This window comes from Eumetopias jubatus, unplaced genomic scaffold, assembly GCF_037043125.1.
Source record: "Eumetopias jubatus isolate StellerSeaLion01/CBP00866 unplaced genomic scaffold, mEumJub1_p1.0 scaffold_4, whole genome shotgun sequence".
NCBI classification, from domain to species: Eukaryota; Metazoa; Chordata; class Mammalia; order Carnivora; family Otariidae; genus Eumetopias; species Eumetopias jubatus.
In genome coordinates, this window is record NW_028274810.1 from 105014869 (window position 1) to 105149883 (window position 135015).

Genomic DNA, 135015 nt, shown 5'->3' on the forward strand with positions numbered 1-135015 from the left:
ACCATGTGCCAAATAAGTGATTGAAATGATAGCAGTCTGTGCCCAGATCAATGGAGTTGTCTGCACTGCTATTTATTTGAGCTGTTAGGACTTGAGCTGTTCATTACCGGGGCGACAGAATGGTGCTAAAATCACTGAGCTACTCTGTACGGGAAATGTAAGTTTTGAAATAGACCAATATCATCAATGTATATCCTCAGAATCTGGGGTGGGGGAGGCAGTAGGGGGGAGATAATTGGCATTGGAACTCCATTAAGAAAAAAATCATGCCTTATAAAAATGTACTTAGTTCAGTGTATGAACTGACTGATGCTTCATGATTCTTTCTCAGATTGAGCCTTACTAACATCCCTGTTATTTGTCTAGCTCTTTGAGAATATAACTCCTTTATAGAAGTATTATTCTAAATCACATAAATTAGCATTCAGCTACAAAATACATAATGTCTTCTGCTTAGAAATACACCCCAGAAACCTTGGTATATTTTTCAAAGTGCTCCCCATAAATTAAGTTCTTAAAAAATCATTTATGAGGGACGCCTGGGTGGCTCAGTCGGTTATGCATCTGCCTTCGGCTCAGGTCATGATCCCAGGGTCCTGGGATCGAGCCCCGCATCGGGCTCCCTGCTCAGTGGGAAGCCTGCTTCTCCCTCTCCCACTCCCCCTGCTTGTGTTCCCTCTCTCGCTGTGTCTCTCTCTGTCAAATAAATAAATAAAATCTTTAAAAAAATAAAATAAAAATAAAACCATTTATGAAAATCCCAGTAAATTATGGAAAGAAAGACTGTATTACTTTGCTTTTTTTTTGTTGCTCTTTTGGCTTCTAGACTCTGGTGAAAATATGCAAGACACTTGATTATAATGTTACTGGAATCATGTTCTTCAAAGGTCTATCCTAAATCCTGAAGAAAGTAGGTCTGTGTTGCCATTTTTAATATCTTGCAACAGATTTGACATGGTTTCACAAGTATTGATTCATATATTCCATTTCATAAGGAGTTCATTGTAACTGATCACAAAGCTACAGTGTGACCCGTGTTCTAATCCGCAATTGCCCTCCCCTCTCCCTTTGACAAGGAAAACTCATGAGGCCTTTTTAAGATGAAAGTTCGTAGAACACAAACCAATGATCTAGTTTGATCTTGATAAGGACAAGAAGGAAGCAATTAACATTAAAAATCAGCTCTTGATTTTAAAAATTATAATCTGTAGTCAGCAGATAAGCATACTCAAATTATTTGCTTAGATACGGGTATTAACGACAACCATGGCCATAAACTGTCTTCAGGAAAACAGTATTGACACTTACACATGTTCCTAGGCAGTATTCAGAATAAGGCAGTCCAGTTGTAAGAAAAATATCCCTGCTTTTCCTGCCTGTGCTGGGAAAGCGGAGTCCTCCCGCCCGTCTCCTCTGAGCCTCCAGGATGCCAGCTGGGTGTCTTACAGCTCAAGTCCCTTCTGGCACGATCTGCCTGGAGACCAACAGGTGGACAGTAACCACCCCGCATCAGATGCCAGCCACAGTAGCAGGCCTTCAGCTTATCCACAGACTCACCGGGCTACAGGTTCCCACATCCCCCCTCAGGTTGGGTTCATCTGCGGCTCACAGAACTCAGGGAAACACTGGCTTACATTTGCCAGTGTGCCAAAGCCTATGATAAAGGACACAGGTGACCAGCCAGATGATGGAGAAATACACAGGACAAGGTGTGAGAGGGTCTGGGGTGCAGGAGCCTCTGTCCGCATGGGGGTGGGGTGCGTCACCTTCTTCATGTGGGTGTGTTCGCCAGCCTAGAAGCTCTCTGACCCCCATACTGTTGGCATTTTACAGAGGATTCCTCATGACCAGTTCTTAAGTCCATTTCCAGCCCTCTCCCCTCTCTGGAGGATGGGGTGGGGCTGAAAATTCCAAGCTTCTAATCATAGCTGGTGTTTTTGGTGACCAGGAGACCCACCTAGAGTTGCCTCATCAGAACAACAACAATAGGAGCAAAGATGCTCCTATCACCCAGGAGGTTTCAAGGGCTTCAGGTGTCTTGTGTTAGGGCCTGGGGGCAGAGACTAGTATGTATGTTCTGTTACCTCAGAGTAAGTGGGCGTTTGCAAAGCATCCTTACGTCTCAGTGGTCCTTCTCAGCGAGCACCCCGAGACCTCCCTCCTCACTTCCTACTTGTCTGCAGGTGCCCCAAACAGCAGAGCCCTTGGTTAGTTCACAGGAGAGCTCGTCTCATGCTTCCTTCTTGAGTTCTTAATGTGTAAGTAGGAAAGGAGTAGAAAATGACTCAAGTTACTTTACCCTGGAACATAACAATTTTAACATATATTTTGTATATTTCAGCTGTATCCTTGTGTGAACTTCTTTTCTGTTTCAAGTGGGTGATACAGTCGGTGAACATGAGTCGTCAGTTAGAAGATGGGACTGAAAGGAGAGAAGGAAATGGATTCCTGGCTGGAGGGGAGTGCAGATATTCTGCAGCCTCCCTTCCTTTAGGTTGTAGACCACCAAGGGTCTCTTTTCCCTTTCTAGGCTTCTTGTGTCCAGTACCGGTTAGTGATCCGGGATGTGAACACCCTTCAGATCCTTCAGCTGTACACATGCCTGGACCAGATCCAGCACATCGAGTGGTCGGCAGACTCCCTGTTCATCCTGTGCGCCATGTACAAGCGGGGGCTGGTGCAGGTGTGCTGCCCGCAGGGCTCGGAGCCAGGAGGCCTTCCCAGAGGGTAGCTTGGACAGAGCGCTCCTGTTCTGTTACCCTTATAGTTTGGGGGGGAGAAAAGGAGGCAGTGTAGCTCAAAGCCAGTTTTCTCTTAAAATTATAATTGTTCTAACAGTTTAAGTGCTTTCAAAACAAGAACACGCTTAGATATTCTTAATTTGTAAGCAAATAGAATTCTGTAACAGGAAGTATTCACAGACAGCTGTGTAGCAACTTGGACATCATGGGTTTTGGGAAGCAGTAGATGTGGTGTTCTGTATAGATCTAAAGTCTCCCTACAGGAGCTCTTAGGGCTGGCAAAAGGAATAAACTGTTTAAAACTCAGCACAGCGAAGTCACATAGCATTGTGGCTTTGGGCCGCAAGCAGGCCCCGGCCCCTCCTCAGGAAAGGTTTGGAAAGATGCCCTGTGTCATGAGCTGTGTTTTGGCTTGGTCCATGTGCTGATCTGTCGTGGTTCTGCACTCGTGTGTGTTGCAAATGCAGGTGTGGTCCTTGGAGCAGCCAGAATGGCACTGCAGAATCGACGAGGGCTCGGCTGGGCTGGTGGCCTCGTGCTGGAGCCCCGACGGCCGCCACATTCTCAACACCACCGAGTTCCACGTAAGTGCGCAGGCACGCGTCACTGATCCCTTTCTCCTGAAATCCCACGGTAGTGGTAAAGTGGGTGAATTTTAGAGAAAGATGTATGTCTTAAGTCATCAGAGTGTTAGAATCTCATTGTGTTGTTACATAATCTTTTTCCCCAATTTTAAAGAAAAAGCAGATTTTTAAAAAATTCTTCAATTACATTTTTAAAGATTTAAACAATGCCTTTACTTTGACAGTAGAAGGTGAGCTTCACTGTGAACGAACTTCCATTTTTCCCTTCAGCTGCCTGACCTGTGGCCATCGGTCACTGCTTCGCCCTTCCGTTCTTTCCACCCCGGCGCTCCCCCTGGGCCCTGGCACTGCGCCGGGGCTCCACGTACATACACGGGTGTTTGGAATCTGGTAATAAATCTTGGGACAGTATAAGTATGCCTCATTAATGTGTAAAATTAGGGAATTTGGAATATAAGGTGTTAGGGTAGAAGGTCTTTGGTGTCGGCACTGTTTCCAGTGTAGAAAAATGCATGAATCCCTTAATGATGTGTCTTTGAGGGGGTGTTATAACCCAGTGTTTGGGCCTGAAGCCCCTGAGGGCTATCCGAGGCCTGGGCTCCCAGTTGCCTAATGCATGCATGTGGCAAGGGAGCCATGAGGATGCGGAGTGACCCTTTGGGTGTTCTCCAGTGTTTTTCAGTCTTTTTCACATTGGCATCATCTGGGATAAGGTTTGCATCCAGCCGTGCGGGGATGGCTGCTTCAGTCGGCCATGTGGCTTCACATAGCTGCTTCAGTTTGAAAACCTGCTTTAAATGTGGTTTCTGCTGATACAGCCTGTTGGAGAGCGAGCAGGACACGGAGGGCACTTGGTTTCCCTGTAGTGCACACGCTGACCTTTTAAAGATGCTTACAACTCGAAGTTCTCGGATATGGTGATCTGAGCTATATATGTGGCCTTGCCTGACAGTCTTCATGATTAGAATTCTTGGGGCCAGAATCCAGTCTCCAGATGGGCACGTTCCATGGGCTCCCTGCCTCGTGTACATCCATATGACAAAGAAATTGTGGGCCCTTTGGACAAGGTTCCAGGAGTATAAGAAGGGAAGACCGGCGTGTGCACACTGCTGTTTGGTTTGCATCTGTTTAAAGTTTATGTGTATGAATTCATACTCTGTATTCTGTGGTGGTTCTGTTTCCCCTCAATGGTTTTCAGTTCTTCCACATGGAAGGTATGGCTCGTTCTTCCATCCCTCCTCAGAGAAATCATGCCACTCTGCTATTGCAGGGCATTCGAGGTGCCGGGACCCACCTCGTTGCTGAGCGTCTACTGTACATGACCTGCGTTGAGATGCCCTGTCTCGGGTGTAATCTTGGGGGTTGCCTAGTTAGGGTAGATGGCATTCAACTTCCCAAAGTACTTGTATCAGGGTTTAAAATGATTACCAATCCAGTAGAGCTATAGTGCTGTTGCATTTTGGTTTTAATTTTCATCATTTAGTGAGGTCGAGTGCTTTCGTATGTTGTTTTACATACCTGTACACTCTCACACTTCATTTAAACACGTGAGTCAGGGTCATGTGGCGTCCATAATGGTGTGTGGGGTGAGGTGGGGGTCAACTTTGATCTTTTCCCCAACAGTGTTTATCAAGAATTGAATTTCTTTGTATTTACAGAACGTTTCTGATTTTTTTGAAAATTTTTAGTAGATTTATTTATTTATTTATTTGAGAGAGAAAGCAAGCACAAGCAAGGGAGGGCAGAGGGGGAGAATGCCAGGCAGACTCCACACTGACCACGTGAGACTCGGGGCTCGATCCCACGACCCTGAGATCCTGACCTGAGCCGAAACCAAGAGTTGGACACTTAACCGACTGAGCCGCCAGGGGCCCTGCACACTTCTGATTTTTATTTCTATTTGGTTGTTGGTCCATCGATGTGCCAGTTGCACACTGTTTAAGTCACTGGGGTTTGTGGTGTGTCAGCATTTGACGGGACTGGTCTGCCTTTCTTGCTCTCATTCTGTCAGGTTTTTGAACGTACTCGGGAGGCTCTGTAAGTAGCTGCTGTCAGCGAGGACTTTTGTCGCGTCATGATGCATGAACCTGAACTGTGCATCACTGTTCTCTCTCTCTCACGGATCTTCTTGCCTCCTGGCCCGGGTTGGTGGCTGTTCGCGTTGCGTGACCACGTTCTGGCTTGGGCTCTCGTGCTTTGTCTTTTTCGGTCCTGTTACTTTCCACTTTTCTGTGTTCTTGCCTCAAAAAAACAAATGGACAGACTTTCTCCTACATATCCACAAAGCCAGTTAACTGCTGTCAGCGGTACACCCACCCTTCAGGCGTCCACACCGCGGGGACAGGGACGCCCCGTCAACCCCCGCGCCGGCCCCAGTGGTCACATTCTCCGTCAGCGGGACCGCGGCATGTGGGTGGCTGCCACTTGGCCTCACGTTGTCGGCGGGGGGATCTGCGGCTCGTTCCTGGTAGCTGGGTGCCACCGTGCTGCACGGGGAGACGGGCATTTGCTTTCCACCTGCCCTCAGACACACAGTTGGGCTGTTTCCCGTGTGCACTGTGATGAACAAAGCTGCTGCAAACGCGCACACAGGAGCGTGTCTGCGCACGCCTCCTTGCTCTTGGGGAGACCCCGGGGCTGGGTGCCAGGAGGTGCCCGCAGTTTTAGGAAGCTGCCAACTGGCCTCCCCCGTGCCCTCTGCGTCCCAGCCGTCAGCCTGGAGGCGAGAGCTCAGGTGTGCTGAGTCTCACCGACACTCACCATTCCAGGTTTCTGCTATTAGTCTGTGCCGTGGCGTGCTGTCTCCTTGTGGTTTTAATTTGTGTTTTCACAGTGGTCACCCCATAAGCCCTGGGCGGCGTGGCCACCGTGCGGGCGGTCCCACTGCCCCCTCCTGCTCACGAGTCTGCTGAGGCACAGGAGGAACTGGGTCGACCTCCCTCAGTGCTGGGGACCCCCAGCGACCCATCCAGCACCCCCACATGAATGTGTTTCTCAGACTGCAGAGCTTCTGCAGGTCTATTACAAGAGGGAAACCGCCGTTACTTTGAAATTTCAAACTACAGTGCACTTATGTTTGACCCTGTGTCACTCACCTAATAGAAAATGAAAACCAAATACCAAGAGCATGAAGTTTCACAACTGTAAACTCGGAAGAAAACATCCCTGGAACTATACTATTTTTAATTCTCCAATAAACCGCTTACTTGGGTCACTGAGTAGGAGACTGTGGGAGGCTTAAAGTGGTCATTTGGCAACTGCTAAATCTATGCTGTTTTCTTTCCCCTTTTCCTCGACAGCTGCGGATAACTGTCTGGTCCTTGTGCACAAAGTCTGTGTCTTACATCAAATATCCTAAAGCCTGTCAGCAGGGTGAGTCGGCTGAAGCTGATTTGAAAGCCATTTGTTGTAGTTTTTGGTTCGGGGAGGGGGGCCCTCTTTTATCACAGAGAATTCATAGCCTCGGCAGTGTATCAGCGCAGAGCCAGGCTTTTTTCTCTGCACCCAGACCTGATGATTCATCTGTGATTTCCCACGTGTGTCTCTAGAGGACAAGGACTCCCCTTTCAAGAGAGAATCAAAGGGCCTCAAAGAAGTAGGGTTTACACGTGGTCCCCTTCCCTCTGTCTGTCGTAGGACTGGGGCCCAGGTCCCTTCAATTCATGCCTCTCCTGGGACCCTCCCCCCCAACTCCAGTTCTGAACTTCAAGCCTCTAGGCCTCCTGGCAGCCAGCCCTATGGTCTCCGTGCCCGAGAGAGTGTGGCCAGGCAGCCTCGGGAAGGTTCTGCACACCTGGCCCGCCACCGCTGGGAGCTAGTGGGTACCCGTTCCTGAATGTGCAGTGATGTGTCTTTCATTTAATAAGCAGAGTGAAGCCTCACGTAATTTGAATATTTTTCCTTTTTTCTGTTGTCATTAGCAATTTAGAAGTTGAATTTGAATGAAATGCAATTGCATATTCATTTTTTATCTTTTTATAACTGGAATCTCAGTGTCTCTCCGGATAGCATACACATTTCTTGAGTGGAAGCAACAGGTGTTTGTGTGTTCTTCTGGCTCATGAAGTGTGAGATGTGGCCCAGGGCTTTTTTCCAGACTCATACAGAACTGGAAAATTAACATTTTCAACCAAAGTCTATTTCCAAATTCTTACCTTAAATTTACTTCTTCCAAGTAATTAAATTCAAAAGTGAAAATAGGAAGTGTAATGACAAGCTGACTTTAAACCAGCAGAGTCCCCTACGATTGATTGTCTAAATAACGATCCGCAGGGTGTCATGTGAGGTGTAAGTTGCATTTTTCAGTGATGTCCTGTGGTTCGTTGGGGGTCCGGTTCTTCGGTTTTCTCACAGACCCCAGCCGGGCTCTGCGGGTGTACGTGGAGCAGCCCCCCAGACGGTGGAGCCTGGACCACAGTCACCACGCTGTGGGTCCCTGCGCGCTCGGCTCGGCTCCTCTGTGGGCCGCGTGGGCCTGTGCCTTCCTGTGCCCTCTGCTTCCTGCTTCTCATCCCTCCTTGACAGTGTGATTTCTCCTCCTCGGCCCCAGACAGCAGGCTCGTTTCCTCTTGGCAGGCATTGCCTTCACCCGGGACGGCCGCTACATGGCGTTGGCTGAGCGGCGGGACTGCAAAGACCACGTGAGCATCTTCGTCTGCAGCGACTGGCAGCTCCTACGGGTAGGAGGCGCTTGGCAGTCCTGCGGGCGGGCGGCTGACTCGTGGGTCCCTGGCAGCTCCAGGGCACCTCGGGACAGCGTGCGGCCGCGTCATGGCCTCGCTCCAGAGGGTGGCGAATGGGCCCGCCTGGAGTGTGGGGTGCATGATGTGCTGTGTGATTGGCGTGTGTTGCTGTATGAGGAAGAGGAGTGCCTGCGCTGGGCGAGACGCCAGGGTGCCAGGGTGCCGAGCAGCCCAGGGTGCAGAGCCCTGCCCTGGCCGGGCTTACATCTGTGGGAGGGCGGGTGCAGAGAAGCCTCTGCAGTGGGAATGCCCATTCCATCGGAGCCCGCGGAGGCCTCATCAACTGGGCATGGAGTGTCCTGGCACGACCTTGCCTGAGTTGGCCTTACCAGGAGTGAGGCTGAGCCAGGCAGGAGGAGGAGGGAGAGGGGTACATAGGGCAGGCAGTGTGAGGGGCTGTGCTGGGCCCTGTCCTGCCTGGTGGGCTCCAGCCACGTTCTGGCTAGCCTGGGACCTCCATGGTGCTCAGGCAGGATTTTAATCGCAGAAGGACAGAGCTCTAGATATTTTTGTGCATTCTATATAAGGAAATCAAATACTAAATGTCTTAAATAAAAACATCAGTTATAAATTGTGCATTTGTTTATCTGTTTCTCCCTCCTGCCTTTGGAAGCACTTCGATACGGAAACCCAGGACCTCGCAGGGATTGAGTGGGCCCCAAATGGCTGTGTGCTGGCCGTGTGGGACACCTGTCTGGAGGTATAGAAAGTGACCAGGTAGACCCTTTGTGTTTTAAGTGCTTTGACCTGTGTTTACTTGATGCTTTGCAAATGTGGCGGCTCGGTTATCTTCCTGGGCTCCGATGCTGAGCAGCAGTCCTTTGACCAGAAGGTCCTTACATTTGTGGCCAAGGTCCCCACTGTCACCTCGGCAGGAGGGCCTGTCTTCCCTCCGACTTCCCACTCACTGTCCGAGTCCCACTGGCAGGTGTCTGTGTCCTTCCCGGGCTCAGGTCGGTGTGAGTCCCCACAGCCGTGGTGTCTCCTCCAGTACAAGGTCCTGCTCTACTCATTGGACGGCCGGCTCTTGTCTGCCTACTGTGCCTACGAGTGGTCCCTGGGCGTCAAGGCTGTGGCCTGGAGCCCCAGCAGCCAGTTCCTGGCGGTCGGAAGCTATGACGGGAAGGTGAGGACAGATCAGCACACGCAGTGACACTGGGGGCACAGCGCAGACCGGGCTCCCACGCGTACTTTCTCTCCTCAGGTGCGCATTCTTAATCACGTGACTTGGAAAATGATCACAGAGTTTGGGCATCCAGCGACTGTTAATAATCCCAAAACAGTAAGTCTGGAACACGTGCTGCCATCAGAACAATATTTGGGGAAGGGAGGTAGAAAAATATTGCTTTTTCACTTTATGTTATTGGTTGTGATGTAGGTACTTATATCACTAGAAACTTCTGTCACTGTAACATTTCAAAGGATTGGAAGCAGTGTCCCTGCCCCCTCCTCCCCCTCCCCAGATGTCTCAGATCTGCCCCTGCTCTTGGCACAGTAACCAGGGTCTCCTGCTGCAAGCCCTGAGCATCTGGGGCTGGAGAAGCAGACCAAGAAGTACAGAGTGGGTGTCCCTGGGGCAGGCAGGGACAGGCGGCCTGCTGAGGGATCACTGGGTCAGACGCCGGGAAGAAGTGATACAGGATCTGAGGGAGAAACTGTTCAGGCGGTGGGAACAGGAAGTGCAAAGGTCCTGAGGCAGGCGCTGGGAGCAGGGCAGCACAGCAGGGGACAGACAGACCCCAGCCTTGGGGAGCTTGCCCACAGATGAGAAACATGAGTAAAGACGGAAGGAAGGCCGGGAGGGGTACGTGGGGAAGTCAGGCTCAGGCGGAGGTCCTGAGGAAGGACCGGGCTGGAGGTGCAGGGAAGGAGGTTGTAGGAGACCAAGTCCAAGCAGGCCGGCCATCCAGGCCTGGGAGAGTGCTGCAGGCCCTTGCAGCCTGCAGCCCCAGCGCCCTCTAAAGCTGTAGGGCAAGCGGGGGCTCCGTCCCCTTGGGCACAGGCCTGTCAGGCTTCAGGCCACAGATGCCCCCTCGTTCCCTGGGCCTGTGTCCATTACCTGCCGAGTGGCCGGCCGTGTGATGCAGGTTTATATGCCGCCAGCACACACTGAGGGCACTAAGAACCCCCACAAGGGAGCGGGTGTTGCTGGGCCAGCGTCTCTGTCCTGTCACTGGGAACGGCACACCTTGCCGTGAGGTCAGGCGTCACTGTTAACAGGTGCTGTCACCGCCTCTGCTCCCGCCTGTCCTGAGCGGGGTGGTGGCAGGACTGTCATGTGTTCCAGGTTGTGTATAAGGAAGCTGAGAAGAATCCGCAGCTGGCACTGGGCCGCCTTGCCTTCCCCGCACCCAGAGCAGCGGCCAGCCCAGCCTCCAACACGGAGAGCAAATGTGAGCGCAGAGGGCGGGGGTCATTCATTTTGTTCTTTTTTTTTTTTTTTTTTTTTTTTATGAGAGAGTCCCACTTGCCCAGGTAGAGTTCAGATGTTTGTTTGTTTTTTTAATTTTGAGAGAGAGAGAAAGTGCACGCATGCGTGTGAGCACACAAGTGGGGTAGGGGCAGAGGGAGAAGCAGACTCCCCGCCAAGCAGGGAGCCAGACGTGAAGCTTGAACCCGGGATCCTGAGATCATGACCTGAGCTGAAGGCAGACGCTTAACCAACCGAGCCACCCAGGCGTCCCCAGACATTGTTTTTTTTAGGTACACTTTCCCTTTCCTGTAACACCTCCCATCCACCCGTGGATCAGGAGAGCAGGGGAAATGTTTGTTGATTGCATCTAAGCCCTGGAAATCCCATTTTGACAGCCGGTGCTCTGCGGGTGATTTCTTTAAGGAATGGTGAAGTGCCCTCCGATCAGCCAGAGGGGTGGGAGCAGTCAGGGGCCTGGCCTGGAGCTACTGAGCTGCTTGTGGGTCCCCGCCGTTGGCTGCACTTCAGTCCCCGCTTCGGTACAGCGGGCACAGCGAGGGCGTCACGCGGGCTTTAGGATCGAGGGGGGCCTGGACGCAGCCAGCAGGCCAGGCAGTGTCTACGGCCCACCTCCGGGCCCGCACCCCTGGTGGGGCAGCCTGGACGCAGCCAGCAGGCCAGGCAGTGTCTACGGCCCACCTCCAGGCCCGCACCCCTGGTGGGGCAGCCTGGACGCAGCCAGCGCAGCCGCCTACCTGGCCTTCGTCATCCTCTTACAACCTTTTGCTGCTGGCTTTATGATGATGTTTAAGGCTTTTTCGTAGAGCAGTTTTGGGTGTACGGCGGAATGGAGGGGAAGGCGGAGTGCCCGCATGCCCCCGCCCCGCGTGTGCAGGCATCCCCACTGTGCGGACCCCGCCCCGGCCACGGGTGCGTTGGCTCCTGGCCACGGGACACACGGCCACGCCCCGATTGCGCTGACGTGACGTCGCTCCCGAGAGGGCGGGGTGGCCGCCACATAGGTGTCGCCCACGTGCGCCCCGCGACTACCCGCAGCGACCCCTCTTCGATGTTCCAGACGAGATTGCCTCGGCGCCAGTTTCCTTACAGACCTTGAAGCCCATCGCTGACCGAGCAAACCCGAAAATCGGCGTAGGCGCACTGGCCTTCAGTCCGGACAACTACTTCCTGGCGACGAGGAGCGGTCAGTGGCTGCGGCCCGCGCCAGGTCCGCTCACGCTTTCCTTTGAGCCCCAGTGCTCAGACCCTAGGAGGAGGAAGCCAGGTAACAGGCTGCCCGGAGCGCTGTGTCCTCCCGTCTGGTGCTGGGACGTTGTGCCCACGGACGCTTCCGGAGGCGCAGCCTTGTCTGGCAGAGCAGGAGGAGGTCGACCGCTGGTAAAGAGCAGGGGCCGGCGCCACTGCGGCGTGGGCCGGTTTTAGACAGGTTTTCAGCAGTCGTCAGGCCTGCGTGTGGCTGTGAGCCCTGGGGGCGGGGGAGGGAGGGAGCGTGCCGCCCGCAAAGGCAGCGGGGCAGCAGGGCCCACAGGTTGGTGGCCTGCCCTTAGTGTGCGGTGACGACACGAGGACCCGTCCACATCTCTCGTCCTCAGACAGCGTCCCGAACGCCGTCTGGATCTGGGACATACAGAAGCTGCGACTCTTCGTGGTGCTTGAGCAGCTGTCCCCGGTGCGCTCCTTCCAGTGGGACCCACAGCAGCCCCGGCTGGCCATCTGCACGGGAGGCAGCAAGGTGTACCTGTGGTCGCCGGCGGGCTGCCTGTCGGTGCAGGTGCCGGGGGAAGGTGAGCACTGGCTTCCGTGTTCCTCCCTGCCGGCTGTAGGCAGAACCCCAGTGGTCGAGCCCACCCTGGCTCATTTGCGTTACTGCCTCGAGTGTGAAGTGGGAGTATCTTTGGGGAAACATCACGGCCAGCCCCCAGTATGCACACCTGGCACCCACCTGCTGCTCGCAACTTCTAGGCCATGTAAGGAGGCCCACCCGAGCCGAGACGTGGGGCTGTAGCTGGGTCTTCCCAGGCCTGTCCTCTGCCCACGGCGTGTGGGGCCATGTTCACCCTTTAACCCTCTGGCCACCTGTCTTTCTCCAGGTGACTTTCAGGTGCTTTCTCTGTGCTGGCATTTCAGCGGGGACTCAATGGCTCTCCTCAGTAAGGACCACTTCTGTCTGTGTTTCCTGGAGACCGAGGAGAGAGTTCGCACCGCCTTTGGACGGCCCGGTGACCACACATAGGACCTGTGTATATCCAGGCCCGGGTGAGACCAAGGCAGGACACCTGGCATGTGCCGGCTGTGGAGAAGGGATGGGCTTTCCTGGGGAGTTGCTCTAGCTATGCTGGCCCAGAGGAAATGATTTGCTGTTATTTTTCTATAGCATTTTTATAAATATGTATGGTACAAAACTAATTTTTTTTTAAATAAATATTTGCTAATTCATAAAATGGCTGATGCTCGTGTTCATGAAAGGTTTGGGTCATGGGAAGGACTCCTTCGGGTTTGTTTCAGGTTTTGGGTGCACTTTCTGATAAAGTAACTGACCCCATTTCTCCCTCACACAGATGTCCTGTTCTGCTCTGGAGCCTCCATTCCCCATCACTGGAGGTTTCTGGAGAACAGGCTTGGGCTTTACATGGGCTGAGTTCTGGAGTGCAGGGAGGGGAGCCCTGAGCACCTTGAGGGGTGGTGCCACCGGGGGGAGGCGCAGAATGCAGGCCCCAGGGCCGTTGGGTCAAGGTCGGCTCTGCAGGGAGTCCAGCCTGGCCTTCTGTCCACAGCAGTTCCATCCACCTCTCAATTCAGGTGCTTCTGACAGCGGCCAGGACTGAGAAGCACCGGTGGAGGAAGTAGGATTCCAAACCTGGACTCGTCATCCTGGCTAAAGGCTAGTTTGCACACCACTATCTGGGTTTTTCTGTGAGTGAACTGTACCAGAACAGTAATTCCTTAGGATCCCGAATGTGCACAGCAAGTTGGCAGATTTACAAAGCTAACAGCTTCAAAGAAGGAACAACATCCGTTCGATTGTAAATGTCTTTACTACAAGACCAAAAACGAAGGTTCAAGACCCAGGTGGTGTGGAAGCAGCCTTTTGATTTTCACAGGCTGCTGCATCTGGAGCACATCCATGCCGACTAAAGCTACACCAGAGTCGTAAATATGGAGGAAGAAACCTGTGAGCCAGCACTTCAAGCTGGTAACAAATGCTCCCAGTCAAGCCAGCAAGCCGAGGACGGGTGGGCGCATGGGTAGCGTGCCCTGGTTCCCACATGGACATGCTCTTCTGCAGGCCGCCACGGCTCAGGCGTGGTCAGGGCGACACTGACAGCCTCCGGTCTGAATGGGCGCTGCGGTCACCGAGCCAGGGGTTAGCAGCAAAGGAGATGAGAATCTAATACGGTCCCTTTTTTTTTAAAAGGGCATTCTTTAAAAGCAAAGTAAGCAATCCCCATTTTAAATGAGTATGAGAATACAAATCTAGACTAGGCATAGTTGTCAAATTGTTTGCAAAGAACTATCAAGGTGACTCTCAAATTAATGAATTGTCTAAAAATGACTTCCTGCAAACTTCTGGGCCTGGCAAAGATGCCAGAGGTATTAACACAATATAATTTTAGAAAAAGTGTGACTTTAGGTCAAACACATATTTACACAAAAGCAGCTGTTCATTCAGGAGCTGATGAGGCAGACTCTCTCTCCTTTAGTTCAACAGTCGGCTTATTTTGCATTTAGCTTTAAAAAAAATGAATTAAATTTCCAAATACAAAATTTGACACCAAGTATAAAGGTATTTGCAACTACAGGCACTGGGGTTTAGGGACCTCCCTGGGTGGAACAATCTACACAGTTGAAGCACTAGCAGGGAGGTTCTAGTGGGATCACGTTTATTAACATGCTCGAGTGCTGGGCTGGGAAGGACCATGAGAAGCCAAATGCAGACACTCCAGGAAAAACACGGAAACAGGCTCTAGAAGATGGAAGACCGGCCAGGACAGGGACAGCTAGATTCATTTTGCTTTTTGTCTGTAGCTCCTATTACCAGATGTCCAAGATTCAGCTATAGTATAGGATTCATTTGACTATTCTAATCACGCTCAGATTCCTGGAAGGTTAACAGCCCCGACCCTGCCAGGGGCAGCAGAGCTGGCCTGACACCCCGAGTCCCCAGGTCTGCCTGTGGGCAGCATCTAGAAGCCTATTTTGCCTCTGGTCATGGAATAACCCAATTTAGCCTCGTTGTTAATGAAGGACATCAATCCCACGTAGGTCTCAATGAGGAGGGGACGCTCCAAGACCAGCACACCATTGGCTTGTCCCGGCAGAGGACTCTCTTTTTGGGCTTTTTTGACAGCTTGGATTAACATAGCTTTGAAGCTTTCCAACTTTAAAGAGAGAGAAAACATGTTGCTGATCAGTGATCTATACCAGGAAAAACCCCACCCATTTCTGCGCCAGCCCCCGTCGCTGCCCTTGGATGTGATGCCTTTTCTGCCACATCCTCGTAGTCGCTCAGCTCACCTTCTTGATGTAGCTCTCTGGACATGTCAGGCCTAGCCCTGTGCTCACAGGGACAGAGGACAAGCCTCACAGAGCCTTGCCCTCCGCAGGTCGGAGCAGTTCTGCCGTAGGGACCTACTTAATCCCCCTGCCACCCACCAGGCTAGCTAAGCAGGCCAAGGTGCACAGCTGGCAAGTGGGGCCCAGCTATGTCCTCACCGCTGGCCCCAGGGTGTCCCCTCCTGGTAAACCAGTACAGACCGCCCAGAGCCCTACTGGGCCCTTCTCCAAGGCGATCCTGGCTGCAAGGGGCTATGTCCTAGAGCTATACTGACCAGGAGCCACTGGGCACACAGGGCTATTTCAACATGAGCTAACTAAAACTTTTAAAATTTAGAAGTTTGTTTCCTCAGTTTTACTAGAGCAGTTAGAGTGCCCCACAGCCACATGTGGCCACCATGGTGAGCAGGGCAGGCCTAGGACGCTGCCATCGTAGCCAGGCGGCACAGCTCTTCGGCTCTTACTTGGCACAGAGAGGCTGTCTTCTCATCCGCACCGGCCATTGGATGCTCTATGAACGTGGCATAGGGCACGTTGGTGGACCAGGGGTTCCATCTGTTTATGAAGGAAGGGCGGCTCTGTTTGTCCCACTGAATGCGAATCCCAAAACCTTCTCGCCTACAGAGAAGAAACGAAGACTTCACACAGCAGGCCCCAGCGCTCCCGGGCAGCCCAGTCAGGTATGGGGGGTGACGTAAGGAAGCTGCTCCATGGCCAGGGACAAGACCTACGACGTTTCCCAGCAGAGGAGAACTTCTGGACTCTAAGAGTGACAGCAGTCTGCAGTCACCACACACTCTGAATACGACAAACTGAGTATGCTGTGTTGGCTAAGCCAATCTTTACACAGTTAGTGCAGTTTAATAGGCAATGGGAAGACTCTGTAGGTGGGCTGAGCACATGAATGACAGGTTTGCAACTTAGGTCTTTTGTCCAGAAGTTCCCACTGCTAGCTGGCATTCTTTCCAGGCCCCGATCAAGCCTCTGCAGCAAAACTGTACCTGGACTGCGGAAGTCACTCAACCAAACTAAAGTCTAGACTCCTCATATTTCACAATACTCCCTTCGGCAAGTCGGCCATTAAATGTTTTCACATTTAACTTTCAGTGACATCTGTAAATGGAAACAACACACTTTTTTCTGTTAAAATTCAACTAGCGCAGAGCTTGACGTGACCTGTGTAATCCTTTCCTGGCCAGAGGTAAAATGCTGAGTTTGGCCCCCATCTTAAGAATGCCACGTCAGGTCTGCCTCCATAGACCAACCTCAAATTCATTTTACTACAAACCTAATAGCTTTCTTTTCGTGCCAGAATTCCTTTTAATGCACCTGCTGTCTGGAAGTCTCTTGCTTCTATTGATCTGAAGCTGAGGCTTTTATGTTTCCCCAAATGGCAGACCCAAGACAACCCAGGGGGCTGGTTTTGGAAGGACTGACTACAGGCCCTGGTACTCGGCTCGCTGTTGAACAGACTTACTTGTTGAGCGACTTCGGGGGAAACTGGAATTCTCCGCAGGAGATGGTGTCCACCGCATTTAAGGCGATGCGGACCACCTGCTGGCACTGAAGGCTGATGAAGTCGTACTTGCAGATGAGAAGCGCCTGGTCTGTGATGAGCACCAGCCGCTCCTTCTCGTTGTTCCAGTGGTCAACCCTGTCCGCACACGACATGAGTCACCAGGCGCGCCCCGCGCACAGGCCACCCGGCCGGGCTCCGCGCCCCCGCGCGCCCCGCTCACTCGGTCAGCAGCCACACGCCCTGGATGTCGCCGTCCTCCACCGGCCGCACCACCACGCCAATCTCCTCCACTGCCTGCTCGATGGTGCCGGGCTGCGCGGGAGGAGGGTGGGATGACGCCCCGTCCTCCGGCGCCCCCCCAACCCCGGCCGCCCCGGCCCCCCCAGCCCGCGCAACCGCTCCGCGCATCCCCCGGCCCGCCTCACCCGGAACACGAAGTACTCCTTGACGCGGGCGCGGCGCGTGGGGTCGTGGATGCTGAGCGGCCACAGCGTCTGGCGCAGCGGCGTGCCCGCGCCCGGCCGCCCCCCAACCGCGCCGCCGCCCGCGCCGACCTCCTCGCCGGCCGCCAGCACCGCCGTGGGGCTCGTGCCCGCCGAGTCCACCGAGTCCCGCAGCTGCAGCATGGCCAGGCCGGCCGCTGCCCGCGAGCCCGACCCCAGAGCCCGCCCGAAGTGGCCGCAGTTGCCGTAGCCGTCGCTACCGCCCCAAGCTCGCCCCGGCCCCACCCCAGCTTCGGCCCCGCCCCGGCCCTGCGGGTCGCCTCGATTGGCTCGGCCTCGTCAGCCCCGCCTTAGACTCCGCCCCTACCCGCGCCCACCGGCCCTGGCAATAGGCTCTTCGCCAGCCGTCTTCTGCGATTGGTCCTGCTCGCCGCCAGTTCACAATCGCTCCCGCCCCTCTTCGTACCGGAAGCGTACAACGCACGCACGCCCATTTCCTCTAGACGCGAGGGGGAGAGAGGGGTGGGGCCGAGGCTGGTTGCCAAGGAGACGCAGAGGGTGCGCTCCGAGTCAAGGGCCAGTTACCGGTAGAGGGGGTGACTGCCCCCCACCCGCGGTCTCCGCCCCATTACCGACGCGCCCCTCACCCACGGTGTCCTCCCCCGCACCTCCCCATCCCACCCCGGACGCGCCCCCGCCCGCGGTCTCCGCCTCCCTCCTCCTGCAGCCCCCCCCCGAAGCTCCCTCCGCCCGCGGTCTGCGTCCCCCCCAGACTCGCCCCCTGCCCGCGGTGTCCTCCCCCCACAACCTCCCCACCCCCTCCCCGACGCGCCCCCCCGCCCCTGGTCTCCGCACCCCCATCCCCCACCCCATCCCCCGCCCCATCCCCCCACGCCGCTGACGCGCCCCCGCCCGCGGTCTCCGCCTCCCTCCTCCCACTGCCCCGACGCTGCCCCCCGGTCCGCCGTCTCCGCCTGCCCCCTTCCACCCCCCCACCCTCCTGCCGTGGCCCGACGCGGCCCTGGCCGCGGACTCCACCCCCCCTCCCGTGCGGTCACCGTCCCCATACGCGCTACGCGGCCCCTCTTTGCACTCTCCATCCGCCTATTCGCGGTCATCACCCGCCCTCCCCCCCCCTCCGCCCGCAGTCACCGCGCCTCTCCCCCTGCCCCCTGCCCCACGGTGGTCACTGTCCCGGCACTCGCTCTCCCCACAGATGCACGCCTTGCCCGCGGTCACAGCCCCCCAGACACGCGACCCGACGCCAGGAAGGGCCAAGGGTTCTAGAGACACTGCCCCTAAGGCATGCATGGCCTGGGCAGCGCGCGGGCTTCCAGACGGAGGAGCTTTGGCGCTGGGGGCCAAGCACGTTTGTGCGCAGGTTCAGGGATGGACATGGAGCAGCCGGGCCTCAGGCCCAGCGCTCTGGCCAGCAGAGTCCTCCCTGAGCCTAGGAAGCAGCCCTCCTCTGACCCCAGTTTCACAGAAGGGGACACAGGCACGGGGCTGGTCACTTGCCACCACCACTCATCAAGGGTCAAAGCAGGATTCAGGCCACCTAAGCCTCCCAGCCCCTGCTCCTGTCCCCTAGAATTGCATCTGTTCTTCCTGTGAGTGACCTCTTTGGCCAGAGCTGGGGCCACCTTAGGCTTCTGCCCTCCTGTCACCCCAGCGCGTGGTCTTTGCCCCCACAGGCTCCAGGCTGTCTTCATCACCATCCTTCTTGCAGGAACCCGAGGGCTGTGCATCCAAATCCTCACCCGGTTGGTCACTTGGGACTTCCACTGCCTTGACTCATGCCACCCCAAAAGCCTTGCCTCACCCCTACAAGGTCCAACCTGCAATACCCTTTTAAGGCCGCCCTCCCCAGGGGACATTGCCATTCCCCAGGCCTCACTCACTGCATCGTTCTTTGCTGTTTCATCTAATCCACCCTGTGTGCGCGCGCGTGCGTGTGCCCTATTAGTTAGGAAAGCTCAGTGCACTGGCCCTTTGCATATGGTTGCGCTTTGGGGTTTTTTTAGCCACTTTCATAGTTCTTTAAGTTTCACCAGTGCCCAGGCCACACACTACTGTGTGCGCCCCACAGGTTTGGAGAGTGCTGGGGGTGTGCCTAAGGCTGCCTGACTGGCTGGGCTCTGCCCCTGAGCCACGTTCCTCCTGTCCACATGCAGACGTGGATGCCCTCACAGGTGATCCACAATTCAAGTATGGCCCAACCTTCTCTTCCCCAGCACCTCCCCATAGGGAGGGTGCTGCAGCGCTGCACACAGCAGGTCCTCAACGCCACTGACCGCTCCCCTTGGATGTCAACCCCCACAGAAACTGGGGGCCCCAGAATGCAGAGAGAGTCTGCCTGGTGTGGTGGGAGGGCTCGGGTCTTGGATCCCCCACCAGAGACTGATGTGAGGATCTGCTCAGGAATAAAGACAGTCGGGAGGAAGGTAGCGGGCACAGAGCCGTCCATCAAGGACAGTACACTCTCAGGCTGGGGGAGCCGGCAGGCCCAGAGGGGGTACCTGCACCCGGGCAAGGGGGGTCTTTTGATTTTTATGTTTGCAGAGGTTATGGGTCCTAGCCAGGGTAGCCTCCAAATGAGGTCGTTTCCAGTCCTCTGAGGGACTCCTACTGGTCAGGAGGTGGAGTTTTTGGCCCTACAGGGTTCCTGGCAGAGCTGCCAGGGCCGGCTCCCCACCTGGGGGAGGCTGAAACCGCAGCGTAAATATAGTATAATGAAGCTGTAGGTCACTGTAGGCTGGGAAAAAAGAGTCCAGGCCCTGCACCCACTGTTCTGGGGCTGCTAGCCCCCCGGGGGTGGGAACCCACGAAATCACTGCTGACCACCGCCTGTCCCCAGCTCATGTCTAGCTAACTGCCTGCTCTGGCCAGTCCCTGTGGGGTGGGCCTAAATCAGGCTGCTGAGGTGCCTTCTGGGCCCTCTCTTGGGTCCCCTATCAGGACGGAGGGGAGTCAGAGCAGATCCAGGGACCCATCAAGCTTGGCAGCAGGGGTGTGGGCTTGGGATGCCCGCCGTCTGGGCTTGGGTCCTGGCTCCTAGACCTCTGTCCATGAGGACTGGCACACTGAAGCTCTCTGTGCCTCAGTTTCCTTTTCTGTTGAGTGTGGATAATGGTAGCTCCTACTTGCAATGGCTGTTGGGAGGATTAAGTGAGTTGATGCCTGTGGCGTGTCTAGCCCCCCGCCTGGCCCACGTTCAGAGGCACGTCCGGGTCAACCGTTCCCCTTACTTATGCTAGTCCTGAGTGCCAGGTACACATGCAAATATTGCCTTTGCTCCCAACACGCATGCATGGGGGGCAGCGTCACCCCCTTTTACTGAGGAGAAAACAGTCCCAGAGAGGTGGTCCCTTCGTGAAGGCCTCACAGAGCCACAAGCTAGGACCTCCTGAAGCTCCCCGCCTAGGCTCAGGCCCCCACAGCCTGCTCCCGTGCCCAGGCAGACAGGAGTCCACCCACTGACTCCGTGACAAAGCAGTGGCTTCCTGCAACAGCAACCTCTGGGGGCGTCTCACTGGGGTGGGGGTTGGGAAGGGGAGCCAAGGCCAGGGGATGAGGCTGCCGGCGGGCAGGGTGTTTCCAGGGGGTGGACAGCCAGCCCCCGAGGGCCCGGCCCGCTCTGGGTCTGGGTCCTGGCCCATCTGCACATACCTGTGGCTGACCGTGAACCCATCACTTAACCTTCCTACCTCCCTTTCTCGTCTGGAAAGCCGGACTGATAAACCGGGCTCACAGGTCGTCGTCATGAGGCTTACACGAGCTAATTCGTACTCTGAACAGCCCTCGATCAGCATTAGTGCCCCTGACGGCCCAGCCCGTGGAGAAGGCCGGCGAGCACCGTGCAGGGCAGGTGAAGATAGGCAAGAGCCTGTTCGCAGTGCAGGCTGAGGGTACCAGAAGCTGGGGCCCGGGGGCTGGAGTGAGCCGAGGGCAGGAGGACACCCTCTGCTCAGGGACCAGGTGGAGAGAGGTGAGTCTTGGCAGGGACAGGAGGGGCACTGAGACTTTCTGGGGACATCTGTTTTCTCCAGTGGGGAGGGGGAGCTGGGAGTTTGGGTAGAGGCGTGGGTTGACAACAGCTCAACAGCTGGGAGAAGCAAGGGAGCTGATTAGGTGCAGGCATGGGGGTCCCTGGACAACCGGGAGCCTCAGGGGCTTTGCACTGGACCCTTCCACACGGCAGCCACTGGGAGTGGGAGAGACCAGTGGCTGGACTGGACTAGATAGCAGGGTGCAGGGGTGTCTCTGGGTAGCCGCGGTCCAGGACAAGGGAGGCAGGGGAGGGCTGGTCCTATGAGGGAGTGTTTGCCAAGGCCTGCAAGGGGTCAGGCTTTCACCCCACTTGGGAGCGAACAGGCTAGGCCGCCAGAAGACAGGAGAGCCCTGGGTCACAATCAGAAGATGGTCACAGGAGAAAGCGGCAGGGCCGGGCGTTGCTGGTGTGTCCACAAGGACATGGAGGAGGGTCTCCAACACTGTCAACGCGGTGGTCCTCGAGCCCGGGTTTCCAGTCTGGTTGGAGGCGGCAGCGGGTCTGACAGGGACTCGTGACTGGGAAGGCAGGTGTCAGAGGAGGTCATGGAGAGGACGTGACCTCGGGTTGCCCCTGGACCTGGCCCCTCAGCCCGCCCGGTCGCTGGGATGTGCGCTCTGCTCCCCATTACCAGGGCAGGGGCTGCCTCCAGGGATGCAGCCTTGAGGTAGTGTGGAGGCTCTCAGGTCATCCCAGGCATGGTGACCGAGCCCAGGAAGGCCTCTGCGCAAACTTTCGTCTCAGGAGGCGCCAGAAGGGACGGGAGAGATGGTCCTCGGGAAGGGGGCATTGGTGCGGGCGTCCCAGAGATCTCTGGTGGGGAGGGGTGGCCCGTCCGCGAGATGCCTGTGGGCCGCTCGTGTGCCTGAGTGCGGGATGCTCAGAGACCTGCAGCTGGTCCAACGCACCCGAGAAGGTGCGCAGCGCACAGCGGCCCACGAGGGAAGCCTGGGGCTGTGCGGTGGGCTGGCCTCCCCTGTGGGGGCTTCGGAGGGACACGGAGGCCTAGCTAGAGGCTGAAGCTCTGGCTAGAAAGCTGGACGGAGAGCAGAGGCGAGGCTGTGTGGGCGCCCACCACTCTGCTGGCTTCAGGGCTGGCAGACAGTACACTGGGGGGCTTCTTAGGCCCTCAGGCAAAGCTAGGAGGGTGCAAGCGGCCACCCATGGAGGCCCCCGGGCTCACGACGGAGCCTGAGTGGGACGCTGGCAGGTCGGGTCCCTGAGAAAGTGAGGTGCAGAGGGGAGAGGGTTGTGATCACAGTGCACGAGTGCCCCGTGCCATCTGACCCCCGGCACCAAGGAGAATTTTACATAGTAATTACCCCAGACTTCCAATAATAGAGAAATAAACCCCACAACTCCTAGGAGAGAACTTGGTGTTCTTTTCCTGTCTCAACGTAGTCAATCTCATCATGTCCGAAATGGAGGCTCCTGGGGTTAACTGGGGTGCTGCCCACCATCGCCCGCCCCTGGAGGGGCAGGGGGGCTTCCGACCATACAGACCCCACCACGGAGGCTCCCTCGCCCACCACGGTGGGTCAAGGGCAAAGACAATCTTAAACGTCTTCTCCACAAGTACTAGTAAAAGCTTTAAGCCATGGGAGCCGGTAACCCTAACTCCTTCCATCTGCCAGAGACACAATCGGACTCAGCTGTTCCGAGAATGAGTGCATTTATGTTGCTGCATCTGGTTCGTGGCTGGTGGTTGGGAAGGAAAGCCCTGGGGTGTCCGTGTCTGTCTGTGTGTCTCCGGATGTCTACAGATGAGGGTTCCATATGTGCGATGTCTCCCTACCTCTGAGGGTGCTGTCAAAATTAACTTGCAAAGAGGATCTATTTAATTGGCTTACAGAAGAATAACCTTTAATATCAATAATGTACATATATACAATTGCAAATTTTCTTTGGTAAAAGGACAAAGCTTTCTTGGACTATTGGTCTTTCTTGATGGGATTATGAAAGGTTTTTCTTTAGCTTTGAATTCATCCAGGGGCACCCGGGTGGCTCAGTCGTTAAGCGTCTGCCTTTGACTCAGGTCATGATCTCAGTGTCCGGGGATTGAGCCCCACATTGGGCTCCCTGCTCCGTGGGAAGCCTGCTTCTCCCCGTCCCTCTGTCTGTCGCTCCCCCTGCTTGTGCTCTCTCTCTCTCTCTCTCAAATAAATTCTTAAAAAAATAAAAATAAAAGCCTTTGAACTCATCTGCCAGGAAGACAGATTCTGTGTTTTATCACAATAATTTCCTGTGCCTCCTGTTGTCTCTATCAGGTCTTTGATTCCTTAAGAAAATAGAGTCTTCTCTATTAAAAGAACTAACTTGTGGGTTTTTTTTTTAAACTAACTTTCTTGATTTGCCTTTGAAGCCTTTCATTGTCATTTTGATTAAATGGAGAGCTAGGTATTGTTTCCCCGGGTACCTTGGTTGGATCCCAAAAGTCAAATTCTAAAGGAAGTCTTGTTAACCTTGAACTAACTTTGGGATTTTTCGGAGGTCCCTGGACCATCTCAAAAGATGGGTTCTCTTGGGATGCCTGGGTGGCTCAGTCGTTAAGCGTCTGCCTTTGGCTCAGGTCATGATCCCAGGGTCCTGGGATCGAGCCCCGTATTGGGCTCCCTGCTCGGTGGGAAACCTGCTTCTCCCTCTCCCACTCCGCCTGCTTGTGTTCCCTCTCTCACTGTGTCTCTCTCTGTCAAATAAATAAATAAAATCTTAAAAACAAAAAAAAGATGTGTTCTCTCTCCTTTTAGCAGAGAGATTACACTAATGCGGCTCACGGACATGTTGACTCCCATGGGAAGCATGGTCAAGCAAGAAGAGACACTAAACTTGTCTCACGGCACATTTATATAAAATCCCCAAGAATCTGGTGTGTCCTGGTATAATGGCAGCAGCTGGGACTTTAAGATGTAGGTCCCAGGCACACCCGGCTTTCCTTGTCAGTGTATCACAGCCAGTTCTCAGCCAATCTCCGGCCGCGGCTGTTTTTCCATGTTTATCTCATCTGCACACAGTCATCGCTTTACTCTGATGCTTTCCAAGAGTTTCTGCAAACGCACTTCATCTCCACGGAGACTCATGGAGAAGACTCGGGTGAGGATGGGCTTCTGAAAACTACCCCCCATGTGCTTTCACTTGAGAGGGGCAACCACGGAGCTCAGGTGCTTCCCCCAGGCTCCCTGAAAGCCCCACCCTAGCTGATCTGACCCTGTTCTCCTTCCCCAGATTCCTAAAATGGGCCCATTTCATTTACGACGACCCACAACGTTCACGCGTGAAGAGCCCCCCGCCACCCCCCCGCTGCAGGGCGTTCTGCGGGCCTGGCCACAGTGTCAGCGAGGGGGCGGGATGGACCACGAATCCACAAACATTCAAGGCCCAGGCACCCCCCTAGAGTTTCGGGGAGTTGTCTGATCAGGTGAGATGCACATTTCCCCAGAATCTGTGATGGGTAAGATGCCAGCCTATTCATCCCCTAAGAACAGGAAAGAGGTGCAAGGCTTTGTGGGGATTTGGGGGCCTGGGAGGACTTTTATTCCCCACCTGGCACTGTGCTTCTGTCCCTGGTAAAGAAGGGGCACGTGTGCGAGGGCCGAGTAGCAAGCAGCCTTGGAGAAAAACACTAGTGAAGCAAGTTACAGTTCCGGGCATCTTGCCAGCCGGGCTGCCGTTGGTTAGGTTGTCTGGGACTCCAGCAGGTACGGCTTGGGCGCTGTGGCAGAGACAACCCAGGAGTGTCCCTAGGATTCTGGCGCCGGCGCTGGAAGGGGCAGGAATCAGACATACCCCATAGAGCACCAGCTCCAAGCAGTGCACACCGCACTCCTCCGGGTGGAGCCTCTCGCTAAGGAACGGCCTAGCGTGGCGAGGGCTCACCTGCCTGTTGGGGGGGCGGTGAGAACATCTTGCAGCGAGCCACCTCCGCCGTGGCTCAGATCCCCACGCTACCTGTGTGGCCCGCCTATTCGCAGTCCGTCCACACGGGCTGTTGTTACTGCTCAGCCCAACACTGACACCATCCCGATGGAAACAGGGACAAACCAGAGCAGCCTGCGCTCTTGCGGGCGATCCCCCACAGGCCCTGGCCGTCAACGCTTTGTGCTGATGGGCTGTTCTACAGGGATGGACCCCTACGGCTGGGACAATGGGAAGCCGAGGGGTGATGATCACGAATAAGATGAGGCCCCAGCAAGGGGATGAACCCAGCTAAAGCAGACTGGGGCGTCGAGAAAGGGGCCGCTGCACCTCCCAAGGCGGGCGGCATGGCGCCAAGGATTCTGGGTTGCCCTTGAAGTACAGTGACCTGGTCAGCGCGGGGACAGCCTGTCCTGTGTTCGTGACCATACTCAAGGCAACGCCAAAGGAGTCTGCGGCCATGCCCCAGAGTTCCCAACTCACAAGGGATTGGCACATGGGTTGCATCGGCCCTCCCCTCTGAGCGAGGGTTCCAAATATGCCCCGGTGTGTGCAGACACTGCATCTGGCCTGAGCCACACTGTCCCGTCCCCGCGCGAGCCAGGCTGCCACCATCAGAGAAGCTGAGTACCATGTATGGATACGTTCGTCACCCAGACGGTGACGGGGGCTCACATTTCACAGGCCGTGATGTGGAGGCGCCACCTCCCCTGCAACCTGTTAAAAGCAGGGGTGGTGGACAGGAAAAATGGAAGAACAAAGCCAAAGATTAAGCTACTGACGAGTAGCATCACCCTGCTGGGTTCACTATCCAGGTTTTCATACATTTCAGTGATCACGTGGTTGGGCCCATTGCCCCCCCGACCAGATTGGGGACCCCTGCGGAGGCACCCAACACCGACCCACGGACCTTAAAGGTTTGGGAGTGGCAGGAAACTGCCATCACCCCGACTCTCACCCTGGATCAACGGGCTGTGCTGCTGAGAACACCAAGCCCATCACACCTGGGAGGGGAACCGGCTGCCCGGGTTTGCGCCCGGCTGTCCCGCTGGGAGGGGTGAGAGGCACCACTCACTCTCCCTGGGATCCCATTACTTGGCCACACGCCGGAGCCGAGGAAACGCACTGTGGCTGGAACGGTCCAGCCCCTCGCGCCTGACCGTGCCAATGTCCCGCCAGCTGTGGGGTGGGCACAACCGGGTCCAGTCCCTGAAGCCGAGGCTCCCTCTCTGTGAGGCCAGGCGGGCACACTCCGTTGCCCACAGGACGATCATTCGGCCGCCGTCTCTGCCCCCGCCATGGGCCCGGAGGACGCTACAGCACATGGGCCGGCCTTGACTAACCTCACCCAGCAAGCGGCAAGTGAGACCAGCAGAGCCCGTCCTCACTGGCCAACTGCAGTGGCCCGGGGAGCAAACCGTCGTCCCGGGTGGAAGGCCTTGAACCTCACTGCTACCTCTCAGGGGGGCGCCCGTGCCAGCCTCCAAACAGAGGTTGTGTCTTCATACCCGATGAGTCTGGTGATGTGTCCTCTTCATTAAGTCACACTGAGGACACAGGGGAAGGCCCTGAGTGCTCTGACCTCCGGCCTGGGGCACTTACTAAATGCATGGTTCGGATCACGGCGCTCTTGCTGGAAATAGGTTGCTACTTATTTTGGGGGTTCTTGTCTGAATCTGTGTGTTCTCTTGCATGTGCCCCTTCTGTCCCAGTGGCCTCTGCCTCCAATGCAGCCGGAAAGCCACTGAGCGAGGCACGTCCATGCTCGTGGCGCCCCTTGCTGACCACTGGGGGCCCACCGTGGAATAGTGCTGTGATGCCGCTGACCCGGAGCTGGCCCCTCACCCCGCCTGGTCGTTGGGATGTGCGCTCTGGGCCCCATTCCCATGAGAGCGGGAGCCGCTCGCAGGGCCGCAGCGTGAGGTAGTGAGGTGTTGAGACCGTCAGGACGATACCGGTGACAGGCCTGCGGAGGCCTCTGTAAACTTTAAGATGCCGGTGGGGGTGGGCGGGTGTGGGGATCCCCTCAACTGGCAGCGCCCAAGACCACCCCGGAAAGAAGCTCCTTGCTTATCTCACCTGCAACCCGCCACCCCGAGCGTCTGCCCCTCTCCTCCGTCTCTCACCGCCCTCCGTGTACGGGGGCCCCTTGTGACCCAGCGGCTGGAGGGGTGACACGCAGGGGCCCGGTTGGAGCGAGTGCATGTAGGGACTCTGGGCGCTGGGCATCTGGGTGCTGTGGACCACGAGCGGGGTGCTGGAATCGAGGGGCCACAGAGAGAACACTCTGCCTGGTGGCCCGCCTGAGTCTCGGTCTTAGGACTGGTTACCGTGGGGTTGGGATAAAAGACTGGGCACATGGGGGCCCCAGGACCCGTTAGGTGGGTGGGCATGAGGAGAGGACCCTGGCCCGGGTGCCTGAGCCTTGGGTGGATGTCGGGGGGGGGGGGCTGTGGCCCCTGGTTCAGGAAACGACGGAGAGGAAGGAGCAGGTGACAGGTAACGAACAGCCGTGGTTGGTGCACGAGTCCCGGGCTGCCACGCCAACGTCCCACACCCCGGCGGCTAACACAACAGGACTTGTCCTTGGCTCTGCAGGCCAGAGGCCCAGCACCAAGGGGCCTGCAGGGCGCTGTCCCCTCTGAAGCCTGTAGGGGAAACCTTCCTAGCATCCCGTGGTTGCTAGCAGCCCTTGGCCTCCCTGGGCCTGGGGCCCCATCCCCACAACCTTTGCCTCCGTGGTCCCAGGGCTGCCTCCCCCGTGTGTCTCCCCGTGTCTCCTCTTTAAGGACACCAGTCACGTTGGGCGAGAACCCACCCAATGCCCTCATCCTAACCTGCTGCCCCTGCACAGACCCCGTCTCCAGACGAGGCCCCTTTCACGGGGCCCGGGTTAGGACTTGAACGTACCTGTTTGGGGAACACGACTGCCGTAGCAGATGGGCCATCTGCACGTGAACGACGACAGGGCTCCGTCGGAAACTGCTGCTCGCTGCGCCCGTGCGTACGCTGGTCGTGGGGCAGGGGACGGTGGCTCCTGGCTGGCACCCCTGGGTTTGCAATACTTCATCCCGGGGAATTTGGACAGCAGGTGGCAGAGTAGCCCGCACGCACGGGGCGTTCAAACCAGAGCGCCTTGCACAGCGGGAGATGAGAACCTAAGCCGCCTTCTCTTTCCAGGAGGACTGGGAAGTGAGGATTCTTATCTCATCTGCCAGATGTTGTGGCTTAGTGTTTTATGAACTCAGTGGGCCCCACCTTTGATGTCTGTCTCTGAATGGAAGCAGCGTTCAGGGGCACGAGGGGCCGGGCTGGTGCAAACAGGAGCCCCAACGGGTGGGATCTCAGAGCTCTGGGCACACTAGCCGCCCCCCCCCCCCCGTGTTGGAGGTTAATGTGTAGCCCAGAGAATATTCCCCTTCGCAGGGTCCATGGGCCGAGCTCATTTTCCAGAGACAGTGCAATCTGGGTGAGACCTCTCCTTCCTGGGAGGGACTGGGGCTGCCTCCAAGGCTGGCTGGTGCTTGGAGGCTGTCGTGGCCCCCAGGGACCCGTGTAAGAGCCGTCAGGTGGTGTACTGCAGACTGCCCTTCATCTTTGGCTTTGGCAGGTACAGCAGAAGCAGGGACAATGTCGACAAACACCCTTCCCAGCAGATGGGGGGCTATGGCCTTAGGGACCAAGAGGGCAGGTTTCCAAACGCACTTTAAGGCAAATCAGCAGATTTGGGGAACTGGAAGGGACAGTTCTCTTGCGGTTTCTAAAAGCTGAGTTGTTTTGATGGCAACGTCTGTCACATCCGCTCTCGACCAGAACGATGGTTTTGCTCTGCCTCCACCAAGACGCCCACTTTCCTGGGGCCCAGGTGCCCGGAGGGCTGTCTCCACACCTGCAGGAGTTGCCGCCACAGCAAGATGGCAGGACCCGTGAGAAGGTCTGGCTTTGACAGGCTGCCTTTGGGTGAGCTGGAGCCAGGAGGACTGGGGTTGGGGGCCAGGAGCTCTTGGAACGCACACCAGCAAGGGCTGGAGTGTCAGTTCTGGTTCTGGTCAGCACAGCAGGTGCAGGGCGAGGGGGACACATCCTCCCTTGTTCCCGAGAAACGCAAGGGCTGCCCCGCAGAGAGCACGTCCAGCAGCAAGGTTCTGCATCTCCCAGTCTTGCCTTCCAGAGGAGCCTCTGCTCTCTCAGTGCCCGAGAGCTGCTGAGATGCCTGGCGGGAGGGGTCCTCTGGCATGCCCCCTGGATGGCCAGCTCCCCTCTAGGCCAGAGACCCCACGGGCAGGCCTGGGCTGTCTCGCCACAGCTTGGGCTGGCTTCCTGTGGCTGCTGGAAAAAGTCCACAGATGGGGTAGCTAAAACAGACCTTTCTTCTCTGGTTCTGGAAGCCAGAGATCTGAAATCCAGGTGTGGGTGGGGCTGCTTCCCTCTGGGGGCGTCGAGGGACGTCTGTCCAGGCTTCTCTCCTTCCTCGCTCCCAAGGGTTGCTGCGACCTTCGCTTGGAGTCCCAAATCTCCCTCTATTCTCCATAAGGACACCTGTCATTGGGTCCAGATGTCATCCCGACATCTTTAACTTAATTACATCCACAAAGATCCTTTTTCCAGATCCAGTCACATCTGCAGGTACCGGGGGTTAGAACATGGGTATATCCTTTTGGAGACACAATTCAGCCCACAATACCGCTGCACCCCAACCCCTGTTCCTTTGTGTGAATAGGTAGTTTTTTGCTCTTGCTGTGGCAGGTAATCTCAACCACCCTGGAGCCATTTCGGGACCCCACCAGTCTGTTCACCAAACAGCAGTAGGAGTCAAGACCGAGTGGGAACCAACTTCGGAGGCGCCACTCTGCTGTTTCTGGTTCACACATGAGGACTGAGGAAGAGAAAGACCATGTCCAGGGCCACACACAGGACACAAGACCCGTCCAGGGGTCTATAGCTTGTCAGCAGAGGGGGCCCTGACCCAAGTGCCTGCTCCAGAGTCCCATCCTGCCCACCCTGCTGGTTTTAGCTTCTTTGGTTTCAGTTTCTCTTCTGGGGCAAATAAGGAGGTTTAGGAATGAACTTCAGAACCAGCTGCCTGAAGCCTGCCCATTGAACGGGCAAGATAGTTGGCAGAGGCTGTCAGTTGCCATCTAGGATCGCCCGCATCTCCGGCTCCAACCGCAATGGTGCTGACTCACCGTGCCCCCTCCCAGTGTTGAGCGGCCCTCTGCCTCCAGGCTGGACAGAGGGGACTGGTGGGCGTGTGGGGGATTCAGAAGACGGTGAACTCACCCTGCTTTGTACTGAATAGTGTCCCTCCCAAACGCACACGTTGAAGCCCTAATTCCCAACGCGCCTGTATTTGAATCAGGGCCTTTCGGGAGATAATCAAGGTCAATGAAGTCATAAGGGTGAGGCCCTGATCCTCTAGGGCTGGTGCCTTCTAAGAAGAGGAAGAGACAATGGAGCGTTCTCCCCCTGCCACGCCCCTCTCCGCCAGGTGAGGACAGAGAGAAGGCACCCTTCTGCAAGCCAGGAAGAGGGTCCTCACCTGGACCCTGCGGCAGGCACCTTGCTCTTGGACTTCCAGGGGACTGGGAGGAAGTGTCTGCGTTTGGCCTGCTGGGTCTGTGGTATTCTGTTCAGAACAGATTTGCTGCCCCTCCAACCACTCTATGTTCTTAGTGGTTTTTTCAGATTTCCAGGCAGCACAGTAGGGGGTTTACCCAAGGTTCCCAGAGCCAGACCCCTGTGTTCAGTTCTCAGATCTGCACTTTACAGCCTGGGTGACTTGGGGTGCTGCTCCCCACTCTGACCTCAGTTTCCCCATCTGCACAGCAGGGAGGCAGCAGGGCTGGCCTGGCAGCCCCGGTCCCCAGATGACTATAAACCTCCAGGTGATGAGGAGGGGTCAGAGAGTTGTTGGGGGTGGGGGGTGGGGCGTGGGGGAGGGCTGGACAGCCGCTGGTTCCCTCCTCCCAAGTCCCCCTCCCCCCCAGCCAGGGTTCCTGTGCTTTTGTATGAGGGCGAGGTGAGGGCCAGTCACTTGGACCACATGAAGTGGTGGACCAATAAAGCCCCAAGAAAGAGGGCTTGCCAGCTTCGGAAGTGAGCCTCACCACCGGCTCTGGGCCTGGCAGGGGCTCTCCCTCCGCACAACGTGTGACTAACGGGGTGCCTAACTCTGGGCCTGGCAGGGGCTGCAGCTGGGCCTGGCAGGGGCTCTCCCTCTGCACAATGTGTGACTAACGGGGTGCCTAACTCCTGGTTCTACCCAGGCTGCACCTTCCCCTGCTCTTCAAAAACCTCCTGTTTCCACCCCAGGGACCCCCTGACCTCCTGGGCCCTGAAGCCCCTGGTCCTCAACCCTGGAGTTAGTGAATTCCAAACCAAAACCAGGTTGGTTGGTTGGTTGGTTTTTAAAGTAATATATGTCCAACATGGGGCTTGAACTCAAGACCCAGAGATCAAAAGTTGCATGCTCTACTGATTGAGCCCGCCAGGTGCCCCAAACCAGGTGTAAACAGAGGGAAATAAATCCTCCAGAGGGAGACTCCTGCCCTCCATGGCCTCTGGGAAGCAGGCACCCCCTGACTTCAGGCCACTGGCCAAGAATACTCTGCACAGAATGAGTGTAAAAATGTCCAACCACGGGGGTGCCCAAAGGGGAGTGTCCAGAGGCACACGGAGGGCTGCAGAGGCTACCCCCACCCCCCCGCCCCCTCCACCCTCTGCCCAGCAAGGGAGGGGATAGGGCACCGGGGTGACAATCGACGGAGTGTCCGCGGAGACTTAAGAGGGACGGAGGGCCGAGGGCTGCCCCTAAAGACGGGCGCATGGGTCCGAGGTCCGTCGGAGTTGGTCACTCGGTCGCAGGGGACCTGGGACTTGCAGCCTGAGAGGGGCGGGAGCGCGAAGGCTGGGGGCGAGGACCCGCGGAAGGCAGGGGGCGGGGCTGGAAGCGGCGGCCTAGGCGGGGCCAAGGCGGTGGGCGGGGCCCGGGCGGGGGTCCGGGCCGGGGGCGTGGCAAACGCGGGCCGGCCTCTGGCGACGGGGCTGGGCGCTCAGTGTCGCGCGACGCGGACGCCGGCCAGGCGGGAAGCCGGACCTTCCGCACCTGCGGCGCCCCGGGGCTCGGCGGGCCCGGCGCGGGCACCTGCGGCTGCGCCCTGCGCGTCCCCGGGCCATGGCGCACGTGGAGGCGGCGGCTCCGAGGGCCCCCCGGGGCCTCCTGTGAGCGGGGGACCGGAGCGGGGACCCGGCGCGGGGCCGCGGGCACGATGCCCGTCTTTCCGGAGGCGAGGGCGGCGGGGTGCGCGGTGGCCCTGGCCCTGGTGCTGCTGCTTCCCGCAGGGCCAGCGAGCGCCCTGCTCCGCCTGCAGCTCGGCCTGTGAGTAGCGGGGTGGGGTGGGGGGCTCCGCTGGACGGCGGGAGCCCGGGGCCCCGGGGCAGCTTTGTCCCTGGGGCTCTGACAAGGTTGGGCTCTTTGCCGTAACTGGGGAGCGTCGGGGCTTGGGTCTGGGGGCGCTTCGGTAGCAGGGCCACCTCCTCCTTCCCTAACCCCGTCCGTCTCCCTCCACTCTGTAACGTGCGTCCGCGCTCTGGCAGACGCTGCACTCCAGTCGGGGTCCTTGCGGGCAGAGAAAGCAGGAAGGAAGCAGCCCCTTCTCACTTCCTTCCAAAGCCTGCCTCCAGGGGCCTGGGGGGGCCTGTGCAGGGGCGGGGTGCGCCCAGACAGGGGGCCCCTGGACGTGGTGTATGTGTTAAACACGTGTGTGCTGGGGCTGAGAGACAGGAGAAGAAATTCAGTACCAGAATGGGCAGGAAGAGAGGGTCAGGGAGCCAGCTGAGATGAATTTCAGTTTTGAAAGATGATTCCCCAATGGGCCGTTTAGCGGTCTCTCTTCAACAGCAGATCAATCCTTGCACTGGCCTCTGACGAAAGCTGGTGCCAAAGTGAGCCGGGGAAGGGGAGGAGGAGGAGAGGCTCCTGCTGGCAGCCCCCACCCCAGGGCTCCTGCAGGGTGCTGGACCTGGGGCCTGCCCAATGTGGACAGGCTGCCGAAGGCTTCAGCGGGCCAGGCAAGTGGCCCGGCCTCGGTTAGGGACCCCTGCCCAGCACCTGGCCGTGCAGGATGGTCACTTTCAGGCAGAGCTGGGGGAGGGCCAGTCCAGGCCCCAGGACCCCCACCCGGGGTCTTGCTTTGCCCCAAGGGGGAAGGTTTCCTTGTGCCCTTTTCAAAGGAAAAGGGGGCCTCCGCGTCCAGAAATGTGAGTGGCCTGAGTCCCGACTTCTCCGCGTGACTGCTGCTGGACATTTTTCTTTCCTGCGATCCCAGTGAGTTTGTTTGTCCAAGGGAAGCTGCAGCCTCGGAAGGATTCTCACAGTGGCGGTCTGGCCACTCAGCCTGCCTGCTCTTTGCAGGGTTAGCCAGGGACTTCCAAAGGCCCAGACTCCTGGGAATTCCAGGGTGCTGGTCAGGTGGACAGCTGCTGAGCCCATGAGGACAGAGGGCTTCTCCTTAAGAGGGGGCTTCTGTCCCAGTGTGCTTGTGGAGATTGCTTGTCACCCCTCCTCGGCCCCTTTTCCTGAGTCACCGAGGAGTGGAGCTAAAGGCCTGTGTCCTGAGGTTGGCCTGCTCACCTGGGGCTCCAGGAAGCCTCTGGCCCGGCTGGGGTGAGCGTTTCAAACCAGCGGCTAGTGTGTTGCCTGAGACCTCCTTCTCTTCCTGCTTCATGCTCTCCCCAAAGCCTCCTCTCCCTCTCTCTTCCTCCTTTCCCCTCTCAGGGAGCCTCCCACGTGGCAGGGGTGGCTGCCCCTCTGGGGACCTGTGTCCCTGTTTCTTGGTGGGGCGTCTGTTCTCAGGTTGCCCCAGGCATGTTGAGCTCTGTGACACCTCGGGGTGCATCTTTCTCGGCTCCGCTGTCTCTGGTTGTCTCTGAAGCAGCTGGTGCAGGCCCCAGCATGCAGTGGGGCCACAGTGGGCACTGCTGGCCGGCTGAGTGCGTGAGGGAGAGCACCCTTCTGCGAGACCCCAGAGAGGGGGAAGCTGCTGGGTCCTGGAGGTGCCAGAATTTGCTCCTTGCACCCCAGAGGAGCAGGGGACGGGGCCTGGAGAACAGCAAGGGTTCCAGAAAGTGCTTTGTCCGTGCTGGTCCCGTGCCCCCTGCCACCCTTGCCTTGGGGGAGATGTGATGAGCCTGCAGGGCCTGGCACAGGCATCCCCACCCTCTGTGGCTAGCTTTCCTGAACCCCTTGGTGGGCCTCTGGGGGAGGCAAAGAGAAGAGGGGTGCCGTGGTTGGGGGGCTCCCACTGACTCACAGCCCTGGTGCTCAGGGGGCCTTTGTGGACCCTTGGGAGCCTGTGGCTGGTTCTTTGGCTCCCACTGGCCGACCATGTCCAGATTCAAAACCCTGCAACCTGTCTTTATGTATTTATTTGTGTCTCTGAAGTGAATTTCTCTGGAAGAATGGTTGGCTTTCCTTCCTGGGGCCTGGAATGACTGCTTACTCCACGCAGGGCTGGCCCAAGGCTACTGGCTGGGCTGGGGAAGCAGGGTCGGGACAGGGAGATGGTGTCCCCACACAGTGGAGCTCGACCTGGCCACTGTCCGAGGCTGCGGGGTCCCAAGCTCCATGCTGCACCCAGGCCAGGGGAACGTGTGTTCAGAGGCCCGCTGTGGGGTTCAAACGGGGAGCCTGTAAGAACAGACGTGATGGAGACGACTCTTCGTCGCCTAGCCCTCCTTCTGGACCAGGGGATGTGTGTGGCCTGGCTTCCCCAGCCCCCTCCCTGCCCTGGTGTCCCCATCCTCACCTCCTCACCCTGGGGCCATCGTCCGGGGGCCCTCAGGGCCTGGAACCGCCTACCCTGGAGGGACGCTTCTCAGACCCACCTTCACCTCGGCCCTGGGCAAAGGCCACCAGCCTCCAGGAGCCCCTCTCTGCCAGGGAGCAGATGTCCGACAGAGCTGTGTTCACTTTGTAGTCTGGGAATTGCCTTCCCTCCCCAGATGGGAGGCAGGAGCCGACTCGGGCGACACCTCAGTCTCTCTGTCTGTTCTCTCCCCCATCCCACCTCCTCCACCCCACAAATGGAAAAGCTGGCGGAGGTTACGCTTGTGAAGGACTGGGAACTCCCCAGAGGAGAGCGTTCCGGCGCTCACCCCGGGCCCTGTGGGGCCAACGGAGAAGCAGCAAGACTGAGGCTGTTCTCAGGGCTGTGGAGAGAGGGGGGAGCCAGGCGGCCCTGCAGGCCTTGGGGGGAGTGACGCAGGTGCCCCGGGGTGGGGGCAGGGCACGGGCGAGTGACCCTCGGGAATGACCCCGCAGGGCTGCTGTGGGACCCTCAGGACCCTCACGGTGGCTGTGGTTTGAGGAGGGCCCGGAAAGCAGAGGGGTCTTCCGAGGAGAACCCAGCCCACCCCATCCTCTTCTGCAGAGAGCTCTGGCTGGTCTCACAGACTTGCGAAGCTTTGCCTTCTCTCCCGGACTTTGTGAAACTTGCCTGTGTGGGGACCACCCTGGTCCCTGAATCTGGGCGTGCCTGGGGCGAGCTGCGCCCCTCCCCTCGCCTCCCCTCCTGGAGCGGGGCTGGGCCCCTTCTGCCTTCTCAGCCACCTCCTTCCTGAGTGTGGCATGCTCCTGTCCATTCGTTCGCCTGTGGGGGCTCCTGGGGGCCGAGGAGCCACTGAAATCGCAGGGCCCCGGCTGAGCCCCCCCCCCGCCCCGCCTTCCCTGGAGGCTCCCCTGCTTGCTCTGCTTGTCCTGGCCGAAGCGAATCCCACCCGGCCGGGCGCCCAGCACCTGCGGCTCAGGGCCATCTCTGAGGCCGGCCTGGCTGCGGAAGAGGGGGCCTGGGATGGGAGTCACATGAACGCAGGGTTGACGTCGCTGTTCCTATGGACCCCCCGGTGCCCTGTGCAAGGCGGCACCGGTGTCTATACTTTGGGGTTTGGGCAGGATTAGAGTAACCCCGTGGGCAGCTTGGAGCCCCTGCATGGAGGATGCTCAGATATGACCCTTGAGCCTGGGCCTGCTGCAGGCCTGGGAGGGGCCCCGGCCTAGGGACCCTGCTGTGGGGCCTGGCCATGGTCTGGACCCCACCCCGGATGGCTCCACGCCCCAGGGTGGGTGTGCAGGCGGCCTGGGGCCTGCTGGCTACTGGTGGCCGGGGCGCTGACATCTGTCCTCTGTCCCAGGCCCCACGTGTGTGCCGAACAGGAGCTGACCTTGGTGGGCCGCCGCCAGCCCTGTGTGCAGGCTTTCAGCCGAACCGTGCCCGTGTGGAAGCCGGGCTGTGGGCGGCAGGCATGGTGCGTCGGCCACGAGCGGAGGTATGTGCCGGGGTCCCTGGGTCCCGAGTGGGAGCGGGGTGGCGGGGATGGGGGGCTGTCCTGATCTCGGGGCCTTCTTCATGCAGTGGGGGCCCTGCAGGGAGGAGGGGACTCTGGGAGGGGTGCTCTGAGGGGGACAGGGATCCCGTGGGGCAGGCGGGGACCCCAGGGGGGAGGTTGGCCATATGAGAGGGGAAAAGCAGGTGCTCAGCCTGCTAAGTTCTGCGGGACTGCTGCAGCCGAACCCCTGGGCCTCATTCCCAGAAGAGCCAGTGCGAAACATTTTATTGCTCAAGATTTTATTTCAAAGTCAAATTAAGGAGTGCCTTTGCATACCTCTCCACTTTTTATAGACTCAGGCTCTGGAATCTGTACGATTGCAAAGCTGGGCAGTGGAGGGGCCTCAGCTCGGGCAACTCCCCTGGCCGGAAGCAGCAAGGCCTCCAGGTTAGGTGCGGGGAAGGCCGGAATGGGCCTCAGATGGGGCATGGTGTCCAGCTTCGCAGCGAGGCCTTTGGGGGTGGCCTGTGTGATGTCCTCCGTGTGGGGCGTGAACTCCCTCCCTGGGATCTTGGTGGTGTCTGGGTCCGGTGTCCGTTGCCCCCCAGTGAACCTCTGGTGCTCAGGACGGCCCTGGAAGTATGAAGGGTCCTGCATGAGCGTCAGGGGCCTGATGCTGAGAAACCCAGGGAAGGAAGACAGCTCCCCTCGCGCTTCCCCCAGAGAGGCACTCTGAGCAGTGTCCACAGCTTGGGCCGCGTCCCCCCAGCCACTCACGGTGAAGCCGCCAGGAGCCCTGTGGCCCCTGGGCTGGAGAGTTGGGTGGGTGGCTGTGCTGAGAAGCACCCAGTCTCCCTGTCGCTGGTCCCAGTCTCCCTGTTGCTGGTCCCGGGCTCCCCATCGCTGGCCCCCGGGGTCCCCGTCACTGGCCCCCAGGCTGGCCTGGGTGGGGTGGGAGCAGCGTTTCCAAAGCATCTGAGTGCCTTCAGTGTCCTGATGGGGCGTCTGGGGCCCTGGGAGCGAAGCCCCCCTGTCTGGGAGGACCTTGCTGCCCCGTTATGTGGGGTGGGGGCCGCAGGGTCTCTGCCATGCTTCCTGCCCTGGTGCAGAGGGGAGGGAGTGTGCATTCTCTGTCAGGGTCTTCTGGGAAGGCTCAGGAGGGGCCGCGTGCAAAACAGGTTCTGGGCATCCTCGCCTTGCCCAGCTCCAGGTGTCTGGGACCCTCCCTTTGGGTTCAGCATGAACAGTTTGGGTCCCTGGCCTGTTTGGGGGCAGTGGCTGCCCGGTCTCCTGGGTTGCAATGCAGCTGGGATTCACCCCACCCTACACGGGCTGTTCCCCCCCCAGCCCTCCACTCCGTGTGAATGAGAGCTGTCTCACCACCTCTCTGTCCCATGGGGTTTCCTGAGACCTGCCCCAAGCACTTTCTGGGCCCAGCCCCACTTCCCTTCTGTGGGGCTCCTGGCTGCGAATGGGTTGTGTCCCTTCCCATGATGCCGCAGCGGAGCCCAGCATGCCGGCTATGGGCAGTTGCCCGAATGCCTCGTCCAGATGTTCCTCCGGCGGCTGTCGAAGCTGTGTGGCCTCTGGCTGGCACGCTCCCCTTCCTCCTTCAGGAATGCACAGAGGCTCTGGCTTCCCTGCGAGGCGGGCCCTGCCCCCTGCCCCCCTTCTCCCCATCTGCCAGCCCACGGGGCAGCTCTCCTAGCGCATCAGGAGCATCTCCCCGACAAACCACCAGCCAGCACAGGCCGTGCCAGGCCTGAGGAGCCCCCCAGGCTACGTCGAAGGCCCCCTGCCCTTTTGGCGGGGAGTGGTCCATGCAAAGGGAGGAGGAGGGAATGCTAGGAGGAGCCACGAGGCCACACGGAACCCCTCCCTCCAGGCCTGTCCCCCAGATCTCCTCCCCTGGGGCCCAGGCTCCATGGGGCCTGCAGAAGGTGGAGATGTGTGCACCAGCCTGGTACCCCTGTCCCCCTGTCGCCCCTGGCCCTGCTGTCAGCCAGCTTCCTGGCTGTGGCCAGAGCCCACGTGAGGTGTCCCCTGTGAGCTGTTGCACCCACCCTCCTCCGTGAGCTGTGTCCCCTGTGAACTGTCCCATGTGGGCTGCAGGGGAGTGAGGGGTCGGCTCTTGGGGGGCTGAGGGGGCAGTAGGCCCACAGGTGCCTCAGAGGGTCTCTAACTTCTGAGGGTGGGGGGAGGTGGCAGATGGGCCGATTGTCTCCGTTCTCCGGGTGACCGCGAGGAGCAGCACGTAGCCCCGGGAGAGGGATAAATATTTACGATGGAAGGACCCAAACACTGTTTGCTTTGTCAAATACTGTCCACCGCTGTGGTCGGTTTCTCTTCAGGCAAGTGGATTCATGTCCTGCCAAAGTGGTGTTTTGCAGAGCTCCCCCCGAGCTGCTGTGTGCAGTGTGTGTGCATGAACTCCCACTTCCGGGAAGGGGCCTTGTTGGTTTGTGGGGTCCCTGGGTTTCCCACGGCTCCCCCGGGCCAAGCCCCAGCGAGCAGAAGGGTGTCACGTCACTTGGAAACAGCGGTCCAGGCCCTCGGGCCACTCCTGGGGCTCAAGGGTCCTTGACCCCATGGCTGTTGGCCGGGCTCCCGGCCACCGTTCCTACAGACAGTGGTGGGGCGGGGTGGCTGTGTCTGAAGGCTGTGGGTGGCCTCGGGGCATCCCCTTCCTCTTGTTCTGCTGCTCTCTCTGCTCAGCCTTTGCGGGAGCTGCTCCCGTCCTGAGCAGGAACTGGCCTGGGTCCAGGGGTGCAGGTAGGAGGCCCTCCCCTGAGAGGCCCCCCTCCCCCACTCCCCCCGCTCCTCTCTGATCTCAGCCCTGTGTGCTGGTCACACTCCGGTTCTGCTGCTGCTGTCCACGCACTTCTCCCGGTCACCCTGTCTCCTCAGCTCAGCCCTACGCTCCTCGGGGTGGGGGAGGGGCCCTCGCGGACGCCCCAGGGCCGTCCTGCTGTCCACTGGTGGACTGAGAGCCTGGGGTCGGAATTGGCACTGCCCGCCCACTGGGCCCCAGGAAGCCACGCTTGTTCCCAAGCTGGACACTTGGAGTCTGACCCCCAAGCCCTCAAATCTGGCCTGGTGATGAGAGCCAGATGTGGGGTGTTATGCCCGTCCTGACGCCAGCCCGGAGCCGGGCCCGCAGCAGGGGTGGAGAGGGAGCGGGGTAGCACCCCCCGTGCCCAGCCAGCTGGGGCCAGTGTGGCTGGCTGCGGGCCAGTCACGTGTCCCCTGCTCCTGCTGACCCTCTTCATGCGGATGCGGCTCTGCTTTAGGATGCAGACCTTCTACCCGCTTCCGAGCCTCAACCTGCTCAGCTTGAAATGGGGCCGGTCAGAGAATCATCGTGGGGAGGGGTTGGTGAGAGCCTAAAGCTGCGGGACATGCCACCAGCGCTGTGCCCGCACAGTAAATGTTGCCCTCTCCCTTCTTTTCTAGAACCATCTACTACACAGGCTACAGGCAGGTATATGCCATGGAGGCCCAGACCGTGTTGAGGTGCTGCCCAGGGTGGAGCCAGCAGCCTGGAGACCAGGGCTGCCTCTCCCGTGAGTGTCCCTCCCCCGACCCTGACCCTGAATCAGTGCGTCGGAGGAAGCCATGTCTAAAGGGGACGCCCCCTGGCACGGCGGAGTGCAGACCTCGTTTCTGCACTTGGTGGCACTCATCACAGCATGGGAACCTTCCAGGGCCGCACGTCCCCCCACTCTGCCCCCCTGAAGGCTGTTAAAATGGAATAAGAAAAGAGGAACAGTGAACCCACAGGCTGTTGGGGCAGGGGCCGAGGAGACAGGGCTGGGGGGGGGTGGGGGCTCCGAGCAGAGGGTGGGGGGATGCCTGCCAGTGCCCGGGTGCCTGGCATCAGGAGGGGGTGTGAGGGTGGCCCTGGACCACGTGCTGCTGTCTGTGGGCTCAGCTGCCTCTTGGGGGTCATGTCATGGAGCGTGCCCCTCCCCTGCCTGCCCCACCATAGCCACGCCCTTGCTCTTGGGGCTTTCTTCTCTGTTCCCAAGTGGGCCCAGGGCTGGGCATTGGGCCCCTGGCCTCTGTGGACAGTTGTTTGTGAGACAGTAGCTCCTGTCCTGCCTCTTGTCCCGGTGCCCTGGGCCTCGGTCTCTCCTCTGCCTCGTGGGGGTGTGTCACTGCCTCCCTCAGAGGGGGGGTCCTGATAGCTGCAGGAGGGAGGGGGACCCCTGTGTCAGCACACATGAGCCTCACTGTGAAGCCTCTGCTTCATAAACTAAATGGGGCTCACAGCTGTGGAGTCTGGCTGCAGGGAGTATTTGGGAGGCTGTTTCTGGCCTGTAGGTGTGGGCGCAGGTGGGTGTGGGCGCAGGTGGGTGTGGGCGCAGGTGGGTGTGGGCGCAGGTGGGTGTGGGCGCAGGTGGGTGTGGGCGCAGGTGGGTGTGGGCACAGGTGGGTGGGCAGTTGGGGCTGATGGGGTATGGCAGTATCCCTTCCCTGGAGAGGTGGTCCCAGAGGTCTGGCCCCCCCGAAACAGTGACACGGCACTCCCTGACGTGAGGTGAGGGATGGGGCCACGCGGTGGGGGTGGCTGGGGGTCCCAGCTCCCCCATGCTGGGACAGGATGTGTTCCAGCCTGTCTCTCGGCCCCGGGTCCCTCTGCACACAGGAAACATGGGAGCAGCCGAACGGGGGCAGAGACGGTTTTGCACGAATTCCAGTGGGGAAAGGGGAAGAGAAGGAGGCTGGTGCTGTTTTTCTGGAAGAGGAAATGAATAATTCTCCCCAGGAAGGGAGCAGGGAGGAAGAAGAGAAGGAAGCAGCTCTGGCTTCCCTCGTGGGCAGGGTGGATGCCCAGATGCTGGCCGGCGGGAGGTGCCCCAGACCCCCAGTTCCCGGCAGCAGCCCTTCTCCCCACGCTCTCTGATCCTGGTGGTGTGTGTGTTCCCTGCTTCTGGCTTCTAGGAAAACAAAGGAGTCTGTTGACTGGGGGTGCAGGGTAGAGGTCAAAGCCGAGGGCCCTGGTTTCCGCTGTGAGATGGGGTTCCTCAGGCCTGCCAGAGGCGGCCCTAGTAATCTGGTGAATGGTGGGGGCAGGCAGAGGAGGCAGGGGCCTACGGCACGGGGTGGGGTTGCGGGGTGGGGAGCACGGCCTTTTTATACCTGAGAAGGGATGTGGATGCCCAACCACATGGCCAGCCCAGGGTGGGGGGCCCTCTGGGCTTGGCTTCCTGGGCTGGGGGGAGAGGGTGTGTGCACTCTCATGGGCAAGGGCAGGGAGCCAGGGTCCAGGTCATGATTGGTACTGCAGTGTTCCCAGCATCCATACTCCTGAACTGGGTTCGGATGACCCTCGGTTTCTCCTGTGTCTTGGAGTGACCTTCCCAGGGTCAGGGCTGGGGAGGAGTGGCAGGGCCCAAGGGTCAGCCAGATCCTGGGAGGCCGGGTTGGAGACAGGCCCCAAATGCTGACTTTTCAGGGATGGGAGGCCAATTTCAGCACAGGTCCTCAGGCCCTGACAGTCTCTCCTTTGCAGTCTGGCTCAGCGTGCGCTCCTGGGCTGTCCTGTGGCTCTGTCTGCCTGTGCTGGTAGCCAGGAAGGACAAGCTGGCTCTGCTTTGGCCTGGCCAGCTAGCAGGAGGGGGCGGGTACGTGGCAGTGGGGAGATCGCTGGCAGGTGGGACCTAAAGCCGCCCAGGGCAGCCGTGGCCTTGCAGAGGTGGAGAAGCCGGGCTGGGGACAGGGCTGTAGTGGTGAGCAAATGAGGATGTCTCAGCCACAGGGACTGGCCTTGGGGGTCCAGTTTGCGCCGTTGGCCTGGAGACACAGACAGGGTCTCCACATGTGTCCTGAACTTGAGGCTTGGGCTTTCTTGATTGTTTGTTTTTAAAAAAAACATTTTAGTGCAGGATTTACTTATTTCTGTATTTGGATTTTATTTGAATGCTCTAGGAAAAGCTCTGTGATCTGGCCTCTCGGGCACCCTCTTGTTGCCCCAGTGCCTGGGTCACTGGCAGGTGAAGGGGAGGGAGGGACAGGGAGGCTCATGTGGGGCAGAGCCTGAGCCTGGGACCCTGCCCCCCAGGGGTGGCTGTTGCTCAGCTCTGGGGAGTCAGGGGGCCTGGCAGGGAGGCCGGTAGCGAGCAGATGATGGGTTGCGATGGGGGGTACAGAGCCAGCTGGGGCTTCGATGTGTGGATGGGCAGGGCAGGCCCGCAGGGACGTGGGGGTTGGAGGAAGTGCAGCAGAGGCAGTGGGGCGGGGGCGGGGGCTTGCAGAGGAAGGCAGAAGAAGTGGCCGGAGAAGGTGGGCTTCCTGCTGTGAGCTGAGCCCTTGGGGTCACTGGGTCACTTTGTTTCCCTGTCCCAGGTGGAGCAGGTGCCCAGAGCCCCCAGCCCCTCAGAAGCCCTGCCCTTTGAGGTCAGGGGAGAGTCTGCGGTGGTCCCCTTCCTGCCGGCTTGCCTGTGGGTGCCTGGAGGCTGGGTCGGGGCCCTCAGAGCTCCTGAGCACGAGCAGTGGCTGGGGTGCTGGGCCCCCACTTGGGAGAGGTGCCCACTTCCTGCAGAGGGGCCTGGGGGTCAGGAGTCTCTGGGTTTGGCCCTTCCCCCATCCCTGTACCATTCCCCCAGTCTCAGTCCAGGCTGTGTCTGCAGTCAAGGGAGACCGGGTTGGGCCAGGGGCAACCCCCCCGCCCCGCCCCGCTGCTGACAGCCCCAGCCCGGCCCCGCTCCACCAGCCGTGTGAGACGTCCTCGCTTCGCGTGACCTGGAACCGCACCTGCGTGCGGGACACCGTCAGGGCCCCTGTGGGTTCGTGTGGGAGTGAGGAGGAGACGTCATGCTGTGTAAGAGGGTGACAGGAAGCTCCTAGTGGCCACTGTGATTTCTCAGAGGCCCACTTAGCAGCGTGTGTGACCTGGAGGTGAGCAGAAAGGAAAAGTGCTAGCCGGGTGGGGCGGCATTGCCTGGTGACCAGGGGCCTTCCTTGGGTCTGTGTGGTACACATGCGCCCCGTGGGCAGCTGGGCGCTGACCTCTTCTGCTGTTGGGGTGCCAGATTCCTGCCTGGTGCCTCTCTCAATTCCATGGCCATCTCAGTGGGGTGCAGATTTTCCTGGACCCACCCCAATTCCCTGGGCCCTGGGTCCCCCTCATCAAGGGGGGGGGGCTGAGTGTGAAGGCACTGCATGCAGACTCCTACATGGATGCACCCAGGAATGAGGGGCCAGGAAGATGCTCTGTGGCTCCCTGCTCTAACTCTGTGCAGGCTGAGCCCTGGCCATCTGAGGAGGCCAGTGGACGGAGAGGCAGAGCCTGAGCAGGTGCCAGGAGCTGCACCGGCGATGAGGAATGGGAAGGGGTTCTGTGGTCCAGGAAGCTCCGCATAAAGCACAGTGAAGCAGGATCCATCATTGCAGGACTTATCAGAGCATTTAACATGCTAATGTGTCCTGTGGGTTCCTGAGAAAGACTATGTAGTATTTTCCAAACCAATTCTTTCTTTAAAAAGATACAACAAAGTTGAAAAAATAAACAGTGTCCCTAAAGCATGCGCTGGGAAACTGACCCAGGCGGTCCGCTGGACGATCATTTGTGTGGGGCCGACAGCATGTCCTGCGCTGTGCTCAGGCGTGGGAGGGTGGCAGTGGCAGAGACTGGGCCTGGCCCTTCCTCCGTCGGAGCTGCTGTCCTGTGGCAGCAGACACGCGGGCAAGTGCGCGTGCGGTTCTGGGTTCAGTGCCAGCCCGTGAGCTGCACTCCGGAGAAAGCTGAGGTGGGGGAGGGGCGTTGGCCAGGAGGGGCTGGGCGGGGCTTGAAGCAGCTCGGGTTTACTCTCTGGAGGCTGGATGTGTGCCATCCACGTGTGGGGGATCCTTCCTGCTTGGTCCTGGGCCCTCCTTGGCGTGAGGCCGCGTCAGCCCCCTGCTGCCCGCGTGTCCTCCTCTGTCTCTAAGCGGGGCCTGCCCGAATCCGTGTGAGCTTAGTCCCTGCCTTAGTCACGCCCGCAAAGACTGCTTCCAAACGAGGTCACTTGCTGAGGTCCCAGGGCCCTTGTGAGGACAGGGAGCCTGTGCAGGGTCTGACTGGGGGAGGGACACGGTCTGCCGTGGAGGGCAGAGGGCCTGGCCCTGGTGGGTCGCGGAGCATGCTAAGTGGCTGGATTCTGGATGTGTGGATGGAGTGGGAACTGGGTCTGGACAGCGTGGCCGTGGCTGGGTTTTCAGGACCCCATGTGTGCCCGGGGTGTGTGGGGCAGCCTCGCCCTTGACTCTGCAGCAGACCCTCAGAGGTGACCACGGACAGGGGTGGATACTGCAGGGTGGCCACCCCGAATTTTCTCCACAGGCTGTCCCGGCCCATCGTGGTCACTCGTGCCTTCTTGCTGCCTAGGGGATGCCAGGCCAGCTGGGAAAAAAATCTGTGGCCTTTGAGGGCGTCACATGAGTGTGAGGGAGGGATTGACGTGGTTTGTTGCCACGGGAGCCTGGGACAGGCCACTGGGTGGGTCAAGGGAACAGAAGCCCAGGCTGCTGACCGCCTCGCAAGCTTGCCCCTTCCTCCCTCCTGGGATGTGGCCATCTCCTCTGTGATCCTGGGGCTGTGGGAAGGAGCGGCAGGAAGGCTGCTGGGGGACCCGGGGATGGCCGCCCTCTGCCTTCCTGCTTTGCTGTTCACTTTCCCTTTTCCGTTCTGGGCGTGTGTCAGCTCTGCGCCCAGTGTGGGAATTTGCAGAGCTGGCGCTCTGGCTGTCCTGACTTCGCTGTGGACACAGATGCCCACGCAGTTGCTAGGAGTGGGCGTGTTGTTCTGCGGCAACCCCTCATCCCCTAGGTGTCTCTGGACAGTGGAGTCACCCCCAGATTTGCATGGTGCTGTGCCAGGCACGTTTGCACACTCATGCACACTTGTGCACTGGACCAGCATGCTGTCCACCCAGGCGAGCTCACCCACGTCACAGCCTCACATACACATGCACGGTTGATGCATGTGCTCACGCTCACAAGGACGCACGGGTGTGTACGCAATCACACATGCACACACGTGGATGGTCTCACGTGTGCTGACACGCTCACCCTCAGACATATGCCCACACCCATGCGCTCATGAACACATGGGCTCACATACGTATGCCCTGTACATGCACTCATGCTCACGTGCACACATGTGCACCACGTGCCTGCTCGCTCACGTCTGTGTGAGTGCCTGCACGCCTGCCTGCTCCCGTGCACGGGTCTGCTCACACCTGCTGCTGCGGCCCCACAGCACCCACACGCTGAGCACGCCCCTCCTCTGTGCGGCCCTGCCTTCCAGCACAGGCCTGCGGTGGGTGCGCCGCCAAGGTGGAGCCCTGCCTCGGACTCCTGGAGCCTCGGGGCGGGCACTGGCGTGGCTCTTCCTTGGGAGCTTGGAGCTGGAGTGACTCCCTCCCTGCAGCAAGGGTCTGGACGGGGGGAGGTGTGGGTGGGGGCTGGGGTCCAGGCCTCCAGCTGCTGGCTAGCATTGGGTCGAAGGCTGGCGGGTCTGGTAGCAGAACAGGGACAGAGGGACCAAGTGGGAGGGACCTGGGGCTCCCAGGGAAGTGGCCTCCATCCTGTAGCTGCCCTTGGCTGTGAGGCGGGCACTGTGGTTCCCACGCCTGGCCATTCACAGGCGGTTCTGCCAGCACCTCGGGTGAGGTTTAGGAGATGCTGCCGGTGGTGTGGTCAGTGAGGTGAGGACCACCCTGAGCCACGGTGCTCATCTCGCTGCCCTGTGGGGGGCCTGGGCACAGTGTCGTCCTCACCATCACCCCCTTCATCTGGGCTTTCCCCCACCCAGCATTGTTTGAACCCCTAAATGCCGCCAATGATGGTGGACAGAGGTGCTCTGCACCGGGTCCAGCCCCGACTCTGCCTGGTGCTGGCCTCCCAGGCCGGTTGCTGGAGGAGCGCTGGGGGCACGTGTACCCTCTTGGGGTTCTGGCCTGCTGTGTGTGCCCCAGCAGCCCTGGGAGAGTTTCCTGGGTACCGGCCTGGGTAGCACACACCCTGTCTCTGGCTGGCCTGGTGGCTTTGGCCACGGGCAGGACTGTGCCCAGTGCTGGTACCACCGCTTCCTTTGCAGAGCCTGGGAGCCGGGAACCGATTGGTCGGCTGTGTTCCATCTGGCCTGAGGTTTCTGGGAGCCAGGCGTGCACCGGGAGCTCATGTGGGCAGTTTTATTGGGCCCCCCACATCCACCACGTGTCTTGGTGGTGGGCTGATCCCCAGTTACAGTGGAGGAGCTGTGGCCCAGACAGGAGGAGAGCTGCTTCCCAGAGAGGCCCCTCCCAGGCTCCATTCTGAAAATTCTATGTTGGGTGCAGGGAGGGGCTGAGGTCCCCTGCAGGCCTGATCAGGATGTGAGCTCAGCCCCAGCCAGCAGACAGGCGTGCCCCTCCTCTGGGGATGCTGTGGGGGAGTGGTGCAGGGATGGGGCTCCCCTGCTCCTGGGCCAGGTCCTCACTGCCGGGAGTGGATGGGAGCCAGAGGCTTCGGCACGGGAAGTCCACAGGAGGCCGTGCAGCTGGGACAAACCACGAGAGAGCAGGCTCCCAGGCCGGGAGGTTTGTCTTGGGTCTGAGTTGGTCCCTCCTGCCCTGGCCTGTTCGAGCTACAGGATGAATGTGGGGTCTCTGGGCCGCTTGGGCAGAGGTGCCCAGGGACAGGGCTCATTTGCAGTGCTGGCCTCCAGAAGGCTGATGTTTGTGCTCCACGCACATTTGGTGACCCTGGCCGTGTGTTCAGAGCCTGCAGGGGGGTGGCCCAGCAGACCAGGAGAAACTTGTCCACCCGGATCACACCTGTCCCGCCTGAGGCGGCCACTCAGCTGTCCACCGGTAGCTACTTGGGGAAGAAAAGAGGAGGGGCTCTGGGTTCAGTCGCGTGGCAGTTCGAGGACAGCGCAGCCCTTGTAGAGGAGTGGAGCCCCGTTGCCACGGCTAGCCCATCCCAGGACAGGGGCCACCCCCGCTGCCGGCAGCAGGGTTCACCTGAGGTCCCGCCAAACGCAGGTGTTTCTTGCCCCCCACCCTGAGAGAGGGGTAGCTGGCGTTAAGATGCCACAGATGTCCAGGGGTGCCTGGGGGGCTCATTTGGTCGAGTGTCCAACTCTTGGTTTCGGCTCAGGTCATCTCGTGGGTCGTGAGATGGAGCCCTGTGTCGGGCTCTATGCTCAGTGGGGCCTCTGCTTGAGAGTCTCCCTCTGTCCCTCCCCCCTTCCATGTGGGTGCATGCATGCACTCATGCGCTCTCTTTCTCAAAGAGATAAATCTTTAAAAAGAAAGAAGGAAGGAAGGAAGGAAGGGAGAAAAGAAAGGAAGGAAGGAAGGAAGGGTGGGTCTCCAGACATGCTGCCCTCGCCCTGGGGACTGTGCTCCCCAAATCCGCCATCCTGCAGACTGGACACCCCCCCGGGGCCCTGCCAGCTTTTGGTCCCGAGGATATGGGTGGACCCACCCTGTGTCACCCCAAGGCAAAGGCCTGGTCTGGGGAAGCTGGGACGCTTGGTGAATGGTCACTGTCCCTGCACCTCCAGCCCCATTCTGCACACTAGGGAGGGTGGTGTTCCTCCTCTGTTCAGATCATGGTCGAGGGGTGACCCATCAGCTCTGGAAGCGGGCTGCTGTGGGTAGCGTGTCTGGCTTCAGGCTCAGGCAGGATGTGGGAGACACTTGGCAGTGTGAAAGTCGCTGAGAATATCGTATTCCGTGTGTGCAAGTTGCCTGTCGTGGAGCTTAACCTGAGTTTCTAACCCACTGGTACGTATCTGACGACAGAACTTGAGCATGTATGTGCAGGCCTTGCCCGCTAAGGCATCTGGGCTGTGGGGAGCCAGCAGGGGTTTGGGGGCAGGCGGAGACACGTGCACAGTACCTGGGCGGGGGCGGGGGTTCTCCAGCCCCGTGGGACTCCCCTGGCTCGGGCCTTCCCTCTGCCTGCTTGGTCCTCAGAGAACACGGCTGCCCACAGCAGCCAACCCTGTGGGCCCCACCGGCCCAGGTCACCTGCGCCTGCCCTGGCATTTCTCACTCTCGAGGGTCCTGTGGCTGCAGGCCTGGCCAAGCTGACAGCCTGAGGGACGGTCCCCAGCAGACCCCCTGCCATGGCCCCGGAACCTAGTAGGTATTTAAAAAAATCCACTAATGTGAAGTAGAAAATACATTTGTTACTTGGAAATCTCTAAATTGTCCGCAAGGCGTCCGTCCAGCCTTCATTCACAGCCACGTGTCAAGTTTTCACGGTTTTTGTTGCACGTTTCTGACCTGGTCCTTCTTCCTGTCTGCCTGGTCCTTCTTCCCGCACGGGGTTGCCTGGGTCTAGGGGAGGGTGTCAGACACACGGATTTGAAAGCCAGGCTCCGGTTCCGAGCTCTGTCTGCCTGGGCGTGAGTTCTTGAGCACTTGCTTGGGCCATGTCTTTGCTCGGCCACTGGCTGGGGGGTCTTGGGGTCCCTGTCTGCTGTCTGTTGCTGCCCCTGGGAGGGGTGGTGGCAGGAGGGCTGGGCCCTGCTGCTCGAGGCGAACCCCCTGCCTGACACAGGGGAGGCGGGTCCATGTCGTGGAGCCTGGCCCAGCAGCTGGGGTGATGCAGGGGAGGCGCCCACTCCTTTGCCCGTGCACCGGGGGCCTCTCTGGCCCGCACGCCCCCCAAGCAGGCCCTGCTCCCCAGGCTTCCCTGTGCGGCTCCCCGCCTTCCCTGCCCCCGTGAGCATCTCTGGGAGTGCCCCTTCTCGGTTCGGGGCACAGCTTCACGTGGCTTTTCTTCCCGGTTTTCATTTCTGTGGCTCTGCTGCCTCGTGCGTGCCTCCCTCCCGGGACACCCCAGCGCTGTCCTCGCCCGCGGCCTGCCCACGCCTGGCTGTGCTGTGTGTGGTGCGTTCTGGCGTCCACTTGTTCGACGGCACTCGTGGAGCATCTTCGAGGAGTCCGCACGGCGGCAGAGCCTGGGGGCGCAGTGGGTGGTGGTGGTCTGCACGGAGTTGGCGCCTGCTCTCAGGGAGGCCGTGGCCGTAGTGGACACAGTGCCATGCTGTGAGCGCTGCTGTGTCACATCTGGGGAAGATACACGCTGTTGCGGCGGGTGGCAGCCCACAGCGTCCCCGGAGTCTGACGGGCGGGTGCAGGGGCCTTGTGGTCAGTGGACGAGATCACAGCGGCTGTGGGGCAGACAGCGTGGGGGAGCGGGGCGAGCCGTGACGGTGGCCTTCACTGGCCCCATGGCGCTGGGAGTGGAGGGGGACGGTGGGCTGCACGTACCCTGGAGGTAGGTTCCGGGCCCTTGGCGTCGGGGATGCTGATGCTGTCCGCGTCCCGGGTTGACCTCTCTGCCAAGCTTCCCTGCGTGGGCTTCAGGGTCACCGTGTGCCTCCTCCCCACACCCCTGCGGGGCTGTTTCATCCTCAGCCCCCCACTCCTGCCCCATTTCAGACACATCCTCAGGCTGCGGGTGTGGGGCTGGAGGGAGGAGGCTGTGAGGTCTGAGTTCGCCTGCAGGGGGGCTGGGGCAAGGGGGGGGGCGCTCCCTCCAACACTGGGGACAGTGGCCATGGTTATGGGTCAGAGAGGAGGAAGAAGCCTTCCATAGAGCGCCCTCCTGACCCCAGACTCTAAGTAGAGGATCCCGGGGCCTGGTCCCTGCTCACTGGCTATGTGGCCTGGGGCCACATGCTGCCTGTCTCTGAGCCTCAGCTACCTTATCAAGCATAGCGTCCAGCCCAGAGGGCTGCTTGGACCCATGTGCCTGGCTGACAGCACTCCCTCAGGCCTCCTGCCTTCTGGAGTTTCTCTCCCTGCTCCTGGTGGGGGTGCCTTTAGGGACCCATGAAGTCACTGAGCCCACGGCTCACACCAGGCTCCCGGAGGCTTTTGGGGGTAGGTCACTGTACAGAGCATCCACTCAGTGAACTGTGCAAAGCATCCACCCAGTGAACACCCCTGAGCCTTCCGGACTCAGGGCCAGGCTGTTGGGGTCCCAGGGTGGGGGCACAGCCTACCCGCCTTGGCCGTGCCCTCCTGGGCATAGGGTTAGGATGGGAGGGTGGCTGCAGGGCCGGGAAATTGGTGCTGGGGGTACCCAGTCCAGCCTGGGTTGGCATACTTGCTGTGACGGGGCCGGCAGGCAATTTGGGACTGTCGGGCCCTCCGGGGCCGCCTGCCAAGCCTCACAGACCTGCCCTTCCCTGCCCACAGCCCCCACCTCTCCAGCCGGCTGCTTCTTTCCCCACACACTAGTGCTGGGACGGGAGGATGGGGCTCATTGGCACCCACACCACAGGTGGGCAGCCTCCTGGGCCCAGTGGGGTGGAGTGTGGAGAGAGGGTCTGGGAGCAAGGGTCTCCTTAGAGAGGGGAGAAGGGGCCCCCTCCCAGCCCTGAACCCTCCCTCCATCCCTGAACCCTCCCTCCATCCCTCCTATCTGGGCTCTGCCGGCCTGCACAGGCACTGCCCCTCCGAGGGGCTGACCAGCCTGGTGGTTGGCGCCCTTGGGCCGTGAGCAGGAGGGGCGGGGTCCTCAGCAGTGGGCTCTCCCCCGCTGCCCCTCCCTCCCCACCTCCTCGAGAAAATGGGAGGGGGGGGGCTTCAGGCTCTGGTGGCGGTGCCTGTGTGTGACCCAGGACAGAGCAGAGGGACCAGTGACCTGATGGCAGTGTTGGTGTTGCTGGCCTGGGAGACGACCACCCCCCCACCCAGGGTTCGGGGCTCAGCTCTCAAGGTGCAGTCCGGGCTTTCGTGGGAGGAGGGCTTTCCTGTCTGTGGTGAGGGTCTGGGTCCTGTCCAGCGCAAGGCTTTGCCTCCTGGGGGACACAGGAGAGGGTTCCCAAGGATGCTGTGTTCTGGTGGGGGGGCTGGGGCTGCCCCTGGGCCGCCGCCCCTCCTTACACGCCTTCTCTCCTCTCTCCATAGCCCAGTGCAGCGCTGGCCTCTGTTTTAACGGTGGCCACTGCGTGCCTGGCTCAGCCCAGCTATGCTACTGTCCCCGAGGCTTCCAGGGTCCCCGATGTCAGTACGGTGAGTGGATGGACGGGCATTCTCCCACCCCTCAGCCTGCTCCCTGCGGCTTGTCTGAGGTTGTTGGGGCCGGGGGGGGGGTGCGGTCCGGAGACTCCCTCCACTGAGGCCTCTGCTCCCCATCATCTTAGAACCCACCCTATCCAGTTGCGGCCTCCAGAGAAATGGGCAGGGACGGGCCGGGTTGCTGGGTGGTTGGGAAGCGGCCTGTCCCGGGGTCTCCAAGCAGCATTCCTGCCTTGCTGGAGCCCCTTGTGTCCCTCATGTGGAAAGATGGGGGGGGGCGTGCAGGGTCCTACTGGAGGCGATTGGTTCGGTGAAACTTGGCACATCTGTAAACTGATAGATCATGAAAACCGAGCAACGCTACACGCCCTTGGACAACAGAAACTCAACTGAGTGAATTTTCGAGAGCTCATTGGCTTTATTAACCGATGCCTGAATCAGGCAGAATGCCATCTAGCAGAAAGGAAAGGTTTCTCAAGGGAAGAGAAAGAGCAGGAGAAAGGAAATTATCAGCCAGGCAAGGCGGCCCTCCTCAGGGGGACGTTTCCTAGAGCCGACGGGGGACTTCCCGTGCTGGCTGCTGACCGGGGCTGCTCCTGGGCTGGGGGCTTGGTTTGCTGACGTGGGGCCTTAACCTAAGTCCTGCCGTGCTGGGGGCCTGTGGTTTTCTTTCCCGCAGCGTGCTGTCGGGACAGTGTTAGCTGGGTGCTGGGGGGCGGGTCAGGCTTAGAGTGGGCGTGGTGGCGGTGGAGTTTTTGTAAAGAAAAGTGCACACAAGCACAAGAAAAATCGTCAGAAGAACCCCGCCCCCCCCCAAGACGTTCTTCCTAAGTTCTTTGTGACGGGAAGGTGTGAGCATTCCTGAGGGGTTTCTTGTTTTGTCCAGAGTTTTCTTCGTACAACAGGGAGCTCTCACGGTCCTGTTGGAACAGGCGCAGAGCCATGGCCGCCCAGTGAAATGAAATACTCCCAGACGGTTTCCGGTGCTTTGAACTTGCTCCTAGCGAGCAGCTGGGGGCTTCTTCCAGGTGGATGCCAGGACGGACGTCCTGCGCCATGCCTCAGTGCCTCAGAGCCCAGCAGGCAACCGGGAAGGGGGCGGGCATCAGTAAATTGTGGGGAACAGGAGGCCCCTCTGTGTCCACATGTGGTGGCCCCCCTGCCTCCGGCAGAGACAGAGGGCAGGGGTCCTGGGGAGGGGCTGGGTCCCCGAGTTCTGAGACAGGTGCTAGCAGCTGGGGTGCTGATGATTGGAGAAGCTGGTCAGGCAGCTCTGGTTGCTTACTCAATGCCCTCTGTTAGCCAGAAAGTTCTCGATCCTGCTGCTTCGTGGGCTCTGTGGGCTGGGAGGACCGATGCCTGGGCCATGGAGTGAGGCCTGCTGTTGAGAGCCCTGTAGGTGCTGGGGGTGTCCTGTCCCATGCCCTGGTGCCTCAGCCAGACCTCATGAGTTTAGGACCCTGAACCCCTCGGTGGGCTGGCCAGATGTGACCCCCCCCCCAGGCAGGCTGGGGTCCAGGCTGCGTCTAGGCTGGGATGGAGGGGGCCAGTTGTCACACGTCGGCTCTTCTTGGTCTGGTCGGTGTTATGGCCACGGTGGAAGTGGGAAAATGCTTTGAGGACCTTCTGACTCATTCAGCCAACCTTAATGAACTGCGTGCTGCTTGGGGTGAGTTTCATTCAGGTCCTGGAGGAAGCTCCCTTTGGGGATGTTGCCGGGACAGGGTTGTGGCTGACAGTCAGCCGCATAGATGCTGCTGTGGTCCCTGCTGCTGGGGGAGGGCCGTGAGGAGGTGACCCTGGAGCGTGGCCTGTCTTTGGTCACGTCCTCCAGGAAGCAGCTGGGGACGCCTACCCTACCCCAGCTCCCCTGCCCCTGCCTCCTGTCAGCCATCGGCTGCCTCTCCGCTCCTGGCCTGCCTCTGTCCGAGGGCCCAGCTCTGAGCCTCCCGGGCTGGTGCTCCCTCTGGCATGAGCAGCCTCCCCCACCCCAAAGCCCTGACACTTGGCCTCCTGGGTATCGGAGGGCTCAAGGGCTGCAGGGGCACAGTAGGGAGGGAACTCAGCATGGGGGGAGCTCAGCATCCAGCGAGTGGCCCTGTGTCCATGGGAGGGGGCCTGTCTGGCCCCGTTCTAGGGTCCCAGGGCCACCCCTGTGGTGTCTCTGGGTGGGGTGGGAGCAGTGTGCACATGCTCTGCTCTCTAGCTTCATGAGCCTGGGCTCCAGACTTGGCTTTGCCTCCAGATCAGCCCCTGCTCTCCACAGTGTTAGTGGGGGTGGCCTCTTGGGGCCTGGAGGCTGGCCTGCACCACCTCGGTGTACCCTGTGTTCGCTGTGCAGAAGAGGAACCCAGGGTCAGGGAGGTTAGCAGCTGCTTACCACTCAGCAGAGCTGGGGCTGGAAGTGTGACCTGTCCCATTGAGCGCTTGGAACCTTCCACCGTCTCCCAGTGCAGTGCCAGACCTCAGTGGGGCCCCATCAAGACCTGTTTTGGAGAGAGAGAGGCAGATCCCCTGGTCCCCACCTTGCCCTGACTCTGCACCTGGGGACCTGGGCTTGTGACCAGCCTGGCCCTCTGGGATGGGTGGGCTTTCTGCTGCAGATGTGGCCTTCAGGAAGCAGTTAATCAAGCTGGAGGAAGGCTGCTGGGCTTTCTCCTGAGGCACTGTCTCCTAGAAGAAAGGCTGGCTGTGCAGGGTGGAGTGTGTGGGCTGGAAGCGCATGGCTGGGCGTGCGGGCTAGACAGGGTTGGGTGTGCAGGGCTGGGTGTGCAGGGCGGGTGTGCAGGTCTGGGTGTGCAGGGCAGGTATGAAGGGCTGGGTATGTGGGGTGGGTGTGTGGGGTGGGGTGTGTGGGGTGGGTGTGCAGGGCAGGTATGAAGGGCTGGGTGTGCAGGGCCACGTGTGCTGGGCTGTGTGTGCAGGGCTGGGTGTGCAGGGGGTGGGTGTCCCCAGCTGCTTGCAGGGGCACCCCTGCCTATGCTCCTGCCCACACCCCCGACAGCACCGCCTTCCAGTCTCTCCCTCCATCTGGGTCTGCATGAGGCGGACCTGAGCTTCAGCACAGTTGGGAATATTTAACTAACCCCCCAATTATAATTGATTCCAGTTTTGAAAATAAAAGCCATATTTTTTCTGGTTCCCCCAAATTCTTTCATTTGAATCAAAGAGTGGGGGGGAGGGAGGCACCCCGTGGGGTTGATTGTGGAGTGCAGAGGGAGAGGGGGCCCCCAGGAAGGGCCCTGGGTACCCACAGCAGAGCCCCCCTCGGCGCGGCCACGGCCAGCTTCCATGTCCTGTAGCTGTGACCCTGGGCAGCGCCCCGGAGCCCCGTCACTCCGTTTGTTAGGTGGGCAGGGAGAGCGGTTTTGTGCGGGTCCCAGGTGTGAGCGCAGGTGAGGCTCAGCGCCCCGGTGGAAGAAGGGTGGGGGTTTGGCAGCGCCGTCTCTCCCCAGAGGCCCGGTCTGCTGGACATGCGGGCATAAGGGTGGATGGCCCGGTGGCTGGGGACTGTCCCTGGCTCTTGGGGTAACCGCCTGCACAGCATGCCTGAGCTTCCTTGGGGCACAGCTCACACGTGGCCCCTCCCTCCGGTGGCCTGGGGTAGGGACACCCCCAGGACGAATGGCCCCCTGCCCTGTGGGTCGGCACCATCAGTCAGTAGAGGAGGGCCATGTACCACGGGAACCCCTTGTCCCTGGTTGGGCTCCAGGGGTCCTGTCCATCCACCAGGAATGGTTTGCACCCGCAGAAAATACAGAAAATCACAGTGTGTGTGCTCCTGAGTGAGCGTGGGCAGATGCCCCCACCCCCAGTACCTGCTGGGGATGCACGTACTTCCTGGCTTCAGGCATGGGGTCTTTAAGGAAAAAACAGACAGGAGACACAGCCCCTTAGGAGCGTGCGACCTCTCAGTATAGCTGGCCTTTACGCTGTGCATCATGACGGAGCCCCAGTCATGTCCTGGGACTTGACCTCACCTGACCTTGCGGGACAGAAGCAGACGGAGAATGCAGGCCTGGGTTATCTCTGGGTACCTTCTCAGTCCAAGAAGCTTTGGCTTTGGTTTCCCTCTGGGCCTCAGTTTCCTCAGCTGTAAAATGGGTGGGTTGGGAAGGTCTCTGAGGCAGTTCTGGGACTTGAACTCTCGAGTCCAGCTGGGCAGAGAGCTGGGTGGCCTGAGGGCTTCCTGGAGGAGGTGGGCCTGTGGGCTGGGGAAGGTTTGGGGACTGCAGGCAGTTCAGGGTGGGCTTTCCGGATGAAAGAGAGGCTAGAGCAGAGCAGTAGAGAGGAGAGAGTGAGTCAGCTTGGCCTGGAGGGCCTGGGTGGGGACTGCAGGAGGGTCAGCCTGGAACCCCCAGGGCCTCGGCCCCCCTCTCTGGGTTGGTGGAAGACCTGAAGCCTGGACAGCTGCCTTGGGGCTGGCTAGCCTGGCGGGTGCCCCGGGGGACCCAGTGTGACCTACCCAGCAGGGACAGACGTCGGCGGTCCTGCCTGGAGCCTCGGCGCCCGGATGGGTCCTGCTCTGAGCAGGAGGCCGGCAGGTGGGGGCCCCTGGGAAGCAGAGCAGTAGAAGCAGGCTGCGGCCCTGAGGGCGAGGGGGGAGGAGGCAGGCCCTGCCGTCCGAGCCCCTGGCCCCGGCCCAAGGGTGGCTCTGTTTCTAAACTGGGGTGATGGATCAGTGGAGAGGAGGCAGGCCCTCCCAGGCCCCCTTCAGGGCTGCCCGCTGTGCCTGAGGGTGGGAGTCTGACCCCTGGCCCGAGGTCCAGACACCACCAGAAGCCGCTCCTGGCCAGCCGCTGTGACCAGGCCTGGGAGCGGCTGCGGCTGTTCTGGGAGCCTGGGCCCCATCGAGGGGTGGGCGGGGGCGGGAACACAGCCAGCGCCGGCCACCCCTGAGGGGCTGGGGGCACAGCCCGCCGAGGCTAGGTTCCAGCCGCGCTGGGGTCGTGCCGCCGAAGCCGGCAGCCACAGCAGCCTGAGCCTGGCCTGAGTCCTTCAGAGGCAGCTCAGCCACGGTCCCGTGGGTGTGGTCTCAGGTTAACCTGGCCCTGCCTGCCTCTGACCTTGATCCTGGGCAGTGGTTCCAGGTTCCCTGCGCCCTTCCCTGTACCGGCGCGGCGGGCTGGCAGGGCCATCTGAGAGTCCCACCGGCCATCAGCAGCAGGGTGCTTTCTGATCCCCACAGCTGGGGGCATCCCCGTGAGCACCCGGCACCTGTCCCCTAGGCTGGAGACGCACCCCCTCGGCTTCTCTGGGAGGCTGCCCTCAAGGTCCAGCCTTTGAGGAGCTGGGTCCACTTTCTGGGCAATCAAAAAAGCCAACCACACGGTGGCCGGCTGTGCGTGGCTCTCCTCTGCCTGGGTGGCCCGCCGTGATCCGTGTCCCGCCCGAGGGCTTTGTGTCCACGTACACCCGCTTTAGCCGCACGAAGCTCTTGCTTCGAAGACAGTTCCCGAAGCCTCCAGAGCCTCCTGCAGGAGGGGGCACTGGGGTGTCTGCCTGGCCTGGGGGCCGCCTCGGCCCTTGGGAGGGCAAGGCCTGGGGGGTCAGATGGAGGGGTGAGTGGTGGCTTTGACTGCCCTCTGGCCTCCATCCTGCTGCCCTTGGCAGTCGGCTGGGTCAGGGGTGGCTGCTGCAGGTCCGTCCTGCACTCGGGCCGGGCCACGTCCCTGCAGGGCAGTGGGTCTGCAGATGGTCTGTTCTAGGTCAGCCGAGACTGGCCACATGCAGAATCCGAGCTGCTCTTTCAAAGTGGCTGACTCTGGGAGAGGCATTTGTGTTCGCGCAGTGAATCGCTTAACTTCCAGGTCTGACCTCCCCCAACAACCAGCCACAAAGGCGCCTCTGTCTTTTGGGATGACCGTGGCCTCCGGGCCTGCCTCATGCTCTGTGGGGCTGTGGGCCTCTCCCAGGCCTGACTCCAGAGTTGGGGGGGATCTTTTTATGGTATAATTATAGGGAGGAGGACCAAGGGGCAGACCCTCCTGGGAGTGGGGGTCTGTGAGCCTGCCCCGCGTGCTCATTTGGTGAGTGGGCAGCTCAAAGGCCCCTGCCCATGTGGGGCCTACTGTCCAGGCAGGACTGAGGCTCAGATTTAGAGGACAAGGCCTCCGTGCCTCCCGTCCCCAGGCTGGAGGCCCCGCCCCATCCTCCTGGGTGGCCTCCTGAAAGGACGCTGTGAATCTGGCCTTCGCCTGACTCGGCCACATTGTCCTATCCCCGCCTCCTCAAAATTGACCCAGACTCTTCTGTGAAGTGCTCTTCCCTGGACTACGAGGGTGGTCCTGGGGGTACCCTGGGCAGGCTGGGGACTTGTCCCATTTTATAGGCGGAGACACTGAACCCAGGCCATTCCTGAGTTGCTGCCGTCGGTGGTGGCTCAGTGTGGGCCGGCAGCCTTTTGGACCCACCAGCGTGGGGGCCGGGTTGCTCGTGGGGCCCCACTGGCTAGGGGAAGGGAGCCTGGGTGGTGTCTGGGGGTCTGTCGGCACAGTACCCCACGTGGGTCCCCAGGCTGGCGTTACCTTGGGACGGACAGGCTCCGGCGCAGGAAGTCCCTCTGGTGTGTTTGGGGCCAAGGGGCCTCTCCTGGGCTCTGGCAGACTTTCCTGGGAGCCCACTGGGCTGAGTGGAGCCAGCAGCTGCCCAGGGTTCCAAGAAGCAGCAGAGCCTGATTTGACAGCACCCACCTGGCCATGGCTGATGGCTTGGCTACGCCGAGTGGGGGCAGGCTGCCTGGCCCCAGGCCCTTAGGAACCCGAGCTCTGCACAGAGGCTGCCCCTTGCCCTCCTGCGCCCTTCAGACCTCGCTGCCTCAAGCTCTCCCCACCAGTGGAGGGGAGTGGAGCATGGGAGGCCTCCGCAGTGGCTGTCTGCCCGGGAGCGCTCCTGGCCTGCCTGGTGGGCCCAGGTGGGTGCCCGAAGGATAGGTATCTGGGTCAGCAGAGGTAGCTGGATGGGGCAGGGGCACTAGTGCAATGTGGTGGTGGTGGGGGGGGGGTCCCTGCACTTGGGAGCTCTTAGACTGGACGTGGGAGAGACCCTCACAGCACACGTGAGGACCTGCATCTGTGGAAGGAACTTATTTGGGAAGCCGTGGAGGTCCTCCCTCTGCCCGCGTGTGGACCGGTCATGCTGGCCAGGCCGCCTCCCGGATGAGGTCCCCACTGTGCTGGGTCCCCTTCTCATTGCCCCAGAAGTTTGCCCCTGGGGGGCAGACTGGGGGGGGCCTCTGTGGGGGGGGCCCACTGTGGCTGGCGCTCACCCCTCACACACAGCGCCTGGCCGTTGGAGCACTTCATGAGTCAATAAAGTGAAGCCAGCCACTGAGCTGTCTGCGGCGACTCCAGTGTCTCAATTCCTAGAGAATTCCTGCCTGGGGTGGTCCTGTGCTCAGGAGCCCGTTCTGGGCCTGGCTCTGCCTCCTTAGTGTCTGGGCCCCTCCCGCGGGCCACATCCCTAGCTCCCGGCCCGGCGGTGCCCTGAGACCTTGCAGAGGGAGGCCTGAGGCGCCCGGCAGAGCAGCTCTGGGCGAGCCCCGGACCCCTGGCTGCTTTCTGGGCTCTTAGAGGGTGCCTCGGCCTTGTACCCTCTCCACCCCACCAAGCCTGGGCTGCCCCGAGCCCTAGCTGTTCCAGGGGCAAATTCTAGGAAACGTGCTGATAGCCTGTTTTCGGGATTCCTGGGGCTCGTGCCTGGCTCCCTATCCGGGCAGGATAATTAACAAGGGGTCTGCGAGCAGGGAACTGGCATTGGCAACCCAAATCTGCTCTCGGGTCCTGGCGGCTCCAAGCATTCCAGAGCAGGGCCTGGTCCTCTGCGCCCGGGTCGAAATGGGGCCTGGGCAGCATCACGTGGAGCCAGGCCAGCTGATAACAGGGCGGTTACTTCAGGAGGAGGAGGTAGTGACCAGGGGTGCCGACAGCCAGCTAAGCGGGCCTCCAGCCAGCACTGGCTGCCCAGGAGCTGCTGCCCAGCTCAGTGTCTGCAGGGAGCCGGGAGTACCAGGGAGGTCACCCCACCTCTTGGGGTCAGGGCAAGGTGAACCTGCGGATTAGCTTTCCACCGTGGGGTCCTCCATAGCTGGCCCTGTGGTCAGAGTTCTCAGGGGGGAGGAGGCCACATCCCCACCGAGCAGAGCCCGTCTTAAGGCCAGAACAGAGCACAGGCCAGTCCGAGCAGGACGGGGTGCAGGCGTCCCACACATGGCATAGTGGATGTGGCCATCCTCACTTGCGGACCCTTGACCCTAAGCAAACCACAGTGGGTATGGCATGCATGGACCTGTGAACCCCGGGCCAAGAACCCAGATGGTCCTGTGGCCGCTCAGTTTAACTGGGTAATTTGGAAGATTCTTGGACACTGGACACCTGGGTGCTTAGCCTTAGTTCCTAGCAGGGAGACTATCCCTCGCCTAGCCCAGACTCGGTGCCTGCACAGACAGAAGGGGCGGGGGCTCCCGGTCCTGCCCCTTGCGCCCGGCCCTGAGTGCCTGCCCTCCACTCTCCCAGCTCCCTGGGGCAGCCCAATGCCCCCCAGCATGGCCCTGGCCTTCCCACGGGCTGGCTTTGTGCACATTGGCTGCAGGCTCTCTTCCAAAAGACGGGCATTGCCTTGTCTGCTCAGGGACAAGGATGGGCGAGTTTTGGCAGCAAAGCCATGATGTGACTTGTTCACCAGGAAAGGCACGCTGCATACCTCATCCACCGAACACCGCCGTCCTGTGTCCCTGTGTGTGCTCCGGCTGCGCCCTGGCCGGGGTGCAGGGCAGTCGGTTCTGCCCGGTGCTGGCTGGGCTTGGGGGCCTGCTCTCCTGGGGACCCTGGATCCAGTACCTGGGACCCCAGGTTTGTCCTCCCGAAAGTCGAGGTGGCAGGGCTGGGAGCTGAGGTCTCCTGAGGACCTCCCTCAGGTGTTTGTGCACCACAGGGGCAGGCACGCTGGGCTCAGCCGCAGAATTTTGGCTCCCTGTCCTCGTTTCCCTCACCTGCGGGACCACCATCACTTTAGGGTCTCTGTGTGTGTGCCCTGTGCCTGCCCGTTCACCGCCAGTCCTCTCGGGCTGCATTTGCCATCCTTCAGACCGAGGGCAGGGCAGGCTGGGATGGGGGGACTCAGGCTGGCTCTGGGCTGGGTCCAGGACCGACGCCACCCTCCAGGAGAGGCTGTCCTCTGGGGCCAGCATCTCTAGGCACTGCCAGGTTAACAAGGGCCCACCGGAGGGCTGGGACGGTGTCCTGGGGAGGAGGCCACTGGTGCTGGCCTGGTACTCGGCTCTGGGCAAGGACCTTTCTCTCCAGCCCTTGTGGGGAGAGCGTGTCCGTTGTGGGGCGCATCTGGAGCTCACACAGCTTGTCCCTGTGTTGAACTGCGTGCGGTGTCACCTATGGGCCTAGGGAGCCAGGGGCATGAGGTGCACTACTGGGCGCCCACCCCATCCTGTGAAGTCTTCTGACTTCGACGAGGCTCCCCACCCCGCCTTGCAGGCGGGCTCCCTGAGGGGCAGTGTTCGGAGCCAAGTGGCTGTCCTCCGGCCTGCCCTGTCTTGGGGTGACCGGTGCGGGGCTGAGCGGGGCAGCCTGGCTGTCACCCAGCAGATGTGGACACAGGGTGGGTGCCGGCCATGCTGGCCACTCCTCACAGCCCCCTGGGCCGTCCGTTCTTCTGTGTCCTGGGAACACACAGAGCTGGAGCCATCTGGGTTCCAGCGTGAGGGGAAGGTGCCAAGGTTTCTGGCCCTTCTGTGGTTTCTGGCGAGAGGCTGCCCTGCCTCGGCCCAGCCAGCCCCGGGCTGTAGCGGCTGGACCCAGAGCTGTCAGGAAGAACCTCACGTGTCCACCTGGGGAGCGTCGGGGGATCATGCAAGGAGGGTCTTAGGCAGTGTGGCCCCTCTGGCTTGGGGGCCCAGGACTGTTGGAATGCCTGGAGGCTGGTACTGCCCCAGGCCCTTTGAGGCCGCGGACGCCCCCGTTCCCTGTGGGGGTGGGCAGACGACAGGTGGAGGGCATGGGGGTGGCGGGGCCCAGCCTGGAGGGCTGTCTTTGGGAGGGGCCTGAGCGGCTGCTCATCCTCGCGTGAACACAGTTTTGTCGCCTGTTTCTAAGCCACAGCCAGGCTGGGGGCTGGCCCGGGAGGGGCTGGCCCGGGAGGGGCTGGGGGGTGGCAGGGGGCTGGCCCGGGAGGGGCTGTGGAACACGGACAGAGTCCCCCACCCTGCTCCCACAGTGAGTGTGTAGGAGCTGAACCTGCCCATTTCTGAGGCCAGGCTCCAGGAGGGGGGCAGCTGGGTCCCGAGCCTGGTAGAGCTGGCTGTTTCCCCAGGTGGGTGGGGACCTGGTTTCCCCCCGATGCTGTGGGATGGTGCTTCTGTGGGGGAGGCTGCCCTGACCTGAGAACCCAGGGGTCAAACGTGGCTGATGGAAACTGGCCCAAGCCCTCCTTTTCCAGACTGAAATGTGTTCTGAAGAGGAGGCAGGTCTGGCAGGCCCCTCCCAGTGTGCCCCCATGTGGCAGGCCCCAAGCCGGGTCCCTGCGGACCTCTCTGTGTGCTGTTTGAAGGAATGAAGGACGTGGGTGATCCATCGCCAGCCTCCCTTGCGCACCTGCTCACCACCTGTTCTCTTCCTTGGGACTCACTGGGGCGGGCAGCTCCCCCCGGGATCCTGGAAAGCAGTGGAGGCCCTGGGAGTGGTGGGTGGGGTCGGGTTCCCTGCAGGAAGAGGTTGCCCTGGGGGCTCCCAGGGCACAGGCCTGGTGGGACGGGCGGATAGGCGAGGGGTGCCCCCCGGGGCTTTACCCCACGCAGGGCAGATGTCCACCCGAGGCCAGGCTGTGTGTTCCCTGCCCTTCTCCATGCTGACCTCTGCCCTCAGCCGGCACCGGGCTCTGCGGGCGGGGTGAGGAAGGCCCAGAGGCTGGGGGCGGGAAATGGGGGCCCCTAGCGAATGGGGCCCTCAGCCCTGGGCCAGCCAGCAGTGCCCCCAGCGTCCCCCAACTTTTCCAGAGCTTTCCCCGGGCAGCAGGAAGGCACGAGAGAGCAGCCTTGGGGAGGGGGAGGGCTCACAGACCCCCTCCTGGAAGGGCCAAGCCCGGCGCCCACCCTGCCTGCGCCCTCGGGGTGGGGCACCGGCGCCCCCTGGTGGCGGCGAGAGGCCAGAGCGGCCGCACCAGGCAGCCTGAGATTTCAGGTCCCTGAACTCCGAGGCCGTTCATTTCCTCAGCTGCGGGGTGCCTGGCATCACCTGGTGTCCCTTCTGACAGCTGCTGAGGAAAGAGAGGATGAGACCCACATGGGTCCCCGGGCGAGAAGGCTGGGGTGGCCGGGGAGTCCAGAGGGCAGACTGCGGGGGGTGAGGTAGTGATTCGGGAGCGCAGGTGTGGGGGACAAGCCAGGAGGAGGCTGGAAGTGACCGGGGCCGCATCGGTGGGGATGGCGGGGGCTCTGAGGGCTTAACTGCACACCACGACGTGCGCGTGAAGACCTGGCGGGTGCAGGTGGGGACAGGGCCAGCACGGAGGCCAGCCGGGCAGGGGCCGGGTCCCGGCGGGTCTGCTGCGGTACCGCCAGGGGGTAACTCAGCACTGGTTTGCTTAGCACACCTTTGTGGAGCATGCACGGCCCCCAGGGCTGCTGGAGCTCGAAGTCAGGACGGCTGAGGGGCAGACTTGTGCTTTAGGGCCCGCCCGAGGCACCAAGGCTGGAAGTCCAGGGAGGCGTCCCAGCTGGCTCATGCTGGGACGGCCAGTGGCCAGGGCAGAGAGACCGAGCCGGCGGGGTGCGGCGAGAAGGCCGACTGTGGGTACAGGCGAGGGGAGAGGTGCCGCTAGCCCAGCTCCGCGTGGGCTGTGAGGGACAGAGGCGGCTCCCAGGCTCTGGTCTGAGGGGTGGGGGGCATAGCGGCCCCTTTCCTGAAATCGCGAAGACCAGGACCAGCGCAAGCCAGAGGGCACGTGGAGCTTCCGTTTGGGCGTCTGTGCCAGGAGGGGCAGGTGTGGCAGGGAGGTGCCCTCTGGCCTGAGGGTTTTGCCCAGGGCCCTGGGGGTGGACACGTGCCTGAGCAGGGTGTGGATACTACGGGGCCCGAGGCTTCAGATGCCGAGGTGGCCACATCAGCCTCTCCAGTCTGTGTTCCTATTCTAAGCCCCAAACACAAGCCTCATTCCTGCTCCTGGAGGCATCTGGGGAGCCAGAGGAGGGCTCTTTGCAGAAAAGAGAACTTGTACCCAAATCCCAGATGAAATAATCATCACCTTTCATCTCCCATCTTTCAGCAAACACTCTTCCAGCGAATATTTGTTGGCTTTCACTGTGTGCCAGGTGCTGCCGGGGTGGGGGGCAGCCATCCCATCACCAGAAGAGTGATGCAGGTGCTGGAAGGAACACGTAACTGAGCCTAGCCTGGCCCCGAGCATGGAGCTCAACGCTGGGGCCTGTAGGGACTTGCCCTCGAGCGAGGTCTCCAGTGATCTACAGAGAGACAGTCGTGGAGCTGGGGGGTGGGGTGGTGGTGAGTATCTGCTGAGGGTTTGGGCAGATGGAACAGGCCACCTGCAGAAGTACACGTGTTGTATGCGCATGCCTAGGGGTGCCGCCCACTGTGCAGGGGCCTGGACTGGGCAGGGGGCTGAGGGGGCCGGCAGAGCGGGAGGCCCCTGGGGAAGTGACCCTTGTGCGGGCTAAAGAGTGTAGATGAGAGGTGGGCGGCGGCAGAGGTCTCCGGATGGACAGTGGATGCTTCTCTGGAGAGCTCAGGGAGAACAGCCAGCTGGAGGATAAGTCCTGAGGAGTCCAGTTCCTCCCCTCTGCTGTAGCCGCTGCTCAGAAGCCGGCCAGGGCAGGTGCTGCCGGCCTGCCGGTGTCCGGGATGGGGCGGGCCTGGCTGAGGGGCTCCTGGTGGGCCAGGCACACAGCTGACCAGAGGCTCAAGAGCGTCCAGCCCTAGGGTTGCGCACCAGGGAGGCGTGAGGGTCCAACGAGGCATTGAGCACGGTGTCGGAGCCCAGCTCAGGGCTCTCCCTCCAGGGTGGCTGGGCTCCCAGCGAGGCCCCAGTCCCGTCTGGGTAGAGCTCCGGGCTCTGTTTCAGGAAAGAATAAGGAGGTGCTGAGCCTCTGAACCCTTCCTGATCTTGGCCTAGAAACCGAGCAAGATGCAAAGAGGGTGTCACATCCTGTTGTCCAGACCAGAGGGTGGATGTCTGGTGACAGGGCCTCTGAGGCCTCTGGGTCGCATGATTCTCAGGTCTCGACTATGCAGGGGATTAGATTGGCTATGGGTAGACTGGTTGTGAGTCCGGAAATCAGGGTTCTTGGGACAGAGAGAGACCTGCACACACACACATGCACAATGCAGACACACACGTGTGCACAATGCAAGCATGCATGCACACAATGCACAATGCACACATGTACAATACACATGCATGCACAGTGCATGCACACACGTGCACAGGCAACCATGCACACATCTACAGTGCACAATGTGCACACACATGCTCAATGCCCACGTGCACAATGCATACACATGTACAATGCAGACACATATGCACACACATGCACAATGTATACAGATGTATAGCGCACATTGCACATGTGCACAACACACATGCACATATGTGCACAATGCAGACATGCATGCACACGCACGCATACTACACATGTACACAATGCATGCATGCACAATGTACACACATGCACAGTGCACACACGCACAACATACATAGTGCACACACATGCAGGCATGCCTGAACACACATGCACAGTGCACACACATAGTGTGCAGATACACACACGTGCACAGTGCACACACACATAGTGTGCAGATACACACACGTGCACAGTGCACACACGCACAACATACATAATGCACACGCATGCAGGCATGCCTGAACACACATGCACAGTGCACACACACAGTGTGCAGATACACACACGTGCACAGTGCACACATGCACAACATACATAGTGCAGACACATGCACACACAATGCAGATGTGCATGCACACATGTGCACAGTCACACAGATAGAAGACCTGGCTCAGAGTGTGCAGGGCTCAGCCCACACCAGCCCTTCCTAAGCCTCATACCTGTCATGGGTACAGCCGCAGCTGCCGAAGCGGTGAGCCATCACGAGAACTCGCTGACGGGGGAAGTGGAGACCTGGACATTTGGGGAACCGAGGAATGTTCTTGGCTCCCTTCTGGGCCTTTTACATTTTGTCTTGTTTTCTGGGAAACAAATGGAAAAAAAGCCCCATTCCCACATATTTGAAAGCTGATTTATATAAACAGACCAAACCCGATAACTTTCAGAGTAAACAGAGAAACTCTGTGTGATGTCAGGGAAGGCAGTCCTGCGTCCTGGGCTGATGGCAGGAGGTGGTGGAGCCCTTCTGGTCCTGCCCTGGGTCAGTCAGATTCCTTCAATGTCTTTAGTGACACCTTCCTGTTAGTTGCCTGCTGGGGGCCTGCTTGGGAGCCTTCAGGGCCCCTCGTCTCCAACTTTGCCCGAGCCCCTACCGCATCTCGTACCTCAGCGGCCCTGTCTGGGCTGGCAGCTGCGAGCCTCCCCACCCCCCAGCCCTTGTGCCTCGATAGCCCCCCAAAGCCCCACTGGAAGCCGAATTTCCTTTTTCCACCGCCTCCCAGCCAGAGCCAGTGACAACCTCTGCCTGGTGGGACGGTGCCCACCTCCCCTTCTGAAGGTGGTCTCCTGCTGGGCAGGGCCTCTTCCTTCATGGCACCCCCTGCTTGCCAGAGACAAGGGTGTGTCTGGCAGGGGCTCTGTGAAAACTTGCAGCCTCACTTGACCCCAGGCCACCTCTGTGCCTGGCCTTGGGGACACAGAGGGGCCAAGAGCTGAGCCCTGGAATCCTCTGGGAGAGGCCTGGAAGAGGGAGAACCCAGCACCCCACTCTTGACATGTCCCTGTGACCTTCTCCCAGAGGGGACTGCCGGGTGACCCTGGAAATCCAGAGCAGGTGAGGCCTGTCTGACCGTTTCTAGGCAACCCACTCTTGGTTTCCATGGTTGCCCTGGCAACCACAGACGGGGAGGGGGTTGATGGGCCCTGGGAAGGGCTCCCTTGAACCTGGGGAGCTTCCCTGCCTCCCAGGCTGTCCTCCTGGAAAACCACGTGGGCAGCTCTGTGTTCTTAGACGCCTACCGCTGAGTAAAGCAAGCGTGTGTGAAAAGGCCACACTGTGGTTCCAACTACAGGACATTCTGGAAAAGGCAAAGCCACAGAGACAGTGCAAAGATCATGGTTGTCAGGGCTGGGGGAGGACAGATGGACAGGTGGAGCCCAGGGGATGCTTAGGGCAGTGAAGCCGCTCCGTGTGACACTGTTGTGGTGCGTACACGTCTGTACACTTTTGTCAGACCCCCAGAATGCCCAGCACCACACGTGAGGCTCGCATGACCCATGAGCACGCCGTGTCAGTCCTGCACAACGTGCGGACGGGTGCAGCACGCACAGATGGAGTGTTAGTGGTGGGGGGGGCTGTGTTTGGGGAGAAAGCAGCCCGTGGAACTCTCTGTACTTCTGCTCAACCTTTCCATAAACCTCGAACTTCTCTAAAAAATAGAATCTACTAGTTCAGAACAAAATGAAACAAGAACCCCGCCTTCTTAGCCTCAGGCCTGACCTTGCCCGACCCAGTCCGGAGAGTGGGATCGGGGTTGGCCTCCTGGCTTTCCTTCTGTGTGTTTCTGTGCTTTCTTGGCCTATTGCTCAGTGTGCCGATGTACGGGGACATGGCTTGATGGTTCTGCTCCTCTGCCCAACCCCCCGCCGTCCCTTGCCGTCCCCCTGCTCAGAGCCATTGGTTTCTAATTGTCATTGTTACAAATGATTGTAACTTGATATTCAAATGGTCAGGTGTTGAAGTTCCTTGTGTGAATTTAATTCCATCTAGCACACAGTTTGGGACCTGCGGTTACCATGGCAACCCCATAAAATGTGTGTGGCGTTTTCCGCCCCCAGGAGCTCACAGGGTCTCTTTGGACCCAGGGCCTGGAGTTCAGTCTGCAAACTGGTGAGCTGGTCACACACAGAAAGGTCCACGTGACCCATGGGCCCTTGAGCCACTCTGACCCCGGGAGCTCCTGGCGGGGGCGGGAGCGGGGAGGGGGCCCGAGGTGGAGCCATGGTGACCCCTCAGCCCAGCCAGAATCACGCAGTGCCCAGGTCAAGGAGGGCTGCTCTGTCTGACAGGCTGAGCCCATCTCCAAGACCCCTGCCCTGGGCAGTGATGGGAAAGGTTTTGAGATCCTCAGCCAGGGGTGAGGGTGGGTCTGCCTTTGGCTGCTGGCCCTGGACCCTGCCCCAACTGGTACACGCCTCCCTGGAGCCAGGAAGCTCCTCCTTGGCCCTGGCCTGGGCGGGAATGTGGCCCAGGAGCAGCAGGGACAAGCCAAGGCAGGTGCCTGGCGGGACAGTGCCGTGCTGGGAGAATGTGGGTGAACTCAGAGAGGTGCTGTGTGGCCCTGGCTGGTCTCTGTGTGTCTGTAATAGGTCGGCGCGGCCACGGTGGAGGGTCGGGGTCTGGGGTCTGGCTGTTGTGGGCCTGGGCCCTGGGGTCGTGCTACTTCGGGCTCTCGTTTTTGACCTGAATGGAATTAAATAGTGGCTGGGGCCTCAGTGCTCTCCAAGGCCCACCCCCCCCCCCACCCCGGTCCCCCTGGTTGCCCTCTGCTGCATGCATGGCTCTCCCTGTTGTAGAGACGAGGAAACAGGCCCAGAGGGTTTTTGCAATGGGTCTTGTTCACCCAGCGGCTGGGAAGCCCAGCCAGCCTGAACCCGTACTTGCGGGACCTCAGCCCTACCTTGGGGCACAGCCTCATCCAGCTTCCAGCAGAGCAGTGTGGACTTGCAGAAGGGGCCTCTCGTAGCCTTGGGCGTCTGAGCGTGGGGCTTTGGTGGGAAATGCCCCAGAGCTAGGAGGAGCTCCTTCCGGAATTTCTGAGGAGGCTGGGTGCAGAGGTGGGTGTGGCAGCGCCCATAAGCCAAGGAACACTGGCTCCTGGGAGGGGCACGGGAAGTTTGCCTTGGAGCCTCAGGAGGGAGCGAGGCCCTGCCGACACCTTGGTTTCAGCCCAGGGACACTGATTCTGGACCTCTGGCCTCCAGGACTGTGGGAGACAATACATTTCTGTTGGTCAAGCTCCCCAGCTGTGGTCCTTTGTACCTGCAGTCTCAGGATACCACCTTTGGCTGCAGCTAGGACCCCCCCCCCGGGCTCCCTTGCCTGACTCTAGGTGAATTTCCCTCTCTCCTGGGTCAAAACCAGCTTTGCCCTGACAGAGCCAGGGGCCTGGTGACTTGGCCTGCGCTGGGCCCTAATGCCCCTACGGCTGGTTTGGAGCCCCCACAGGGGCCTTGTATAGCCTGTCTTGGGGGCCAGAACCCCTGCCGAAGACATGCAGTGGGGTGCACGGGAAAGGGGGGGGTCCCTTGGGGTGGGGCGGGGTGCCTCTGCTCAGCCCCACCCTGAGCGGGCTCCTGCAGCAGGCCCAAACCCGTTCCGGCCCGGAACAGGCACAGGGCCCCGCAGAGCAAGCTCACACAGGGAGCCCCAACTGTCACATCTCCCCTGAGGGAAGGGGGGCAGCTGGGCTCTGGGGGTGGAACATACCTGGGGAGACAGGAAAGGCAGGCCCCAGCCGTGCATCCTGCCCAGAGAGGGGGTTCCCCATGTTGGTGCCATCTGGCATGCTGGCTGTGGGATGCTCCCGGGAGCCCCCCTTCCCAGACAGTGAGCCTCTGTCCTTCGGCGGGGCCCAGGGGATGAGAGGCCGCCCATCCCTCCCCAGGAAGGTCCCTTTCCAGGCCACCTGCAGGCAGGGCCCTTTAGGAAGTATACACATGAGCCCAGCCCCCCATACCTGCTGCTCCTGAGCCTTGTGTGGCCGACTCCGGTCCAGCTGGCTTTCATCAGCCCTCCCAGAAGAGATGGGAGCAGCCCTGGCCTGTCTGGGTGACACCTGGCTGCAGGCGGGGGAGGGTTCTTGGGTTCTTTGGCAGGCAGGGCCTCATAAATCCTGCCTGTTCACAGGTAGCCCGAGGTCTGGGTGGGCCAGCGGGATGAGGGCTAACTGTCCCGCAGACTTTAGGCCCAGCCATCTCTCCCCCTGCCCCCCCACTAAGCTTCAGTGGCCTTCCTCCGGGCGGTCTCGGCCTTCATGCTGCAGAGCGAGCCCCCCCATCCTCATGGGCTCCTCTTCCTCCAGACAGGGTGGGGGTCCCGTGTCCTCCCCACTCTGCTTCTTTCTACAGATTCCCAGGGGCTACAGGAGGGACTGGACATGCTTGGGGGACACAGGGCAGGGGAGCTGGGCCCCCTCCACCAGCCAGAAAAAATATGGGGGCCCCGATGTGGTTCTGGGGGTGACCGGGTCACCCAGAGCAGCCTGGCAGGGCGGGGGGAGAGGGGAGAGGCTTGGGTCCCAGGCAGGAGGTCCGCTGGCCTCGTGTGGGTCTCAGGCTGGGGGTGCGAGTAGGAGGGGAGAGGATGGGCAGGGTCGGGGGTGCAGGGCCACCCAGGCAGGGGAGGGCAGCCGGCTTTGGGGCCCTGATGGTCAGGCTGGGGGCCTGGGGCACTGCCCCTTACCCTCGGAGAGCGGCCGTGCCTTCTCACTGTTCCTGTCACCCTCGACCAGGGCCGCAGGGGCAGCTGGGTCTGTCTGGAGGGCGGTGAGGGGCCACAGGGTGCAGTCAGGGCTTGGCTGGACAGGGTACAGAAAGGCCCAGACGGGGGCCTGGCCCGTCTGGGCAGAGCACATGTGCTGCCCTCCACCATCGGGGGGCTGCTCCTCAGGGTCCTGCCTCCTTTGCGGATTGGAAGGCAGTGAAGAATGTAAAGGCCGGGGGCCCCCGCGGGTGCCCCACGTGGTGGTTTCCCAGCTGCTGTGTGGCCGCTGCCCTGCCCTGCTTGCCTGGAGTGACTGGGGGCCAGTCCTGCAGGAAGGCGTGGCTCCAAGGGCCGCGTCCTGTCCTGCTGAGGGAGGGCTGGGGGCAGTGTCTCCTGTCCCGGGAGGGCTCCTCCAGCTCAGAGCCAGCCGGCGACAGCCCGGGTCCCAGCTGGGTCTGAGAGGCTCGAGTTCATGGGGCCCCTGCCCTGTGTGGGCCGGGCAGGCCTGGATCTGGGTGCCTGGAGCCTTCTGTCACCTGCTTCCTGCCTGGGGCTCTGTGGTCCACAAGCGGCCGCCCAGACCAGGCCGGGCTGGAGCTCACGGTTGACCTGAGAGCCCATCGCTGTACCCAGGCTGCTGGTAGATGGGCGGCAGGTGCGGGGGGGGCACGCTGGCCGTGGGGAGTGGGCTCCCCTTGTTCCCCAGGAGGTTGGCAAAGGGGCAGCGTGCTGAGGGCTCCTCACTGTGCAGCACCTGGTCACTGGTCAGCTGAAAGGACAGGGCCTTCGGAGCCCTTGCCAGGCGGGGTGGCCGCCCCGGACCCCCCTTCCTTCCACACTAACCCGTGTGGTGTGGGATCCAGCTGGAGGAGGGCTTTTTTCTGCTTTTCTTTTTTTAAATTGAGGTAAAACTCACATCACGTAAAGTGAACAACACAGTGGCATTTAGCGCATTCACGCTTTTGAGCACCTGTCACCCCTACCTAGTGCCAAAACATGTTCGTCACCCCTAAGGAGACCCCGCCCCTGTTGGTCCACCAGCCCCTGGCGACCACCCAGGGGCTTTTTGTGTCTGCAGTGGCCTGCCCTGCACAGTCCCCGCAGAGGGATGCCCAGTGCGCGTCCACCATCTGGCCTCTTTCCCTGAGGGGAACGTTTCTGCGGTTCACCCGCGTGGCACTGCCCGCGTGTCACTCCTCTCTGTGGCTGATCTTCCATGGTGAATGCAGCCGGTGTGTTATCTGTTTGCCCAGGGCTGGACATCCGAGTGGTTTCCAGCTCTGGCCATTGTGACCTGGGCTGTGATGGACATTCACGCACAAGGGTCCCTATGAGTCCTGCTTTCGAGTCTTCTGGGCACATGCGCCCGAGCGGAATTGCTGGGTCCTGCCGACTCTCTGTTTCACTTGTAGTGGGGGGCAGTATTTTCTGCTGGTGGAAGGGTCTTCCTGGGGTGGAGAGGGCTGGGGGCAGGGCATCCTCCCTGTCCTGCAGCCTGGCCTCCTGCTTCCCATCTCTTCTGCCACCACCGGCAGCTTCGGGGAGGGCAGGGGTCCCTGGGGAGGGGCTTGGTAAGCAGGAGCGAGGGAGGGCCAGCCTTTCTGAGTCAGTGTCTATATTGCATGCTCAGCGGGGGCCTGGCTTGAGGGCCAGAGGCAGCCTCCCTCCGGAAGATGGGGAGAGTGACTCCCGGCACCAGGAGGAAGCCCAGTGTCCCTGGACGGATGCCAGAGCCTGTGGAAGGGCTGCCACGCCTGCCTGTGGGTTGGGGGCATTCTACGCTGCTTGTGTAAGAGGCCAGGGTTTGGGGACGCATGCTTCACGAGAGCTTGTGAAGCTCTCTGCCGGCATCTGGACGGGCCTCAGCTCTGGGTGAGGGATTGTCTCTGAGCAGGCTCAGAGCAGGGCGGGACCTGGCCTATGACCTCCCGACCCAGCCTGGGCTCAGGTCGCCCCTGAGACGTGCTGGGTGGAGGGCCCCATGTGGTGCCCGGCCCACTGGGTTGCGAGATGCACCCCCAGACTGGCTTCGTGAGCGGGAAGGGCAGGGAGACCCGCCCAAGTGAAACTCTGGTCCACGCATGACGGGCCAGAGCTGAGCAGGGTGCGGGGGTGCAGGGAGGAGTGCAGGCTGCAGCCCGTCTGCTGGAATTCGGCTCCAGGGCACCCCACACTGGGGTCGCTGGTGGACTGATGGGTCACTCTGCAAGCAGCCAACCAGTGAGGTTTGTGAAGTATGTAGGCCTGGGTCCGTACTTCCCAGGATCTGCATCCAGAAACCCCCAGGCAGCTCCAGTGTCCCTGCACAGACCTGGAGCCCTGACAGAGGACAGGCTGGGGGCCAGCGTTGGGGAGAAGCCCTTCCAGCTCCGCAGCTACCTTTCCTTCCCAGGCTGCGAGGGGGCTCTGGGCCCTTTGCTGCCCGCCTCCCTCTGGCCCCATGGCCCCAGCCCATGCCTGCCCAGTGAGCCAGCCCAGGTCTGGCTGCTCTGGGTCATTACTGGCCTCATCCTGCCCCCAGCAGGGCTGCTGACCACCCTGGGGTCCCCACAGAAGCCACAGCTGCCCCCTGGCCCTGTCCATGGGTGCACTGGAATTTGAAGAAGATGGCCTCAAGAGGGGCAATGATCCCCCCCGGGTCCTGCCCCCTGTGTCGTCCCCTCCGTCTCCCATGCTTTCCCCCTGCCCAGGATGCTGGGGTCCCTTGTCTGTATCCTCAACCCCCAGCCACGTGCACAGCAGGGTTCAGCAGAGGGGAGCCTGCGACTCTGCCCTGCCCCTCTCTGTCCCTGGTCAGGATCACCTCCCGCTCAGTCTGGACTGCCATTGCCTGAGGAGGGGCCTTGGGGAGGGCCAGCCACCTGCCCCTTCTGCTTCTCTCGAGGAGTGTGATGTTAGTTCAGTGTTCGCTGAGGGTGTCCTGCGGCCCCCTGTGTGCTGGCCTGGGCCGGACACAGGGACCCCCAAGACACATGGGGTCCTGTCCCTGTGCTGAGGATGGTGCGGTCCAGCCGCGGGCAGACACAGGTGCTGAGCAGCCCTCCTGACACAGAGCCCCACAGGGCTCAGCCCTTCAGGGAGTGGGGAGCTTCCTGGGGGTCCTGGAGCCGGGCCGTACCACCAGGGGCTCGGGTGCGGCCAGCTGCCTCCAGGATGCCGTCCAGAGCGCCAGGTAGGGCCACAGAGCAGGGGCCCGTCACGAGTGCCAGGCCAGCACCCAGGCCTTTTTCTGTGGGTGTGGGGCGGCCAGTGGGCTCAGGGTGGGCTGCCGGCAGTGGTGCCTGGCGCTCGTGCGGCCATGCATGCCTGGGCCCCCTGGACCCTGCGTGCCAGCATCCGTGAGGGAGCTCCTCACCGAGAGGCCCGAAGGTCAGGACAGGCCCCGGAGCTTCTCCGCACACCTCCCGCCTTGTCTGCAGGGCTGGCCGCTGTGCTGTCTCCCCAGGCCCACGCTGACTCCTGCCCCGGGCACCCCAGCTCTGACCCCTGGGCTGGGCTGACCTCTGTCTCATCCTGCGTCATTCTCTAGGAATTCTCAGAAAATTCCCGGCATTAACCTCTGCAGGCCTGGGCTGATGTTTGTCTCCCGGCATTCACGAGGAGAGTTCTGGGCCCAGCCTTCCCTGTGGGACTGTGACCGGCTGTAGCCTAAGCCTGACTCGGGGTCTTGCAGGGACACTCCCAGGCAAGTGCAGAGATGGTGAAGCCATCGGGGGAGGCTCGGCCTCGCTGGGAATGCCGGCACGGGGCTCTCTGAGTGCCGAGCCTCTGGGAGAGGGGCTGCCCCCTGCACGGCCAGGAAGGGCCCGGTGCTTTCGGTATAGCCACACCTGCGGGCTGTGGCACATTGGGGTCTCTGCATGGTCTGTGCCTGCCTCTGGGTCACATTCCCCACGAGACCAGGGGAGCTCAGCCTTTGGCCTTGAGAGGCCAGGAGGAGAGCAGGGCCCCTCTCAGACCTCAAGTGGGCATCACGGGGTTGGGGGTGCTGGGAGGTGGAGGAGCCCACTCCCTGCTGTTACCCCATACATGTCCCTCCCTGTTGGCAGCCCTGGCTCCATAAGGTCCCTGGTGGGCTGGGATAGGGCTGTGTTGGGCACTGATGTGGGTCTGGGGGCAGCTGTGAGGGGTTCCTCCTGGCCTCAAAGTGGGGGGAAGCTTGGTTTCCCTGGGACACTGACCACGGGACCAGAACACGTGCACAGGCCGTTCTTGTGAGGACCCAGAAAAGCAGGTGTGGCTCCTGTCTGGGGGAGCAGGGCCCACTCCTGGGCCAAGCTGTGCCTGCATGGCCGTCCCGAAAAATCACTCTCGAATGCCGTAGGACAGACTGCTTGTCTTGGGTGCACGGAGAGACCCAGGTACACGCGCCTCCCTTGCTGCTGGGTGGACCCATCGGGTGTCCCCCCTCTCGTGGGGCCCGTCTGCCCCTCTCTGCTGGTCCGTGCCCTCTCGTGGCCTCTCGGGTCTGGGGAGGGCCGTGGCTGGGAGGGAGGTCCCCACTGCTCACCAGTGTCCCTCCACCCCAGACGTGGATGCGTGTGCTGGTGGGAACGGGGGCTCTGAGGACCAGAGCTACAACACCATGGGTGGGGGGCTTCTGCCGCTGCCCCCCGGCCACCAGACGGCAGGACCTGCCAACGTGGGCCCCGGGCGCCGCCCACCGCCGCCCACCGCCACCCACTGCCACCATGGCCTGGCCTCAGCCTCGCTTCACTGCCCTGGCTGTCCCAGGGGTGCCTCCTCCTCGACCCTCAGGGCCACCCCCGCTGGTTCCCCGGGGATGGGGTCCTCTCTGCCCAACCCACTCGTCATGCCTTTACGGCATCCACGTGTCTCTGAAAATGAGCCCCGAGTGACTCAGAGAACCTGATGGGGGTGGGGGCCTCTGGAGGCTGTGCTGGGGGAGATGCAGCCCTGGAGGGTAGGTGGGTGGCCGGCTGGACCAAGCACAGGCAGTGGGGGTGGAGGGTGGGCCGTGTACCTGGGCATGCACGTGGCACCGGTGGGCACGGAGCCCCGACTAGCACTTGCCAAAGGCTGGGCCGGAGGTGTTCGCCAGCCCCGGGCATCCTCTGTCCCTCGGCCCTGTTGTCACTGGCGGGCTGTCAGCCAAATCAAGAACAGACAGAAGGTTCTCCTGGGGATGGGGAAGGAGGGGGCCGGATTAGGGTTGAGGCAGGGGAAGGCAGGGGCGGGAGGCCCAGGCTGTCCCCCAGTGCCCCTCACACTCCTTTGTCTGCTGCGGCCCCCACCTGACCCCTGACCCCAGGGCCGGCTCTGGCAGCGTGGGCCCCTCTGAGCGCGTGCCCCTCGGGCCAGTGGCATCAGTTCCCTTGCCCCTGTCTCTGTGTCCCAGAATTCATTCCAGAGAAGAGCCAGCGGGGAGCTGTCCATCAGAGGGCCGGGGGGGGGTCCCAGCCTGCTGGGCTGGGGTCTGGGGGTGCGGGAGTCTGCCCTGGTGGAGTGCTCTTCAAACACGGGGTGTCTCCTTTCCAGCGTCTTCATGGCCAGAAGGAGGCTGGAGGGAGGGGAGCAGGGCTGAGGGTCCTGTGCCTGACGGGGAGGCAGGTGAGAAGGTTAGCCCGGCATCTCCACATTACCCCCCAAAGTCCTGGCTTTGGCCTCGGTTTCGCCTTCTGTGAGATGGGCCCCTTGGGATGACAGAACCCATGGGGCCTCTGCCCCCACCCCAGGACGCACAGAGTGCAGGGGGAGCTGGGGCAGAGAGGAGTGCCCCGCCCCCTGCCCCAGACCGGGGTGAGGAGGGTGGCCCTGCTGCTGACACCTGCCCTCCTGCCTGAGCCCCCACCCCATTCACACCAAGTCCAGATGTTCAGCAGCCCCCGACATTGTAGAAACACCGGGCTGGAGCTTCGGTGCCAGTGAGGAGAGTCCTGGGGGTTTGGGGACTGTGTTTGCCTTTTCCCACCTGGGAGCACCTGGCAGTCCTTCAGGGAGGTGGCTGGACCAATCCCTCCTCCACCGAGAGCCTGTGTACCCCCTCTAAGCGGGGAGCACGTGTGGTGGAGTGGAGTGAGTACAGTGGAGTGAACAAACGGAGGGGCCCAGAGCGTGCCAGGCCCAGGGCAGAGGCCCGTGTGCGTCAGCTCCCCTGCCAGCCTCCTTGGCCCCTGTGCGCCCCAAGGATGCCCACACGCAAAACGTAAAACACACACTTCTTCCACTGCTGTTCTCCTGGGCTTCCCCCCAGGCCCCCATGGACGGTCCTGGTCTGAGCCCCCATCAGCTGCTGGCCCAACCTCGGCCGGCCTGGCCTGTCTGGGCCTTGGCTTCTGCACTGGGGTCTCCCACCTCGGGAAGCTGGCTTGTGCACAGTTTGAGATGGAATCAAGGTCCCCACCGTGAGGGGCTTTCTAGCTCAGGGGCCTCCCAGATTTGGGGCTGGACCTGGGGTTTCCTGTCCTGTCCCTTCTGGTCCTCGGCCCTAGAGCTGGGCAAGCAGCCCCAACCCCTTGTCTGTGTCCAGGAGGCCCTGGGAAAGGTGCTGGGGCTGCTCCGGAGCTGGGGGGCTTCTGACCTGTGCCCCGGGCTCCCAGTGCTGACCTGGGGCCCAGGGGCCGGGCGTGCCCCGTGATGCGTCTGCAGGTCCTGGAAGATAAGTCTGCATTCCAGCCACTGGCCAGAGCCCTGCACAGAGTCAGCACAGTACAGGGCCTGCAAATGTAACCTCTCCAAGTTCCTTTGGGAAGCCTTTGGAATCCCTTAATCCACCGGGTCCCAAAGGGCAGGCCAGGCTGCCGCCATCTGACAGACCTGTCCGAGGGCAGCACCATGGACAAAATGACCAGGAGGGAGGGCAGCCTGGGAGGATAGGCCTCAGACCCTGCATCCCGCAGTGCTGGCCCTTTCTTCGCCACCCGGGCCCCTCCCTGGCCTCGGCCCCTGGGAGTTTGCAGACCCCTAGCCCTGCGTGTTTGGGATGGCTGGGGCCCCGAGTCACCGCGTGGCCGGCAGCCGAGAGCCAAGCGCCTGCTGTGTTTTCTCTGTCCCACTGCCAGCCCAGCCCAGCCCCCCTGAAACTGCAGCTCCGGCCAGGAAACAGGACTGCTGGGGCGGCCCACGGCCGTGAGTGAGCAGAGCCAGCGGGAAATCAAGACGTTACCTCTGAGGGCAGGACAGCTCTGCTCGCTCACACGTAGGGTGGTGCGCCCCGAGCTGACGGTGGGGTGAGCCCAGAAACCGCTCAGAGTGATGAACGGACACTATAAAACCCTAGCGCTGGCACGGGAGCCTGGCTGGAGGGCGCCCTGGCCCTTGCTCCGGGAGCATGGCCAGGCCCGTGTGCTTGTCACGTTATGGGACACTGTCCTGGAGCAGGAACCATGAGCTCCAGGAGGCTGGGAGGCCGGAGCCACGCATCTCCGAGGTGAGGCTGCACGCCTGCTGCCGCATCTCTCGCTTCCCAGGATGCCATCTCTGGCATGTGTCAGCCCTACCTCCAGACCCGTGGGCGGTGGGTTTAGGGAGGTGGCAGGCCCTGGGGAGAAACGCAGGCTCCCCCATAAAACTCACGCCCTGGCAGCCTGGGGGCCCCAAGCTCCTGTCCAGGACTGCCCCACTCTCCATGTCAGCCCCTCTGGAAAGGCCATCCCAGTGCCAGGCTTTGGTGTCCGTGAGGCCCACGATGAGCCTCAGCTTAGTACCTTGGGTGACTACTCTGAACCTCAGTCTCTTTATCCAGAAAGTGGGACTAAAAAGACTCTTTCCTCTCCGGGATCTGCAGAGGACTGGGGAAATGTCTTGAGACCCCTGGCCCAGCGTCGTGCAGGCATCCAGCCCTAGGCTAGCTTCTGGCGGGGGGGGGGGGGGGGGCGGCGACTGGAGAGAAGAGCTGTCCCAACCTGCCCTGGACCCGTCCTCCACCTGGCCTCGGGGCGCTTGCTTCTTGACCAAGGTCCTCAGGGGCCAGGCCCTGGGGTTGGGGAGACTACACCGAGGCCAGGGTAGGGGGTTCCAAGACCCTCTAGCAGGTCTCCGTGCCTGTCCCGAGCCCCCGCCCCACCCCACTGCCGGCTGTTGGGTACTTGGTCTGGAGCGCCCCATCTGGAAGATGCGGCCAACTTCACGCTAGGCCAGATGACACGGCCTGAAGACCACAGTGACATCGTAACCGCTGGGGGGAGGTCTCGGTCCCACTCCCAGGGGAGATGGAGGCTGCTCTTTGGAGAGAATCAGGCTGTCTCCCAGGGCGGGACGTGAGGCCCGCAGGCCCACTTTCCCACGGCGGGCGATCCGCGGTTCCCACCGCTCTGACCCCCCTCCTTCCAGAGATAAGGGAGGCTCTGGGGAAGGGGCAGCGGGGGCTGCCAGGCGGGGGCTGTGCAGGGAGCGGGCTTCCTCTGGTGGAAGTCCTTCTCGGCCCAATGCGAGAACACCTGACTCTTTCCTGGAGGTGCCCACCCCGGCTTCTTGGTTCCTCCTTGGCTGTGGGGTGGCCAGGCAGAGCTGGGGCGTCTGAGAGAAACCCGTGGGGGCTTGAGGCCTGGGGACAGTGTCCCTGCATCCCAGCCGCTGTGGGCCAGCTCGGGCGTCTGCACTGAGCAGGTGGTTCTGCGGACCCCCCGGCTGCCGGGGGGCACAAAGGGGACACGGAGGCATGTGTGCTTGAGGTGGTGTGGGCACGAAGCGGCCTCTCTGTAGGCCTTGCCTGCCTGCCCCCCACCCCCGCCTCGGCTGTGGCCAGGGGCTCCAGGCCCGTCTCCATCCTGGGAAGCGGCCGGACAAGTGCTTCTCTCTCATCCCCGCTCTGCCTGGCCGGACTCCTGGCCGGGCCTCCACTGGCCTCCTGGAGATGGCTGCAGGCTCTCACCGTCCCGGGGGAGAGGCAAGAACGTGGGAAGTGACAGGCCTCGACTAGGAGCCTCCAGGGCTCGGGCTCTGGGCCGGGAGGGCTGTGGGCTGACCAGAGCCAGCTGTGCTGGCCTGCGGCAGTGCCCTGGAGGGGGTGTGGCCAGGGCAGCTGCTGGGGACCCTCGTCGTGGCGCCCAGGGGACCTGACTGCACTTCCATAAGCCCTTCCTGGGGGTGGGGGGGCTTTCTCTGACCCCCTCCTGGGGTAATCCTTGGTCCCTCCGATGGCAGGACCACCCCTCCTACCCACCCAAGTCTTGAGGGAGGTTTTATCACTGTAAGGACTTCTGTGTTTCCCAGGACAATCCTGCTCTTGCTGAATCAGGATGGGAAGGCTGGCGGGAAGTGTCATGGTGACGGCAGGAAGGAGACCATGTCTCGTCCAGCCCACGCTGCGGGCTGGACCTGCTCTGCTGCTCGGTGCTCAGGCCGCCCCGGGCTCACACAGCTGGGGGATGGGGAGTAAAGTCCAGAGTGACGTCCTGGGTGCTCAGGTGCCGTCTGGGGGTCCCCGTCCTGTCTTCTCTGGCTTGCCAGCTTCTCTGGAGCTGGAAGGGCCTCTCGCCATTCCCTGCTGTCCAACCTGGCAGGGCCACTCGGCAGGGAATCTGTGGAGTGACCTGCCCACGGATGCAGTGACCGGGCCGGGAGAGGCCTCCTGGCAGGCTCGTCGCGCACCTGCGGGCCTCGGAACCCGGCGTGCACTCGGGCCTTCTGGTGGCAAAGCCCCTGCCTCGTTCCTGTGAGGGCCTGGTCCCCTGGCCGCCTGTCCCCTGGACTCAGGCGAGCAAGCCCAGCTGAGAACTGCGATCCTTCCAGGCAGGTTGGCGGCACTTCCGACCAGGCGTCTGTGGCCTCCTCCATCAGAGGCTCTGAGAGTCGGATGCTGGCTATGTTTGTCCCTTTACTGAGCAGACGCTAGCAGGTAGGCCCTTGGTTAAGGCCAGCGCAGGAGAAATGATCATTGTTGCCACTGTCAGCAGTCAGGGTCTGCTGGTGACAGCCTGCCTCGGGGGCCCGCCTGACCCCTGAGCCCGGGGCACGGTGCAGTTTTCCGGGAGGAGACCTCAGATGGGCGGCCTGTGGGCGCTGACACGGCAGAGCCCCGGTGCCCGAGGCCGGTAGTATGGCCTGTGGGCAGGGGCCGAGCTGCAGGGCAAGAGCCGGCTGCAGGAGCTGGGAAGCCCAGCTTCGATCCCTGAGCCCCAACATACCACAGGCGTGGCTGGAGGCCTGACTAACGTTTGGAGGCCATGGTCCTCACGCTCGGGGCTTGGCAAGAGGAGGCGGACGTGTGCGAATGGGGAGCCCCGCCCTGCTGTGGGGAGGGCAAGGCACAGGAGTCAGGCCAGATCTTGCCCCCGCCCCGTCAGCTTCCCCCACTGAGCTGGGGGCGGGCTGTGTGAGGCGGCCACTTCCACCTGAGCCACAGTGGTCCAGGGTCTTGGCCCGAGGGCTGGGTTGTTGGGGGTGGCAGTGACGTGAAGCTCGCGGGGGCCGTGGCAAGCCTGAGGAAGGCGGCACATCCCCACTCTGGGAGTGGGGACAGCAGCCGCTCCTAGCCTTGCTCCGGAGAAGGGTGGCCTCCCCACGCCTGGCCTGCCTCTCTGCCTGGCAGGTGGGAGAGGTCTTCCCCTCCGCTTCTCTCATCTTTCACCCCGTCCCGTTGGGTCCCTTCCCTGTGAATTTCTGCTCATCCTGAAGCCCCCACCCCCACCCTGGGGTCTAGCCCCCTGATTGGATTCTCCTGCCCGTGGCTCTGTCCCTCCGTGTGAATGATGACTGCACCTTCCCCACCCTCCCCGGCTCTTTTCCAGGCATCTGTGGGAGACAGGTCTGGGCTGAGCTTCCACTCCCTTTGCCCCACCCCCACCCCGCTGCTCTGGACCCTGCTGGGCCGCTGGGCTTCTGACCCCACTCTGGCCTCAGCCAGACCCCAGAATCCCATTGACAAACCCTCCTCGCTCCCTGGTTCCCGGGCTCTGGCCAGAGCAGCTCTGGGGTGGGCAGCTGTATCAAAACTCAGAGGGCAAGACCCCAGAACTAGCGCATCTTCCATGAACAGACCTTAGGGAGAGGGTGTGGGTGCTCGGAGCTGGGGCCCATGGCTGGCTGGGTCAGAGCTGGGGAGTCCTCTGGGCTCACTTCTTGTCCCTCTGCATTTCACATGGACAGTGTCCGGCCCTGGGCTCAACCTGTGCACTCGGTGACCTTGAGTATTTGTGGTGTGGCATCGGGGCCTCAGAGGTGGGAGGGGCCGATGGCCAGCCCTGCCAGCTCCAGGCTCGGGCACCTGGGGAGGGAGCATACATGCTGGCTGGCCCTGGACGCTGGCTCAGTTGACTGCCACCCCTGTGACCACAGCGTCCTGTGGTCAGGTTGCACCTTCGGGTGGGGAAAGCGCAGCAGGAGGAGTGACCGCCGGGGCCCAGCAGGCTGCGTGGGTTGTTGGATGCGAGCCTGGTGATGCGCCTGGCCGTCGATGTGCTGGTTGGTTCTGGCCGTCTCTCTGGGTGCCTGCTGTGGACCAGGGCCAGGCACACGGCTTCGGCCAGACTCCCTGCCGGGCATGCTCGTCTCCCCAGCCTTTCCTGCCTCTGGGCCAGTAGCCCTGCAGCTGCCCCAATGTCCTCCGATGAGCCGGTGAGCACGCCTGTGCCCTTGCCTGCTCGCGGGCCACAGGCTGGCTCACCACCTTCTCCAGGAAGCCTCCCCGTCGATCAGCCATCCCCGTGTCCTCTGCTCTGAGTGCAGCGTGAGCTCCAGGGCTGTCTGTGTGTCCTGGGCAGCTCAGTGTCCTCAGTGAGAGCCAGGCCTTGGGGGCTGTGCCCAAGGTGGGGGCATTCCGGCCTCGGGCGCTCCCGGGGCTAGAGCTGGCCTCCCCATAGCCTTTGCACGACAGCCGGGGAGTGAGGCCAGGCAGCCGCCGCCACCAAGGGAGCCCCGTCACGCGCACGTATGCATGTGCACACGTGTGTGGGAGGCCTCCGGCCCAGCTCTGGGCCGGCCCTCCGCGGGTGCCTCCGGGGCCACACCGGGCCTCGGGCTCTCTGGCGTGGCGCCGGCGTCTGATGCACCCCAAGCTGGCTGGTCCCCGGAGGAGAGCATGTGGGGCAGAGGCTGCTCCACCTTGGGCTCCCCAGGGGTGCCCATGTGTGAAAGAGGAGGGCACCCCCAGTTCCTCCTGGCCCTAGCCAGGGGCAGCTGCCGTCAGGAATGGCAGTTGGGCGCTAAGAAACAACCGTGGTTTTAATTTCCCTTTCCTCTGCTTGGGTGAGGAGTCCCGCCGGGTAATGGGTTTACCACGAGGCTGGCGCTGGGACCAGCTGGCTCCCTGCTCCTGAAATAAACTCAGGCAGCAGCCTGGGGGTGGGGGTGGGGGTGGGGGGGCGGGCGTTCTGCGTGCAGGCGGGCTGGACCGCGTGTGGCCCGGGACTGAAAGCTGACCTCCTGCCCTGGACTGGGCTCCGGATGTCAGGGTGGAAAGAGCCAGGCAGGCGATGGTCACCTGAGGGCCCAGAGGTGGCCAGGAGGTCCCTTGAGCCCTCCCTAAGGCCGAGAGAAGAGGAGTCTGAGAGAGAAGCCTCCTTCCAGCCCCTTCCTGGCCCTGGCCCTTCTTTCCTGCTGCTGGGGGTCCTGTGGGGGGCTGTCTGGTCACTGGCCTGGCTTGTTACAGTCCCTGTGTCCACCCGGGCACCTGCTCGTCATTGCGCCCCCCCCCCCCCGAGGAGGGACACAGGACCCGCCTGACTTCAGCAGGCGGAGAGGGGAGTGAGCAGAGGTGCTAGCAGAGCCAGAGCCCGGGGCCTGGAGCACCCCAGGGTGGCCTGTCCCCCCATGAGTGGGCACGGCCTGGCCTCCACCCCTGCCCAGCGCCCAGTGCCACAGCTACCTGTGGGTGCCCAGCACCTGCTGTTCTACTCTGGAGCCTGCTCTGTTCGTGGACCTGCATCCTCGAAGTCCAGGCACCTAGGGGTCCTGGGCAGTGACTTCTGGGGGCTTCTCCGGTGCCACTCCTCTCTCGCATGCCTCTGTCTGCAGAGGGCTTAGCTCCTCCTGAGATGTGGGGACCCAGGAGTGCCCAGTCCCCAGGAGATGGCGAGGTCCAGACCTGCGGGCTCCCCCTCAGAGGCCAGACAGTGTGCTCGATGCCTTGGCCTCCTTGGGTGCCGTTGGAGGGCCTGCTCGGCCCATGTCTTGTCCCCCCGGAACAGACAGACTCCACAAGTGAAGGGGAGCTCGGCCGTGATCTGCTTCCTGCCGGCCCCCCACCGACCCAGGAACATGGTACTTCTGCCCTGAAGCCCCATGTCAGGGGCCTGTGGTGGGTTGGGCCCCACGCTCAGGGGTAGTGTGGCGTTTTGGGGGCAGCACGGGGCCCTCACCCCAGCCTGGGTCCTGGCGAAGGAGCCCAGCGGCCGCCCAGCTTGGAGAGGAAAGCTGGAGCCGGCCCGGCGGGTGGGGGGAAACGGCTCCTTCTGCTGACACACAGACATTCCGCCGGGCAGAGACGCCCAGCCCGCATTTCTGCATCGGGAAAGCATTTCCCAAACAGCTTCCAGACCCCACAGCCGCGGGCCTGGATGCGCTTGGCGGCACCGGAGCGGGGGTGGGGGCGCAGTGGGGCAGCTGTGGGCACCGTCTGTGCGGCTGGTGGCGTTCTGTGCTCGGCGGGTTGCTCCCTGCACCACCATGCCCAAGTCCTCCTGCCTGGCCTCGTGGGGATGGAGGCCCAGAGTCCTCCGCAGTCCCTGGTCCTTCAGGGGCATGCTGCTGGAGCTCATCCCATACCTGGTGTTGTCCTGGGATCTGAGGACCTCACTGTAGCTCTCAGACATTGCTGGTCCCCAGAACTGTGTCCTGTGGGCAGGACTTGGGGGTCTGCACAGGAGACTGAGGCTGGTGCCCCCCGCTTCCTGTCTTTGGTTCTTCCTCCTTCCATGGCCCTGGTCCTGAAAGACGTCAGAGTGGAGTCTGCATGGGACTTAGTGATACTTCGCAGGGTCTCTGCAGGGCCTTCACCCCAGAAGGGTGCTAATGGAGGAACCCAGGCCCTGTTGCCCAGCAATCTCTGAGTCAGAGCTTCTGATGGTGTCCCTCTGCCCCTCCCTTGGAGACAGAGCTTGTCTCCACGGCCTCCTGTCCCCCTGCCTCCTGGCTGGTGGCTGCAGACGGGGGAACCCTCGGGTTTCTATGAGCACTGATTTGTGAGCTGTTGGAAAATGAGATTTACATTGCAGTGATAAACTGCTAGCCCACATGGAAGGCACCATCCAAACAGCGATCTGACAGTGTGACCATCAGAGAGACTTAGGGAGGCTTCCAGGGTGAGAGGCTGGAGTTCAAGGGCTGGTGTGCCGTTCAGAGGGAGGACAGGAGAGAGGCTCACCCAGGAGGCTGTGGCAGACAGGCAGGCAGGTCCCAGGCAGGCCTGTTTCTGCCCTGCCGGGTGCCTGGCAGGCAGGGAGCCAATGGGAAGGGCTGGCCTCTGCACTGCAGGCAGGACTGGGGAAGGTGAGGTGCCTCTCTCCCACAGGCTTGAGGTTGCCCCCTGGGACCCCCTGTGGGCTGGGCAGAGTGCCAGCCAGCAGGGCCTTGGCCCCAGTAGTGGATCAGGAGGTGGAGGGCCGGCCTAGGCAGTGTCCCAGGGGTGAGACCTCAGGGGCCAGCATGGGGCTGCGGGTCAAACGCTCATGAGGCCTGTATGCATAGGTTCTTATGATGCTGCCTGCTCTGGACCAAGCTGGAGCCTCAGGCTGTGCCCTTGAGCAAAGTGGGGGTTCAGGGGTATGGGGTAGGATGTGCCTCCAGGGCTACTGTAGCCTGACACCTGGGGCTTGCTGCCCTTGCTAGGGAGTCCATTTTCGCTCTGACCCTCTCCCACCTGCTGTAGGGGTGCAGGGACTCCCTCTGGGTGCCAGCCCCCATCCAGTGGAGGACATGATAAGGCAGGGTGCTGGACACCAGGCTTGGGGGCTGCAGGCGTCTTTACCCCCAGGGGATTTCCACTTTGGGGGTTGGACTCCACGTGCCTGGCTCTCTCCATCCACCTCACACTTGACAGAACCCAAACCACCTGTCTTTCCGAAGCCCCCAGTGGCATTGCCAGGGTGGCCTCCCTTTCTGCCTTGCTGTCTTCCGTGTAGCTGCTGGGAACGTATGTGTCCGTGTGCAGGCACGTGCCTGCACATGTCTGTGCGGGGTCCTGTGTGGGTCACGTGTGTATTTGCACACGTGGGTCTGTTTGTGCACGTGTCCCTGTGTGTCTGCCCGAAGGGTGCCTGTGTGCGTGCCGCGGGTCCGCGTCGGGGTGCCGGGAGCGCGCCGGAATACGCGGGGCGCGGGGCTGTGCACTGCGGGACCAGAGCGGGCCGCGGGGGCGGGGCGGGGCGGGGGCGGCCCCTCCGCCTAGTGGATTTGGCCTTCACCTGCGGGGGGCGGAGGGAAAGCCGAGAACAAAAAGGCGAGGGGCGGGGCGCCGGGCTCAGAGCGCGGCGGGCCGCTGGGGTGCGCGCTGCTGGCTGGCCGGCCATGGGAGCGTCCCGCGGCCGCGGGGGACTGGCGGCGCTCTGGTGCCTCGGGCTCCTGGGGGGCCTGGCGCGCGTCGCGGGCACGCACTACCGCTACCTCTGGAGGGGCTGCTACCCGTGCCACCTGGGCCAGGCCGGCTACCCCGTGAGCGCCGGTGACCGGAGGCCAGGTGGGCGCCCGGCGGACTCTGCGCGGGTGGGGGGGGCGGGCGCCTCCCTCCGCCGCGGGCTCCCTTTGCACCTCTTTTTGAAGCTGGCGCCCAGGCGGCTGACAGCGCGGAGGCTGGAGGGAGCAGGGCGGGGGCAGTGCCGCTGGCCGCCGCTTCCTCTGGGACAGGGCCCTTCCTCCCTGAGTCATCCGACCTTCTGTCCCCTCTCTGGTTTGGCTGCAGGGTCTGCTGACAGCTGAATGGCCTCTTGACCAGAGGGAAGAGAAACAGCCCCTTGCCTTTGCCTGTGGCACGGGGCGGGGGGGGGGGGGGCATTTGCCCTGCACTGGCGGCTCTGGGGGGGGGGGCGGCAAACAAGAAGGCAGGCTCAAGAGAGAGCCCTCTGGGGTCCCTGAGTAAAGTCTGCCGTTCCAGGGTCCCCAGAGCACGGCCCGTTGGGGGTCGCGTGTGGATGTGGCAGGTGCCATCCTTTCTGTCACCTTCCCCAAGCCTTGGGGGTGTGGTCAGCCCAGTGGGCTGCAGGGTGAGCCGGGAGGACCCAAGCAGCTCATGGAAAGCGGATACACCCTTGTCCGGGTCCGTCCTGCCTCTCCCTGCACTTTAGATCTGGTACCCACGCTGGGCCAGCCTCCCCGCAGGAGCTCCTTAGAGCTTGGGACCGGTCATCCTTGGGAATGGGAGGTGGGGCGCGGGGAGAAAGCACCTGGGTCACAGCGCGGGGCGGGGCGCGCCCCTCCAGGTCGTCCCTGGCCCCTGAGTGTGGCTCTGTGCAGGGCACCTGGTCTTGGAGGTTCTGGCCCTGCTATGCTGTCCCCTGAGACATGCCAGCTGGGTCTCAGGCTGGGTCCCCACGGGGTGGGCAACATTCCCACTTGGTGGCTCAGCCAAGGCCAGGCCGCTGTGGCAGTAAGTGCCGTGAGGCTGTGTAGCCTGCAGAGGGGGGCTGTGTGGGGCTGGGCTTTGGGGAGCCCCCACCCTGCTCTGGGGCCTGCGTGGCCTTGTGGAAAGGAGGACGAGGGCCTGTGGAGGACGGGGTGCCATCTCTGGGCATGAGGACCCCGTGGCATGTTTGGGGCAAAGCAGGTTCTGAACTTGATAACCATGTGAGTGGGCTTCCTGGCAGCGTCCCAGAGGGCTCAGGTTTCCATGGAAGCATGGGTGAGGCTTCAGAAGGGGCTGATTGGGGGGTATCTGCAGGGGCAGCTTATGGACCCCGGCATGAGCCCCTGGCCCAGGAGCTGGTGGAGCCTCCATGGGCTCCCAGCAGCATTGAGATAGGTTGCCCAAAGCACGACCTGGGGAGTCAGCCCAGTGTTGGCTTGGACCCGCCTGCTCCTGGCTCCTCTCTGTGCTGGCGTGAGCTACACCGGGACGTGTGGCGGCTGGGCCTCAGGCTGGAGAAGGCAGAGGGGGTTTGCACCCGGCTATTATGCCTGGTTTCACTGGGTCAGCATGGGAGACTTGGGACCTTCAAGCTCTCTTTCAACTTGGGGGCGGGGGGGCGGGACGCAGACCCCCCTCTGTGCTGTCTGGGGGAGTGATGTTTTCTCTGTAGTTCCAGGGCCTAAGGTGTCAATGCTCAGTTGGGGCCCTGCCGTTTGGGGTCTCAGGGCACTGGTCCCACAGCAGGAAGCACCGGGTGTAGGCAAGTTATCTCGGCCGGAGAGAGCAGGCCTGCAGGGCAGGCCCTGGGGAGGGCATCCAGCCCCCAGAGAACACAGTGGACCTCACTGGGGGAGTCAGGAGGTCGGGCTGGCCAGAGGCCCCGTGTCTTCCCATCTCTTTGTCCCTGACCTCCTGCCCCCTCCTTTAAGGGCCCCATGATGACACTGGGCCCACCTCGAGATCCTTAACGTAAGCCCACCTGCAGAGTCCCTTTTGCTGGTGGGACTCTAGGGTTTGGGATGTGAACCCTTTTGGGGGGGCATTATTCAGCTGACCCCACTCAGATCACTGAGCCTGTGGCTGTCAGGCCACAGCCGTGGCCACGGCCATGGGCACAGGGTCAGCAGCTCCAGGTGTGTGCAGTGGGCTGAAGACAGCTCTCTGCCCTGCCCCCACGTGACTGCCTCTGGAGTGGGGCAGGCAGGGTTAGGGAACTGGGCCCTGCCTTGCTGCCTGAGTGTCTGTCTCCTCTCTGAAGGGGCCCCAGCAGGAGGTCAGGTGGCCAAATGCCCTGCTGCCCTTCAGCAGGCTTCCCTTGCCCAGAGAGGTGAAGGGGGAGGCTTCAGGTCCTTCAGCCCTGAGCTGCCTGCCGTGTCCAGATACCCACACGGGCTGACAGCCCTCGGTGGCGCTGGAAGTGGAGGCTGAGCTCGTTGCACCTAGCCGGGCTGCCGCTCACAGATGCTGTCCCTGCCAGAGGCAGGTTGCTGATCACCAGGCAGTGCCACCCCAGGGGCCAGGGGAGAGCGTGGAGCTGCGGTCAGCGCGTCAGCCCCTCCCGAGAGGGGCGCCGTAGGAGACGGCTTGCAGACCTGGCCCTGCGCATCTTAGCAAGGAGCAGCATTTCTGTCCACTGGTGTGGACACTTGGGTCTGAATGTTCCTGTGCGGGCAGCAGGGGGGCCAGAACAGTGGTCATGTGGGCAGGGGGTGTGAGCCAGGGCAGGAGGCCCCGGCTGTCAGGGCAGCCCAGCTGGAGGGGCCCTGCTGGCTGACGGCAGCCTCCTGCCCCTGCATTCCCTGAGTGCTTCTTCCCAGATTGTCGTCTGTCCGTTTGGTGTCCTTGCGGCCCACAGGCCTGATGGGCTGGCTGAGGGGCTGATGCTGTCCGGGGCTCCCCTTGCATCCTTGGACGGCTTGCTCAGACCTGCCCGGGAGCTGCTGGAGGATGTGGTCTTCCAGGTGGGCTTGGCCCCCCAGCCAGGAGTCCGAGCGGCTCAGGGGTGTAGCGCTGCCTGAGCCAGCCTCTCTCCTAGCTGGGGGTCTGGAGTGAGCCGAGTGTGAATGTGGGGCTGCCGGAGGAGAGCCGGCTTTCCAGAAGCAGCGCCCCTGCCTGCCTGCGCACCCGGCCCCGGGGCCACGTCAGGAGCCCAGCGGAGTGCCAGAATGACGCCTGGCAGGGCTGGTCTGGACACTGCGGCTGCCATCCATCCCCCCCAGACAGCACACACCTGGCGCGTCTTCCCAAAGCTTCGCTAAGCACCTACTGTGTGCCCAGGGCTGTGTCCCCTGCGGTCTCGTCTTTACCTCTTCTCAGTCCCCGTGGGTGGGTGCTGCCCGCCCTCCCCTTCCATCCGCTCCCCACCCAGCTGACTCTCCTGCAGGAGGGCCCTGGATCCCTCTGTGCCCCTGCCTCTTGGCGGCTCTGCTGGGGGCCTTTGACCTCTGCCTTCAGGCTTCTTCCCGAGAATCACCCGGCTCCATTCTGAGAGAGCTCCAGGCTGCCACGGGCAGAAGAGAGCCTCCCTGGGTGTTCGGTCTTCTCTCTGAGGCACTTGGCAGGGCCCCAGGGGTCTCCCCGGAGTGCACCTGGCCTGTGTGCGCAGAGGCCCTGGCCTCCTGGGATTGGTTTGGTGTCATTTCTTGGGCGCCAGGTCCATTCTCAGCTCACGGGCTGGAGGCACGGTTCCCGTGCGTGTGGGAAGCATAAGCTCATGGGCAGGCATTGGGGTTGGCGGGGGGAGCCTCGCCCTGTGGCCCACCTTTGGCACTCTTCACAAGTGGGCTCAGATGGCCCGCGTTTTAGGATGGAGGCATGGGAGCTGGACATTTTCACGGTGGGAACCGGAGGATGGAGTTGTGGCTTGTAGATGATGGAGTGGAGCGTCTGTGTGTCTGTGGTTGGGGAGGCTGGTGTCTGAAGAGTGTGGACTAGCCCGAGGCCCGGGCCTGGGCTTCCATCCCCATGCCTGGTGCGCCAGGGCCCCCCCCGTGTCTGCAGCGGCTCCCCTCTTGGTCTCCGTGTCTTGGACAGTCGTGTCCCTTGCACACAGGTGTCTCAGCAGCCGGTTCCAACCACCTCAGTCACCTCCCAGCCGCCCCGGGGGCCCAGGTTGGGGGACGGAAGTCTGGAGGGAGGGATGAGAGGTGAGGGCAGCCCCCACCTTCCCCGTGCCTCTGCGTTCCTCCTGGAGGAGGTGACCCTCCTGGGGTGCAGGCCCGTGGGCCTCCAGCTCTAGGGCGGGTCTTTCTGCCTCTCCAGTTCTCAGCTGGGCTCCTGCGGTGGCTACCCAGGGCCTTTGGGCTGGCCTCATCCACTTCTGGTCAGCACGTTCCCTGGGGCCTGAGGTGCGGTGGGCACGGGTGTCCTGCCCTGGTGGTCGGTGGTCTCAGAAGGTGGGTGTTCTCCCGGAAGTGCCTGGGTCCTGTCTGGGGGATGCTGCTGGTGGTCTTCTGTCCCCCTGGCATTGGGAGGCCCTGGGGGGACCCAGGCAGACATCACCCGTGTTAGTTCTCCGGGACAAATACAACAGTAGACGTTTATTCTCTGACTGTTTTGGAGGCTGTGTCGGCAGCTCCCTCTGACCCTTCCTTCTCTTGTTTTCCGGCCTTGCGTGGCCCCCCTTGTTCCTTGGCTGTGGCCACCTCATTCCAACCTCTGCCTCCCTGTGTGTCTTCTATGAGGACCCTAGTCGCTGGATTTAGGGACCCCCTTATCCAGCATGGATAACTAATTACATCAGCATCTTCAGGTCACGTTCTGAGGCTCTGGATGGATGTTAATCTGGGGGACATTGTTCAGCCCTCCTACCCCCCTGCCAAAACCTGGGCAAGGGCATTTCATGAGTTACTGGTTTTTCCTTTTGGGCTCTTGGGTCCCAGAGAAACGGCTGACACTGTCCTGAGAGTATTTCTGGATTTGGACTTTGGAATTGAGCATGAGCTCCAGGTTCAGTCTTGAAAGGTGTGAGGAGCTGGGCCTCTCCCAGTGCCCTCTGCAGCCCCTGCATTGTCCAGACCACCGCTCCCTGCATTCTCTCTGACCCCCAGGGCTCCCCACATTCTGGCCACCCCCAAGGTGGCGGTCCTGCCCCCCGAGCAGGCTGGCCAGGTGTGAGGGGCAGGCCCCGCCTTCTCCACACTCTGCTCCGGGCAGCCAGCGTGGGCCCGGAGCTCAGAGCTCAGGCACCTGGGTGGGGTTCTGTGTCCTCAGTGAGGAGGCCTGGATCGGGGTCCCTGGGGCGGTTAACCCTTGGCCCTGTGTCCCTGTCCAGATGTAGATGAGTGCCAAATGCACAATGGCGGCTGTCAGCACAGATGTGTGAACACACCAGGCTCCTATCTCTGCGAGTGCAAGCCCGGATTCCGGCTCCATGCGGACGGCAGGACCTGCTTGGGTAAGCGCCCGGCAGCCCTGGGTGTGGCTGGCCCCATCCTGGGCCCTGTGCTACCTCCCTGCCTGGGCTCCTGGCCTCGGCAGTGCCCCCACCCTCCTGGCTGTGCCCACCGGGCTGGGGCTGGGGCCCCTGTCCTCCTGGACTAGGAGACCCTAGGGGGCCTGTCTGCTCAGTGGCTCCGTCCTGCTGAGTGTGTGCAGCTCCTTGGGGTTCTCGCCAGCCTGTTATGGGGCAGGGCTCCCCCATGGTGAGGCTGAACCCTGTGACCCTGGGATGCTGAGGCCATGTTCCTGGGGTGCCTCTCTTGGGGAGGAGCCTCTGGGCCCCCACACTATAGAGGGCCTTCTCAGCCGAAGCTGTGGTGGTGGGTGAGCAGGGTCCCAGGCCCGGGGACCAAACTTGGGAGCGATTTGGGTACTTGCTGGGTGGCAGAGGAGGCTGGTGAGGGCAGGGGCAGGGCCAACTTGAAGCCACTCTTGGCCTGCAGAGCTGGGGTTCCTAGGCCCAGGCCCCCCCACCCCAGCCTTGGGAAGCATAGGGGGCTGGGCTGTGGCGGGTGGGGAAGAGGTAGCTGAGAAGCAGGACTCCAACCCTCGCTTCTTCTGCAGGGCTTTTTTTCCATGGGAAGTAGACTCGATGGAGGTGGCCTGGCCACAGCCTGCTGTCCCTGCAAGCATGGAGGGTTACCGGGGAGCGGGGGACGGTGCCAGGCGCCTGCTGAGGTGGAGGGTTGGGGGGCTGCAGGCCAGGGTCTGGTGCTGACCACTCAGCGCTCAGTCCCCGCCCTCCCTTGCCCCTCTCTTGGCTGGCTCTGGACGCAGGGGCCGAGGGCACGGGGCTGCTGTGTATGGGAGGCCGTGTGGTGGTGGTTCTCTGGGGGGCTGGGGGCAGGACCCCCCTCGTTTCCACCCTGGAGACGGAGTGGGCCTGGCAGGCTCGGAGTGGCCTCATTCCTGCTCGCCTTGCTGCTATGTGGCAGGGCGGCCCGCCAGCCCCGGGGGGCCCTCCGGGCACACACTCTCACATGTCCGGGCGCCCGCAGGGAATGAGGCAGCTACTCCGCAGTTTCTCCGGGTCGGGAAGTGGAAACAGATGTGGGAAGTGTTGTAATGTGCTTCCAGACAAATCTGACGGGGTTGCAGCCCCCAGCTGCTGCCCTCTGGGGGCTGCGGGGGGCACTTCTGGGACCCCGCTGGCTCACCCGGGCCCCCGGACATCCTGGAGAAGGGTGTCGCTGGGGGTTGGTCCCAGGGTGGGACCGGGCCAGGTCTGGGGGCTGCCCACTGCCTCCTCCCTGCTGTGGGCTCCCCTGTGAGGGGCCTGGGGCTGGGACACACCTCCCCGTCTCTCTGGTCTCCCCATCTGCCGATGACGCCTTCCCTGAGGTGCTGGACGGCAGGAAGGCCCGCTGGTGATGGGTGAACAGCATGCAAAGGGAGGGGCGCCTTCCTGGGACAGGCTGTGGCCCCTGAGAGTGGCCTTAAGCTACTGGCTGTGGGAAGTTCCGGAGGGGTGCCCCCAGCCTTGCCCTGGCCCCCAGCCCACCGCCTGCTACGCTGGAGCTCTTCCCAGGAGCCTTCCTTGCATGTGCTCTGGGCTCCAGAAGTCTTGATTTGTGGCATTGGTTTATTTTAAAGGTCTCTTTGGGGTCTGATGCCAGGGCTCCTGGGCATGGTGTGCACAGCCTGGCAGGAGGCTGCTGGGACCTCACGGCCCCTCTGCCCGGCACCACCAACACCGTGCACCCAGGCAGGCCCCAGCGGCCTCCAGCTCTCTCGGTGCTGGTGCCCACTTCCTGGCCACTCCCCATCGCTGGCAGTGGTTTTCTCAACGCTGGTGTTTGGCGTCTGTCTCTCTCTCTCTTGACTATAGCTCCCAGCAGGAAATGCACACTCTGCCCTACTTACCTACACACACCTGGCTCTTTTTGGTGGCTTCTTGGTACCGGGAATCCCTGGAAGCTGACAGCTTGCCAGGGTGCAGGCTGGTGCCTGGGTCCCCCACAGGGGTCTGGGGTTGGGGCGGGTTTGTCAGGTTTGGTCCACTGGGAGCTGCCTTTCCTGGAGGGGCCTGGGCTTTGCTGAGAAACTTCCAGAGTGGATAGCGGTCTCCAGGGAGCTTCTTCCCAGGCAGAGTGGGAAGTGTTTGCCCTTCTTGCTGAGGTACCCCTTTTGGTTGCTGGGGTACCTGTCCAGCCACAGTGGTGGCCAAGCATCTTGGGTCGTGGATGAGCGGCCTCCAGGTGGGGGCCTGGTGGAGGGCGTTGCTGGACCCTCCTTGGGCTCTGAGTGGTGTGGAGCTTGACGGACTTCCTGTCACCGAGAACTGTAGGGCTCTGTCCCCCTCTCCTCTGGGACTCCCAGGGTACAGGACATGGGGAGGAGCTGGGCCTTGTCCGAGGTTTGCAGGATGCCTTCTGAGCTCAGATCACCCTAGGGCTGGAGCTGATACTTATGGGAGAAATTAGTATAGGAATCCTGCCCCCCCTACCCCTCCCCCCCGCCCCGGGCAGCTGCGGGGCTGGCTGCACAGCTGAAAGACAGCTGCTCGGGGACCTCCCCTGCGGCCTGCTGGGATCCTCTCTGGAGGAGGGGTGCTGGTAGCTCTCCTGGGACTTTGCAGGCTGGCAGGAAACAGCCCCAGGCGCCCACCCCCATCCAGCCGCTGGGAGTAAGAATTACAGCGATGCTGGAGGTTGGGGTTGGAGAAGGAGTCCCCCTGCCCCCTGGGGTATGACCATCGTTCCTGTGTTGCCAAGTCATGGGACCCTGAGGGATGTCGGAAGTCCTCAAAGGCACACTTGAGAGGGGGCCTTGAGACACACGAGGGGGCCGTGAAACACTTGTGGAACTTGCCTCCGAGGCAGGGAGAGGACAGGAAACGCACAGCTTTCTCCTTTACAGAAGATTTGGTGGAAATAAAACACAGAAAGGTTTCAGTTCTTAAAAATGAGAATTTGCCAGAAGGATTTTGCCATCAGCCCGAGGCCCCTGAGCACCACCCACTTAGCCTGGGCCCCAGAGAAGCAGCAGTGGCCTGGCATCATGGGGCACTCCATTGCCAGGGAGCCTTCCTGGGTGTGTCCCCCAGCCTCTGGGATGGGAAGAGCAGGGCCCAGCATTAGTCTGCCCTGCTTGTCACCCTCGGGTCATGGAGCTGGCCTCTTCCCTTTTCCAACTTGGGGCAGTAGGGCCTGGGAGTGCTTTGGTCAGGTGACGTGTTTAGGAAGGTCATTCTTGCTTCTCTGTGACATCTTGCAGAGCGCCAGCCTGTAAACCCACAGAGACCCGCCGCTGGGTGCTTTAACACTTGGTGCTGGGAAACCCACCTCCTCTGCGCAGCTGGGCGCTCTGAGCCTGCAGGACACCTGCCCTGTGGTCCCTTCTGGACCCTGCTCTTAGACGTGGGTGCTTCCCATGTCTCCTTAGGCAAGCAGTACACCAGGGGGTCCCTATTAGGGACCACGGCATCACTGGCTCCACCGGTAGAGGGTCCCGTGTGATGCCCTGGGCCAGCCACTTGGAAGAGGTGGGCTCTCCATCCTCCCCTCCCCTTGGCCTCTGCTCCTATGGCCTTTTGGACTCACCCCCCCCCCCCCGCCACAACACCAACCCTTGGGGACGATTCTGCTGTCAGCATGCACTCCCCACCCCCATTCACCAGCGGCCGGATGCCCCACCCTGGTTCCCTCTTAGGAGTCCCATGGGCCCTGTGGCGCCCACAGCGTAGGGGAGGGGCTCCCCAGCTCTGCCTTTCTCTGGGCCTCCGGGCAGTCTCTTTCCCCGCCAGGCCGGGGGGTCTCCCAGTGAGGGGGCAGCGAGGGGAGGCCTGAGGGAGGCCGCCTGGCCCTGCTGGAGGCCCCAGCATCTGGGGCTGGTGCCAAAGACACAGGCAGCGGGAAGGTAGAGATCTCCAGGCTTGTCTCCAGACCCATCCCTGCAAAGCTGCACGTGCAGTTCTGAGAATGTTCTCCAGTGCCCCCCAAACAGTGAAGCAGGCTGCAGCTGCAAGAAAGCAGTGTGCCTTCCCAGCCCCGTGGGCGGCCCTGCCCCTGAGATGCCCCTGGGACGTCACGGCTTTGCCCAAGCCCAGGGGCCCAGCAGTGCAGCCAGCCAGTGCCCAGGGGTGATGGGATGGTCACACTCCAACCCAGCGGGGCCAGGGGCAGCGGACACCCAGCGGGGAAGCAAGGGCAGACGGGGCCGTGCGGCGGGGAGGGTTGGAGCCAGGGATGGGGTTGGGCGGCTGGGCTGTGTGAACAGCAGCGGGGTGCTCATGCCTTTGCTTTACCCCGAGGCAGGTGGTGCTGGGCAGGCGGTCGGCACAGCCTGGGTCCTGGGGCCCCTGTTGTGGCTGTCTCTCCCTGGCTGGTGGGTGTGTGGCCTGTGATGAGGCTGGTTTGGCCCCCGGCACGTGGGTGAGGGCGGCCACTTGCAGAGCCTGCAGCACGGGGGCCCCAGCCGAGGGTGGGGGACAGGACAGCACAAGGCAGAGGAGCGGGCAGCCCATGCCTGGAGGGGTGAGGTGGGCAGGGCCCCAGTGAGTTTTCTCTTCTGCCCTGCCGTGCTGGCCCTGTCCCCAACAGAGGGCTTTCCAGAAGGAAGGACCGTGTGGGTGGCCTTGACCGCACGTGGTGGGAGGCTCTCGGGACCTAGAAATCAAGCCAGTCCGAGGACCGTAATTACCAAACCGCGTGAAGGCAGCGGGAACCAGAGCCACCCCTGAACCTGCCTGGAGACCACGGGGCTGGGTTTGGAGGCTGCAGCAGAGCCGGCTGGTGGGCTCAGCATACTGCTGACGGCACTGCCCTCCTGCTGAAGCCAGGGCACAGCCCCTTGCCTTGCCCGCAGAGCAGCTCAGGGTCAGCCATCCACTGTCCACCTGCTGCTTCCTCACGGCACTCGGATGTGCCGGGCCCCGGGCTCCCGCTCCACACCCGTGCCCGGGTCTCGGGGCTGCCCCTGTGCCTGCACGAGCAGAGACCCTGGGGGCACAGGCAGGGCGGCTCCCCCCCCCCTCCGCCGGGGGACGTGTGTTTTCTACTGTCCGGTCTCCAGCTCAGGTAGGGCCCCATTGCCTTTGGGAGTGGACGCCTCGCCTGGAGGCCCCTGGGTGGTGGCGGCCCCTGCTGGCAGAAGGCGGGGTTGCAGTCCAGCTCCTAGAACCCGCGCAGGGTGGGGGCTGGAGCCCTGGGTCCTGGATTTGCGAACCCGGGAGGGAGGGTGTGTTAGCTCAGGCGCTGTGACAAGTCCCGCCACCGCGCTGCTTGAAGAGCAATTTATTTTCTCGCAGCTTAGGAGGCAGGAAGTTCCAGATCATGGTGCCGGCCAGTGTGGGTCCTGGTGGGGCCTCCTGGGATGGAGAAGAGACACAGAGAGACAGAGATCTCATGTCTCTTTTTATAAGGACGCAAGTTCTGTTGGATTGGAGCCGCAACATTATGACCTCATACAACCTTAAATTTCTCCACAAAAGCTCTGCCTTCGAGCACAGTCACATTTTTGTGGTTTCAATTTTAGGGGTGCACTTATGAATCTTGGAGGGACACAAACACTCACCCCAGAACCTCCCGTTTTCTGCTGGGCTCTCGGCTTTGCTTCAGGTCTGAGCGTGGTCCTCATTTGCGGGAGCGCCCAGGCTGGGACATGGATTCCATGGCCGGGTTTTGAAGTGACGCGAGGGGCCTGGAACCTTCCCCACCAGCTCTGGGCACTGGCCACGTCAAAGCCGGCTCCTCCCCGAGCTGCACAGCCCAGTGCCCTAGAAAGATCTGTCTCGTTGAGCTTTCCGGGAACCCGTGGCACAGTATGTGCGGGATGACACGGGGCTTGGCTCCCTCATGCACACAGCTTGGGAGCATCTGGAATGTTAGGACTCGTGCAGCAAAGCGGCAGGAGATTGGAGCCCGGGTTCCCTCTGCCTGCCCCCCCTCCCCCGTGATTTCTCCCCCGCATGCTACAGCAGGCCCTGCGCCTCATCGTCCCCATGCCTGACTTGGGGGCTGTGCCTGGCAGGAGGGGCTCCTTGCCTGCTCCTGCCACAGCTCCCTGGGTCCTCCTGGGTTCTCCTCCCTGCCCTGCCGGCCTCCCTGCCTTGGGCTCCAAGACCCTCCCTCTGTGTGCCTGTCCCACCCTGTCAGGAGGAGCTCTGGTCCCCATCACGAGCCTCCAGCAGGGATGCAGTTGGACCGTGAACACAAACAGCCCCAGGACCGGCGGGTGCTCAGGTCATGCTCGGAAACGTCTGAGTGACAGAGCTGAAGCATAGCGTGTCAGCGGGGCCTTGGGGGGATCAGCGCAGACTCGGGGGTGGCTGGGTGGGGAAGGGGCTTCGTGGCTGGGCGACAGCAGATGGTGGCAGCCGGCCTTGGTTGGGCCCAGGCCTTGTGTCTCTGCTGCTCCACTGTGCGTGTGGCAGGTGCAGCCAGGAGACACAGCCACCGCTGCCACCCCCGTGTCTTTTCTGGGCACGTCCCGCTAGGGCTGGGGCCCTCGGCAGGGGCTCCCCCACCCTGTGCCTCACGGGAGGAAACTGGGTGCTCTCACGAGTGCTGTGTTTTGGACTTTTCAAATGTGCTTGCCTTGAAAGGCACTAAGAGCATCAGCGTGGTCCTAGGGTCCTCAGAGCTCTGTGGCCACATGCCTAGTGTGTGTGGATGTGATGGGTGGGCCTCGGTGCCGCCAGGCCTGCCGCCCCTACTCCCACGTAACCCACCCGGGGGGCTCCAACAGGAGCAAGGCCAGGCCTCTGGGCCATGGTGGCCTCCATGGCAGCCCCACGCCCACACTAGCCCTGGCCCTACAGGAGAGTGGGAATGTCTGGGCCCCCTCCTCCCACAGCTGCCCTGCCGCCTCCTCCGGGAGCCTCCCAGGCTGCCTGGCCTCTGAGCCCCGGACGCGCTGGCTCTCGGTGATGTGGGATGGCTCTGGAGCGCCTGTCTACACCCGGTCCTCAGGCAGGCTGGGGACAAAGATCTGGAAGCGGGTCATGGTCCGTGAACCCTGTGTATGGGCCGAGAAGCAAAGCCAGGCCTGTGAACACCACAGGAACAGTGTCCCCTCTCAAAGTCCTGCTTCTGGGTCAGAGATGGAAAGGAAGAGGGGCGCAGAGAGTCCTGGAGGGTTTCTGTGGGAGGTGCGCCGAGCCCGATGAGGGTCGGCCCCTGGGCTGGGTCGTCCTCCTGAGCTGTGTGCACAGCTCCTGTCTGTGTCCCCAGCCATAAACTCCTGTGCCTTGGGGAATGGGGGCTGCCAGCACGAGTGTGTCCAGCTCACAGTGACCCAGCACCGCTGCCAGTGCCGCCCCGAGTTCCAGCTCCAGGAGGACGGAAAGCGCTGTGTCCGTGAGTGTGCCACCAGCCCTCAGGAGGGGGCACGGGGGGCTGGGACCCCCACCAGCACTCCCCAGACCCATCCAGGGACCCTGAAGCCTGAGCCTAGGGCAGCTGCTGGGACCGAGGCTGGGCTCGCCTCCCTGCTTGGCCTCTGGGGCCAGAAGCGGGGCTTAGGGGAGGCAGAGCCCCCTTGGCTGCCCCAAGGTGGTGGGGCATCGTCCGGCCCCCGGTGGGTGTGGGGGAGGAAGCCCCTTAGGCTGTGCTCTGGGATCCTGCATCTGTTGGGGGCAGGAAGCCCAGGATAGGGCATGTGGGGGATGGTAAAGGACATCCTGCCTGTCTCTCAGTTCTAACGCCTGCCCTGGGCTTTGTGTGGGCATGTGGGACCCAGGCTCCGGCCCTCGGGTGGGAGATGCAGGCTGGGCCCCACCTGGCATCTTGCCTTGGGGTCTTGGGGCTTCCTGTCATGGAAGGAGGAGCTTTGCTGATGGAGATGGTGGGGCAGGCTCGGGGGCCCCAAGATGTGGAAACGGGGGGGTGGGTGCTGGGATGGGGCCGGTACTGAGCAGACTCGTCCACACCTGGCCTCATGGGTCCCAGGCCAGGAGGGAGGCTGGGCCTGAGGGGCTGAGCAGTGGGGGCAGAGTGGCATGGTGTTGCAGGGCTGGGGGGCTGCAGGGCACCTTGGCTCTGAGTAGGAGGAGGCTCAGGAGGGAGGCTGGCACCCTCCTGTCTTTGCAGGGGTGTCTTGGGGGCTTCCACATCTGGGAGAGGGGAGACCCCCACTGAGCCCGTTAGACTGGAGCCCAGAGGCACAAGAGCAGTTGGGGGGCTCACGAGAGGCCTGGGGCACCCCAGATCTGCTGGAGCCCCCATCTTCCCTCTGGGCCTGTGACCACAGGGAGAAACCCGTGCGCGGACCGGAATGGCGGCTGCATGCACACGTGCCAGGTGCGCCGCGGCCTTGCCCACTGTGAGTGCCACGCGGGCTTCTTCTTGGCGGCCGACCGCAGGTCCTGTGAAGGTGAGGTGCCCTTCCCCGTGCTCTGGCCCCAGCCTGGGGCCAGCTGTGGGGGGGCCCAGGCCCCAGCCGTTGCTGCACCCGACCTTGGGCGGGGGACGGGGAGGGACAGGAGCCCGGGTCTCACTTCTGCAGAAGCAGGTGGGAGATCTCAGGTTGTTACTCAGTAGTTCTTGTATCGGCTTAGTCGTATGTGACCATCAGGGAAACTGAGAGGAGGCCACGAAGAGAAGGAAGGGAGCATCACTGGGGCTGGCTTCTGGATGTTTCTACGGGTTGTTTGTTAGCACGCTCACTTCGAATTGTCTCAGATCCCAGTTGGGCACCACTTTCTAGAACGCGCTTCTTCATCCTGGGCTTCGGGGGTGTGGGGCTACATGTCTGCGGTGCTTATTACCCCATCACAGGAGTCTGGGGGGGCCCTTCCTTCCTGTACACGCAGCTCTGAGGGAGGGTCTTGCGCATCCCCGTCACTGTTGGGGTGCGTCTAGGGCAGGCGGGGGCCGTTTCCCTGGCATCCTAGGTGGGGGTCTGAGAGGCGGTGCCGCAGGGTGTGGGCCCCCACAGCACCGACACCAGGAGGGAGTGCTTTAGGTGCCGTTGTCCTGGCTGCTGGGGGTGCCGGGGGCTGTGGTGGGCTCAGCAGGAGACGGGGTGAGGGTCAGCTTCATCCCAAGGAAACTCAAGGGTGCAGCCACGAGCAGTGTCGGGGATTGGACAGCGGGATTTGGGCCTCGTGGCCAGTGCTGTGGGTGCAGAGGCCGATGATGGCCCCTGGTGTCTGTGGGCCCCTAGAGGCAGGCCATGGAAAGGCCCCTCCTGTGGCAGGCCCGAGACCGGGCTCGGTGACTGGGGCGGCACAGCTGAGGGAGGTGGGTTCAGAGACGGACCTCCTTGCCCAATGCTGCTGGTCCAGACCTGTGTCCTCCTCACCCTGAGAGGAAGCGTGGTTCTGCCCCCGGGTGCTGCTGATGAGAACGTGGATGCTCCGGTGGGCTGCCCTGGTCACGGAGCCTTGGAACAGGAAGTGGGGAGAGAGCCCTGGGTCTGAGTCCTGACCCCCAGTGGGACCCGTCCACACTGAGGCCACCACCCCGGGGGCCGCACATCCCAGGACAGCAGCCCAGAGCGCTCCGCCTCGATCTCTCCCGTGCAGATGTGGACGAATGCGCCACAGGCCAGGCCCAGTGTGCCCACGGCTGCCTCAATACCCGGGGGTCCTTCACGTGCATCTGCCACGCTGGCTACGAGCTGGGCGCTGACAGCCGGCAGTGCTACCGTGAGTGGACAGCGGGTGGGCACTGGCATCCTGGGGTGCGGAGGGTCCTGGAGCCGAGATTCAGTTCCCCAGGCCTCATGGGCGCTGGCGTGCTGAGGCCCGGCTGAGGGGCAGAGCTTTCCTGCCAGCCGGGGACACTGCTGCGTGCGGTGGCTGTGGTGGGCCCCGGGGTGTTGCAGATGCGTGGGGGGGGGCGGGGGGGGGCAGAACGTTCCAGAGCCCGCCCAGCCCAGGAGCTGAGTGCGGCCCACTTCCCAGGAGCATGGGCCTGGGGGCTGCAGTCTGGCTGCCGGGGCCGGGGGGGCTGTGGGAGGGGGTCACCCGGACCCCGTCCTGCATCCCTGCTGCTGGGTCTCGTGGCAGGCATCGAGATGGAGATTGTGAACAGCTGTGAGGCGAACAATGGGGGTTGCTCGCATGGCTGCAGCCACACAAGTGCGGGGCCCCTCTGCACCTGCCCCCGGGGCTATGAGCTTGACGAGGACCAGAAGACGTGCATCGGTGTGCACTGGCACCCTACACGCTGCCCCCCCCGCCCCTCACCCCCCGGGGCTGCACGTCGGCATGATGCCATGACTTGGCAGCTCCCTCTGGTTCCCCTCTCTGTCCTGCTCACTCTGCCCTGCACCTGGGGTGGGCCGGGGGTGGGCCCTGCTGAGCACCCGGCACCCACACCCCATTGGCCCCATCGGACCCCCCCACTCACTGGGTGAAATGCCACAATTGCTGGGAGTAGCCCCTGGAACCCGGGGGGGAGTGTGGGGGGGGACCCTGCTGCGAGATGGACTCCCCACCACTTGCAGCCCCCAGTCTGGCCCCCGCAGCTGCTGGGGCGGCCCTGGGACCTTGGCGTATGTCCTGTGTGTCTGGGGCCAGGGCGGCGTGTGGATGCGTGTGAGTGCGAGTGGGGCCGTGTGTTGGTGGGCGAGGGAGGGTGCGCCCGTGGGCAGGTGGCAGTGGGCCCTGGTTGTGTCCTGTAGACGTGGATGACTGCGCGGCCTCCCCGTGCTGCCAGCAGGCCTGCACCAACAGCCCCGGCGGGTATGAGTGTGGCTGCTACGCTGGCTACCGGCTCAGCACCGACGGCTGCGGGTGTGAGGGTGAGCAGGAGTGGGGGTGGGGGGGCGGGCAGGGGCGAGAGCAGGGGTGAGAGGCGGCGAATGGCAGTGAGAGCGGGGCCGAGCAGGTGTGAGGGTGAGGGGGGCGGGCGGCGGTGAGCGGCGGCGAGCGGGAGGCCGCTGGGGGGGCCGCTGGGGGGGGCCCCCCCAGGGCCTTGCTTGACAGGGCCGTGCGACCTGCCTGTGCCCCCCAGCGGTCTCCCGCGCTGGCCTGCACCCCCGGCTGCTCCCGCCCCTGCCTCCCCTGGGCTGGTGTCTGTTCTTACTCTGACGCTGGACAGGGGAGGATGGCCGTGGCCTCGGTCCAGTGGGCGGAGGCGGGGTGGGAGGGCCCCACGTCCCCGACCCCCGGAGGATAGGCCGCAGCAGCCCCGGGTTTGCCTGCAGACGTGGACGAATGCGCCTCTGGCCGCGGCGGCTGTGAGCACCACTGCACCAACCTGGCGGGCTCCTTCCAGTGCTCGTGTGAGGCCGGCTTCCGGCTGGACCAGGACCGCAGGGGCTGTGCCCGTGAGTCTCCAGCTCTCACCTCGGGGACCCGGCCTTCTAGGCCCCTGCCCCTGCTGGCCCGCACTCCCCTCCCTGGCTGGCTGGACTCACCTCAGCCCCCCCTCCCGCTGTGGGCCAGGCCCGGGGCAGCAGGGGGGGGGAGGGGCTGGTCAGTGGGGCACCCTCCAGGCCAGGGTCCTGCCCCGGGGCCCTGGGTGGTCCAGCTCCTGCCCTGCCCAGGTGACACAAGGGACGGAGGACAGCATCCAAGGGGGAGAGAGCTGCCCCGCTCCCCTCCCTCCCATGCTTGGTCAGGAGTGCAGCTGGGGTGATGCCCCCCTGCCACCACGCTGAGGAGGGGTGCAGCAGGGGCTGCTGGTGGGAGCCCACTGGGTGGGGCTCAGGCTCTGAGCCGCCTCTGGGCACTGGGCACCAAGGGGCAGGAGGGTCCAGTACCAAGGAGGACAAGTGGGTGGCAGGGGCTAAGGGGCCTTTGTGCCCCCACCCAGCCCTGGAGATCCCCGAGGTGGACCTGGATGGCCAGCTGCCCTTTGTGCGGCCCCTCCCACATGTCACGGTGCTCCAGGACGAACTGCCTCACCTCTTCCAAGACGACTATGTCGGGGTCCAGGAGGAGGAGGCAGCGGCGGAGGCCCGGGGCGAGCACACGCTGATGGAGAAGTTTGGTGAGAGGCGGGTCCAGCCATGGGACTTCTGCTCCCAGGGACCACGGCCAGTGCCCCCTCGGCCCGGCCGCTGCCCCCCTGTGGTCTTGGGCTTGAGGAAGAGCCTGGTAGTGGTCTTGTTTGACCAAGGCTCAGAGAAGGTGCTGGGTTTGCACAGCACACATGGGGCTGAGCCTGGCTGGACCAGGTAGGCCCTGACGTCCACCCCCCACTACCCCTGTCTGCCGCCAGTCTGCCTGGATGCCTCCTTTGGCCAGGACTGCAGCCTCACGTGTGACGACTGTCGGAATGGGGCGACCTGCCTCCCGAGCCTGGATGGCTGTGACTGCCCCGAGGGCTGGACCGGCCTCATCTGCAACGAGGGTGAGGCCACGGGGCTGGGGTGGTGTGAGCCCCGGGACCTGCGGGCAGCCACCCTGGGCAGGGGCCCCAGGGACTGGCAGGGCCTGGCATCTGCCCCTTGCAGATGGTCCAGGGCAAGCAGGCCAGCAGCTAAGGCAGCGAGAGGGGTCTGACAAAGAGTAGCTGGTGGGCAGGCCGGTCACATCCCCGTCCTGGGTGAGAGCAGCCATGACCCAGGCCACTCGGCAGGCAGGTTGGTAGCTGGAGTGCTTTTGAGACCTGCTCTCCCAGCCCTGTCCAGTGACCCTGGGCCAGGCCCACGGTGCTGGTCGGTCTCCGGGGCTCTGCCTGCTGAAAGCCCTGCTGAGAAGGTGGATGTGCCGGAGTTCAGAGGGAGAGGATGCGGTGACTGATTAGTGATGTCTGCTGTGTGTTGGGGCCGGACTGGGGGCTCGGGTGCGGCTGTCTGTTGCTCTGGGTGTCACTTCTGAACGGGGTGGCTCACACCGCGGGATGGTGTCTAAGTGTCCCTAGAGGGGCTGCCAGGCCCAGAGTCCTTCTGCAGGCCGGTGGCCCTCACGCTTTGCTGTCCGCACCTGCAGCTTGTCCTCCAGACACCTTCGGGAAGAACTGCAGCCTCTCCTGCGCCTGTCAGAATGGCGGGACCTGTGACCCCGTGACGGGCGCCTGCCGCTGCCCTCCCGGTGTCGGTGGAGCCCACTGTGAGGACGGTGGGTGCAGCTCCTCCCGGGACTCTGGAGTGTCCCTGGGGTGGAGGGGATGGGAGGCAACCTCTCAGCTGGCCTGCCTGCTTCTCCTCGCCACCTGCCTTCCACAGGAACCGGGAGGGGAAGGCAACAACGTGTTTCACTGTTTGCTTTCCCTGGGGCCCAACTGTAGCGCAGGGTGAAGACTTGGCAGAATAGCACTTCTGCAGTGGGTTCCCCTGCAAGGCAGTGAGCTCCCTGTCCCTGGAAGCATTCAAGTAGAGCTCTTTTGTGGCTGGGTGGGATTTGCCTTGGCCCATGGCTGCATGGGACAACACTACTGTCCTTTTGAACTGTGAAGTGTCTACGTTTTTGAAAGAATTCGTGGGTCTCTGTAAATAAGTTTCCCAGGTGACTGACGCCTTACTTTGAAGACAGCAGACCTTCAAAATTCTGCCTGTTTTGCTGGACAATGTAGCTAATGTGTCGAGAACTTCCTGCCTTATCAAGGGGGCAGTTTCAGTCCCTGGATCCTGTGCCCGGGGCTTCGGGGCGGTGGCCCCACGGGGCTGTCCTCCCCCTCCCTCTGGTCAGACCTCACATGTCCGGCTTTCCTCTCCTTTCTCTTTTAAGGACGCTCGTGGATTAGAATAACCCAGGAGGGTCTCGACTCTAGATCCTGGGGATTAGATGGGGACGTATCCCGGGGTGACTCTTTAGCTCCCTGCAGCCCTTCAGGACACAGGACTGGGGCAGGAGCGAGCCCGGAGGAGGCACTTTGGGAAGGAAATCCAGATGCCTTTTCCTAGCTGCGGGCGCCCTGAGCCCGGTCTCTGGATGCTGGCCGGCTGGGGCCGTGTGCCCTGCCTTCTCTGAGGGCCAGAGGTTGGGCTGGGTGACCACCGAGGGTTGGAAGTCAGGATGTGGTGGATGAGGGTCAGACGTAGGACACTGGGGTGAGGTCTTTGTGCATGTCCCACGCGTACGCTGGAGAATGTGCTTGGCTTTGTGCCCCGGGCCGTTCTCCAGACCACAGACACTGGGGAGACAGGCCAGCCAGGGCAGATGGCCATATCCATGGCTCATCCTGTGTGTGCCCTGTTCTCATGGTGCCCTTGTCTGCCCCCGGGCCCCTCCCTGTCTGGAATGCAGAGTCTTCAGGCTGCTAGTAGCCCCAGAGTCCTCCGGCTCTGCCCTGGGCGCCTGGGCTACTCCCGGCTCCTGTGCCGGGCACAGGGGGTCCTTGGAGCATCTGTACGGGCGTGGGGGCATGTCCAGGTGGGCACTCAAGAGGCCCTGCCTCCCGCAGGCTGCCCCAAGGGCTTCTATGGCAAGCAGTGTCACAAGAAGTGTCACTGTGCCAACCGTGGCCGGTGCCACCGCCTCTACGGGGCCTGCCTCTGTGACCCAGGGCTCTACGGCCGCTTCTGCCACCTGGGTGAGTCCCCTGCCAGCTGCTGGTGTCCAGGGGGGTGGGGGGCGTGCTGCCCCAGTAGGGCCTCGTGCTCCTGGGTCTTGATGCCCACACTCCGGCTCGGGGGCGACTGTTCATCTGCAGAGGGGGACGCAGGGCTCAGCGAGGTCCCCCGGCAGGGATGTGGGCTCCAGGGACCCAGAGCTGTGTCCTCCAGACTGTGCTGGCCTTCAGGGTGTCTGGGGGGGGGTGGTCCCCAGCCTTCTGTTGCTTCCTGGCCCCACAATTGGGCTAACGGGTCGACGGCAGCATGGGCGGGGGCAGGCCTCCCTTGGAAGCTGCTGGGGCACAGGGCTCTCCTTGGCTTTCGGAGTTTCCCGGCAGCAGGGGTGAGTCCTGAATCCCCAGAGGGGTCACCCCTCCCTGGTGGGCTGGTGGGGAAACGTGGCTGACGATGAGTAGACTTCATCGGGGAGCCCCGTACTGTACTTTGAAGGATTATTTAAAGGGGGGAGATCGAGATTCCAAGAGCCGCTCTCTGTGTGGCTCAGGGGGCGGGAGACCCTGGGACCCTGCAGGTAGGCAGTCTTCCCTGTTGGTTCTGTGGGTGCAGCGTGTCCGCCGTGGGCCTTTGGGCCCAGCTGCTCAGAGGAGTGCCTGTGTGAGCGGCAGAACACGCTGACCTGTGACCGGAGGGATGGTAGCTGTTCCTGCAAGGCCGGCTTCAGGGGCGAGCGGTGTCAGGATGGTGAGTGCAGGGGTGCGGGGGGCCGGGAGGGCCGCAAGCTGGCTGAGACCGCAGGCCCCTCTCTCCTCGCCCCCTGCAGAGTGTATGCCGGGCTTCTTTGGGCCCGGATGCCGACAGGCGTGCACCTGCCCTCAGGGCGTGGCCTGTGACCCCGTAAGCGGCCAGTGTGGGGGGCCGTGTCCTGCTGGCTACCAGGGGAAGGACTGTGATCAAGGTCAGTGGCTGGCCCCAGCGATGCCCAGGGTCGGGTGGGGTGTGGGTCCTCTGGCCCCACCCTGGTCGCGCAGTGGTGACTGTACTGGTCTGCCTGTCCCCGTGCCCCGGTCAGGGCTGCTGGGATGGGAGTGTGTCTGTGTGCCCGGGGCCCGGCCCAGGGAAGGGGTCACGTCCTCTAATGTTGTTCCCTCCCCACCCCCGCCCCCCCACTTGTTAGCTAGAGCATGCTCAGTGTGCTGGGATCCGGGGGGCTGGCACTCTGTCCTGGTAGGTCTGAGTCTCTGGGACCCGGGCAGCTCCTGGAAGCGCGGTCTTGGGCTGGAGGTGCAGCATGGTGTGTGGTGCGTAGTGTGTGGTGCGCGGCGCATGATGAAGGCCGTCCGCACAGCTGCCCTGGCCTGGGGCTGGAGGGAATGGGTGCAGAGTGGTGGGCCCAGCTGGAGGCCCGGGCCTGTGTTTACACACCGCAGGCAGCCTGAGGCCTGGGGTGACCCCGGCCCCGCTCACAAGGTGCAGGCAGCTGGGAGTCTCCCGTGGCATATGGTGTGTGTGCTGTCTGCCCCTGCTGGCCCCAGGTGGGTGGGGACCACCGGGCCCATGGGGTGACTGATGTGAGCATGCCTGGGGGCCGGCTGGCTCGACCTCCCCCTAGCCATGGCCTGTCCCCTCTGGGGAACAAGGAAGGGGCCCTGGGGACCCAGCCTGAGCCGAGGGGTCAGCGTCTCCCTCTGCAGCCAGGCTACGTCCCTCCAGAGTAGTGGTCCTGGGGACTGCAGTGATGACCCTGTGCAGGGCTCTCGGGTCCCAGGGGTCCAGGAGGGGTGTGTGGAGGGGTGCTGGGATCCCAGCCTGGACCCCCCCCAGCTCGACATGCACCCCAGGGGGCTTTGTGGTGCCTGCTGCCCTTTAGCTGCTGCTCTCCTGTCCCTATAAGCTCTGGCGAGTCACAGGCTCCCCACCTGGACCCCTGACTCTTCTCTCGGCCTCCCCCAGACCCCCACGGACACTCAGCAGAGCGCTGGGGCACATGAGCACACATGTGCACCCACTCCCCGGGCCTGCGGCGGCTGGGTGCTCTCTCCGGAGAAGTGTCCATCCTGCCCACTGCCCTCTGCAGTGGCCGGTTAGCCCAATGTCCTCCAGGCTATTCTTTATCTTCCACGTGTGAGTGCAACCACATGATAATTGGCTTTCTCTGCTTGACTTATTTCACTTAGCAATTCCCTCTTCCGGTCCCATCCATGTTGATGTAAAAGTTGGGTATTCATTCTTTCTCATGGCTGAGTAATATTCCATCGTACATATGGACCACATCTTTATCTTTCATCTGCTGAAGGGCGTCTTGCCTCCTTCCACACTTTGGCTGTTGTGGACATTGCTGCTATGAACATAGGGGTGCACGTGCCCCTTCTTTTCACTACATTTGTATTTTTGGGGTAAATACCCAGTAGTGCAATTGCTGGGTCATAGGGTAGCTCTATGTTCAACTTCTTAAGGAACCTCCATACTGTTTTCATTGTGGTTTTGATTTGAATTTCCCTGATGGCTAATGATGATGAACGTTTTTTCATGTGTCTGTTGGCCATGGGCTTTCCTTGCAGCCCGAGGGAAGGAACTGTAGGGCTGCCCAAGGTCACCCCTGCCGGCTGGCCCTGCCGGGGCAGGTGCAGTGTGGGGGAGGCTATGCTTGGGCTGGTCAGGGGCTTCCAGCGCCTGGGGCTCTGCCTGTCCCCACAGGGAGGTGCAAGGCTCCTGGCCCCCACATGCTTCGCTGCAGCCCTGCGGTGGGCACAGAGCACCTGGGCCAGTCCTTCTCTGGAGGCTCTCTCTCCTTGTCTCCACTCTTCCCCGGGGTCTCACTGCCCCTCTGCTGGGCAGAGGAGGAGGGAGTCCCAGGACTCTGGATCCTCCACACTCTCTTAATGAGCCTGGCTCCCATGGCAGCCCCCATCCTGCTGGGAGAAGGCCACAGCTGGCGGTAAAGTGGTGTATGCAGGCCCCCACCTCACCCCACCCCCCGCTCTTTGGGGATCTGAGACCGAGGGGGCCAGACTTGTCCTGGGCTTCCTGGCTGGGTGGGGAGGGGGTAGGAAGGAGGGCAGAGCTGCCTCCAGCTTGCTGCAGGGTGCCCAGAGTCCGTCCTGCACCCCCTCCCCCTGAGCAGGCCCCCCCCCACCCGTGTGCCCCATGCTCTGCCTGCTTCTGTGATCCCCGTGGTCACCGGGGACCCCAGCTGAGCCCAGCAGCCCTGCTGGGGCAGGGGGGCAGCCCCACAAGGAGACCCTTGTGGTTCCTCCCTACAGAGTGCCCGGGGGGACATTTGGCTCCCGTGGGGGGGCACCCTGCGACCGGGTCATGGGGCAGGGCCTGTGCCCTCCAGGGAGGACTGGGGACGGTTGGGGGCAGGTGAGTGGCCACGATGTCCTGCAACACCCTCCCCTCCCCGTGCTACACGACTCTGGGTGGTCACAGCCCTGGACCGAATTTGGGGGTCCTGCAGCCTGCAGACCCCAGGCCCGTGCTTAGCAGCTGAGGGCCCACGCTGAGCCACCCTTGGGTCTGGGCTGGGGGGTCTGCGCTGACCTGGGTGCCCAGCTTGGCCAGCAGAGCCCCCGGCCTTCCTGGGGGCTGTGCTTTGCCCCCAGGCTGCCTGCCCACCGCCCGTCCTGGGGCAGGGGCCTCTCTTCTGGGGGTGGTGCTCTGCAGCCTGTGGCCCACAGAGGGGTTGGGGGTTCCCATGAGCTGTTCCTCCCCCTCCCTGGGCCGTGGCGCAGGGTCAGTGCCGTGTCAGACGGGGCCAGCAAGGCCCCGGGCCAGACTGACTGCCTGTGGGGGGCCTAGATTGTCCCGAGGGTCGCTGGGGGATCGGCTGCCAGGAGATCTGCCCGGAGTGTGAGCATGGCGCTGCGTGTGAGCCTGGGACCGGAGCCTGCCTGTGCCCCCCCGGTTACGTGGGCAGCCGCTGCCAGGACCGTGAGTACGGGGTCCCCCGACCTGCAGGACATCAGCCCCTAGCCTGCGCCCCAGCCGCCCCACTGGCTGACCCTCTCCTGTCCTGCAGCATGCCCTGCAGGCTGGTTTGGGCCCGGCTGCCAGACGAGGTGCTCCTGTGCCAACGATGGGCACTGCCACCCGGAGACCGGACATTGCAGCTGTGCCCCTGGATGGACCGGCCTCGGCTGCCAGAGGGGTGGGTGGCCCAGGGCTCAGGGTGGGGGGGCTGGGGGGCTCAGCAGGAGGCCCTGTGCCTGGCCTGGCCGCGGTGCCTGTGCTCTGCTGGGCCTGTGCAGGCTGACTTGGGCTGTGTTGCAGCCTGTGATGATGGGCACTGGGGACCCGACTGCAGCCACCCCTGCACCTGCAGCCCAGGCCACGGGAGTTGCGACGCGGTCAGTGGCCTGTGTGTGTGTGAGGCCGGCTACACAGGCCTGCAGTGTGAACAGCGTGAGTCCTGAGCCGCCCACAGCCACGCGCCCACGCCCATGCATGCACACCCATGCGCCCACGCATGCGCCCACATACGTGCGCATGCATCAGGGGCTCTGGTTCTGCCCTTCTGTCTGTGGGACAGGCGGAGGGTCTCCTCCCCTGAGGTCCCCCAGTTCCCCCTGTCCCGCCGGACCCAGGCCACCCCCCCCCAGCCTACCTGGGTCTATAAGGTGCACTTGGAGCGGTGGGCCGGGAGGGCAGGGAGCGGCCACCTGGCACCTGGAGGAGGGGAGGACCAAGGGCCATGGCCTTCTCAGTGCATCCCCCACCCCCCAGGCTGGGGCAGCTCCAGAGGTCATGCCTCGGGCGCCTACCCCTCCGGGGGCTGGCTCAGTCCTTAGCTGGGCAGGCAGGGGACGGGTGCCCACGGTCCCCTCCCCCGGCTGGGCCGGCAGAGGTGCAGGCGGGTCTGGGTTGGTCTCCCCTGCTCCAGCTGACTGTGGGCTGGGGCTGCGTGTCTCAGGGTGTCCCCAGGGCCGCTTTGGGCCGGGCTGTGGACAGCAGTGCCAGTGTGAGCACGGGGCAGCCTGTGACCACGTCAGCGGGGCGTGCAGCTGCCCGGCCGGCTGGAGGGGAGCCTTCTGTGAACGCGGTGAGCTGGGGCGTGTTTGTGGGCTGGTGGGCGGACCCTGCCACCCCGGCTGTGTCCCATCACCACCTGCTCTCTGCAGCCTGCCCGGTGGGCTTCTTCGGCCTGGATTGCCCCCCTGTCTGTGACTGCGCCCCTGGGGCCCCCTGTGACTCTGTGAGCAGCTCCTGCCTCTGCCCTGCCGGCCGCCGGGGCCCCCGCTGTGCGCAGGGTGTGAGAGACCAGCCAGCCATGGGGGCTCCAGGAGAGAAGCCGCCAGCGTTAGGCCCTCTGTGTGGCCACCCTGAGGGGTGCCCAGGCCCGAGGGAAGGGAAGCTTGCCCAGCTGCCCCAGATCTGCTGCAGCGCCTCCCCCAGACCCCTGACGGTCCCTTCCCTCCTGCAGCCTGCCCCGCCCCCACTTACGGACACAACTGCAGCCAGACCTGCTCCTGCTTCAATGGGGCCTCCTGTGACCCCGTCCATGGACAGTGCCGCTGCGGCCCTGGCTGGATGGGCCCCACCTGCCTGGAGCGTAAGCCCCACCCCACCCCAGGAGTCTGGGACCGGGGCTTGTGGCAGCCCTTCTGTGTTCCACACGGGGTCACGTGGGCGCAGGATGCTGGTGGACGGGAGTCTCAGCAGGAGCGGTGGGCGGGGGCTGAGGCCTGGCACCGCGGGGGATGGGACGGGCAGGGAGGTGCCAAGCTCCGCAGGGCTGGGTTGGTGGGCCCAGGGTGGCCTGGGGCAGGTTGTCTTAGAGGGATCCCTGGGAGAGGTCGTCCCCACGAAGTCTGCTGTTGAGTTTTGGGGGGGCCTGGAAGGTGCAGAACCACCGGAGCTGACGCTCGCTGGGGGCGGCGTGGGGCCCGCTGGGCTGGGCTGCTGCGAGTTGCTCCCCTCCCCCCTCAGCCTGCCCCACGGGCCTGTCGGCCACAGCTGTGAGCATGCCTCCTCTGCCAGCACGGGGGCACCTGTGACCCCGTGTCAGGCCACTGCACGTGCCTGCAGGGCTGGGCTGGCCCAGCCTGCGAGCAGGGTGAGCCCGGGTCAGGCAGAGGAGGAGGAGGGACCCGGGAGCCAGGGCGGGTGCCCCAAAGCATGCTGGCCCACCTCCACTCTCTGTGGGCAAAGAGCTTTCTGCCGGCGGGTCTGCGGGTCTGCGGTGTGACCTCCTCCCCCTAGGCCCCTCCCCTTCTCCAGGACGGGGCCCCAGGGTCTGGGTACAGGAAGCACAGGTGCTTCCTGGGGTGTAGGCGGGAGGTCTCCTGGGGGTCTCCTGGGCCCTGGGGGTATGGGGCACTGCTGGGGTACTGTGCCCCGCAGAGTGTCTCCCTGGGCGCTTCGGAGACGGCTGCAAGCTCAGTTGCGGATGTCTCAACGGTGGTCTCTGTGAGCGGCGTTCGGGCCGCTCCCTCTGCCCAGCCGGCTGGACCGGGGACAAGTGTCAGAACCCCCTGGATTGGGGGCTGGGGTGTGGGGGGGGGCAGCCCAGGAGGCCCTGCTGGTCCTGTCAAGGGGTAGCCTGAGCCTCGCTGCAGGGTGGAGGGCCCTGTGAGCTAGTCCCTTGGCAGGTGGGGGCAGGGGCTGCCATCTGAGCTCCTGGGGCCCCCCGTGGGAGGGGTGGGGGGCGTTTGGCCCTGCTCGCACCCCTGGCGCCGGACTCAGCCCTCTGCCTTGTCTCGCCCACCGCAGCCTGTGCTGAGGGCACGTTTGGGGCACGCTGTGAGGAGCGCTGTGCCTGCCAGCAGGGGGCCCCCTGCCACCACATGACGGGGGCCTGCCTCTGCCCCCCGGGGTGGAGAGGTGCCCGGTGTGAGAACGGTGAGCCCCTTGGCTCCGCCAGCACCCACGGAGCCTGCCGCTCGGGGGGAGGGGGGTCCTGGCACAGTGATCCCTCCAGGCTGCCCTGGCCCTACGCCTCCCCACCAACCCTGCACTGGCTTCCTGCAGCCTGCCCGCTTGGCTGGTTTGGAGAGGCCTGTGCCCAGCGCTGCCTGTGCCCACCCGGCGCTGCCTGCCACCATGTCACCGGGGAGTGCCGCTGCCCACCAGGCTCCACGGGGCCTGGCTGTGAGCAGGGTAGGTGACCCCACCCAGGGGGGCAGAGCGGCTGGTAGCTGAGGTACACAGACCCCCGAGTTGGACCCGAAACCTCCACCCCCAGACGGGGCCATGTGGGGGACATGTTCCTGAGCTGGGCCAGGACTGACCTCTCCCGCCTACACCCCAGCCTGCCCACCCAGCCCCTTTGGGGAGAGCTGTGGGCAGAAGTGCCATTGTCCCGGCGAGAACCAAGCCTGCCAGGCTGTCCTCAGGAGGGGCTGCTCATCCCAGGGGTGGGGGTGGGATGCCAGGGGGCAAGGCCTGGCCCATGGCCTCTGGCACCTGCCTGTGTCCCTGCAGAATGCCCCCCCGGGCGGTTTGGGCCTGGCTGTGAGCAGCGGTGTGAGTGTGTCCATGGGGACTCCTGCGACGCAGCCACCGGGGCTTGCCTCTGCCCTGCTGGGTTCCTGGGGGCCAACTGCAGCCTGCGTGAGTGGTCGGGGGGATGGAGGGGGTGGCTGCTCCCTGGGCCTCTGTGGGCAGGGCCCCCCAGCCAGCCTGTGGGGAGGACAGTCCCCGACCGTCTGTCTTCCTGAGTCTCCTGCTGGGCCTGGCCCCAGGCCGGGCTGAGGTGGGGGGTGTCCGTGTGACCCTAGTGTCCGTGCTGGCCAGCTCTGTCCTCCCCCCGCCCTGCACTGGCCACGCCCAGCAGGGTTTGTGCACCTCTGTGCAGACGGAGACCAGCTAGGCATCCCGCTGACGAGTCTCCGTCGGGCTGGGAGCCTGACTGGGCCGGCGGGATTGGGGTGGGGGGCAGCAGTTAGTCACTGTCCCTGCAGAGCCGGCCCGGCCTGGCCCCCTGGCCCCCAGACCTGCGGGTGGAAGGGAGAGGCCAGGGCGGGTAGGGGCATGGGAGGCCCCTGCAAGCCATCTCTGGGCTGACGTGGCAGAGAGAAGGGGAGCTGGCAGGGGTGGCCACCATTCTCTTTCCTCCCAGCAGCCTGTCCACAAGGCCACTTTGGCCCCAGCTGTGCCCACGTGTGCAGGTGTGGGCAGGGAGCATCGTGTGACTCCGTGACTGGCACCTGCACCTGCCCCCCTGGGAGGACCGGCGTCCACTGTGAGCATGGTGAGCGCCCGCTTTGCCTGCCCTTCCACATTTCACAGATGCCACTGCGTCCGGCTGGGGGGGGGGGCCGATGGGGGGAAGGCATGGGTCCCCCAGGGGAGCGCCAGGCCCTGGAGCTGGGTGGTGTATTCACACCAGCAGAGCCTCCATTGACCCGTCAAGTGGCTGGTGGGGGCTGGACAGGTTCCAACCCAGAGCCCCCTAGCAGGAGGGTTCAGCGGCTGTTTTGTCTGAGGACAGAGCCAGCTGCCTGGCTCAAGTGTCCGTGGCGCAGGGTCCTGCTGGCCCTTTCTGCTGCGCCCGGAGGCCGGGGACCCCAGGTGGACGGAGGCCTGGGGCACGGGGGCATGGTGGGGGAAAGGGGATGACCCCAGGAGCAGTCATGAGGCTCCCGCCCGTGATGGCAGTCTCGGTCCCCATGCCACAGCTATGGACCCTTGGCCTGGCTCCCATAACCTGGTAGGTCAGAGCACTCTGCCAGCCTCTGGTTCTCAAGGGATCAGTGACCCCCCCCACTGACCCCCCAGTTCTTAGCCCGTGGTAGCAGAGTCCTAAGCTGCGGCCTGGCTGCAGTTAGGCCGTGTCCATGTCTCCAGGGAAGTTCAGTAGCCATGGATCAACCAGATCGTGATCAGGGGCCATCAGGAAAGCCAGGCTGCCCAGCCGCCTCCGCCTGGAGGATGTGCCTGTGCAGAGGGCCCCCCGCCTCCAGGAAGGCTGCCCTAACCAGCTCCCGCCAGTTGAGCAGGCACTCCCTGCCCTTCCTCGGCGGCGCGTGGCCGGGCTGGGTGTTTGCGGAGAGGGTGGAGGAATGGGCGGGACCGGCTGCTGTCAGCTCCCTGCACGCGTGCGGCAGAGTGGCCTCAGCAGGGGTTTGTGGAATGAAGGCCAGGTGTGGTGGGGACGTGTCCCAGAGCGTGTCAGGCCTTGGCCTGGAGCTCTGAGCGGCGCCTGACTCCTGCCCCTAGGCTGCCCTCAGAACCGGTTTGGCGTGAGCTGTGAGCGCGTGTGCCCCTGCAGGAACGGGGGCCTGTGCCACGCGGCCAACGGTAGCTGCTTCTGCGGCCTGGGCTGGACGGGGCCGCACTGCGAGCTGGGTGAGCAGGCAAGCCAGCCCTGGGCGGGGAGGGGGCTGGCTCTGGACCCCCTGGGAGAGCACGGGGCTCAGGAGCAATGTGCGGGGCTGCCGTGGGGGCTGGGCAAGGCCCCGGGGTCACAAGAATCTGGCTGGTGCCCAGGGGTCGTCCCTCGGGCCCCCTGCCCTTGTGCCCCCTGCCTTTGCGCTGCCGGAGGCCGACCTGCCGGCTCTCCCCCCAGCCTGCCCTCCTGGTCACTATGGTGCCGCCTGCCGTCTGCAGTGCTCTTGCCAAAACAACGGCACGTGTGAGCCCACCACGGGCGCCTGCCACTGCGGCCCCGGCTTCTACGGCCAGGCCTGCCAGCACTGTGAGTCCTGGGGTGGGGGCCCCGGCCCCGGTGGCCGCTCCGCGTGGGACCGCGGGGCCAACGTGGGCTTCCCCATGGTGACTGTCCCTGTCCCTCCCCGTGGCGGCCAGCAAGACAAGGCCTGGCCCTACTCACTGTGGGACTCCAAGGCCAGAGGCCCCTGGCTCGGGGTCCCATGAGAGCAAGGGGGCCTCCCACCTAAGCCCCAGCTGCGATGGGGGGTCCAGGCCTGGGTGGGAGAAAGGGAAACGCGAGCCTCTGAAGCAGGACCTATGCTCACTGGGGGCGGGCTGAGGTAGGAGCTCTAACGGGGGTGTCCCTCAGCCTGTCCCCCCGGCTTCCACGGGGCTGCCTGCCGGAAGGCGTGTGAGTGTCAGCACGGGGCCCCCTGCCACCCCGTCAGCGGCCAGTGTGTCTGCCCCGCCGGCTTCTCCGGCCAGCTCTGTGAGAGGGGTGAGTGCTCCGTGTTCCCACATGCTCCCTGGCGCTGTCCTGTTGGGTAGGGCACAGGAGGGGACACTGAGTCCACTGTCCCCATCCAGGGTGTGAACCAGGCTCTTTTGGAGAGGGCTGCCGCCAGCGCTGTGACTGCAGGGCGGGGGCACCCTGCGACCCCGTCACCGGCCAGTGCCTGTGTCCCCCGGGGCGCACAGGGGCCACCTGTGACCTCGGTGAGTCTGGGGTCCCCTCAGCAGAGCACGGGCGTGGGTCTCTGCTGGTGGCAAGGATTGCATGTGTAGGGGAAGCCCTGCCCTGGCCTGGACACTGTTGCCCCCCCCCGCGCCTCTGTGCGGGGGCTGCCCAGCGTGGGGCTGTTGCTCAGGGATGTCAAGGCCTCACCCTGCTCTCTGGCCAGAACGGGGGCCCCGGTGTGGTGCGAGGGAGACCTTCCCGATCTGCCAGCCTGCTCGGACATGGGAGGGGCTGTCCGCTGCAGGCTGCACGCACGACTTCACTGTTGCGTGTTCCTCTTGACCTGGGGAGGGGCATCCCTGACTGCCAGGCCCCCCGCTTTGTCAGCCCCAGGCCTGGGCAGGTGCCCAGGACCTGGCGCCTTCCCACGTGGGAACTCCCACAGGGCAGGGAGAGTGAGGTCCGAGAGGCCCTTGCTCCGTCCAGCCCTACCCAGAGGGCCTGGGGTGCCCTGGCCAGAGCAGGCAGGATGGCCCTCAGGCCCGCGTCTCCCACTCCCTCCCGCCTGCAGACTGCACAGTGGGTTTCTTTGGGCCGGGCTGTGCCCTGCGCTGCGGCTGTGGGGCTGGGGCTACCTGTGACCCCGTCAGTGGGCTGTGCCACTGTGTGAACGGCTCTCTGGGGCCCACCTGCCAGCAAGGTGAGTCAGGATCCCGAGGGGGGAGGCGGGAAGACAGCGTGCTCCCTAGCCCGGCCCCAGCGGGGACCCCGCTCCCCCCCCACCCCAGAGCAGAGCAGCCAGCCTAGCTGGTGAGAATGTCGCCGCCCCTGCCCAGTACCCGTGGTGTCTGCGCAGCTTCTCACGGGCGGGGTGTGGGCCTCGCAGCGGCTGGATGGTGGGTGGGGCGGGGTTCTGCCAGGCCGGCAGCCCCCCAGCCCTGTGGGCGGGCTGGATGATCCAGGGTAGTTGGGCGCTGACCCAGCCCTGCACCCCCCCCCCCGCCTTGCCCTGCATGTGTGTGCACAGGGGCGTGATGGTGCGCCCCTGCCTATGTGTGCTTCAGTCTGTGTGTGCACGCCAGTGCCCGCCGGCAGCCCCCCACCCCGGGCAGTGGGGGAGGGCACTGCCTGGCCTCGGCCCCCATGGTCCCCGGGGAAGCGTGCATCTGCAGGCAGGACTCGGGGTGCCCTGGAGCCCCTGGTCAGCTCGCCCAGGCCCAGGCTGCTGAAGGGAGGGGGGACGTGTGCTGAGAGGGTTGCGTCTGGGCCCGTGGGGCCGGCGGGGGACAGGCCTTGAGTGGGGATTCCAGACGGGTCCGTGGCCTAGGAACCCCACAGGCAGGCTGGATCTCGTGTATGCACGTTTTTGCGGCCCTGGGAGGCAGCCCTGGCCCGCGCCTGGTAGGAGCCCCAGGGGCGGGACTCCTGGCGGGCAGAGGCGGCCCTGGACAGAGCGCCCGCCCACGGCGGCACCTGGTGGCCATCTTTGGTACTGCACCGCAGGCCCCAGGGTGGTCCTGGCAGCCCGGCATGCAGCTGGGGTCTGAGACCTGGGTCACCCCTCAGGCCCGTGGGAAGGAGAGGCAAGGCTCTGCTGCCTTGCAGTCCTGGGCCCTGCCTCCTGCCCTGGAGTGGACTGGTGCCTTCTAGCAAAGCACCTCCCAGCCCACCATGCTGCCGGGCTGGGGGAACTGGGAGCTTTCATCTGGGGAGGGGGAGAGGCCCCGCTATTTGCGAAGGTGTGAGCAGGGGAGGGGAGAGGCTTTGCTGGGAGGACCCTCCGGGCCCAGGTGGGAGAATGGCATTTGCATTTGGGGGCGTCACTGGCCTGTGACCCGCAGACAGAGGCCAGAGGAGGGACGAGGGTTGCACACTTCTGTAGAACTGGCCGCCACAGGACGGCCATCCAGAACCTGGACCTCAGAGATGAGGCTGGGCAGAAGCTGGGGAGGAAGGGGGGCCGTCTGCCCTGTGGGCTGGAGCCGGAAGGGCAGGAGGGGACACGGGAAGTGTGCGCCCAGAGCTCCAGCAGCTTCGAGTTTCCGCCTGCCCTGGCGCTGACCCTCCTCCCCCCGTCCCTACAGCGGCCTCACGACCAGCTTCTCATGAACCAGCACTTGGGCTCGGCAGCCGGGCAGAGAAACCCTAGCTCCGAGGCAGCTGCAAGCAGGCCCGTCTTCCAGGCGCTTTGCTGACGACTGAGGAGGGGCGCCTGGGGGCTGGCCAGAACTCCAGCCCAGACCGCCCGGCCCTGCAGCCTTGCGCTGGGCAAGGAGCGGCTGGCCACGGGGAGGGAGGCCCTGCCTGGCCTAGCTCCAAGGGGCCCAGGCGAGTGGGCCCGGCCTCGGGCTGTGCAGCGCACCGCTGCGCTGGCCGCACGTGCTGAGGAAGCCCTCCCCCCGCCCCCCAGCCGCCCCCTCCGGGGCCCTGGGTCAGGACTGAGGGCAGGTGTGGCTGCAGGTGCAGGCAGGGGCCCCTGCCCTCTGAGCAGGTTCTTCTGGTGCTAGGCCCTGGGACTGCTGCGCTCAGCCCGTTGACCTGGAATCGTGGCCCACTGTATTTATAGAGAAGTATTTATGGGCAGCTGGCCACGCCCACTGTGCCCCTGGGCACGGACAGGCTGCCCCTTCCTGCCTGCCCCAGGAAACCCTGCTGCGGGACTTTGGGGCTCCCCCCCCGCGGGGCCTCTGGGCGGTGGGCTCCAGTACATGTGAAACCCAGAAACTTAAGAAAGAAGCTGCCGCTTCCTTGTGGCCTGTGTGTTCGCTGCTTTGGGCTCACGGTGCTGGCCTCCCAGTGCATGCATCAGCAGGAGAGTGTTTGGACAGGAACCTCCTCCGGACCAGGGAGGCCCCACAGGCGCCCGGCCCCATCTGGTCCCTGCCCCTCCCAGGGGGTGGGGGTGGCACACGAGGAGAGTTGGGGTGTGTCCTGGTTCCTGGGGGTCTGGCTGGTCTGCATGTGGGAGCATGGTTCCGCAGGGAGGAGGCTGGCCCGAGCGCATGGGTGATGTGGGGGGGCAACATGGGTACCCCACCCCTCCTCTCTTCAGGGTGGAAACAGCAGAGTGGGGTGGAGAGCATCCCAGGGGCGGGGTGCCCAGTAGACTGGGTTGGACCCAGATGGCCACACTGGGCACTTAGGGTCTGGGCTGTAGCCCCCTGTGCCCCCCCAACACCAGCCCAGCTAGCAGATACCCTCAAGGCAAAGGGTCTTGCGGAGTGAAATGAGGAGGGCTCTAGCAGCCGCATCCCCTTAAACAGACAACTAGGTAACGGCCCTTAGCAGAGAAAGCCAGTGAATGGGCTGCAGCGTTCAGGCTTTCAAGTAAATGTAATGAGTGCCCCAGGACGGGACAGGGGGCCAGGCTGGTGACCACACAGGAAGAAGCTGTTCCGGGAGGAACAGTGGCGAGGGCGCCCAGCGCGGCTGGACTGGGCTCTGCGGTCCGGGGCCTCTGCTGGGAGGCGGCAGGGAGGCTCGGAGGGAGGGGACACCAGAGGAGGAAGGTTAATGGAAGTGGAGGAGGGGAGGCGTTAACCTCCTCTAATGAAGCTCTAGGATGAGAGGAAAAAAATTTGCGGAGGCAACAACAGAAGGTGAATGATCTCAGACTGAAAGGGCTCCGCACAGCAAGACAGGAGTAAGCGAGCCACGCCCTAAAGAATTTTAAGGAAATCACCAGCAAGGAGAGATCTCAAAGGCCCAGGAAAAAAGAACAGAGATCTGTGCGGCCTCAGAGTTGAAACTCTGGAAACCAGGACAGTGACGTTCTGTTGTCAAAGCACCGAAGAAAAATTTTTGAAACTCGAAATGTATGTGTTGTTAAAGTGTCTGAAAAACAAAGCCAGGGTTAACTTCCTGGGGGTTAACCTCGGAAGCCAGAGCTGAAACCGTGCCTGGAGGACACTCGCCAGCAAGAAGAGCAAGAAGACCTGCAGGTGCAGTGACATGTTCCCGTGTCACCTAGCAGCAGAGAGAAGCAAACATTCACAGCGACAGCAAGGGTGGGGAGAGCGTGCCGGGTCCCTCCCTGCCGGCGAGGGACGCGGGCAGACCACGGACGCCGGTGGGGTGAGCACACCGGAGTGAGGCAGCCCCACTCCCTCCACGGGTACGGGCGGGCTGGGCAGCCTTTCAGCCCCTGGAGGATGTGTCCTCACTCCGGCGGAAGGTGGGGAAGGAGGAAAGACAAGCGGAGTAAGAAAGTAGATCTGCAAGGCCCATAGATGGGGACAAGGGATGATCAAAGCCCGGGTCCCAGCGCGGCCTTAGATGCTGCTCAAGGGTATTTTAACTGTGAAAGACGCCCCTAGAAGGATGGACGTAGACATATACGAAGCAAATCAAAAGAAAGCTGGGGTAGGAGCTTTAATGTTTCGGGGTGAAAGACATCAGAAGTGGTGGTGTGGAGATCTGGGTGCGGATGTATGCACGTGACCGCGGAGGCTCGCAAATTCGCAGGACTGACGCTGTAGCTGGAAATAATCTGTACCAGCTGGTGATTTTAATATGTTCTTTAAAAACAAAAACAACCAATAAATAGGTCAAGCAAACAGGACATAAGCAATGATAAAAGTTTAGTAAGCTTTAACACACATGGTAGACAAATATTTATGCTCATCTTCACACGTTCATCCTATTCATATACACAGAACTCGTATCTGTGTGTATAAACTTCACACTCACAAATGGAGAACGACGCAACACTTAACAAACCAAAATCCCTTTGAAGATGAGTAAGGAAGAAAAGAACTAGGAAGATTGATGATTTTTTTAAACCCAGAGAAAACATGGAAGGAAGAATTAACACACAGACATGATGGAGAGTAAGACGTAAAAATGATATTAAGAGTGACCATGTACAAGGAACTTGAAATTTTTTTTAAAAAATGGGTAAGTTTTGAGGGAAAATATGAAATGCCAGGATGGGTGTTGGTAGAAATGAACAAACTTGAATGAGCCAGTAACGTAAGTAAATGCAGATAGTAGCGGGAGCCCAACACCACTCCCGGGAGTGCCTGAGACACCAGCCGGTGTGGGTGGGTGTGCCAGTTTCCAGACACGGTGAAGCTGTCTACTGTGAATTGTTCCGGAATCTCTAAAAAGAAGAAAAGCAGCTCACCTCATTTCATGAGGCCAGTGTAGCCTGGTTCTAAAACCAGGTCAGGGTGCTACAAGGAGAGATTACAGACTCCTTACGTGTATGCAGAAATCCTCCTCCTAGACATTTGTTACTCAAATATAGATGTTTTAGAGGTTGATTTATTTGAGAGAGAGGGAGCACACACGAGCAAGAGGGACGGGGAGAGGGAGAATCCTCAAGCAGAATCCCCGCTGGGCGCAGAGCCTGACTCGGGGCTGGATCTCATGACCCCGAGATCACAACCGGAGCTGAAGCCAGGAGTCGGATGCCTAACCGACTGAGCCACCCAGGCGTCCCACCACTCAAAAATATTTTAAAAATAATAGCAGCTCGATCCAATGGGGATTGCACTTGACTAAAATGCCAGGACAGTCTAACATACAAAATGCGTTGACATGTTTGGGGAGACGAGAAATCGGATGATTGTCTGACGGAAGCAGAAAGAGCATTCTATAGAATTCAGCATCTCTTCAGGATATAAATTCTTGGGAAACCGGGGTGAGTACAGACAGGACCTTTGTGGACAGTGGTCATGCGTCAAGAATCTCTTGCAAGTCTGGTGGAGAAACCAGGGGCTCAAGTCTCTGGGCGAAGGCTTGCAGGCCGGTGACGCCCGCCCAACACACCCTGGGGCCCTGCTCTCTCCTCCCTGCGCTATCCATCTCCCTGGCCCTGACCCGGGAGCCCCCAGCTCTGGGTGTCCTTCCCCCGGGAGGACGCAGTCTGGGAGATGGGGCCCCCCAGACGGACGGGCCTGGGTAGGGCCCCGTAAACGCTGTGGGAGGAGCAAACAGCTTCCCTGGGAGGGAGACCGGACACCAGCATGTCTCCTGCCCACCCCCCGCCCCTCCCAGTGGAGCTCCCCAGGCCCTACCCGGTGAGAGCTAGAAACTAGGACGTGAGGCTGTGGGGAAGAGAGAACCCTCCTCGGGGGCCTGGGGGCAGGACTTGGGGGATGCAGAAGGGCCAGCAGATGAATGAGTGTGACTAGGAATCAGCAGAGTGAAAAGCATGGATATCCTATGAAATGTGTAAAACCTATGAAGGTTGGTAGAGCTTCAGCAGAGGCCGTGATGAACCAGGAAACTACCAGGTATGACATCCTTCAACGCGGCAACAAGACCCATCTGTGCCCGAGGGTTTTTCTGGCAAAAGGATGCTTGAAGCCCCGAACCAGATTAGGAGCGCTGCAAGGGGCGGAGGGCCCCGATCTGGTGTGACCCCAGGCCCAAGAGCGCCCAGGGATGGGCTGACAGGTGACAGCTGGGGGGAGGAGGTTGGGGGTGTCTAACGTGGGGGGGGCTAATGTTGGTATCAATGGCAGTAACCAAGGGTGATGATGAAGTGTGCGGGTTTCAGGGACACCCAGGGCCCTGACCTAGGTCAGGCCCACGAAGGTCTGGGTGGAGATGCCGACCTGCATGCCTAAGGGGCAAGAGTCAAGGAGTCTGGGGGCTCTCATCATGGCGTGGGGCATGGGGAGCCCCAGGCACTGCTGGACACCTGGAGGCGCTGGATGTCTTTAGGGCTGCGGGCATGGCCAAAGTGCCCTCTGCCAGCCACCCGGGCCCTCAAGGGAGGTGGGTCCTCCCTGCAGAAAGGCCCCAGAATGTTCCTGAGTGGTCCTAACAGCAAGTGGGTGGGCTGGGACACCTTGGTGTCTCTTCCCACTGGGCCCCATTGGGGTTGGCTGATGTCCCAGGAAGCCTAGGTGGCCCCCAGCAATGGGCAGAGGCTCTTGGGGCCTGTTTCCCCGCCTGCAACAAAAGGGGCGGTGCAGCTGGCTGGAAGGAGGGGCTGGGCTAAAGGGCCTCTGGAGACCCCTCCCAACACAGCAGGTGTGGCCGGACTCTCCCAGGAGGCCCTGGTGTATGGAGGTGGGAGGCAGAAAGGTCTTAAGACCAGCTCTACTGGAAGGCAGGTCAGGGCAGCGTCCCCCTGGGAAGGGCCAGGGCCCAAACTGGCCTGCTTTGCCCCCAGGAAGGGACCCCAGACCGAGCAGAGGCCCCTCGGGGGGTCTCGAGTGGGCACTGGCGCTGGGGTAAGCCCTGGCCTTCCTCTCTTCACTGTCCACCCGCCTGGGCCCCTCCAGACCGAAGCAGCCCGGCCTCTGCTTCCCGATTCCTCTTTGAAGGGTGTCTGTCCTGAGCTGGCCGGCTCTGGCTCTGCCCGGGCGGACCCAGCCCCCCAGCAGCCTCCCACTCAGCATCCGGGGACATCCCTCCTCCCGGCTAAGCATTCTTCCTGCTTGTTTGGGAGTAGAGGGGGCTTCAGCCACTCTGCAGACCAGAGGCCCCGAGGCTGTGTCCTGGCCCTAGGTCAGGGCATTAAGGGCGTGGCTCCAGGGCGGTCCAAATCCTCTCTGCCTCATTCACTGAACCTGTCCCTGGCAGAGGGGAGGCAATAGACAGACCTGCCCTCCCCGATGGGGGTCAGCGGTGAGAGCAAGCAGGTGGGCCTCCCTGCGGGGGGGGGGGGGGCGGAGCGAGGCTTCCACCAAGATGCCGCCCCCGCCCCCGCCTGGCGCGCTCGCACACGCACACAAATGCGCCTGTGCGCGCGCCCACGCCGGGCGTTGGGTGACGGCTCGGCCCGGCCGCGGCTCTGCGGAAAGAGCAGGGAGCTCACCTAGCTCACAGGTGGGGAGGTCGGGGTTGCAGATTCCCAGCCGCACAGGAAGTGGGTGGAGCTACCTGGGGCTAACCCCGGAGAATCCCTGCCCTGCAGCCGTCCCTGAGCCCTGACCTGTCTCATCTCCCCATCAGGCAGAGTTCCCGGCCGGTGCGGCGTGAGCTCTGACCTAGGCCGGGCGCTCCGACTGCCTGAGGCCATGGACGTCACCTTGGAGGTCAATGGGGAGAAGCTGCCCACCCCTCCTGGCGCTGCATTCCTTCCCTAACCTGTCAGTGGGCGGGGCTCGGGGCAGCCCCTCCCCCTCCCTCGGCCCTCCCACCGGCGGCTCAGTCCCCTCCCGCCGGCCCAGGGCTGGGCGGGGCAGAGGGCCGGCGGGAGGGGACTGACCACTTCCGGCTGGGAGGTGGGGAGCCCCAGCCCGGCTTTCAAACCGAAGCCGGAGCCCCAGCGAGCCCTCACCCCAAGGACAGCACTGCCCAGGCCAAGAGGGCCCCGGGGCAGGGGCAAGAGGCATCGCAGGGCCGGCAGGGCACGACCCAGCCTTCCAGCCTGGCCTAGCAGCCAAGAGCCCAGGCCAGCCTGCCCCTCCCCAAACGCACGTCCAGGGCCTGGGGGAACAGATGGGCTGTGAGGGAGGTGGGTGCCGGGGGGACATACCAGCGGGGTCCCCAGACCCACTGGCCAGGCTGAGCCCTGCAAGGGAGTGTGTGGGGATGGGGGTCAGGAGCCACTGGCTTTGCCCGCGACGCTCCATGCGGACAGTCAGGCCAAGGCCACAGAGGATCATGGGGTGACCCTGAACAAGGGGGCCACACAAGGCCCCAGGACCTGACCCAGGCGCCCACACTCGGGGAGCAGGCATGGCCCACGGCACCTTGGGCATTTTGCAGGGACTCATCCGGCCTTCTCCTGGGTGAGGATTTCCATGGAAATCCAGGTGTTAAAGAAATACTTTAATGTCTATGAAAACCTCAGCATCTCGGCACTGGCCCCACAGTGTCACCTCCCTCTGGCAGGACCTCCTCTCCAAAAGTGGGGCCGCCCTGGACGCCCAAGCCCTCTGTCCCACATGAGGACAAGGGAGGGAGCTGGGTCCACGTCCTGCACAACCGCCCTGCGGGAGCACAGGGCGCTGGAGCAGGGGCAGGGCTCCTCCCTGGGGTTTGGCCAGGGGTCAGGCGAGCTGGGGCCCAGAGAGCTGGTGTGGAGGATGCTCCCCGGGGGCGGGCAGACCGTGTGATCTTCCTCCCTGGAAGAGGCTGGCTCCGGCACTGCAGACCACAGGGCCTCGCGGGGACCCACGGACCATTCAGGCTCCTGGGACAGCCCACCTGGTCCAGGAGCCCGGTGGCTCACTGGAGCGTGGATGGAAGCGGAGCTCGGTCTAGGTGCTGGGCAGGGCAGGCTACACGTCCGTCTCCACGCGCAGCCGCTCCATCCTGCGCACATTGCCCTCCACGGCCACGCGGCTGGTGATGCACCGGGCAAAGTCCTCAGGGAACCAGCCCATCTCCCCATCTCTCAGCCGCTCGCCATAGAACCATCCTGAACACAGATGTGGGGCAGGTGAGGGCAGGATCCGGGCACCCCCAGCCCTCGGAGCCCCTGTTCCCGAAGCTGCCTGGGCCAGGCCTCCCATAGGGCAGACCACCACCCGCTCCTGCCAAGAGGGCCTGGCTCCAGGTCACAGGGGCATCTGGTCCTCTAGCAGCTGCTAGGCCGAGACGCTGGTGTCAGGGGCTGAGCCGGCCCCAGCCAGCTTCGCATGCCCTGTGCAGGGGGCCCCCCAGAGGAGCAGAGCCTCCCTCCTTCTGCTGAGGACACAGAGTGACAGAGAAGCTGATTTTGATCCTGACTCAGGGACGTCTGAAGAGGTCCTTGAGGGAGGGTGCTGAGGGGCCTCAGATCAGGCCCACCGTGAGCAGGTGCAGAAACTGCTTCCAGGGGGCCAGGCTCAGGGTCAGCTGCCCGCACCTGGTGTGCTCCAGACATTTGCGGGGCCGCTGAACTCTCCCTCTGGGGTCCACGCCACCCACATCCCGCCACCACCCAGGCCCAGCCCCGGCGTGCTCACCATCCTCCTGCTCCAGGACCAGGACCACGTCCGCCTGCTGCAGTGTGATCTCGTCCGCCTGCTTGGCCAAGTAGGCCTTGGTGATCTCTACCTGGCGCAGGTCTGTGGGGGCAGGTGGGGGTGGGTGTCAGCGACAGAGCTGTCCCTGAGAGCGCAAGGGCCAGGAGCTTGGCAGCCCCCAGTCGGGCAGTGCCCTGCCTCCTAACATGTCCCCTGTGGCCTGGTCTCGGTGGGGCCTGGGGGGCTCTGGACACGTGGCAGCTTCCGTCCAGAGGCCCCAGGACAGGCTGCTCCTGATTTCAGAGCCAAAGCACCAGCACCGGCAGAGGGGGCACCCGGCTTCTAAGGGGCAGGGCCGGAGCCGGGGCGACAGATCTATGGGCCAGCTGGCTGCCCCGCTGTGGCCTCAGTCGGCTCCAGTCCCTGGGCATGGGGCAGCATTCTCTCCCCGGCACGGAAGGGGAGGCCCCGGGACAGAGCTGGGTCCCTGTGCACGGACAGACACACACAGATGCAGCTCTGGGGTGCCTCGCCTGGGCAGGTCACCCTGGGGGCAGGCAGTGGCATGGACAGAGGGCCGGACAGTGCCTCCTAGCTCCATGCCAACCCCCTGCCCAGGCCCGGGGAAGGGGCTGTGAGCCCTGTTCAGGGTGGAGCAGACACTTACCTCCTTTGTTGGTGGGGCCCTGCCCCTGCCTCTCCCTGTGAGTGAGCGCGGTGATCCACCGGGCCCGGTCACTCCTGCGGGTGGAGAGGGGGTGCGTGAGGCCCTGAGGCCGCTCTCGCCAGCCTGGGGACCTCTGGCTTCACACGCCCCGCCCCCAGTGCGGCACCGTGGACGGATGGGGCGTCACGTGGCTGGGGGTTCCTTGAGCGTGCCCCACAGCCCTCAAGATGCGATGGGCAGTGACTATGAAGGTTCACACTGCCGGGGCGCCCTTTCCTGAGCCCCATAAACCACTGAGGGACCACGTGTGGGAAGTCACAGGGCAAGAAGGAGCAGCAGGCAGGGTGACCGTGAGTCTCACCTGCCCAGGGTCCCAGAGTCAGGCGGCAGCCGCACCCCCACACCCCGGCCCACCCTGTCTGCCGGCGCTGGGCCCCAAGCCCACTGCCCTGTGTCAGTTCACGATTTTTAACCTTCAGCCTCAGCTTCCCATCTGGAGGGAGTATGGACACCAAGCCAGCCTCGTCCCTTCCTCCCTTGTCTGCTGAGACCCCGCTGTGCTGCCATCTCTCTGTGTGCTGCCCAGCCCCCGTTCCAGATGGTTCTGACCTCACCACCCCCCACCGCCAGCGCCTGGGCTCCGGCCCTGCCAGCCTCCAGGCTGCTTCTCAGCAGAGGCCTCCTGCCTCAGGGCCTTTGCACTGCTGTGCCTCTGGCAAGCCCTGCTCCCCAAACGGCACCGTGCCAATCAGGCTGCCCCCACCTGGCACTCCCTTCCCTGCCTTGGCTTCCTCCTTCGTTGGTGTCCCCGGACACACCCGACGGTCCAGCTGCTTGTCTGGCTGATGTGTCCCCCTCCCAGCAGTGTGAACTCTGGGAGGACAAGGCTGCCCTTGGCCTCTGCTGCAGGGCCCGGCACACAGCAGGTGCTCAAGAACTCGATGGCACGGCCCCTGCTCCCAGGAGCCCTCCCCTGACTCACGCCGAGTCGGAGGACAGCAGGATCTGCTCCTGGCGGCCCTCACTGTTGCGTAGCAGGGTCACTTGGAAGGGGTGTGGCACCGAGGAGCTGCGGCTGCCGCCACCCCCCAGCAGAGAGGGATCGGAGGGCTCCATCTTCTGGACCCGGATGTGGTCCACCTGGGCGTAGTCCTGAACCATGAAGCTGTCCTCGCTGTGGGGAGACAGGTGGGCAGCCAGATGTGACAGGGGGTCTGTGGGCAGCCTGGGGCCCCTGCCCAGCTGTGGGGCACGCAGCCAGAAGGATGCGCCTGAAACTGCCCCCCAGAAAACAGAGGCCATGTGTGTTCTCGTCCTTGTGGCCTGGGCGGGCAGACCCTGGTCTGCCGGCAGTGAGAGGCACCTGGCCACCCCACGCCACACGTCGGGGGATGCAGGCCGCTGCCAGGGACAGGTCAGGCCGGGAGGGCCCCCCCCAATTCTGAGGTCAGAGGAGACCCAGGCGGCTGCCCCCACGCCCCTCCGGCCCCGATCGCAGGGCCACACAGCCCAGCACCCAGGGCAGCCCACCTCTTCTTCTTGGTGACCACCAGAACGTCGTTGAACAGAAATAGGTAGCACGTGGGCCGGCTGGCCAGTTTTCGGAAAAGCCCGGTTTCTTCTACCACGAAGAGCTCCCCACGCTTCAGCAGCCAGCGGGAGGCCGAGATCAGCGGGAGGGACTGGAAGGAAGAGCCAGAGCTGGGGGGGGCGGCGACAACCCCTGCCTCCAAGGACTGGGTGACCGGCCTCCCTGGCTGGACCAAGGAAGACGGGGAGATGTGTCCTCCCCTCAGACAAAGGGCTGTTCCATTCGCCGACAGGCACAAATGCGACAGGGCTCTGGGCCAAGTCCCGGGCCCAGATCCTGCCCAGCAACCAGGACAGGCCCGTCCTGCCTGCGGCCAGGCCCAGGGGCTCTCCTAGCACCCGCCGAGCACTGCCCCCGAGCCGGAGAGCAAAGGCCATGGTGGGGAAGCCTCCACACACCCCTCACACCCTTTTCCAGACCTCTGTGCCCGTGCTCGGTCACTCCGTGGCTCTCCTGTCCTGCCCACAGCGCCCGCTCCCCCCGAGCTCCGGCCTGCCGGGCAGCCTCTGGAGGTCGGCAGCCCAGCCCGAGCGAGGCCAAGTGGAGGCCCAGCCCACAGAGCTGCCTCCGGGCCAAGTCCCGCAGAGCATTCCCATGGGGAAGTGTCTGACCATCTGCACCTCACTTGCTATGGGACTTGGCCAGGGGGCTTTGGAGGGCCTGTAGGATGTCTAGACCCCTCCCCAGACTGAGGGAGGCCCAAGACATGAACTGGCCCCGACACTGTCCTTTCCCCGTTCTCAGCGTGCTGTGAGGAGCCCTGGCCCGGGGCAAGCCCTCGGGGCAGCCCTGGGGGTGAGGACACAGGCCAGAGAGACCCCAGGCAGGAGGGCGGCAGAGCTGAGCCTCTGCGGCCAAGGGGGGCGGGAGTCACAAGGGACGCTCCCTGGTAGGGAAACTGAGGCCTGGAGAGGCTGAGGCAGAGGCCCCAAGGCTGTGACCTGACCTCTGAGGAGCTGGCTCAGGAGGGGTCGGAGCGCCCACCTTGACCTTGCCGAAGTCCAGCTGTGTGTGTAGCATGTACATCTGCTCCGTGCGCTCCATCTTGTGGGCCCCCTCATTGCACTGCTTCACCAGCTGCAGGGGGCCGGAGAGCAGGCTGTGCCCCGGGGCTGTCCTCGCTGCCGCCCCCCGACGGGCTCACCCATCAGGTTCAAGCCCCACTCCCTCTGGGCCTCGGTTTCCCCATCAGCACCGTGAAAAGCCTGACATGGGTGATGTGGAAACCTGCCCTCCGGGTCCCCATCACTGGGGGGGCAGGGGCAGACCTTGGCTCGGTCCAGGTCTGCCCCTGCCCCCCCTCCCCTGGACCCCCCCTCACCTTGCTGATGGCCTTGAGTGCGCGGCTGGCGGCCCTGTATCTCTCGGGATGGCCTTGACTCTTGAGGCAGAGAGTCTGCAGAGAGGACCCTGCATGTCAGGCACTACGTACCTGGCTGCACTCGGGCCCGCGTGTGGCAGAGGCCCCCCCAACAACACACCCAGGTGGGGGCCGCGGGGGGGTTGAGAGCCCATGTCCAGCAGGTTCCTGCCAGGCCGGCTCTGCCAGGTCAGGCTTTGGTGGGTGGGACCCTGGAGAGGGCACCCTCCCAGGACCTCAGCCCTTCCAGGCCTCAGCTGTCTTGGTCCAGTCTGGGGGGGCCCCCACAGCCTCTATTTCGACACTTCCGAGGGAGCCCCGGAGGGCCTGACGTCCCCTCCGGCCTGAACGACAATCCTCCAAGCATGAGCCATGACACGCTGCCTCCAGGGGCCTAGCGGGCCCCGCTGCATGTGCATATGTTCACGTGTGCGTGCATGGGTGCCTCGCACCCCCACCCGCCCCTCGGCCCCACGAGCAGGCCTCTCAGAGGAGTGAGCCGCTGCAGGGAGCTGCTAGAGCTCCATCGCCCCATCCACCGAGAGGGCAGTGAGTGGTGCCCAGGCTGGTTCCGTCTTGTCCACGCGAACGAACCCTGCGAACCTACAAGGAAGCGGATGCAAACCCACAAAGTGCTGGAAGGTTCCGGGCAGGGAGCCTCGCGGGTGAAGGCTGTGAAAGCCGACTCGTGAGGACCGAGGAGCACCGGGGAGGGGGATGTGAAGGAGTGATGCTCAACCGGAAGCGGGGGGCCGGGCTGACCTCCTTCTCCGGCAGGGGTCTGTGCGGCATACTCACGTCCGTCAGGAGGGGCAGCCGGGTCACCCTCTGCATGGGGAGGATCAGGAAGGAGATCATAGGGAGACCCCCGCACGCGGGACGCTTCTCGATCTCCTTCAGGGCCTCGTGGAAGGCGGCGTTGCTGTTTCTGCAACAGAGAGCAGGGCTTGCCCTCATCTGCGGCGCGAGGCCAGGTGCAGCCGGCACAAGCCGGGCGGCGCACAGGAATGTGCTCCCAGACCCCGGAGTGGACCCCTGGCTGCAGGGAGGCCACGCTCACGTCAGCCTCTGCAGGGCGCGCTGCTGGTAGACCTCATTGGAGCAGTAGGCGACGTAGGGGTGGAAATGCTTCTCGGCGTGCTCCTCCAAGATGTCGCTGATGTCCTCCACGCAAACCTGTGCCTTGTGCCGCTGCTCCAGGGCCTCGAAGAACCTAACCGGGCGAGAGTGCGGTGAAGGCCTGGCCATCCACCACCACGGCACACGCGGCGGGAACCCAGCAGGCGCGTGGGGGACCCGCCGCCCGGGAAGACCCCAGGACAGATGAGCCTCTTAAGCCTGGAATAACTGGGCAAACCCAAGGCCACCTCCACTTAAATTCTGGCAGAGATTCCAGGAGACACGCAAACAGGCAGGACAGAGGACCCGTCACTCTGATTTGATTCCCTGGGCTTGGGTCAGACCTGCCTGGAGCCCTGGCACCCTCTGCCCAGCTCGATGTACAGACGGGGGGCTCTGGGTGGACTCCCCAGCGGTGGCCACCAGGCCCCGCTTCCTCCCAGGGTCCCCTTCTGAGATCATCCTTGGCCACAGAGATCAGGAGGACGCTGACCGGGGGTGACCACGCTTCTGCCTCTGCGGACCACTGCTGCCACAGCTGGGCCTGGCCGGACCGGCACCAGGACATCTGGTGGACCCAAGGCCCCGTCACCTCCCCAGGCCCTGGCCAAGGCAGCCAGGAGGTCCTCCCCCTTCCCGGAGGCTCCTTGGCCCCATCCCGGCCTTCTGCCTCCTCCAATGACCGAGTCTCTCCCGTAGCCGACTCTGAAAGCCCCGTTTAGCTGGGCTCCTGGGACTGCCTGAGGCAGCCTGTCTGGAAGATACGACAGCTGGCTGACCTCTGGAGGGTGGAAAGCTGCGTCCCCGAGCACATATCCAACCCCCGGTGGCCCGGACCCCCAACCTGGGGCTGACCAGGCCGGGGATGGCCAGCTGCCTGTGCTCTTACTGCTTACCCTGCCCAGTGGGAGGGATGGAATCCAGCACTGTGACAGTGAGTCAGGGCTGGGGGACACGGCCGGGGGGCGGTGAGGAGGTCCTGGGCCCTCAACAATGCAGGCACCGCTGGGCCTGCCGTCAGCCCCACCTAGCACCTGGGACGGGGGTACCACCTCGGGGGGAGGATGGGCAAAACCCCACCCCCTGCAAGATGGGGGCCTTGCTCTGGTTGCCCTTGGTAAGGCTGGCGCGGGTCTCAGGGAGGGCGAGCAAGCGGTTTTGAGGACGGGGGTCCTGAGGGACCCTGCCCACCGGGCCTTGCCTGACCCTCCACCCTCGGGGGCACCATGCGTCCCACAAGGGGGAACACTGTGAGAGCCCCAGGTCCTGGGCAGCCCAGGCAGAGGGGGACAGCGTGTCAGGAACAGACAAGGACCCTGCCCCCTCAGGGAGGGCTCGGGAGGCCCACAGCTGCCCAGATGCAGCGCCACACGCCTGTGCCTGGGTGGGCGGGGCCACGCTGGGCAGCAGCCCCCCAGGCAATTCCAAGGGTTTCTGAGAAAGTTCTGGGAAAGGTAGCCATGAGCTGCTGACCCAAGAAAGCTGATTCCCAGAGAAGCCACTATGAATGGCTAGGAGCTGCCAGGACCCAGCTGGGGGAGGAGGCTGGACCAGCCAGAGGCCAGCCAGAGGCCCTGGGGAGCTCAGCACAGATGGGACGGCTGGCCAAGTGTGGGTCCACACCCTCCGCTGTGCTTCAGGGACGTGGAGCAAAGGGTCAGAGCTGGGTGGAGGGCGGCCGCCTATCCCAGGCCCCCATGGAGTCAAAGGCTGCAAGCTTCCCCGGGCTGGTCACTGAAGCTCTGCAGCAGGACCCGTCTCCAGGGACAAGCTCACACCCCCTCCCCCAGCATGGCTCTGAAACTTCATGGGGGCAACAGGTAGTAGGTGCTGGCTGGGGCTCAGGGGACGGGTCTGAGGCTGATGGGAATGAACCGGGGCTGAGCCACCTTCTCTCACCTGCCCCTACCCTAGTCCTCCAGGGGGCTCAGGGGACCCACCGCCTCAGATGAGGGAGGATGCTGAGGCATGAGGGAGGGTGTCCTGCAGTGTTCGGGGGCCCAAGGCTGGTGGGGCTGAGCCCTCCGTGGGAGGAAACACGTACGCACACACAGAGGCACGTGGACGCACACACACAGGCCCACGCAGGCCCCTCCTCTACTGCTGTACCCTGCAACCAGAGCCCTGGGCCGGGCACCAGACACTGCCGGGCAGAACATGACCCGAGGCTACAACTCGAGGCCCCTCTTACCCGCTCCATCCCACGGCCACCCCACACCTTGTGGCTTGGCCTTCTGCACCTGGCGACCTGGTGGGAAGGTGACGTCATCTAGCAGGTGCTCCACCCTCTCAAACATGCAAGGGACAGGGTGCTGGGGGCGGGGTGCTAAGCCTGTCACGGGGCCCAGTGCTCGGTGGCCTCAGGGCCTGAGGAGGTCCCCGTGTCCTCTTCCAGCCAGCGGCCGCTCCAAACCTTCCGCCCATGGTCCCAGCCCGGGAGGCCCCGAGATGCCGCCGTTGCCGTGCTGCCCCAAGGGCGGGGGGGGGGTGGCCCTGGCAGGCGCGGTGGAGGGCTGGGCGCGGGCCTCACCTCTGACTGGCGCTCAGGACGTCCAGGATGTTGGAGAAGAGGTGGTGGTGCTCGGTCTGTGTCATGGTCGCCCGCAGCTGTCTGGACTGCAGGAACTCGGCCACCAGGATGCCCAGGCTGTGCTGGTACGAGAACTCCGACGTGAGGATCTCAAAGATGGCCTGGCGGGGACGAGAGCGAGCAGTTGCCAGGGCCACCGTTCCCCTCGGGGACACGGTCAGGGTGCAGGACAGGCTGGACCCGGGCCCTCGGACCAGACCTGGGGCGAGGCTGTGAGCCTGGCCATGGGGACCAGAGCCCCACATCTGCGCACGCGCTCCGGCTCAGCCTCTTGTGGGCTGTGATGCTGGACAGGACCCCCACCTGCGTCCAAGAAGAGGTGACGGAACCCCCCCCCAGCCAAGGGCATTGCCAGGAGGGGGTAGGCATCGCCGTGGCCGCCGTCCTGCCCCATGTGTGTTGTGTGGCCCACACCAAGTCTGGGGCACAGGGCTGGACCCCCGCCCAGCCCCTCACCTCCTGCCTCTTGCGCTCCTCAGCAGGCAGCTTGTCCAGGAGGCCGGACTCCACCACCTGAGGAGGACACCGGCCTGGGGTCACAGGTTTTGCACATCCTGGAAGCCCGGCCTCCCCTCCGAAGAGCCCTGGGGCCGCCGAGGAAGAAGATGGGCGTCCAGAGGGAGCGGCTGGCAGACGCCGTTGGGGTAGGGAAGGGGTTCTGTCTGCAGAGCTGGCCTGGGGGCTGAGAGGCATGCCGGGGACAGGGCCACAACTCAGACACACTGGCCCGGGCGAGTCTGCGCCCTACCCAGGAGGTCCGGGCTGACGGTCCAGCTCTCCATGCTGTCAGGCCCCGGGGCCGCCAGGTGGCTAATCCCCTGCCTCTTCGTCCAGCCCAGAGGCTGGGCTCCGATCCCCCAAGCTCAGGTGGCCGGGATCATTATGTCTGGTGGCATGTCCTGCCACCAGACTCAGAGCTGCCCTCCCTGCCCACAGGCTACAGGGCAGCCCTGTCCCTGGGCCCTCCGGGGATGGGGATGGGTCAAGAGCGTGGCTGTCCTCCTAGGGTAGTGACACCTACCTCCCCGCACACCTGCTCAGGGCACCAGGACCTCTGTCCCAGCCAAGCTCTCCCTGGGGCCCCCCGCAGGCCTGCCTGGCAGGGACCCGCTCCGTTTCAGGTGTGGAGAGTGAGGTGGGAGCTTGGCTCTCTTGAAGCCGAGGCCTGGCCCTCTCCCTTCCACTCCTGTCTCCCCACTCGGACCCTCCTGGCACTCTCCTGGGGGCAGGGCCCTCGGAAGGGGGTCAGCCCGAATAGGGAGAGGGCAAGGGGCTCACGTGCGGGAGGCTCGTCATATACACGCCGATAGCATGCGGCCCTCAGGGCTCCCCACCCCTCCGCCGTTGGACCCAAATCCACAGTGTCCTCGGGGCAGGGCAGCTCAGAGCGCACCAGGAAGGGGGCTCCCTGCTGCAAGCTAGGCATAGAGGGTACTTCCGGAAGGCTCCTCCCCACACAGGAGGACCCAGGCTGGCTTTGAGGGACCAACCGCCCATGGGCTTGGGCTCAGGGCCTCAGCCCACCATCCTGGCCCTACCTCTGGGAGCTGGCTCCAGGTGACCTGGACAGGCCGATAGCTCTTGACTACGATGGGGGCATCTGCCTTTTCCGTTCCATCGGGGCCGGACGGCTCATCGAGCAAGTCATCGTCGGACTCATGGCTGGTGTTCAGGCCCCGCTCCCGGATCTCCTGGTAGAACCCGGGGTCTGGGGAGAGGGGGTGTGTCACCTGCAGGCCTGGGGGCTCTGAGCGTGCATGCCCCACTGGGAACCTGCAGGCGGAGTCCTCCCAAGGGGGCTCTGAGAGCATCAGGCGGCGCAGGGCCCCCCAGAGCAGGCTCCTCTCAGGCTGGCTGGCTCCCATGGCTGGGCCGGACCCAGCCCACCACGGGGGTGGCGTCCCAGTGCAGAATGTGGCACCTTCAGACCAGGGCTGAGCCGACGAATCCGAGCCACAGGGGCCGCCTTGGGTGGGGGCTGTTCCCAGGCTGGGCCGAGAGCACTGGGTGCTGGCTCCCCGGAGCCCAACCCTGAGGTGCGGTCTCCTGCTCTCTGGCTCTGCAGCAGCCCCACTGCGATGGGCTGGCGCCTGGCTCGGGGCAACCCCCATGCCCCTCCTTCCCATCTGAAACCTGCTCATCATTGCTCCTCTCCCTGGATCCTGCCCCCAGGCCTGTGGCTGTCCACAGAGGCCGGGGGCTGGCAGGGAGGGAGGGCCCTTCTTGGCTGGGCCCCCGCACCCTAAGCACCCTGCCCCTCACAGCCACTGGGTGCTGCATCCCGCTGGGCAGGCCCCTGCCCCCACCTCCCTGTGGGGTCCCGTTGGCATCCCACCCCTCAGCAGGCTGACTCACTGCTCTGGGCCCTCCT

General features: G+C 62.8%; 4 protein-coding genes across 10 annotated transcripts in view; 2 read left to right on the forward strand and 2 right to left on the reverse strand.

Moving 5' to 3' along the window:
- Nucleotides 1-12942, forward strand: part of WRAP73 (WD repeat containing, antisense to TP73) — a 14102-nt gene extending 1160 nt beyond the window's left edge. For 2 of the 4 annotated variants that reach the window (XM_028108434.2, XM_028108438.2), the window contains exons 2-12: nt 2531-2683; nt 3209-3325; nt 6625-6697; nt 7901-8004; nt 8681-8767; nt 9059-9193; nt 9272-9349; nt 10355-10460; nt 11559-11765; nt 12094-12285; nt 12592-12942. In XM_028108434.2, the coding sequence (XP_027964235.1) occupies nt 2531-2683; nt 3209-3325; nt 6625-6697; nt 7901-8004; nt 8681-8767; nt 9059-9193; nt 9272-9349; nt 10355-10460; nt 11559-11765; nt 12094-12285; nt 12592-12734 (1395 nt within the window). In that variant the 3' untranslated portion in view covers nt 12735-12942. The remainder of the gene's footprint in view (nt 1-2530; nt 2684-3208; nt 3326-6624; nt 6698-7900; nt 8005-8680; nt 8768-9058; nt 9194-9271; nt 9350-10354; nt 10461-11558; nt 11766-12093; nt 12286-12591) is intronic. The other 2 variants (XM_028108436.2, XM_028108435.2) reach the window with 2 other exon arrangements.
- Nucleotides 12943-13517: 575 nt separating this feature from the next.
- TPRG1L (tumor protein p63 regulated 1 like) lies at nt 13518-17291 on the reverse strand. The gene is made up of 5 exons (XM_028108573.2): nt 17000-17291; nt 16795-16886; nt 16533-16709; nt 15520-15673; nt 13518-14880 (listed from the first exon to the last, which is right to left on the reverse strand). Exons 1-5 carry the CDS (start codon nt 17198-17200, stop codon nt 14686-14688), a joined length of 819 nt encoding a protein of 272 aa, XP_027964374.1. The 5' UTR covers nt 17201-17291; the 3' UTR covers nt 13518-14685.
- A 14770-nt stretch (nt 17292-32061) lies between these two features.
- MEGF6 (multiple EGF like domains 6) lies at nt 32062-118217 on the forward strand. Of its 4 annotated transcripts, XM_088022639.1 has the most exons (32): nt 32062-32358; nt 36171-36305; nt 39759-39868; nt 51206-51310; nt 90678-90800; nt 98017-98142; nt 99035-99157; nt 100311-100433; nt 100797-100934; nt 101414-101533; nt 101939-102061; nt 102550-102726; nt 102958-103089; nt 103671-103799; nt 105085-105213; nt 105803-105937; nt 106017-106151; nt 108995-109126; nt 109215-109343; nt 109466-109597; nt 110106-110234; nt 110616-110744; nt 111905-112033; nt 112163-112291; nt 112616-112744; nt 113256-113384; nt 114353-114481; nt 114702-114830; nt 115155-115283; nt 115373-115501; nt 116035-116163; nt 117548-118217. In XM_088022639.1, the coding sequence occupies exons 1-32, from the start codon at nt 32249-32251 to the stop codon at nt 117610-117612; spliced, it is 4050 nt and encodes a 1349-aa protein (XP_087878765.1). In that variant the 5' UTR covers nt 32062-32248; the 3' UTR covers nt 117613-118217. The 4 variants fall into 4 exon arrangements, with proteins under 4 accessions (XP_087878765.1, XP_087878769.1, XP_087878766.1 ...); XM_088022643.1 differs by lacking the exon at nt 116035-116163 and having other exon boundaries at nt 32202-32358; XM_088022640.1 differs by lacking the exon at nt 111905-112033 and having other exon boundaries at nt 32202-32358.
- Nucleotides 118218-123690: 5473 nt separating this feature from the next.
- The window catches only part of ARHGEF16 (Rho guanine nucleotide exchange factor 16), a 21593-nt gene continuing 10268 nt past the window's right edge, over nt 123691-135015 (reverse strand). Inside the window, exons 4-15 of the mRNA XM_028108264.2 lie at nt 134183-134352; nt 133101-133157; nt 132585-132745; nt 129996-130148; nt 129734-129863; nt 128897-128971; nt 128560-128652; nt 127515-127666; nt 126967-127158; nt 125985-126058; nt 125318-125419; nt 123691-124788 (exon numbers count right to left, since the gene is read on the reverse strand). Of these exons, the coding sequence (XP_027964065.1) occupies nt 124649-124788; nt 125318-125419; nt 125985-126058; nt 126967-127158; nt 127515-127666; nt 128560-128652; nt 128897-128971; nt 129734-129863; nt 129996-130148; nt 132585-132745; nt 133101-133157; nt 134183-134352 (1499 nt within the window). The 3' untranslated portion in view covers nt 123691-124648. The remainder of the gene's footprint in view (nt 124789-125317; nt 125420-125984; nt 126059-126966; nt 127159-127514; nt 127667-128559; nt 128653-128896; nt 128972-129733; nt 129864-129995; nt 130149-132584; nt 132746-133100; nt 133158-134182; nt 134353-135015) is intronic.

What these genes read in the sequence shown, in the direction of transcription:
- TPRG1L (XM_028108573.2), bottom strand. Translation starts at nt 17,200, where the DNA reads ATGCTGCAGCTGCGGGACTCGGTGGACTCGGCGGGCACGAGCCCCACG. An exon ending in GGCGTGTGGCTGCTGACCGA is followed by an intron (nt 16,710 to 16,794) that starts GTGAGCGGGGCG and finishes GTGTGCGGACAG; the next exon opens with GGTTGACCACTGGAACAACG. An exon ending in AGACAGCCTCTCTGTGCCAA is followed by an intron (nt 14,881 to 15,519) that starts GTAAGAGCCGAA and finishes CTCTCTTTAAAG; the next exon opens with TTGGAAAGCTTCAAAGCTAT.
- MEGF6 (XM_088022639.1), top strand. Translation starts at nt 32,249, where the DNA reads ATGCCCGTCTTTCCGGAGGCGAGGGCGGCGGGGTGCGCGGTGGCCCTG. An exon ending in GGGCCCCACCTGCCTGGAGC is followed by an intron (nt 110,745 to 111,904) that starts GTAAGCCCCACC and finishes CGCCCACCGCAG; the next exon opens with CCTGTGCTGAGGGCACGTTT. An exon ending in CGGCGTCCACTGTGAGCATG is followed by an intron (nt 113,385 to 114,352) that starts GTGAGCGCCCGC and finishes TCCTGCCCCTAG; the next exon opens with GCTGCCCTCAGAACCGGTTT.